This window comes from Balaenoptera musculus, chromosome 3 (genome assembly GCF_009873245.2).
Source record: "Balaenoptera musculus isolate JJ_BM4_2016_0621 chromosome 3, mBalMus1.pri.v3, whole genome shotgun sequence".
Taxonomy (NCBI): domain Eukaryota; kingdom Metazoa; phylum Chordata; class Mammalia; order Artiodactyla; family Balaenopteridae; genus Balaenoptera; species Balaenoptera musculus.
The window spans coordinates 152496076-152629091 of NC_045787.1; the positions used below are offsets into that span (position 1 = coordinate 152496076).

The 133016-nt window shown below is 42.9% G+C and overlaps 3 protein-coding genes, 1 non-coding gene and 1 pseudogene across 4 annotated transcripts; 1 reads left to right on the forward strand and 4 right to left on the reverse strand.

Moving 5' to 3' along the window:
- Window positions 1-12360: 12360 nt before the first annotated feature.
- Window positions 12361-60326, reverse strand: MAML1 (mastermind like transcriptional coactivator 1). The gene is made up of 5 exons (XM_036847079.1): window positions 59726-60326; window positions 21908-23320; window positions 19415-19654; window positions 17820-17916; window positions 12361-15874 (listed from the first exon to the last, which is right to left on the reverse strand). Exons 1-5 carry the CDS (start codon window positions 60050-60052, stop codon window positions 14895-14897), a joined length of 3057 nt encoding a protein of 1018 aa, XP_036702974.1. The 5' UTR covers window positions 60053-60326; the 3' UTR covers window positions 12361-14894.
- On the reverse strand, window positions 20498-20570 carry TRNAW-CCA. The gene has a single exon. It is a non-coding gene; the product is annotated as a tRNA-Trp (tRNA).
- Window positions 60327-62030: 1704 nt separating the features above from the next.
- CANX (calnexin) lies at window positions 62031-94661 on the reverse strand. Its single transcript, XM_036845672.1, has 15 exons — window positions 94507-94661; window positions 77009-77185; window positions 76659-76732; window positions 76148-76206; window positions 75536-75677; window positions 75015-75096; window positions 74315-74507; window positions 72706-72895; window positions 70292-70405; window positions 69830-69986; window positions 68449-68664; window positions 67426-67545; window positions 66423-66549; window positions 66158-66237; window positions 62031-64370 (listed from the first exon to the last, which is right to left on the reverse strand). Exons 2-15 carry the CDS (start codon window positions 77180-77182, stop codon window positions 64317-64319), a joined length of 1782 nt encoding a protein of 593 aa, XP_036701567.1. The 5' UTR covers window positions 77183-77185; window positions 94507-94661; the 3' UTR covers window positions 62031-64316.
- A 2404-nt stretch (window positions 94662-97065) lies between these two features.
- On the reverse strand, window positions 97066-97628 carry LOC118892564 (annotated as a pseudogene).
- Window positions 97629-108716: 11088 nt separating this feature from the next.
- CBY3 (chibby family member 3) lies at window positions 108717-110721 on the forward strand. Its single transcript, XM_036847315.1, has 2 exons — window positions 108717-108766; window positions 109971-110721. Exons 1-2 carry the CDS (start codon window positions 108717-108719, stop codon window positions 110719-110721), a joined length of 801 nt encoding a protein of 266 aa, XP_036703210.1.
- Window positions 110722-133016: the final 22295 nt, after the last annotated feature.

Consider the following 133016-nt stretch of genomic DNA (forward strand, 5'->3'; position numbering starts at 1 on the left):
GCAACTAAGCCCTTGCGCCACAACTGCTGAGCCTGCACTCTAGAGCCCGCGAGCCACAACTACTGAAGCCCACGTGCCTAGAGCCCGTGCTCCACAACAAGAGAAGCCACTGCAATGAGAAGCCTGCACGCCGCAACGAAGAGTAGCCCCCGCTCTCCGCAACTAAAGCCTGCGTGCAGCAACGAAGACAACACAGCCAAAAATAATAAATAAAACAAATAAATTTAAGAAAAAAAAAAGTGGGCAGTGGCCCAGTTCCTGGAAATCCCCACCCATTCCCCAAAATAGCTGGAATACTCCTCCCAGTAATTAGCCTGTGAAATTACCCAGCGCATAAAAACTGACAAACCCATACCCTGGTGCCTCTCTCACCTTCTGAGACAGCCCACACTCTGTCTGTGGAGTGTGTTTCTCTCTAAATAAATCCACTTCTTACCCATCACCTTGTCTCTAACTGAGCTCTTTCTGTGACGAGACATCAAGAACCTGAGCTTCATTAAGTCTTGAGACCAGGTGTGATCTCAGTTAAAAGACTGTGGGTTCAAGTCCCAGTATGGGCTTTGGCTGGGTTTGAGTCCGAATCTCGAATGGTTACATGGTTTCACTGGGACACAGGGACATACAAACGTGCAAAAATGAAATTGCATCCATACCTCACACATATCCAAAAATTACCTCAAAATGGATCATAGACTTAAATGTAAAACCTAAAACTATAAAAGCTTCTGGAAGAAAACACGGGAGAAAGTCTTTGTGACCTTGGCTCCAGTGATCCATAAAAGAAAAAATAAATTGGACTTCATCAAAATTTAAAACTTTTGCTCATCCAAACATACTACTAGTGCTGACTTAAAAAAAAATGCACAGGGACTTCCCTGGTGGCGCGGTGGATAATATTCCACGCTCCCAATGCAGGGAGCCTGGGTTCGGTCCCTGGTCAGGGAACTAGATCCCACACACATGCTGCAACTAAGAGTTTGCACGCCACAACTAAGGAGCCCACGAGCCACAACTAAGGAGCCTACCTGCTGCAACTGAGGAGCTACGTACTGCAACTAAGGAGCCAGCCTGCCGCAACTAAGACCTGGCACAACCAAATAAATAAATAGTTTTTAAAAATGCACAACGTGAGAGTTGCAAATTAAGTTTTATTTGGGGCAAAATGAGGACTATAGCCCTGGAGACAGCATTTCGGATAGCTCTGAGAAACTGCTCCAGAGAGGTAGGGGAGGGGGCTTCCCTGGTGGCACAGTGGTTAAGAATCCACCTGCCAATGCAGGGGACACGGGTTCAAGCCCTGGTCCGGGAAGATCCCACATGCCACGGAGCCTGGGCTCTAGAGCCCGTGTGCCACAACTACTGAGCCCGCGCGCCTAGAGCCTGTGCTCCACAACAAGAGAAGCCACAGCAATGAGAAGCCCGCACACCACAACGAAAAGTAGCCTCCACTCACCGCAACTAGGGAAAGCCCACGCGCAGCAACAGACAAAACAGAGCCAAAAATAAATAAAATAAAATAAATTAATTTTAAAAATAATATATTTAAAAAAAAAGTAGGTAGGGGAGGAAGCTCAATATATATGTGATTTTGGTGAAGGAGGAGTACATGCAATCAAGCACATATTTTTTGCAGAAGGTCTTGTGAGGGTTACTGCTAGTCATGAGGAGCAGATGTCACCATGAAGGAATTTAGTGCTTTTCTAGATATGAGGAGATGCAAGAATTGGGCTCATAAAATCAGCTCCTGAAACTATCCAACTATATCTGAAGACCTGATCTGCCAGTTTTTCCAGAGCAGAGTGCCTCATTCCTGATCTCCACCCTGAATTGTTTTATTTATTTATTTTTGGCTGCGTTGGGTCTTCGTTGCTGAGCGCAGGCTTTCTCTAGTTGTGGCGAGAGGGGGCTACTCTTCGTTGCGGCACATGGGCTTCTCACTGCGGTGGCTTCTCTTGTTGTGGAGCATGGGCTCTAGGCACGCAGGCTTCAGTAGTTGTGGCTCGCGGGCTCTAGAGCACAGGCTCAGTAGTTGTGGCACATGGGCTTAGTTGCTTCATGGCATGTGGGATCTTCCCGGACCAGGGCTCGAATCCCTGTCCCCAGCATTGGCAGGCGGATTCTTAACCACTGCGCCACCAGGGACGTCCCTCCACCCTGAATTCTTTCAGGGGGTGTTGAAGGTCAGTAGCTGCAGTGGCAACTGATTTAACTGATTTGTAGAACTAGATGGCAAGTGCCCATGGCAAGTGCCAATTTGTAGTTGACACTAGAATAAAAAGATAAACCATAGACTTAGAGAAAATATTTGCAACCATATGTTGATAAAGCACCTGTATCCAGAATATATAAAGAACTCTCACGTGGTGATCATTTGTAATGTTTAAAGATATTGAATCACTATGTTGGACACCTGAAACTAATATAATATAAGTCATTTATACCTCCAAAAAAAAACAAAAACTAAAAAAACAAAAACTCTCCTACCTTGGTAGCAAGAACACTGACCTGGGTAAATTAGGCAGATCCCTTTAGGGGCGGATGCAGGGAACACTGGCCATGCATTGCAAAGTTTTTTTTTTTTTTTTTTTTTTTTTATAAAGCTGTTTTTGTTTTTGTTTTTGTTTTTGTTTTTTAAAGTATTTGTTTATTTATTTATTTATGGCTGTGTTGGGTTTTCGTTTCTGTGCGAGGGCTTTCTCTAGTTGTGGCAAGCGGGGGCCACTCTTCATCGCGGTGCGTGGGCCTCTCACCGTCGCGGCCTCTCCCGTTGCGGAGCACAGGCTCCAGACGCGCAGGCTCAGCAATTGTGGCTCACGGGCTTAGTCGCTCCGCGGCATGTGGGATCTTCCCAGACCAGGGCTCGAACCCGTGTCCCCTGCATTGGCAGGCAGATTCTCAACCACTGCGCCACCAGGGAAGCCCAATTGCAAAGTTTTTACGAGGGACCGGACCTTGACTTCAGTCAGTAGGTTCTGGGTCTGAGAAGTGATTCAGGCCTGGAAGTGGGACAAGGGATCGTGAATTTTCCTGGGGCGGCTATCTTGGCTTTCTGCTTATCCATCTCTCTTGACTGCAGCTGTTTAACAGTCCACCTGTCGACTGCCCATCTCTCCCATCCCTAGGAACATCGTTCTGTGAGCCGTCCCTCCATATCCCAGCAAGCTGGCCCTTGGCTGGTGTCTGGGAACTTCGATTTTGGGAGTGTTCCCACCACTAACTGATAAAAATGGCTCACTGTGCCAAACCTGTTTGGGTTTATTCTGAACACCTGCTTTCCTTTTGGGAGTCTGGAATTTTAGTTCATGCCAGCAGAGGGTACTTAGGTGACCAGCTGCCAGTAAGAACCCTGGGTGCTGAGTCTCTTATGAGCTTCCCCAGATGGCAACATTTCACACGTATTGTCACAACTCATTGCTGGGGGAATTAAGCGAATCCTGTGTGACTCCACTGACAAGGGGCTCTTGGAAGCTTGAGTCTTGAGTCATCATATTGATGACGTGGTGTGAATTGGCCTGATGAGCAGGAAGTGTTGAGCACATCGAGGCTTTGTTAAGACACAGGCCCTCTGGAGCGTCAGGGGCTTGTCCCCTCGGTGAGGTCACTAGGCAGCGGCATGTCAGACATCCCTCGGAATTTAATACAGGCTATTGCACTTTGCGCCTCCTACCACGATAAAAGGAAGACAAGACTTGGGTTTTGGATGCAGCATATTCCGCACTTGGGAACTCTGCCAAGACACATTTATCAGGTGACACAGAAGGCTGTCAGCTGTGAATAGGACCCAGAGGAAGTAAAGGGCTTTGCAGCAGGGCCAGGCTGCAGGGCAAGCAAACTCCTGCTCAGTCCACAAGGTCCAGCAGGTCCCCTGGTACTAGAAGTAGACAGAGATGTGAGGTGTTTCTGGCAAGGCCCAGTAGGAGTCCTAGTGCACACCCTCAGGGCCCTGGAGCAAAGCTGTGCCTTCCCCAGTGACTGAACACCGTTCCAAAAATGAAGCTAAACTTGACCATAGGACCTTGGGACATTGGGGCGCCAAGTGACTATGTGGCCAGAGCAGCCTGTCACATGAGCTGGTTCTGTGGGACCAAACATTCACAGCAGCGGCCCATCACACCATGGAACGGCTGGGTTTGTGGCACAAGTAAGAGTCGCCCACCACTGTGGCCGCAGCACTTCTCCCTTGGCCACTGGCCAAAGCCAGCTTGGGGAGGGGCTCCCTCTGACCGGAGGCTAGTGTCCGCAGGGTCCACATGGTGGCTTTTGGTACGGGAGCTCTTAATTTTACTATAAGACATTAATCCATGTTTTACGTTATGGTTAACTCTTTTCCCGTCTTGTTTAAGAAATTCTTTCCTACCCTCAGGTCATCAAGATATTCTTCTACATTACCTTATTGTAAAAGCTTGATAACTTTCACACTGATGTCTTTAATACACTTGGAATTAATTTGCTTATGATGTCAGATTGGTCTTGCATTTTTCCCCCCAAATTTTTTTAAAACATAATTTCATACTTAAAGAAAGTTTGCAAGAAGAATACAAAGGGGACTTCCCTGGTGGCGCAGTGGTTAAGAATCCACCTGCCAATGCAGGGGACACGGGTTTGAGTCCTGGTCTGGGAAGATCCCACATGCCACAGAGCAACTAAGCCCATGCACCACAACTACTGAGCCTGTGCTCTAGAGCCTGCGAGCCACAACTACTGAAGCCTGCGTGCCTAGAGCCCATGCTCCACAACAAGAGAAGCCACCGCAGTGAGAAGCCCGCACACCGCAACGAAGAGTAGCCCCCACTCACCACAACTAGAGAAAGCTGGCGTGCAGCAACGAATACCCAACACAGCCAAAAATAAATAAATAAATATATAAATACATAAAAAAGAAAAAAAAAGAATACAAAGAATTGCAATATAGCCTTAACCCAAGTTTCTATTGTTTTAATACTGTATTTGATTGATCTGTCTCGTCTCTCTCTTTTTCTCCATACACACAGACACACACACACACATTATCTTTCTGAGCCATTTGAGGGTAATTTGCAGAAAAAATAGATCTTTGTTCATCAATACTTCAGTGTGTGTGAACATTCTCTTATATAGCTACAGTACAATTAGCAAAATCAGGAAATTAACATTAAGACAATACTATTATCAATATACACAAATATTGAATCATTATGTTGTTACACCTGAAACTAATATAATGTTATATGTCAGTTATGTCTCAATTTTTAAAAGATAATACCATTATCTAATCCATAGACCTTAGCCAGATATTGCCAATTGTCCCAATACTGTTTGTTTTTAATTAATTTATTTATATTTCATTTTTTGGCTGCATTGGGTCTTTTTTGCTGCACACTGGCTTTCTCTAGTTGCGGCGAGCGGGGGCTACTCCTTGTTGCGGTGTGCAGGCTTCTCATTGTGGTGGCTTCTCTTGTTGCGGAGCACGGGCTCCAGGCATGCGGGCTTCAGTAGTTGCGGCACACGGGCTTAGTTGCTCCACAGCATGTGGGATCTTCCCGGACCAGGGCTCGAACCTGTGTCCCCTGCATTGGCAGGTGGATTCTTAACCACTGCGCCACCAGGGAAGCCCCCAGTACTGTTTTTATGGACTCCAGGATTACATGTTGTGTTCAGCTGTCAAGAGTCTTCAGTCTCCTTTAGTCTGGAAGAGTTCATGAGTTCGTGGATCTTTCTTGGTCTTTCATGATCATAGGTCAGTTATTTTGCAGAAATCTACCTATTTGGGTTTATCCAAAGTTTCCACAGATTATAATTGATGATGCTCTTTGGGCAGGAATGTCAGAGAAGTGGTGTCCTTAGAGCACCGTCCGTGATGTCAGTCTGTCCCATACCTGGTGATATACCTGTGCTGTTAACATGGTGTCTGCTGGTTTCTATACCGTAAAGTGAGAACTGCCAGAACTCTCAGGCCACCCTCCCTGGACAAACCCCTCACACTAAGAGGCTTTGCCCAAACTCAGCCTAAGGCTGCACACGTTCCTGGGATGACCCAGCCCCCTTGAGTGCCAGGAAAACTCAAGGCTGACACAAGAATTTACCATTTGTTCCAGCCAACACCTGAAGCTAGGCTCTTGACCTCCCTGTTCTTAGAGCGTTTATTTAAAAACCCTACAATTGTTAAGAACTTCTTCTTTCCTTTTAAGATGTATTTGTATCTCCTACAACCCAGGAGTGTCCTTCTCAAGGAGCTGAAAGTCATCCCCTTGAAAAGTCATCATGAGTTGGGCTGGGGCCTCTGTCTTCTGATCTCTGAGGGAGGAGAGAAATCTAACCTCAGTAGTGCCAGTTAGCAGACAAGGATGGCCTAATCATTTTGACACTGACCAACCCTCTTACCCACTTTTTGTAATCTTTCACTTCCTGGACTCTGCTGGAGTCCCCACTCTGTTACCTCCCTTACCTAATGTCTGACTTTGTTTATCTTTGACAAAAGTAACTTTTTCCCCACATTGAAATAAGTATCTTTGTAGGGCCACAATTTGAGATTGTGTAAAAAATTCTGTTTCTTCTCAAACTTTCACCCCCCAATTTTAACAAGTATTGGTGATTCTTGCCTGAATCACTTATTATTTATTATTAGATGATTGCCAAATGGTGATTTTGTAATTCCATCATTCTTTTTACCTTTATTACTAAGAAAGAGCTTTCCCTTCTTCTCCACTTAATTACTTATCTGAACCATTGTGGATTCATAAATTCTTTATAAATTTATTTATTTATTTATTTACTTTTGGGTGTGTTGGGTCTTCGTTTCTGTGTGAGGGCTTTCTCTAGTTGCAGCGAGTTGGGGCCACTCTTCATCGCGGTGCGTGGGCCTCTCACTGTCGCGGTCTCTCTTGTTGCGGAGCACAGGCTCCAGACGTGCAGGCTCAGTAGTTGTGGCTCACAGGCCTAGTTGCTCCGCGGCATGTGGAATCTTCCCAGACCAGGGCTCGAACCCGTGTCCCCTGCATTGGCAGGCAGATTCTCAACCACTGCGCCACCAGGGAAGCCCCATAAATTCTTAAATTAAAAATAAATTCTTATTTTACTTAATGGGTTACAATTCTTTATTGCCATTATTTATTTTGATGTACATATTGTCCCAGATTTGGCCAGTGGGTACACCTTTGAACTGGCTTCTGTATCCTTTTGACATGTCCCCATCTTCCTTTGAGCATTTCCTTATTTTCTATCACAACAAGATTCTCAGAGTGCATCTAAGTACTTTCCTTATTCCAGCTCTGGAATCAGTCATTCCTCCAAGGACAAGAAGACCTGTTCTTCTTAGTGGACAATGGTATTTAGAAACCAAGATCTGGGCCCAGGTGTGCTCACTGCTACTCTGGTCTCATTGCTTCTATGCCTTCTCAGGAGAAAAAACTGGGAAAGAGATGTATGTATACACATACACACATACATACAGGTTGTGTGTATGTATGTATATATATAAATATATATAGTGTGTATATGTATATACACACATATATATAGATACATATATTTACATATATCTCTATGTACATTAAAAACCATGAGTTTGCACTAAGTTTTAGTTTTAAATCTAAAACCACAGGGTTCATTCTATCCCTCCTCCTTTCCATATTTGTAACTCTATCTTTCTCTAACAGTGAAAAATCTGGCTCCCATTATCCACAATGTTATTTACTTACTTGCACAGGCAAGAGTTCCAGAATTGCTAACTTATGCTTCCAGAAACCTACAAGCTAGAGTTGAGTATTTGTTTAGCTTTTCCCTTTGTCTTTCCCCTTTGTTAAGACTTAACATGAGATCTGCCTTCTTAAATTTTTAAGTGTATAATACAGTGTTCTTGACTGTTGTTATAGAGCAGATCTCTAGAGCTTCTTCGTCTTGCTTCACTGAAACATTTCGCCCATTGATTAGCATCTCTCCATTTCCCTTCCCACAGCCCCTGGCAGCCAACATTCCACTGATTCTGTGAATTTGACTATTTTCAATACCTCATGTAAATGGAATCATACGGTATTTGCCTTTCCGTGGCTAGCTTATTTCACTTAGCAAAATGTCCTCAAAATTCATCCCTGTTGTTGCATATGGAGGAATTTTCTTTTGCTAAAGGCCGAGGATATTCCATTGTATGTATGTACTGCACTCTTCTTTATCCATTCATCTATGGGTGGACATTTAGATTGTTTCCACATCTTGGCTACTGTGAATAGTGCTGCAATGAACATGGTTGTGCTAGTATCTGCTGATTTCTGTACTTTTGGATAAATAAATGGCCAGAACTGGGATTGCCTCATCACGTGGTAGTTCTAATTTTTTGAGGAACACTCATACTGTTTTCCATAGCTGCTGCACTATTTTGCATTCCCACCTTCTCCACATCCTCACTAACAACTTTTTTTGGCTTTTGTTCCACAGTTCTTATAATTACTCCTTCCCTTAAACTTCTCAGAGGCGTAGGATATTGCATTCCCTTCCCCAGTATCCTATCCTAGTATCACCATGCTGAAAGCCTGTTAACTTCAGCATGCTAGTGGCTTTTCCTGCCCCATGGTCACCAGTGATGGGGCTCTCATGGCCGGGCAGCTCGCAGTAAGCCCGCTCCAGCCAGCTCTGAGAGCACTCCCCACTCCTACTGGCTCAGGTTGGCTTCCCCAGAAGCAGATTCTGGTGAGTAGGCAAGGGCAGCTGGACTGGGCAGAGGGGTGTTGAACCGAGATGCAGTCGCAACTGAGGCCTCAGATGGTCCCACTGGCACCGTGGATCTGGGCGGCCCTTTCATGTCCCAAATTGAGGAAAGGGGCTGGGCCTTTGTACCCCCATATTGGCCAGGCTCCAGATGTGGGCTGCCCCTGAGTAGGGGGCATAGCCACAGGCAAGGCAGCTCCTTTCCACTGAAGGCAATTCCCAGACTCAGCTGAGAGCTGGCAGCAGCCAACATTCCTGGCATTTGGTGGAAGGAGCCCCTCGGTCCTGAAGAGGCAGCTGGGCTCACACCTTGTCTGTAGTGGCAGGATTGGGCTCAGACAAGCCTGTTCTCTTGTTCTAGTCTTTCTATAACACTATGGCAGGGCTAAAAAGTTGGATGGATGGAGAGAGGAGCCAACAGAGGAGGTTGGATAGGTTCAACAGAAAGAATGAGAGGCAGCAGCAGAGTTTAAGCGTCTTTTACTGCACAAGCAAGTATCAAAAAGAAGAAATGGCATGGGGGGAGATATAACTAATAAAGCAGATTTGGATTTTTTTTTTACTACTTGGGTGCAAGGATTCTCTTGGGCCTCCAACTCCAAGGGTAACATGACATAGTAGGAAGGACGGCAACATTTGCAGCTCTGGACTTTGAAGATGACTGTATGTGGTTGGGCTTCGCCCTGCGTTAAAGAAGTGGGTACTTACAGTATACAACCTATCTAGAGCCTTAAAACTCAAGATGAGAGATGGTGGTGGTGTCAGTAGTGATAAATACAAAGGTAGGGCAGCAAGCACTCACCTCAGCTGCGTCAAGTGGAGCTAGATCCTTCACAACTTATTAAGAATATGTAACTCCAGCTTTTTTTTCCTGTAACCTTGGAAAATTCTGCTCTCCAGATACAAAGACAAATGGAGACTTCTGCTTGGACTCCTGGCACCGACCACCTAACAGCCCCGGAGTGCACGGTGTGCCTGTCCGGCCAGGACCCGCCGTGTCACTTGCAGCAGAGGACTCTTCCCACCCAGCCCCACTAGACAGGAGAGGGAATCTTGAACCCCCTCACCCCACCCTCGGGCAGCTGTTGTATTCGTTGCCGTATCTGTTTTTTGCAGCAGATATCTTTTTCTCAGATACCTTCCTTTTTCTTGCACAGGTTACCTTTCTCAAAGTTTGCATTCCAGGACATTGATATCGAGGTGGAGCCGTGTGTTCTGTCTTTGCCATGCTGGATTCCACTTTGAGTGAGGGTCTGAAGCTATTTTTTCCAACTTCCATGAAATGGTCTGCAGGTACTGACTAGGGTCTGCAGCCCAGCTTACTGCAACCATTCAGAAGGCAAATTATCTTTGACACATAAGCAAAGCCTATCTGAAAAGTGGCCAGTGCATCACCAGCTTGAAGAACAAGAAGGAAAGGTCCAGTAAGGCAAATTGATCCCATGTGCAGAAGAGCTGACCTGTTTCCAAGACATCACCTACCATTCTTTGTGCTGGTCCCGGAGTACCTGGAACTTTTAGTTGACTAGCCTTGGACCAAGTTCACAGGCGACCACCATTTTGCATCTTTCAACACCTTTACCACTTCCACGTTGCCACTTCCATGCCCTCATCAGCTGACTGGCCTTAAGGTTGACTAATTGATAAAGCTGCTAATGATGGCAGGAGCAGTCCAACCCCAGCGATGAACGTGGGACCCCATCTTACCTTCAGCATCTCCTTGGGCTGGGCTGGCAGAGGCCCCAGAGTAGCGCAGGCCTGCACTGCGGATGCTGCAGTGCTGGGGTCACCTGGCAGAGAGGCAAGAGCCCACTCTCCTACTATATGCAACATATGTCCTTTGTGCTTTTAATTGAACATGTGTTGGGCATCTGTTGATTTTACCTTCTCAGCGTTCCTCTCCTCCTGTTAACAGCACCCTCTTCCTCTGGGGAATTTCCTCTCCCGTTCCATGTGGCTGTGAACTGCTCTTCCCCAGAGCTCTGGCCGGCTCCCTTCCAGTACTCGGCTTCAGTTAGGTGTCTCCTTAGAGGGGCCTACTCTGCCCACCACATCTAAAGTCTCTCAGGCCTCCCCTCCCCCACGGCAGCCTCTACGTTATGCACTGCTTTAGTTTCTTCCTGACACCATTTTGAAATCATCTGTCACCTGTTTATGACAGCCCCTTCACATGAGACTGAAGGTCCACGGAGCAGGGCCCTGCTCTCCTATACTGCTGCTACTTTCCCTGCTCCTAATACAATGCCTGGACATAGTGGGTGCTCTATAAACATGAGCTGAGGGAGCTGTGCCTCAAGAAGCCTGCCTCCGTCACCACACAAGTCTGGCTTGTAACTCTCGACAGACTCGGGAAGATGGCCAGGCAGCAGAGACTGGAACTGCCTGACCCTTGGCGCTCCTGAGGCCTGGCTTGTTAAACACCTCCTCTGATTCTGGGAATTAGCTGGTAACCTAAAATACAGACTGGGGGCAGGGAACGTTCAGGGTTTTATTAGCCAGTTTTTCTGTTGGCTCCCAACAGAAGCCCAACAAAACCAGCATTCCAAGTTGCAATGTTCAAAACCTTCCTAAATATTTAAAGTAACTATATTGTATCTCATCAAGAGGAAGTACTGCAGTTTACCTAACCAATCCCCTCTGACAGCTCTTCAGATTCTCCTAGTTTTCTGCAGTTATAAATAGTGCTACTAGGAACACCACTGTGCTATATAACCTTTTTCTGCACTCAGAATTATTTTCAAGGATGGCTTCTCAGAGTTGGAATTTCTGGGGTGGACAGACGGCACGAATATTTAAGGCGCTTGCTGCCTTTTTCAAAATTTCTTCCCACAAACAAGTTGAACAGCAGCCTGCCTCATCACGCTGCAGTCAGCACTGAGGAGGACTGAGGTAATCTGACAAGCAGGATCCTCTCCCTTTGCTTCTGTTTTGGACTTCCTTCACCACTGATGAGAGCGAGCCCCCCACCCCACCCCAAACAACACACACATTCTGTGCATTCTCAGCCAAGACTTCATGAGTCTTGTGTTCTTCCTTTTACTGTGCCTTATATACATGGCTATGTTAGGCTTCGTTAGAGCAATTAAACCTTTTAATTCCATCACATGACAGGCTTCCTCCCTGAAGGCTGCTCTTTCCTGCCCTTCTAAGAGCTCCAGCTTCTCTAGGTCTGACCCGCTTCCAGCCTATGGCTGAGGTGAGAGGTCACTGAGAAGACTTGCCTTCCAGGCTCCCAGTGTGGCTTCTGTCATCATTTGATGCCCCTTCACAGTGTGACACTGACAGGAGTGGGTGGGTGAACGTGCCAGAGCACACACTTTCTTACAATAAAAAAAACTAAACAAGACCTAGAGAACTGCATTGATGGTAAACCTAAGGGTTTAAGTAAAACATCTGAACTGCTAAGGATCTAAAGTATCCCTGAAGTCCAACTTCCCTCACGTTAGACATAAGGGCATGGATGAGGTCTAGAGAGGGGAGACACCGGTGGCCCTGGGCTATGTCAGTGCTAATTTCCTATCTATCACCAGAAAACAAACCAATGACCCCCACCACCAATGTGCATTAAGAAAGCAGCTAAATCACAAAAGGAAATCAACTACCAAACAAAGCAGCTGTGTACTGGTCCACCTCCTACCTTGTGGCACAGCCATGTGAAGTGAAATACATGGGCAGTTTCCATACTAGCAAAATACTTTTATTATTTTATAATGATAAAACAGGAAAGTAAAGATTTCTTTTTGGTGTATACCAGAGTTAAGGGAAGTAGAAGAATAAGGGAATTAATAGGACTTTTATGTACTTTGATGACAGTAAAAAGTTAACAATACCAACTGTTTGACATAAAACTTATAGCCCCCAAAACACATATATAAAGGATCATAGTTTTAAAATCTATAAAAGTAAAAAATATACAGTCAGAAGCTCTAACGCTTATTCCATCTTTAATATAAAATTGTAAACATTTATTTACACAAAGCAAGTGTGTATAACAAAAGTCCAAGCACCCTTTTGAGTCATGGCTCCTGGAAGATGGGGATTTGCACTGAAGTGGAGTTGTCTCCTTCCCTGACTACCCAAAAACCAGATTCATAAATAAAGCCACAGGCAGCTCCCTGGGGGGACTCCAAGCATCACATTTTATTGCTCTGACACTGCAGCAAGTGAGAAGCCTGCTGTCCGTCTAGGTGGCCCCAGGACTAAGGCAGGGGCAGCCCTCCCCACAAGGGGGAGGCAGAGGCGCGAGCGCCCGGGGATAGAGGTGAGCAGCAGCCAGAGGGAGACCAGGAGAGGAATAAGGACCCACCACCAGCCTTCGGCCTGCTATTTTTGGTAGAAAACCCGCTGAAGTCACCCTCTTCCCCTTCAGATCGGGGAACTCACTCAGAGGGTGGAGTCTTCACTGGCTTTATGATTCATTCCCTTCTTTGAGAGTTATAGTCAGTAACTGGGGAAGGCAGGGAGGGTGTTTAAAGGGGAAATGGCCCAAACACCACCCGTGGTGGCAAATGGCTATTAGAGAAGAAGATCTGAGGGTCCAAGTACCCCCATGAAAGGCACTGCTGGTGCAAAATAATTACCAATGTGTGTACAACCCTTTGTCCCCTCAAAGCCACTCAAGCTGGTTGTGTGAATATTTTCCTTGGCTCAATTCTTTACATATGATACTCCTTGAATTACCCATTTTGAGGCTCCAGGGAAATAAAAATGGGGTTACGGTTTTGCCAGAGACCACTCTGCATATACGCCACTCTTTTCAGTGTACTATTTTCTCTCTGACACCCCATTTAAAAGGGTCTCACCTTGTGCTTACCATGTTGCTTTCGTTACATCGAAGTGCTGTCTTCATTTCCCACAAACAGCCCACAGGTTGTTGTGGACTCTTAGCTTAGTCAAGACCTAAAAAGTCATAGACCTTAAAAGAGAAATCCACTTGAATCGTTAGAAAGGATGTATTAGTGTTACAAAGCAATTCTCTTTAAAAAGTGCAAGTCATCTGACAAGGGAGTGGCAGAAGTAGTAAAACAAAGTGGAATTCCTTCCTCTGGCCCAGCCTGCGTCCTCCCTGCCAAACAGGGCACACCTATTTTTCTCCTTCCCACAAACCTTTGCTTTCTGGGGAAGGGATACCCAGCTCCTTACTATGCTAGGCTTCCCTAGGGAATTCTAATGACTCTTCCTTTTCCTCTCCAATCTAGTAAATCAGTGGCTTAAGGAGTTTTTCCATTTGGGCTGGAGAGAGAAAGAAGGGGAGGCAGAAAGAAAGGTTACGGGAAATGAAAACAGGGTGCAGGAAAGACATCTGTGCATTAACTCAACAATGATCACCTTCCTAACATATTAAATATGAGTTTTCGGAGAAACTGCAAAAGGAGAAACAAAAGAGGACACAGGAATCCCCATTATTTCATTTCGGCATTTGGCCTGGGGGCTGCCTGGGGTCTTGCTACCAACACATGGGAGGAAGGGATTCCTCAGCCCACGTCCAGCCTGGAAGACCAGCATTCTGGGAGAAGGAGGAGCTGCTGGAAAGACCAGATCTGTGTCACTAACTCTGCTGTCTCATGGCATCCTGTTCCTTTTTGGCACATGCAGTCACAGCCTGCACTTACGGAAATGATTTTCCAGTGAGCCTCCCTTTGCCCTGAAAGCTGACAAAGAGCAGGAATAAAAAAGGCTCTTAATCAAAAGGAAACCCTAAGTTCCCAATGCCACTTATCAATTTAAACCACCACCTACCCTAATCTGTTTTAAAACCTTAAAAAAAATTTAAAATCTTTTCTATGCTACAAATTGCAAATAGTTCTGCTATAAAGTTTCAACAAAAATTTGTCCCCAAACTGGGGCAAGTGGAGAAATCTTGGATTAAGTCAACATGATAGCACAGATTTTTATAAGCCTGACATCGTGGGGTTTCACTGTTGGTTTTTTGGTCATTTGGATAGAAAACCACCTGCAGAACCCTGTCCTGCTGTCCCAACACCAGATAACGATGCCAGCAGATGGGGTGGGGCCAGCCCAACATACCACAACTGCTGGCTGGGAGCCCTGGGTCCCAAAGAGCCTGGGAGGACCAGGCCTCAGCCCCATGGCTCTAGCTCTACCTGCCCAGCTCCCTGGGCTGTGGGCTTTTGGTCCAAAGTAGTTGCTCTTTCTTGAATTTGAGAACAAAAATATAGGCTGTATGAACACTGAAAACACCACAAATCCTCCTGTTACTGAGGTCCTAGAAGGTCGTCCAAATCATTCATCCACTCCTCCGAAGTCCTGTTCTTCAGCAGGGAGTCGATCAGGTCGGCATCTCCGGCCATACTGGCCAGCCCGCTGCTACCCGGCTGCCCACTGTAGGCAAAGGGCAGTTCTTGGCCTGCGGTCCGCACAGGGTAGGCTTGGGCACAGTGTAGCCCTGCCCGGCCACTCACTGTTGGGGCGGGGCTCTGGCTGAAGGCCCCCAGCTCAGGCCCAGCTGGGCTCAGGCCCGGCAAGGCCTGCTGTGGGGCTCCCTGGGGAGGTGCTGGGGCAGGGGCACTGGTCCTCTGTTGTGTGCTCACAGGGGGCAGCATGGACCCCGCTGCAGCTGCTGAGCTCATGGGGGCCATGGGCCTGCTGGGCATCGCCTGGGAGAACTGCGGGCTGGACATCTTCAGGTGGGCCTGCTGCATGTGGAAACTGGAAGCTGCAGTGAAGGGGCTTACGGAGTTGTTCCCTGGGGTTTGGCCACTCAGGTTCGGCATTCCCTGATGTTGCCATGTGGAATTCTGGCCTCCCATGGTTGCCGATACCCTTGGGACCTGTGGCTTAGTTAAACCAGAGTTCAGGGTCCCCTTATTGTGCTGTTGGGAGAGACCCGAGTTCCCCAGAGAGTTCTGCCCATAGGCAGCTGAAACCGAGGTGTTCGGGCCCACACCGGTCTGCCGTGGAATGTGGGCATGTCCATTGGTGGCCTGTGGCGGGGGCTGGGCAACTCTCTGGGTCATACCAGAAGCCATGCCATAGAGGCTGCCCTGTGGCATGCTTTGCGAGCCAGTGAACTGAGCCACACCCCGGTCCTGCTGGCCTGAGCTTGAAGGGAGAGAGGAAACCGAAGTGTGTCCAGGGCCCATTGGCATCAGATTCCCTGCCTGAGGGAACACTCGAGGACAGCTGGAGTTAGATGGACCCAAGTTGTTCATGCCAGGCATGGCAGAAGAGGACCCTAGAAGACAGAGAAAATTCTGTCAACTAAGCTAGCATTTCTTCACCACCACTATGGAGATACCTCCAAGACCCAAGCTGCAGCTGCTATCCCACAGGCCTGAAAGGCAAAATCAGAACACCAGATACCTCATGATCAGTGGAACCTCAAAGAGAGCCCTGGGGGCAAAGGTTTCCCACAGGGTGGAATGGAGGCCGGTCTGCAGCAAAAAGGAGATTAAGACAGGCACAGGGGCTTCCCTGGTGGTGCAGTGGTTGGGAGTCCGCCTGCCAATGCAGGGGACACGGGTTCGAGTCCTGGTCTGGGAGGATCCCACGTGCCGCGGAGCAGCTGGGTCCGTGAGCCACAATTGCTGAGCCTGCGCGTCTGGAGCCTGTGCTCCGCAACAAGAGAGGCCGCGGTGGTGGGAGGCCCGTGCACCGCAATGAGGAGTGGCCCCAGCTCGCCGCAGCTAGAGGAGGCCCTCGCACAGAGACGAAGACCCAACACAGCAAAAATAAATAAATAAATAATTTATAAGACAGGCACAGAGGAAGGGGCAAACTCTATGGCTAGAATGTGGGGAGAGTGTCTAGAGATAAAAGGAAGAGATGGTCCCGGCCAGATTCAGAAGAGCTGCAGCCATCACAGGAGGGGACAGGGTTGCAAAGCCAAAGGGGAGCTGGACTGTGACTCTGGTTTAGACCTAGCTCGGCAGGGACTGTCAGGATCACTTAGATGAGCCCACACAGTGTGGCACTGCAGGGTGGTGAAGGCGGGAAGGAGTCTGGACTGAGATCAGAAGATATTTACTGAGCACCTGCTCTGTGGTGGGTTCTGTGCTGGGGAGACAGCACGGAATGGGACAGAGGGGTCCTGTCCTCAGGGAACTTGCTATTTGGGACTCTGTCTTAAGCAGTGGATGCATGGTGACAGCCCTGACTGAGATGTTTTTTTGTGGGTAGGGGAGCGATTGTTCAGGGGTTGGCCATAACTGAGTACACTTTGTTTCTCCTCTTCCTCTCTCCACCAGCACCTAACTAAAAACTGAGCTGAAGACAAAAGGGAAATGCTGAAACAGTCCACTTCTCTCCCACTGATAGCCCACAACAATATCAGATGGGATGAAGGCAGGAAAGCTGGCCAAGACCCAGGCTTCTGAGATGCCCACAGACTTCAACCCCTGGTCCCTGTTAGCACAAGCATAAAACCCCACTTAAGTCTCCTCTGGAATGCACAGCTGTGGTCAACTTCTCTGGGACACTTTACAGCGAGAATCACTGACCAAGAGAAGCACAGGTTTCGAAGATATTCCAAGAGCTAGGAAGGCAGGTATGGCCTAGATTTTACTGCATCTGTCAACTGAAATCTCTCTATATTTCTGGAGCAACAGCCTGAGCAATGGCGGTCAGGTTCCCTCACATATCTGAGACATGACAGCTGAGACCTCAGAATGCTTCCTGCCCCTTTCTCGTCAACTGTCTGCTGCTGATACTGCCATCCGTGACACCAATATGAGCAGACAGGAAGAAAGAAAAGAAGCAAAAGGCCATACAAGTGCATTAAGTCTCTCCTTATCTGGAAAATAGGAGAGGGTCATTTTTTGAACAGACACATAATGGTAGAAGCAAAGAACTTTCTTAAGAATTACAGAAGCCACTTCCTATTGATAAGATATCTTCCAACTACAGATGATTTTGCCTCAAAAGATTATACAGCCAGGGACCCAGCCAAAGCACTTAGCCAAAGTAGTCTGCCTCTATGACTTTCTTCTCCTGACCTGTAGGGTAACCAGAACGCTAGGCTCCTTATGCAGAATGGAGTTACAGGAGCATATACATCCATTTAGCATCTATAGCATAAAGCTGGGCAGACAGCAGGAACTCAGCATGAGTGGAACAGCCTACCTGCTCTGTCCAGTGCCTGCCTTCCCCTGCCCCACTCCACTGCCTCAGACACTCCTCACCTGTGAACTGTCCAACCTGTTGTGGGAAGGTGCTCTGTGTTGGGTCTTGGTACTGGGGTGGCGGGCGGGTCAGATGGCGCTGAAATTGTTGCTTCTCCTAGAAAATGCCAATAACAACAGAAAACAAGAAGACCCACATAAAACAAAAACAAAGCGATTAGAGAAAAGTAAACTGTCCAAATTTGTTACTCAGAGGGACTCCTATGGAGATAATGCTCGTAATCTCATTTGGGGAACTCTTAATAAATTGCAGTATGAGACAGAAGGATGGGGCAATGATTTAAAAAAAAAAAAAAAAAAGGTGATATATCAGTTAAAAGAAAAAAGAATGGCAGACCAGGGAAATGCAAATCAAAGCCACAATGAGACAGATACCGCTTCACACCTACTAGGATGGCTAGAATCAAAAAGACAGGTAAGCGTGTCAAGGATGTGGAGAAACTGGCCCCCTCACACACTGCTGTGGGAATGCAAAATGGTGCAGCTGCTTTGGAAAACAGTCTGGCAGTTTCTCAAAAGGTTAAACTAAAGAGTTACCATATGACCCAACAATTCCATCCCTGGGTGTATACTCAAGAGGACTGAAAACCTATGTCCACAAAAAGGGGAAATAACCCAAACGTCTATAAACTGATGAACAGATAAATAAAATGCAGCATATTTATATAATGGAATATTATTCAGCCACAGAAAGGAGTGAAGTACAGATACATGCTACAATATGGTTGAATCTTGAATGCATTTATATGAAATGTCCAGAATAGGTAAATCTACAGAGATAAAAAGTAGATTAGTGGTTCCCTAAGCTTGGGAAGATGGGGGAACAACTTTTAATGGGTACAAGGTTTCTTTTAGGTAATGTTCTAAAAGTGGCTGTGGTGATGGCTTGTATAACTCTGTGAATAAACTAAAAACTATTTGAATTATACACTTTAAATGGGTGGATTGTATGTCATGTGAATTACATCCCAATAAAGCTGTTATTTAAAAAATGGCAGAAATGAGGCAGTAATGTGGGTTTTAAAGTCATCCTCAATCAACTTTATCCTCTGGGTAGCTAGTTCTCTTATGTCTTAAGGATGTAATTTAAAATGCTGAGAACTCCTGTAACCTTGGTACCTGAACACTACATTTGGTGACCAAGTGGGTGAACTGCAGGACTGGGAGGGGGCTTGTCAGTCCTGATTCTTGAACCCCAGGACCTCAGGGATGTCTTCATTTCCCTGCTTTATGTTCTCCCTTATAGCAATCTCTACCTTTACAAAAAAGGTGGATCCCATAGCAAACTGGTGGACCAGTGAGCTCAGTGCTTTGGTAGCTGCTGACAAGGGACATGGAAAAATGTTCCTAACACATACAGTTTTAGCCACAGATTCGGCCTTCATTGATCCCCACTGAGTGACATAAAGCTGCTCTGACACAGGCTACCACTGTCTGAGAAACACCACACTCCTGTTTCCAGGAGTACTCTAATACCGGGCATACAATCACAAATCCACATACATACACACTGGAGCTTGTAGCCACTGCAGTGACTTGGGAGGCAGCCAAACATGGGAAGGGATGGTGGGGTTTTCTTCCACCTTTCTCTTTACCTGTTCTGCCAGAAGGTGCTGTTGCCTTTGCAAAAACTGCTGTTGTTGCAAATGCTTTTGTTGCTGCTCCCTCTGTTTCTGTTGGTCCAAAAGCAACTGATGCTGCTTCATTACAGCTGCCTGCTGCTGGTTACTGAGAAAGGAGGTGCTACTGTGAGTGCTGGCCACGGACACGGCGGGTGGCTGAGTCCCCACACTGGCAGCCTGGGTTGGTACAGGGACGCTGGGAGGGTTCTGGTCCTGTCAACACAGAAAGGGGGTCTTAAGTCAGGTGCGACACACTGAAGACTGTAAGCCCTGATCAGAGAAGATGAGCTGCATCCAGTGAAAGCCTGGCTCAAGGCTCTCTCTTGAAGCCTCTTCTTCCCTGCAGGTGACTCCAGTGAAACCACCCTCTAGGGTGGGGCTGCAGACCAATAGCACTAACACCTGAGTATCCAGGCATGGCAATGAACAGTCACTAACTGCATGTTAGGTTTGTTTCCTATGATTCACCAGTGGCAAAGGTGTGATTTTACATTTAAGCTCGTATATTTGTATACAGTTCCAGTGGCTACTGTAGCTTATAAATGCTCCCTTACTGGAATGCATGGGTGTGGACAGGTCCCCAGAGGAGGAACTTCTGAGGGGCTCTGGTCAATGGAGATGCTACATTCTGAGTGTGCAAACCTTGGGCCCCTGGTGGCAGGGCTGTCCCTGAACCTCCTGAAATTATATGGTTTGTCCACCTGTGTACAGCATTTTCCTGGGAAGAGACTGCTTGACTTTTGTCAGATACTCATGCTCAAAAAATACTGAGTACCAATGAGAACTTTAATGGATATTCTCTATTAATACCTGGACTTAAAGTGAGAGTCATGTCAAAGGTTACCACAATATTACCCCAACATCATTACTTACCTTTAAAAGAAAAGGAGAAATTTTAACTCATACAGGAAAAAGGCAAAAAGCAATTATCATTTAAACAAATTCAACTTTTTGAGCTTCTCCCCAGTCCTTATTTATTTGTATGTATGTATGTATGTATGTATCTATGTATATATTTGGCTGCACCGGGTCTTAGTTGCGGCATGTGGGATCTAGTTCCCTGACCAGGGATCGAACCTGGGCCCCCTGCATTGGGAGCGTGGAGTCTTAACCACTGGACTACCAGGGAAGTCCCTCATTTGTATATTTAATCTTTTTACAAGATTCTAATCTTTGAGCAGACAGATTCTGAAGTAATCTCCTCACCCCAATCACCAGAAGCTTATGGACTACAAGAGTGTCTTGTGAGGTGCAAAGTACTACTGAAATGGCAGACATCACTGTGCAGCTCTTTCTTTAGGATGCTCTCAGTGGCTGTGTAGCAGTTTAATGGCCGAAATAATTAGAATTATAAACGTTTACACATGCATTCTTCTGCTGACAGATGCTTAGACTGCCTCCAGTTTTTGGCTATTAGAAATAATCATGCAATGAATATCTTGTATGTAACTTTCTTCTTTTTTTTGGATTATTTCTTGCAGGGGTATATAATGTGTCAATGCTTACGAACATTTTTATGGCTTATGAAAGATCCGAAATGTCAAATTACTTTCCAAAAGCATTGTGCCCATTTACACACCCTCACTACTATCTGAACATGTCAATTTCCTCATAGTATTACTAGCATTGAGTTTTTTAATTTTTAATTTTTAAAATTTTAGAGTGTGCTACAAATAGACTGCAGGCTTACAGCAGTGAAAGAAAGGAGGCAATGCAATACACCCAACTGCATGTGACACAACTATTGTCACACAAGTGTTAAAAAGTATCAATGGATCTATATATATATGTCTTCTATAGATATAGAAGACAATCCAGGACACACTGTGGAGTAAGAAAAGCAAGTGCTAACTTTGAGGAAGTCCGGGAACACTCTGTGTTTGTTTACTATACAAGCCCTAGCCATAAGAAGGCTTCCAGTGGGAAGACATTTTAGAACATATTCGAATGTGAGTAGAAGTGCAAATAATGATCATCATAGAATGGTACTTGACCATTCTCCACCCTACAAAGCCATGTGATTCTGCCAGGCTTGAATGTCTTGACTAAATAACCTGTTAGGAAGCAGCACTCACCTAAATGTTATAAGCTTACTAAAACTTATGGTATTTTGAACACACATGTCTGAAAAGTGGTATAAAAAAAAAAAGCAGAGCCTCTAAGGACATTAAATGTGATCTTGCCACAAATGACTTAAGTTGTATGGCATGAAAGAGACACCAGACCAAGTGCAGGGGATTCCTCAAACGGGTATACAGTTAAAACCAAGTTACACTAGGGAATTTTACCCTATTTTTGTTTATTAAGAATCAATCCTCATTTGCTTGGTCAATTTTCACTCCCAAGGGAGTCAAAGGACGAAAGTACCAGCTCCCTCCCTCCCTTTGTTCCGCAACTACCTGGGATCTGGTAACCACACTAGGATGGATGTGGATGCAGAGTAACAGAGTAAAGCCCTGCGCTCACCTGGCTAGGTGGGACCAGTGATCGGAAGGGCAAATTTCCTGGCTTTGGTTTCATTAGAAATAAGGAGTTCTGCTCGTTGTTCAGATGAGACAGCTGCTGGGGAAGATAAGCCATCAGGGTCGGCTTGCTCTGGCCAGCCCCAGGGCCGCCTTGCCCACAGTCTGCTTTGTAGTGAGAAAGGGGTTTGGTGTTGCCGTAGTCCAGCACTGATCCTTGGTTAGCCACGGGATTCTGATTCAAGTTACTTGGTGGCTGGTGACTCAGCAGGTTCACATGGCTGGGCTGGAGGTAGGGGCCTCCGGGCCGAGGGGAGCTCTTGTTCACACTGGGCATCATGAGCAGTTTGGAGCTAGTGAAGTCTTGCTTGTAACCGGGAGGGCTGGCAGCTTTTTCCATGGAATAAGGGACATTTAAGGGACTGTGGGAGGGGCCTGTCTGCTGCCACGTGGATATCTGGCCTGGAGCTGGTGCTGGGGCAGCCTGCTGTGGGTTCTGGAGCATCTGCTCACGCTTCTGCTTGGCAGCGATCTGCTGGAGTTGGTGGGCAGAGGACAGCTCTGAGCTCCCGCCTGGGCCCTGGCTAGGCAACACCACACTGGAGAGGGCTCTTTGTGCATTCTGGGCCTGGGCTGATGCCGACATCAGGTTGGGACTGGGATTGTCCACCCCAGGCTGACCAGAGGTGTGGAACAGGGGCTGAGAGCCCCCTAGGCTGGGTGAACCTGTGCTCACAGGGCCAGATGAAGGCCCCATAAAGGTCTGTCCTGCAGACCCAGCCCTCACTTGAGGAGAGCCTAACTGTTCTTGTTCAAAGGCTGCTGGAGAGAATTCTGTTTTAATGTTAATGTCCTGTGCCAAGGGCGTCTGTGTGGCAGAACCAGAAGACTCTGGATCCTTCTTCTCTTCAAAGTCCTCATTAAATAGATCCTTCATGTCTTCATCAGGCACTGACCTGTTCAGCTCCTCGATGAGCTCCTTCCACTCCTGCTCATTAAGGTTGAGGTCAGGCATGAGGTTGCTTTGAGATATGGAGCCTCCGGCCCCTGCGATCATGCAAGGCAGGTCATCCACGGGCTCCTGCTTCAGTTCTTTATTCAGGCTCAGGGGAAATGACTCACTGGGGTTGCTGCCTCCATTCAAGTGGAGGCTCGAGTCTGCCAGACACTTCTTGTTGATGGAGTCCAGCCCCAGTGAGTGCTTCCCGCTGGCCTGTAGGGCCTCTGTGCCAGGCTTGTCAGGCTGACCAAGGGGGGAGGCTGGAGGCAGGCCATTGGAAGAGACGGCAACTCCCAGAGGGGCCTCCCGGCGGGTCTTCTTATGCCCAGGAAAGAAGTCTCCATAGCCATTCTGTTGATCACCATTCTGAGGGGATGTGGCACTATCGAGATTCCTCTTCACTGTATCATGGAGATGCTGAAAAACAAGAAAAAGAGTGACTTATATATACACCACGTATGAGGCCCGTCTGCTTCTAATGGTGACTTCAACCAGGGGCCTGTATCCCTGCAGTGCTCTCCTGCCGATTTAGCTTGCCCAGTTTACAACCCTCACTTCTGGGAACACCCCCCCGTTCCCCCTCCAGGGTTCTCTCTGCCTCTTCCTCTCCTGTGGCCTTGCCTGAGTGAAGACTAGCTCAGCTGTGGGAAAGTAATCCGCCTGCAGTCAGTGCGTCAGTCCCTGGACTCTTGCAGCTCTTTTTGTAGGACACAAGCCTGATGCAGCCCCCAGTCATCTAATCTGAGGGTGTGACCGAGAATGGAGCTAATGAGAAAGAGCCAAAGGATACGTATATATTCTTGAGGACATCATCTGCATCCCGGATCTAGGTTACACACGAGACCAGCCATCCCCCTGGACTTTTCACTTATGGGAACCAATAAATTCCTCCTTGTGTTTAAGCTGGTTTAACCTGGATTTCTGTTGCTTTTAGCTAAAGGCGACTAGGCTAGTACAGGCTCTTTTTCAGGCCTTGTTGGGGGCTGATCACAAGCTCCAGGCCTCCATCTTGGGGCACAGGCATTTTCATGCCCTTCCTCATCTTTCTAGGTGCCCTTGCCCAGCTCCACCCCTTCTCTCCAGGCTAGGCTGCTTCCTCATATGCCTTACAGGCCTCTGCCTTTTGGCTTTTGCCCCACTCTGCTCCCCACCAACTGTGAGCATCTTCTAATCCCCTGCACCCAGTCACCAGCGCTCCCAAACCCTACCACTTCTTAACAAGACCATTAATTTGAACACAGTCAGGTCTGTCTGGCAGTTACTTACTTCCCCATGTTCTCCTCAATTGGATTTGTTCAACTAACCTTATTAAGAGTCTACCGTGTGTCAGGGACAAGTGCTGTGGGGATATCAAGACAAATGAGGTGGTCCCTGCTCTTCATGGGCTTCCAGTCTTCTAGGACATGGGACATACATGGACACGGCTACAGAATAAGACAAACACCATATGCAAGCCATAGAGCAATAAGCACCCTGAGAGTTCAAGGGCAGGAGTTTCATGGAGAGAATATGACAGGGAAGAGAAGAGGTGGTATCTTTCCATTATTTCCCAGCCTCGTTTTCAGCTACCAGGACACAACTCTTCCACTAAAGAGGCACCTGCACTCAGCCTCTATACATGTCTGCTCCTTTCCTATGTTTACTTCTGTTACATTTTTGTCCTTTATCCCCCACTCTCAATTCCAACCTCCTCCCCAACCACTGGCCCTAAGCATTTATACTGTGCTATTTACAACATTCCAATTAACAGCTTTCATTATTATCTTCAAGCAGATTTCAGAGGAGTCAGAGAGTAGCACAGGACACTGTGCTGCTTTCTTCTGCTGCAGAGAAGGGCCACAGTGACCCACCACATCCACCCCAGGAGGCTGAGCACAGAAGTACCTGACCCCCTGGGTGGGGGGTGGAGGGAAGGAGGGGGCCAAGGGCACCAGCTCTCAGCAGCAAACTACCTGTAGACACAAATGTGCAATGAGCAAGAAAACAAGGAGGGCAATTTATCAGTCTCTGAGTTCCAATTTTTTTTTTTAATTTTATTTATTTATTTATTTATTTATGGCTGTGTTGGGTCTTCGTTTCTGTGCGAGGGCTTTCTCTAGTTGCGGCAAGTGGGGGCCACTCTTCATCGCGGTGCGCGGGCCTATCACTATCATGGCCTCTCTTGTTGTGGAGCACAGGCTCCAGACGCACAGGCTCAGCAATTGTGGCTCACGGGCCTAGTCGCTGCGCGGCATGTGGGATCTTCCCAGACCAGGGCTCGAACCCGTGTCCCCTGCATTGGCAGGCAGATTCTCAACCACTGCGCCACCAGGGAAGCCCTGAGTTCCAATTTTAATGTTCCATTCCCTCTCCTTCAAGATTTTCTTATTTCTTTTTTTTTTAAATTTATATATATATTTTTTATTTTTGGCTGTGTTGGGTCTTCGTTTCTGTGCGAGGGCTTTCTCCAGTTGCAGCGAGCGGGGGCCACTCTTCATCGCGGTGCGTGGGCCTCTCACCGTCGCGGCCTCTCCCGTTGCGGAGCACAGGCTCCAGTAGTTGTGGCTCACGGGCTTAGTCGCTCCGCAGCATGTGGGATCTTCCCAGACCAGGGCTTGAACCCGTGTCCCCTGCATTGGCAGGCAGATTCTTAACCACTGCGCCACCAGGGAAGCCCCTATTTCTTAACTGTTAAAGCTGACTGCACAGTGTTCTATAAATCCTGGCTAAGTATTTCTTTAAATGCATATCTGGGTACTTAAGTTAGCTCAGAAAAGGTTAGGAATGCTCAATAAATGGAACTGTAGGGCAGAGGTATAAGCAAAACATGATCCTAGGACTCAAGAACACAGCCCCTACGTATAGAGGGAACATATCTCAAGATAATAAATTTATGACAAACCCACAGCCAATATAATATTCTGTGGTGAAAAGCTGAAAGCCTTCCTGCTAAATTCTGGAACAAGACAAGGATGCTCACTCTCACCTCTTCTATTCAACATAGTACTGGAAGTCCTAGCCACAGAAATCAGACAAGAAAAGAAATAAAAGTATTCAAATTGCAAGAGAAAAGGTAAAATTGTCATTATATGCAGATGATATGATACCATACACAGAAAACCCTAAATACTCCACACAAAAACTACTAGAACTGATAAACGAATTCAGCAAGGTAGCAGGATACAAGATTAACATACAGAAATCAGTTGCATTTCTATACACCAACAATGAAATATCAGAAAAGGAATGTAAAAAAAAAAAAAGAATACCTTTTAAAATCGCACCCCCCAAAATAAAATACTTAGGAATAAACCTGACCAAGGAGGTGAAAGACTTAGACACTGAGAACTATCAAACATTAATAAAGGAAACTGAAGATGATTCAAAGAAATGGAAAGATATCCCATGCTCTTGGATTGGAATACTTATTAATACGTTAAAATGGCCATACTACCCAAAGCAATCGACAGATTTAATGCAATCCCTATCAAATTACCCATGACATTTTCCACAGAACTAGAATAATCTTTTTTTAAAACACGTTTTAAAAGATTTATTTATTTATTTATTTATTTAATTTATTTTTGGCTTGTGTTGGGTCTTGGTTGCGGCACGTGGGATCTTCATGGCAGCACATGGACTCTTCATTGCAGCAAGTGAGCTTCTATCTAGTTGTGGCATGTGGGTTTTCTCTTCTCTAGCTGTGGCACGTGGGTTCCAGGGCGTGTGGGCTCTGTAGTTTGCAGCATGCAGGCTCTCTAGTTGAGGCGTGTGAGCTCAGTAGTTGTGGCACATGGGCTTAGTTGCCCCGCAGCATGTGGCATCTCAGTTCCCTGACCAGGGATCAAACCCGTGTCCCCTGCATTGTAAGGCAGATGCTTTACCACTGGACCACCAGCGAAGTGCCTAGAACAAATAATCTTAAAATTCATATGGAACCATAAAAGACCCAGAATTGTGAAAGCAACCCTGAGGAAAAAGAACAAAGCTGGAGGCATAACCCTTCCAGACTTCAGACAATACTACAAAGCTAGCTATAGTAATCAAAACAGTGTGGTATTGGCACAAAAACAGACATATGGATCAATGGAACAGAGGGTCCAGAAATAAACCTACACACCTACAATCAATTAATCTTCAACAAAGGAGGTAAGAATATACAATGGGAAAAAGACAGCCTCTTCAGCAACTGGTGTTGGGAAAGTTGGACAGCTGCATGTAAATCAATGAAGTTAGAACACACCTCTCACCATACACAAAAATAAACTCAAAATGGCTTAAAGACTTAAATGTAAGACATGACACCATAAAAATCCTAGAAGAGATCATAGGCAAAACATTCTCTGACATGAACTGTACCAATGTTTTCTTAGGTCAGTCTCCCAAGGTAATAGAAATATAAACCAAACCAAACAAAAAAACCAAATAGGACCTAATGAAACTTACAAGCTCTTGCACAGCAAAGGAAACCATCGACAAAATGAAAAGACAACCTATGGAATGCGAGAAAATATTTGCAAACGATGACACTGACAAGGGCTTAATTTCCAAAATATACAGACAGCTCATACAACTCGACAACAAAAAATCAAACAACCCAATGAAAAAATGGGCAGAAGACCTAAATAGACATTTCTCCAAAGAAGACATACAGATGGCCAATAGGCATATGAAAAGATGCTCAACATGGCTAATTATCAGACAAATGCAAATCAAAACTACAATGAGGTATCTATCACCTTACACCGGTCAGAATGGCCATCATCAAAAAATCTACAAACAATGAATGCTGGAGGGCTTCCCTGGTGGTGCAATGGCTGGGAATCCACCTGCCAATGCAGGGGACACGGGTTCGAGCTCTGGTCCGGGAAGATCCCACATGCTGTGGAGCAACTAAGCCTGTGCACAACTACTGAGCCTGCACTCCAGAGCCCGCGAGCCACAAGTACTGAGCCCACACGCCACAACTACTTAAGTCCCTGTGCCTAGAGCCCATGCTCCGAAACAAAGAGAGGCCACCGCAATGAACAGCAGCCCCCACTCGCTGCAACTAGAGAAAGCCCGTGTGCAGCAACTTAGACCCAACGCAGCCAAAAATAAAATAAATAAATTTATATTAAAAAAAACCCTTTAAAAAATAAAATAAAATAAATGTTGGAGAGGGTGTGGAGAAAAGGGAACCCTCCCATACCATTGGTGGGGATGTCAGTTAGTGCAGCCACTGTGGAAAACAGTATGGAGGTTCCTCAAGAAACTAAAAACAGAATTACCATATGATCCAGCAATCCCACTCCTGGGTATATATCCAGACAAAACTATAATTCAGAAAGATACATGCACTGCTATGTTCACAGCAGCACTATTCACAACAGCCAAGACCTGAAAACAACCTAAATGTCCATCGACAGATGAATGGATAAAGAAGATGTGGTACATATATACAATGGACTACTACTCAGCCACAGAAAAGAAGGAAATAATGCCATTAGCAGCAACATGGATGCAACTAGAGATTATCATACTAAGTGATGTAAGCCAGAAAGAGAAAGACAAATACCATGATATATCACTTATATGTGGACTCTAAAATACGACACAAATGAACTTATCTATGAAATAAATAGAATCACGGACATAGAGAACAGACTGGTGGTTGCCAGCGGGGAGGGGTTGGAGTGGGAGGTCGGGGTTAGCAGATGTAAGTTTTTATATACAGAACGGATAAGCAAGGTCCTACTGTATAGCGCAGAGAACTATATTTACTATCTTATGATAAACCATAATGGAAAAGAACATAAAAAAAAGAATGTATATATACATATGTATAACTGAATCACTTTGCTGTACAGCAGTAATTAACACAACATTGTAAATCAACTATACTTCAATTAAAAAAAAAAATACTGGGACTTCCCCGGTGGTCCAATGGCTAAGACACCATGCTCCCAATGCAGGGGGCCCAGGTTGGATCCCTGGTCAGGGAACTAGATCCCACATGCCACAACTAAGAGTTCACGTGTCACAACTAAAGATCCCGCTTGCCGCAACAAAGATCCTGTGTGCTGCAACTAAGACCTGGCACAGCCAAATAAATAAATAAATAAATATTAAAACAAAACAAAACTAAGAACACAGCCCCTACAACACAAGGACATGTGTGCTTTACTTTCATGTAGGTTTTTCTGCTTCCTGCTGCCACCTAGGGGTGAGAGGGGGAAAGGAACCATAATCCTAAAATGGACCCTTTATAAGATCCTTTGTTTTAAAAGTTTCCTTCTGGGAAGGTAAATTCATACCCATTTAATCGGTCAGAAGGAAATAAAAATGAGTTGCTAATTTTGGGGGGGGTTATTCTTTCTATTATTTCTTTTTTTGGGAAAATCATTTGTTCCTCAGTGTCAGGTTTGGGCTCTCTGTAAACCTGGGAGCTCAGTTTTCTATTTTCCTAAGGGGGAAGATGGACACCTAAGAGGTCAACGTACCTGATGAGTCAGCTGATTGTCCCAGATTAGAAACAGAATCCTTCTTTGCCATAACAGTTATAAAAGCTACCACGTCCTCTTTCAATATCCACATGTAAACAGCTACAGACAAGTTCCAAAGTAACAACTTAATTTTGCAATACCAACTGCTTTTAGCCAAAGGAAACGCCAGGTCATTTTCTCAACTGTGCACAAAATTTAACTGGAATGATGTAGGTGGGTTTGGAAAGTGTGGAATACGGTGGCTCTGGCAGATTTCTGAGTCTTGAGCATTTGCAGGAGTGCCTGATATGTGCAGGGCACTGTAGAGGAAGACAAAGATGAGTAAACCATGGAGGCTGATCTCTAGGAATTTAAAACAGAGATGGGAAAATGGTCTGAACTGATTATAAATTATTTAAGAACAAACACAGTAAGAGCTATAAAGCATACAAGACTGGCTGCCCTTGTGCTTGCCCTCAGTGTATCTGGTACTTCTGGGTACTCAGCTCAGAGGTTTCTGTTGTAACTACCTAATGGTCTCCCGATGCACAGGGTTTCAGGAGGATTCAGTTCTGGGATAATGTGATCTGGTGCTCATTTCCTCCACAAGGGGGTTTTGTTGAAGAATATTTCATGCTTGATGGTAAACTGGAGGCCTTGCATGCTCACCCAGTCAGTCCTGACTCCTACCCTAGCCTGTGCCACCCATCGTCTTCTACTCTGGGAGAGGGGCCCCAGGATATCAACGGTGAGTCAAGCTGGAGTTGCCACACCTTATGGACACCAAATCAGTATCCTGTCCCCACCCACCCACTAGTCCTCACTTAGTGAGGACAGTCCCTCACCTAGTCTCTACTTCCACCCTCTTCCACCACCCACCAATGAAATTCCAGTGTGCTTTGTGGTAAAACTCCCCCAAAATGAGAGTTCTCCCACTCTGAGTTAACAAACAGATGTGGCTGTTCAAGACAGGGGTGGCTCTCTCATCAATGTTCCTTATGCACTGACATGTAGATGAAAGTACAGGTTGACAGGGACTTCCCTGGCGGTCCAGTGGTTGGGACTCTGCACTTCCACTGCAGGGGTCACAGGTTCAATCCCTGGTCAGGGAACTAAGATCCGCATGCTGTGTGGCGCGGCCAAAAGAAGAAGGAAAAAAAAAAAAAGTATAGGTTGACAATATAGAGGTTCCTCAAAAAACTAAAAACAGAGTTGTCATATGTTCCAGCAATCCCACTCCTGGGCATATATCCAGACAATACTATAATTCAAAAAGACAGGGACTTCCCTGGTGGTGCAGTGGTTAAGAATCCACCTGCCAACGCAGGGGACATGGGTTCGAGCCCTGGTCCAGGAAGATGCCACATGCCGCAGAGCAACTAAGCCCGTGAGCCACAACTACTGAGCCGGCGCTCTAGAGCCCACAAGCCACAACTACTGAAGCCCATGTGCCCTAGAGCCCATGCTCTGCAACAAGAGAGGCCACCGCAATGAGAAGCCCACGTACCGCAACAAACAGTAGCCCCCACTTGCTGCAACTAAAGAAAGCCTGCGCACAGCAACGAAGACCCAACGCAGCCAAAAATAAATAAAAAATAAATTTCTAAAAAATAAAACAAAATAAAATAAAAAAAGATACATGCACCCCTATGTTCACAGCAGCACTATTCACAATCTAAATGTCCATCAACAGATGAATGGATAATGAAGATGTGGTACGTTTATACAATGGAATACTACTCAGCCGTAAAAAAGAAGGAAATAATGCCATTTGCAGCAACATGGATGCAACTAGAGATTATCATACTAAGTAAAGTAATTCAGAAAGAGAAAGACAAATACCATATGATATCACTTATATGTGGAATCTAAAATATGACACAAATGAACCTATCTACAAAACAGAAACAGATTCACAGACACAGAGAACAGACTCGTGGTTGCCAAGGTGGGTGGGGGGTCGGGGAGGGATGGATTGGAAGTTTGGGGTTAGCAGATGCAAACTATTATATAGAGAATGGATAAACAACAAGGCCCTACTGTATAGCACAGGGAACTACATTCAATATCCTATGATAAACAATAATGGAAAAGAATTTTTTTTTTTTTTTTTGCCACAGAGCACAGCATGCAGAACTTCTCCGACCAGGGATCGAACCTGTGCCCCCTGCATTGGAAGTGTGGAGTCTTAACCACTGGACCACCAGGGAAGTCCAAAAAGGATTTTATAAAAAAACGTAATATATATGTATAACTGAATCACTGCTGTACAGCAGAAATTAACACAACATTGTAAATCAACTATACTTCAAAAAAAAAGAGTATAGGTTGAAACATATAAAATCATTTAACTCTTTAAGGTAATAGTAGTTAAATATTGGTAATTTCAACCTAATACCATGCTCACCTTTCTTTTCCCCATGAGCTCTTCTAGTACCCTGTATATACAGTGAGGACCCTCAGGAACCCCGACTGTTGTTGGAAAAGATCCTCTAAAGGTAAAGTGGATCTATTTTCATGCAACATTAAAGGTTTCAATGATTTGAGGAAAAATCAGTGAGGTCCAAAGTAGCAACTTTGATAAGGCACTAATTTGAGCCAAATGCTGCAAGGACAAGTCATTACTTCCTTAGTGTGCCTCGAAGACCACTCAGCACCTGCACTTACTATTCCCCACTGATTCAGAATCTCACTCAATCTTCAAAGGTACCCTGAAGATGAGTATCACTGTTTCTGTTTTATAGCAGATGAAAGTCAGATTACATGAGGTTTCCTAAAGTTTGAGCATTCAGAGGTCTTGGGAAGGATCTGCAGCAGATCCCCACAGCCCTGCCCCTTCCCTGATCAATCTGAGATCGGTCCCAAATTAATCCCACCTCTGCCTGTGAAGCTAAAAGAGTTTGGTAAAAAACAAGCAGCAGGGAGCGAGTCAGAGTTTCAAACTGTAAGGAGAACCTCCCTGAGACCAAGCACAAAGAGCCCTGTTAAGACCTTACCAGAAAAATGGGCTGTGCTGAAAAAAATCTCACACACCAAGGCTACAAAAGATTCTTTGTAAAATATTTAAAGAAAAAAATGTTACAGAACCTTCTATAATTTGCTACTAAAGATTCCCACTCTTAAGACATTATGTCTTAATAGTTTGGTATCATCACTGATTAGAAGCACACTGAGTACTAAGGAGATCTGTAAGCACCACTCCTTGCCACTAAATCTGCCTACAAGGATATACTGAAAATGGCAAGTTCTGAGAAATGTATTTTCCAGAAAACTTTATAGTTTCGTGCCTAGACATTTTTATCATCACCTTAAAAAAAATTTTTTTTTAAATTTTGAAACAATTACAGATTCATAGGAAGTTGCAAAGAGTACAGAGGGTCCTGTGTACCCTTCACCCAGTTTCCCTCAACAGTTGTATTTTACATAATTATAGCAAAATATCAACGAGGAAGAAGATATGGGTAGAATGTGGGTATACAGTTCTATGTCATTTTAGCAAATGACTATCACCTTTTAAAAAAATTTTTATTTTACATTGGAGCATAGTTGATTAACAACGTTGTGTTAGTTTCAGGTGTACAGCAAAGTGATTCCGTTATACATATACATGTATCTATTCTTTTTAAAATTCTTTTCCCGTTTAGACTATCACCTTTTTTGATAAGAAAACTTTTAAAAAGCTTTTTTATAAAAAGCTATTTAAGAAAGCAAGACTATGTATTTAACACAATGTAATCTCTTCCTGCAATGGTTATAAAGCAGAAAGTTAAAATTCACACTGTATACTGAGAATCAAAATTGATAAACAGATTGGTTCTCATGCTTGGCAAGCAGTCCGCACATTCTCTTTGCTATAGAAAAACCTATTTGGGAAGCCACGTGAGGCTCAGAAGGTTGCATGGTGTACATGAAAACAAAGCAGGCTACTGCTAACTGGCTGTGTGATCTTAGTTAAGATGCAATTCTTCTAGGATCTGCTTTCATGCCCTATAAAATTAAGGTCCTGGGTAAAATGACCTAAAGTTCCACTCAGCTTTAAAGGTCCACACTGCTGTCCTGTTAATATCGAGCAATGCCCTGTAGAGGGAGATGCCCTCACGGGTTCATGCAGTGCTCGATCACCGAGATCCTACTATGTGACAGATAATGCCCTATACAGGCTGTGCAGAAAGTAACGGTGAATTCAGATATTCACTAGGTTTTCACTATATGCTAGGCAGAGCACTAGGCACTGGGGATAAAAAGATAAACAAGACATGGGACTTCCCTGGCTGTCCAGTGGTTAAGACTCCGTGCTTCCACTGCAGGGGGCACAGGTTCCACCCCTGATTGGGGAACTAAGATTCCACATGCAGCAAGGTGCAGCCAAAAAATTAAAAAATAAAAATATTTTCACTTAAAAAAAAAAAGGACAAGACATAGTTCTGGCTCCACCCCCAGAATCTGATGGAGAATCAATGAAGGCAAGCCCGAGTGTTATGGGAGGAAAGAGAACAGCACAGTGTGGGGATGGCATGCTAGACTTTCTGGAGAAGGGGATGCAGAGAAGTCATCCAGAAGAGGGGGAAGGCACTTCGGCTGAGAGGCAAAGGCAAGGATATACAAATGAGCACTGAATGGCAGTAGATGGAGGGAGGCAAGCAGAAAAAAATGAGTTGTTTAATGTTGATGAAGCGTAAAGGGCACAACAGGGAGTGCTGAAAGGGAAAGGCTGGAATGGACTATGACTGTCCCAAATGTGATTTAATGGAAAATGTTAAAAAATACGCAAAACTAGAGAGAACAGGGCTTCCCTGGTGGCGCAGTGGTTGAGAATCTGCCTGCTAATGCAGGGGACATGGGTTCGAGCCCTGGTCTGGGAGGATCCCACATGCCGCGGAGCAACTGGGCCCGTAAGCCACAACTACTGAGCCTGCGCGTCTGGAGCCTGTGCTCCACAACAGGAGAGGCCGCAATAGTGAGAGGCCCACGCACCGCGATGAAGAGTGGCCCCCGCTTGCCACAACTAGAGAAAGCCCTCGCACAGAAACGAAGACCCAACACAGTCAAAATTAAATAATTAAAAAAAACCCAAAAAACTAGAGAGAACAGTATAATGAATCCCAAAATGCCCATCACTCAACTTAAACAACCATTAGTATTTGGGCATTTTGTTTCATTTCTATCTCCTTATCTTCCCCACCCACCCCCCCAAAAACTGGATAATTTAAAAAACAAATCCTAGGCATAACATCATTTAATCCACAAATACTTCACTATATATCTCTAAAAAGTAAGAACTCTTAAACATATATGCATGTGTATAACAACACGATGTCATTATCACACCTACAACATTAATAATTCTTTATCATCACCACCTCAAACCCATTAGGATGGCTACCATCAAAAAGCCAGAAAGTAACAAGTGTTGGCAAGGATACAGAGAAACTGGAACCCTTGTGCACTACTGGTGGGAATGTAAAATGGTGCAGCCACTATGAAAACAGTATGGTGGTTCCTCAAAAAAAAAAAAAAAAGACTTACTGTATTAGCCAGCAATTTAATTTCTAAAAGAATTCCATTTCCAAAAGAACTGAAACCAAGGATTTGTACATCCATGTTCATAGTAGCGTTATCCACAATAGCCAAAAGGTAGAAGCAGCCCAAGGGTCCATCAATGGATGAACGGATAAACAAAATGTGGTATACTCACAGAAGCCTTAAAAAGGAAGGAAACTTGGATACATGCTATAACATGGATGAAACCTGAGGACACTGTTAAGTGAAATAAGCCAGCCACAAAAGGACAAATACTATATGATTCTACTCATATGAGATATCTGAAGCAAATTCATTAAAGACAGAAAGTAGAATGGTGGTTACCAGAGGTTGGAGAGAGGAGAAAACGGGGACTTATTGTTTAATGGGTATAGTGTTTTCAGTTTTGCAAGATAAAAGAGTTCTGAAGAGGATGGATGGCGGTGTGGTTGTAGACAATGTGAACATACCTCATGCCACTGAATTGTACACTTAAAAATGGTTAAGATGGTAAATTTTTATGTTATATGTATTTTACCACAATTTAAAAATTTTAATTCTTTATTATTATCCTATATCCCATCAGTGCTCACATTTCCCTGTCTCATCAATATCTTTTGCAAACAAAACAAATAAAACAAAATTAAGCATAATAAATTATGGAAAATTTCAAACATACACTACAGTAGAAAGAAAGTACAATGACCCCCATGTATCCATTGTCCAGCTGAAACAACACATAGCCCATCTTGTCTTATTCACACCCTACCCATGCTCCCTGGGCTAACCTAGGAATCACACCATTTCTCCTTAAATACTTCAGCATGTATTGCTAAAATATAAAAGCTTTTTAAAAGACAATCACCAAAGAACTCTCCAAGCACTTTAAAAATATGATCTAAAAAATGTTGGGACTTCCCTGGTGGTGCAGTGGTAAAGAATCCGCCTTCCAATGCAGGGGACGTGGGTTTGATCCCTGGTCAGAGAACTAAGATCCCACATGTCTTGGGGAAACTAAGCCCACACGCCGCAACTACTGAGCTCCCACACCTCAACTAGAGCCCCCGTGCTGCCAACTACAGAGCCCACACACTCTGGAACCCGCGTGCCACAACTACAGAGCCCACGCACCCTGGAGCCTGTGCGTCACAACTAGAGAAGAGGAAAAAAAACCCACACACCACAACTAGAGAGAGGCCCACACACCACAACGAAAGATCCCGTGTGCCACAACTAAGACGCAACACAGCCAAAAGTAAGTAAGTAAAATAAATAAATAATAAAAATCTTAAAAAATTAATAAAAATAAAAACGTTATTAGGGATAATCAAGCCACTTTACAGCTAGGGATATTAAGACTTGGAGAGAGAATGTATGTTGCTGAAGGTTGCACAGCAAAATTAATGGAAGATCTGGACTGCCTGATGTTTCAAAAAAATATGGTCCACACAAGGATGATTCTAGTTAACTGAACCTTAATCACTTGTAAGCAGCATGGTGTTAGATTTTTTAAAAATACAGGCTTTCAAATAATATAGACCTCATTTAAAATCCACCTCGGTCACTAACAAGCTATACGATCTTGGGCAATATGCTTTACCTTTTGAAACTCACTTCTTTCATTTATATGCAGGGACTAATAATACCCATTCCACAGACTTGTGAAAAATAAAGTATGTTAGAAAAAAATTATGGTTAAGTACTTACCTTAAAATTTATGGTTAACTACCAAAAAAATAGAAATATGGTTTTTAGCTTTAGAACCAGCAATAGAACAAAAGGGATCACAGAAAACACTATCAATCTATCCAAAAGTAGGAAAGAAAAAAAGGAAGAATCAAAGAAAGGAGACAATAAACCAACAAGTACTGAAAGAACAGAAATAATTTTAAATGTCAGTGATTATATAAATGTAAATGAATTAAATTCTCCAATGAAAAGTTAGAGACAAAAAAAAAGATAACCATAACACCATTACTGAATGTTAAAAAAAAAAAAATTGTTGCTACAGTTGGTTTATTCAAATCAGTATCCAACACGTTGCACTTGGTTGACATGCTCTTAAGACTTTCAAAATGTAACAGTTCTCTCTCCCTTTCTTCCCTTTGTCATTTATTTGTCCAAGATGCTTAGTCACTTGTCCTGTAAAATTTTCCACTTCCATAGTTGGCTGACTGTGGCCCCACGGTGCCCTTTACAAGTTCTATCCTCTGTATTTTCTATAAACTGGCAGTTAGAAGCTTGATCAGATTCAGATTGGGGGGTGGGTGGGGCATAAATACTTATAGGTGATGTGTTGCATGTCATTTTAATAGGACCTTAGCAGATGAGGTCAGATTTGTCTTTTTATAAGCTCTCTATAATGACTGTGTGGTGAACGGATTTCAGGGAGGGAGGCTACAAGCCAGAGTAAACAAGTAGGTTATTGCAGAAATAGTTCATGAAAGAGATGAGGATCTGACCATGGGTATGGGAAAAAAGAAATGATTTCAAATTTAGGATGGAAGAAAAGTCAGCAGATACTAGAAACCTATTTCATATTGAGGGTGAGGGAGAAAGGAGTTTCTATCTAGTCTGCATACATGGGCAAGATAGAGAACAAAGGAAAAGCAGGGTTTTTGGGGGGAGGGGGGGTTTGTTCAGTTTCAGCCACGAAGAAATGACTGGACCATCCAGGTAATGTCCATGAGGCAGTGAATAATATTGACTATGAGTTCCATTGAAAGACGGTCATCAGCAACACATGAAGCTAAAACCAAGAGCAGATCCATTCACTCAGAAAGAGTGAGAAGCCAGCCAAGGGGCAGATGAAGAGCCCATACTGAAGACAAGGGAGAGTGATGGGTTAAATGTATCCGAAAAGTTCACCGATTTTGTTGCCCAGAACAGTTCCAGAAGAATGACTGGAGTAAAAATCCTCGACTTGAGACGTGAGTAAGTAGAGAGAATACGGATTGTTCTCTTCCAAGTTTAGTTTAAAAAGGGAGATATAGAGGACTTCCCTGGTGGCGCAGTGGTTGAGAATCCGCCTGCCAATGCACGGTACACGGGTCCGAGCCCTGGTCCGGGAAGATCCCATATGCCGTGTAGCAACTAAGCCCGCGAGCCACAACTACTGAGCCCGCGTGCTGCAACTACTGAAGCCAGCGCGCCTACAGCCTGTGCTCCGCAACAAGAGAAGCCACCACAGTGAGAAGCCTGCGCACCACAACAAAGAGTAGCCCCCAATTGCCGCAATTAGACAAAGCCCGTGGGCAGCAACAAAGACCCAACACAGACAAAAATAAATAAATAAAACAAATACATTTATTTTAAAAAAAGGGAGATATAGAGACAAAGTAGACTAGTGGCTGCCTAGGGCTGGAAAGGAAGGGAGTGGGGGGATTGATAGGATAAGGGATGTACAGGTTTCTTTCTGGGGTGATAAAATGTTCTAAAATTAATTGTGCTGATGGTCACACAACTCTGAATATACTAAAAATGATTGAATTGTACACTTTAAATGGGTGAAATTTATGGTATGTAAATTGTATCTCATAAATTTGTTTTTAAAAAGTGGAGGGGACCAGTTGGTAGCCAGAGAGGGTTAAAGGAGGGTTATTTTGGAATGATACATGAGCTCACTTAAAGAACAGCAGATAATTACTTATTGATTAGATTAGATCTCTCTGAAATCCTCTGGAATTCTGTTACTCTATGAATGCAATCAGGCATAGGAATATGAATATGAAAAATGTATCATAACAACTACCTAAAGCATAAACACCATGATCTTCCTGTTTATGGGGAAATTCTGACTTAATTAGGGACTGTGTATATAAAAGCAATGCTATGCCCTTCCGAAGCCAAGCCCTCCTCCACTTGGGTTCTCTACCCCATTTGGCCTCCTCAAGGTTCTTGCTCATTCAATTACCACCTTTTTCTCTATTTCCCATTCATCTCCCTCTTTACCAGTTCCTTCCTCCCCTGAGCACTGACACATGCTCAGTACCTCCCATCTTTTAACCTCCATCCTACTCTCCATACCATTTAGCACAGTGTTAAGAGCACAGCTAGGCTGGGTTTGAATCCTGGTTCAGTTGCTTAACTGCTGTGTGCTCACAGAGAAATTGCTAAACATCTACAGAAGCTCTGGCTCCTCATCTAAAAAATAAGGGGTGGCGGTGGTAAGAAGAACCACTTCCAGGGGGTGGGGAGGAGGGGCTGTGAGGCGCATCACTACCACTTATTGAGCAGCTAACGTTCTTACCGTTCAGCTAATCCTCTTCCTTCGCTTCAGAGCTTCTTCAAAGAGCAGTCTCTACTTTGTCATACTCACCAAGGTGATCTCCTGGTTCTTAAATCCAAGGAACTCGTTTCAAACTGTATCTACTTGACCTTTTTCAGGCACTGAGCTCTGACCGTCTCCAAACGTCTTCCTCCCTTAAGGCCCATGCAACCACACTGGACCTGCTCCTGCTTCCAAGGCCACTCTTTGCAGGCTGCTCCTTCTCATGCCTGCTCCTTCAGTGATGACACCTGCAGGGCATTCGTCCCTCTTCACTGCTGCCACCTCACCAGGCAACCCCATCCACGGCCTGACAACCTGGCACAGGCACGCACTCAAATATTTACTAAGTGAACGTTTCCCAAATCATCACCATTGGGCCCAGTCCTCTGTCCTGTGCTCTAGACAACTGTAAACTGGTAATCTCTAAGTGGATATCAGACAGGATATCCTCCAAACTCAGCTCTTTTCCTTCCTCCCCAAATCCGTTCCTTCCCCTTTCTCCCTGACTCGGTGCATGGCTCAATCCTTGACCTCTTGGATGATCAGGCATTGATTTCTGCTGATTCTACCTTTTTAATCGCTCTCCATTAAGATCCCTCCACACCACCTCCATCTTAGTTCAACTCTTCATTATTATTATTTTTTTAACCTAGATTACTGAAGTAACTTCATGCTGATCTATTCTCACTCTGTTCTAACCCACTCTTTATAATGCTTTCAACATGATCTCTAAAAATCACACATATTTGAACCATTTAAAATTACTTACTTCCCCATCACTTACACATGAAGTTCCAATTCCTTAACCTGGCATGTACAGGCCTGTTTGATCTGACCTCAATAAACTCTGCTCAATCCTCTGCTGTTCCCTTGAAGCCTAGACTTAAATGAACTCCTTTCAGGACTGAGACTATATCTCTGGCCTGGCGACCTCCTACTAATCTTTTAAGATTTAGCTCAAACATCAACTCCTCTATAGCATTTTTTCCCTGGCCACTTACCCCAAACCTGGTCAAGTTCCTTATTCCATCCCTTAGTGCTCTAACAAACCTTTGTACTTGTATTCCATGACCAGAGTCATACTGTAAATACTCACTGATCTATTTCTCTGCATCTCCCTCCATCCGTGGAGGGCAAGAGCCCTGCCCTTTTCACCCCCAGTACCAAGTCCAATGCTCAGCAAGTTACAAGCACCCAATGAACATTTCTAGAATTAACCCTCCCACCTTTCCCATCACTCCCTTTCACAGTCACTCTACTGTTCTTTAGCCCCGTGGGTATTTGTCCTTCAGTTTTGTGGGATCTCTGCCCAATAATGGAGGCAGTACTGGTTCACCTAATCTCCACAACTACCTATGGGGTGGGCTTACAGTGAATGGAAAGTAAGTGCTGAACCAGGATTTGAACACAGATATATTTGATTCAGAGTCAATTCCCAAAGTTCAACTTCTGTGATTCCTTCAAATGTACCTCTTTTTCACCTCAAAACTTAATGTCTTTACTTATCAACTCTCTTCTTTCCCTCTTCTCTGAGAGGGAAACATCTCTCCTTGCAAAGATTAACTCCCTTCAGCTGCACCTTCTTATTCCCTCCGGACCTGCCTCATCTGAGACTTTTCCCCTTCAAATTCCTCCCCTCCCCACCTCAAAAAATAACTTCAACCTGTTTGGTTCTAGCACAGTGGTTCTCAAAGTGTAGTCCCAGACCAGTGGCATCAGCATCACCTGAGAACCTATTAGAAATGCAAATTCTCAGGCATCAACTTGGGTTAATGAGACCCACTGAGTGAGAAACTTGGGGTTCGGCCAAGGAAACAGTTTTAACAAGCCCTCCAGGCGTAGTCACATCAAAAATAAACAGGTGAAGCTAATTTTAATAATTTATTTAACCCAATATATTCCATTTCAAATGTAATATTAAAAAAAGATTTTGCATTCTTTTTTGGTACTCAGTTTCAAAATCCAGTACCTATTTTACACTTTTGGCACAATTCAATTTGGACTAGACACACTTCAAGCACTTAACAGCCCTCCGTGGCTGGTGACTACAGTACTGGACAACGCAGCTCTAGAAATTAGCTGTGAACCTAAGTTTTCAGGACAGCACTAAGACAAAAGGGAGCGCCCCTAAACCTGCTGCCTGCTTCTGGCAGCAGGCTCCTTACTGCACACCAGGCTGCTCGTCACAGCCTGCCCTCCTGTGTCAGGAAAGCTGAACTTCAACATACCAGGACCCTTTGTGCCTCTGCATGGGTGACTTCCTGGCTGGGAAGCCTCAACCTTGCCCCCTCTCACTTTCTCCCAAACTGCTTCTCATTATCTCATTCAGGGTATTCAACCAAAATCTACTTAGAGCTCATCAAGCCAGCAACTGTCTGGGCCTTGGGGATATAGTAGGGAAGGAAACAGACAAATCCCTTGCTCTCCTGGAGCCTACATTCCTACCAACTTGCGCTCCCAAGGAAATAAAGCACAGAAAGGGAGTTTGTCGGGGCTTATGATTTTTAAAATGTGCTCAGTAAAGGCCTCACTGAGTGTGAGAAGTCTGAGCCAAAATCTGTGAGAGATGAGTGAGAAGTGCCATCTCTGCAAGAGGGTCCAGGCCTAGGGAACAGTGATGCAGGGGCCGAGTTGGGAGCGTGCCTAGTGGTGGTGGTGATGGGGAGCCTGAAGTGATTGTGCCAGAGGGGATACAGGGGGAGGATAGTGAGCAAGAGAAGGCAGGAAGGACAGGAGTACCAGACTGCACAGGGTCTGTGGGCCCTGGTTAAGGGTTGGTTTTATCCTCAGGTGAGATGGAAAACCTGTGGCAGGGTCCAGCAGGGGAACAAGATCATTCTGGCTGCTGGGCAGAGACCAGATCATAGGAAGATTAGGGCAAACAGGAAGACTGATTAGGAGGCAATAATCCAGGTAAAAGAAACAATGGCTTAGACTGGGGTGGTAGTAGCAGAGGTGGTGAGATGTGGCCAATTCTGAATGTATGCTGAAGGCGGAGCTGTTGAGGTTTGCTGATAGGGTTTTGCCCAAGGGTCTCTGGGAAAAGAGTGTCCCTGGCAGGCTCGTGTGTGGCTAGAGCACAGTGAGTGATGACAGGTGGCAGCAGAGAGGTCAGGTTCACTGGTGCTATTCTGATGGACTCTCAGGCTGGCAGTGGGGAGAGGTCATGGGTGTGTGGCGATAAGGATGGAGGTGAGCAGGCAGAAAAGTGGATGTGCCAGGAGCACAGGGAGCTGTGTGGGCATCCCCCTGCACTCAACAGTAAAGGGCACCTAGTGCCCACCTTAAAGTCTTCCTCAATTCCCAGAGGCGACTGCAGAGTTTGCCACTGGCTTTTCGTGCTACCCTCTAATGTGGCACACGTAACACAGCACAGTGATGTCCAGTCCAATCCCGCATCTGTCTCTGTCAGCTCCAAAGGCAGGGTCACTCCCTCATCCACCTCTGTCTTTTCAGCACCAGAACGGGACCTGACTCATTAACACCGCTCAGTAAACAGACCCCTAAATTCTGTCTGTTAGTTGGGATTGGCTAGTTTGCCAAACCAGCTCATACCTGATTTGATGAAAAGAGGTAGGCAGGACATCAAAAACAACAAAATAAAAACAAACATTTAGGGCTTCCCTGGTGGCGCTGTGGTTGAGAATCTGCCTGACAATGCAGGGGACACGGGTTCGAGCCCTGGTCTGGGAAGATCCCACATGCTGCGGAGCAACTAAGCCCGTGTGCCACAACTACTGAGCCTGCGCTCCGCAACAAGAGAGGCCGCGATAGTGAGAGGCCCGCGCACCGCCATGAAGAGTGGCCCCCGCTTGCCGCCAACTAGAGAAAGCCCTCGCACAGAAACGAAGACCCAACACAGCCATAAATAAATAAATAAATAAGTTTATTTAAAAAAAAACAGTTAAAAAAAAACATTTAAAAAGGAATCTCCTAAACCAGTAAGAGCTACCATTTATTAAGCATCTATTCTGTGCTAGGCAGAGCAACTCTGCAAAGCAGGTGTTACCACCATTTCACAGGGAAGGGAACTAAGGTTTGGAGAGGGTAAAGAGAGCAAAGAGGAAGAAGATCAGCAGTAATTGTAGCTCAGAAGCAGTATCAGAGTGTGTGTGGAGTGAACATGGGAGTGACAGCTGCTCACATCTTTTTTTAAAAATTAATTAATTAGTTTGTTTTTGGCTGCGTTGGGTCTTCGTTGCTGTGCGCGGGCTTTCTCTAGTTGCGGCAAGCGGGGGCTACTTACTCTTCGTTGTGGAGCGCAGGCTTCTCCTTGTGGTGGCTTCTCTTGTTGCAGAGCATGGGCTCTATGTGCGTGATCTTCAGTAGTTGTGGCAGGCGGGCTCAGTAGTTGTGGCTCGCTGGCTGTAGAGCGCAGGCTCAGTAGCTGTAGCGCACGGGCTTAGTTGCTCCACGGCATGTGGGATCTTCCCGGACCAGGGCTCAAACCCGTGTCCCCTGCATTGGCAGGCGGATTCTTAACCACTGCACCACCAGGGAAGTCCCCTGCTCACATCTTAATAATCCTTGAAGGCACAATAGAGAACACTGGGGAACATGAGCTGCAAACATCCACCTGCAGCTTCATAACTCCCAGACATGGCTCACTGACTGCCATACTAGAGGCTGGTACCATACAGTACACAGAACACACACATTCTTAACTCTCCACACAACAACTTATACAGACGGCACACGTGTGCTCAAGCTGTACAACAGAATCCAATTAATGACACAGATTGTAGACTTTCTAATAAAAATGTTTAGGACAAAAGTGTAAAAAGGTTATATTCTTTTTGCTTATATCTTTGGTTTTCCATACATTTGTCAACCCCTGATTCTATGCCAGTGTTCTAGATGTCTCTCGAGATGTGCATTCACATAAGACATTGTCTCTTCATCTTCTGGCGGAGTCTGTCCAGGAGTCCTCTGACAAGCTCTTGTGTGGACTGGCTACTGTCATCCTATGGTCCCTCTTATCTCATATCTTCTTCCTTCTTGGTTCATTCCTTTGTTTTATGAAACACACTCTCCCATAGTTTCCTAAGAAAAAGCATGTAGATTAATTTTTCATACGTCTGAAGATGTCTTCCTTCTACACATGCCCTTGACTTGTATTTTGTCTGGATAGATAAGTCCAGTATGGAGATCATTCTTCAGAATTTGGAAGGAACTGCACCATTGTCTTTTAGCTCCCTGTGTTGCTGTTGAGAAATTCTAAGTCATTCAATTTCTTAACATTTGTTCATCAACCTGACTGGGCCATGGGGTGCCCAGATATTTGGTCAAACATTATTGTGGGTGTGGCTATGAAGGTGCTTCTGGATGAAATTAATACTTGCATCAGTAGACCGAATAAAGCAGGTTGCCCTCCTGATTTGGATGGATCCAATCAAGTGGGATCCTGAACAGAATAAAAAGGCTAAGCAAGAAGGAACTCCTCCTGCCTGATTGCCTTGAGCTGAGACATCATTTTTTTTTTTTTCCTGCCTGTGAACTCAAACTGGAACACTGGCTCTTCATGGGGTGTGGAGCATGCCAACATTCTGACTATGGAACTATAGCATTGGTTCTCCTGGGTCTCCAGCTTGCCGACTGCAGATCTTGGGACTTGTCAGCCTCTGTCACTGTGTGAGCCAATTCATTACAATAAAACCAATCAATACTCCCCTCCCCTCCATATGTATATGTCTCCTAATGGTTCTGTTTCTCTGGAGAACACTGACTAATATAATAAAGCATGCAAGGCTTTTATGATTTGACATATTTACATCTCCAAGATTTTTGCTCAATACATCCTTCTCATATTTTTCCTTTGTAATTAAAACCTTTTTGTTGTGAAAGGTATCACACATACATGCATACATCAAGAGTAACAATAAAATGAACACTGTGCATCAACTGCTCAAATTAAGAAACAACAGTACCAGCACTTTAGAACGTTGGCACTCAAAGTATGGTCCCAGGACAGAACTAGCATCACCTGGAAGGTTTAAAAAATGCTGAATCTCAGCCTCCCCCTGCTCTGGCTTTGAATCTGCATTTTAACAGGGTCTCCAAGTGATTCACATGCACATTAAGTCTGAGAAGCTCTCCTTAGAAGCCCCTGTATCCCTTCTCTTCAACCCCTGACACAGATATCTAATATCTTGATTTTGTGTTAATTGCGTTTAATAATAGTTCTACCACCCTCATTTAATCTATCCCCAAACAACATACCACCTAGTCTTGAAAAGGGAGGGCAAGCAAACACCAGCCATGCAAGGAGCAGGCAGCACTGATCTCACTGGACAGAGGTTCTAGAATGAGGTGAGCAGAGCAGTCTTGGGTCATGGTCTGACTTCCACTTCTATGGAAGCTGACAAGGTCCTCTCTGAGGAAGTTGCAAGCGAGGTCATGAGTGAGTCTTGGGAAACACAGGTTTCTCCGTAGTTGGGCGCATGGCAAGACATGCAGCATGTAGACCAGGCACTGGACATGCAGCAGAAGTCTGGTCAGTGAGAGTGGGCTGCTCTGTACTTCCGCTTCTGAGCCCAACATGGCCTACCTCCCACTCTCGGAAAAGCTGAAAACTTGCATGAGTGTCCTTGGCAAAGCATGAAAGGAGAGACATGATCAAGACAAGCCATCCTGGTATCACTTATCATCCTCCTCCAAGTGAACCCTTGTCATTTTTTTTTTTTGTTGGGTCTCCTGTTTTCTGTATCTAATGTCTTACTCTTTCTTGATTTATTCTTTCAATATTGATGGAGTATTTCTTGCAGTAGCTTCTTAAAAAGGGTGACAGTTAAAATTTTTTAAATCCTTAATTTCTGAAAATGACTTTATTCTATACTCATTCTTGTTGTATACTTTGCCTAGGTATAGAATTCTAGGTTGGTAATCATTTTACTTCAGAATTTCAGCATTGTACTGTTGTCTTCTTGATTCCTATGGTGCCGCCAAGAAGTCCAAAGATACTCTGATTCTTGATATATGACCTAGTACCCTACTCTCCCCATGCTGGAAGTTTGTATCTCTTCTTTAAACTGAATGTTCAGAATTTATAACTGGCGTGCGCCTATTTTCTTCCCCAGTGCTGGGCACAGTGTGCCCTTTTAATCTGGCAACTCATGCCCTTAAATTCTCAAATTATTACTATTTTTAAAATATTTATTTAATTTATTTATTTTCCTTATTTTTTTGGCTGCGTCAGGTCTTAGTTGCGGCACACGAGATCTTCGTTGAAGCATGTGGGATCTTTTGTTACGGTGCGCAGGCTCTTCATTGCAGGGCTCGGGCTTCTCTCTAGTTGTGGCGCTCAGGTTACTTTCTAGCTGTGGTGTGCAGGTTTTCTCTCTCTAGTTGTGATGTGCAGGCTCCTGGGCACATGGACTCTGTAGTTGTGGTACACGGGCTCCAGAGCACGTGGGCTCTGTAGTTTGCAGCATTCAGGCTCTCTCGTTGAGGCACGCGAGCTCAATATTGTGGTGTGCAGGCTTAGTTGCCCCACAGAATGTGGGACCTTAGTTCCCCGACCAGGGATGGAATCCACGTCCCCTGCATTGGAAGGTGGATTCTTTACCACTGGACAACCAGGGAAGTCCCTCAAATTATTTTTTAAATCATTTCTTTCTGCTAGTAACTTCTATTTTTCAGATGTTCAACCTCCTACACTGGTCCTCTAATTTTCTTCTCTATTTTCGGTTTTGTCTTCTTTTTCTTTACTTTTTGGGAAAATTACTCATATTTCATATGTATAGTTCACACATATATTTCGTATTTTTATAATATTTCCAAGATTTTGTTTTCTGAATTAAAAAATTATTGTTTCATAAATACAGTATATCCTCTTATCCCTCTCATTAACATCTCATTGGCCAAAGCAAGTCATATGTCCAAGCTCCAAAGCAAGGAATGGGGACGTATACTCTGACTGCTCTGAAACTATGGCAAGGGTGTAGGTGTATATATAATATAACCCAAAGAGTGAAGAATTGAGACCAAACATTTAACCTACCTCCACACAACTAAGGGATATGACATATTCCCATGAATAACAGTGACTCATTTTAGCAGTGATAGGGATGAAAGTCAGGGGAGAGGTGGAAAAGGGAGGGCATCAGTAGGCAAGAAGATATACAGTTAAAAAGTGCCCCAAGGGGCTTCCCTGGTGGCGCAGTTGTTGAGAGTCTGCCTGCCAATGCAGGGGACACGGGTTCGAGCCCTGGTCTGGGAAGATCCCACATGCCACGGAGCGACTGGGCCCGTGAGCCACAACTACTGAGCCTGCGCGTCTGGAGCCTGTTCTCCGCAACAACAGAGGCCGCGATAGTGAGAGGCCCGCGCACCGCGAAGAAGAGTGGCCCCCGCTCGCTGCAACTAGAGAAAGCCCTTGCACAGAAACGAAGACCCAACACAGCAAAAATAAATAAATAAATTAAAAAAAAAAAAAAGTGCCCCAAGTACAGTAGTTCCCCCTTATCCATGGGGTTGCACCCCCAGTGGACGCCTGAAACCGGGGATAGTACTGAAATCTATACATTTCACTTAAAGGAAGCACTTTACACTTTCTCTTTGGCATCTCTGAATTTCTGGCATCACCACTCCTGTGTTTTGGGGCCATTATTAAGTAAAATGAGAATTAGATGCACTTAAATACCGTGACTATCAATCTGATAACCCAGATGGCTACTAAGTGACTAAAGGGTGTGTAGGGTATACAGCGTAGATGTGCTAGACAAAGGGATGATTCATGTCCCCAGGGGGACAGAGCACAAGATTTCATCACACTACTCAGAATGGCACCTAATTTAAAACTTACGAATTATTTCTAAAATTTTCCACTTAATATTTTCGGACAATGGTTGACCTCAGGTAACTGGAACAGTGGAAAGCAAAACTGCAGATAAGTGGGGACTGCTCTAATTCTGATATACATGACACTCTGCCACAGAGTATCTTTTTTTAAATAAATTTATTTATTTATTTGTTTGTTTATTTATTTTTGGCTGTGTTGGGTCTTCATGGCTGCGCACGGGCTTTCTCTAGTTGTGGCGAGTGGGGGCTACTCTTCGTTGTGGTGCGTAGGCTTCTCATTGTGGTGGCTTCTCTTGTTGTGGAGCACGGGCTCCAGGCGCGCAGGCTTCAGTAGTTGTGGCACACGTGCTCAGTAGTTGTGGCTCACGGGCTCTTGAGCTCAGGCTCAGTAGTTGTGGCACATGGGCTTAGTTGCTCCACAGCATGTGGGATCTTCCTGGACCAGGGCTCAAACCCGTGTCCCCTGCACTGGCAGGCGGATTCTTAACCACTGAGCCTCCAGGGATGTCCCGATATGCCTTTATTAAGAAGCCCTTATTAGGGACTTCCCTGGTGATCGAGTGGTTAAGACTCTGTGCTTCCAATGCAGGGGGCACTGGTTCGATCCCTGGTCATGGAACTAAGATCCCGCATGCCAGCAAGGTGTGGCCAATAAATAAATAACTCAAGCCCTTATAATTGCTAAAAATTTTCCAGGCATATGGTTTGGAAAATCATAGTTTTTGTCTTGTAATTAATTTTTAAAAAATTGTGGTCACAAATGAACCTATCTATGAAACAGAAGTAGAATCAGAAACATAGGGAATAGATTGGTGGTTGCCAAGGGGTTGGGGGGAGAGAGTTAGATGGGGAGTTTGGGATTAGCAGATGCAAACTGATATATATAGAATGGATAAACAACAAGGTCCTACTGTACAGCACTGGGAACTATATTCAGTATCCTGTGATAAACCATAATGGAAAAGAATATGAAAAAGAATGTATATATTTATGTACAACTGAGTCACTGTGCAGTACAGCAATAAGTAACACACTAATTCAACTACACTTCAGAAATAATTTGTGGTCAAAAACCATATCATAAAAGTTACCATCTTTTTTATGTGTACAGTACAGTAGTGTTAAGTATATGCACACTGTTGTGCAACAAATCTCTAGAACTTTTCATCTGGCAAAACTGAAACTCTACGTCCACTGAACAACTCCCACTCTCCCCTTCCCTCCAGCCCCTGGCAATTACCATTCTACTTTGTGTTTCTAAGAGTTTCACTATTTTAGATATCTCAGATAAGTGGAATCATGCAGTATTTCTCTTTCTTCAATTGACTTATTTCATTTAGCATAATGTCCACAAGGTTCATCCATGTTTCAACATATGACAAGATTTCCTTCCTTTTTAAGGCTTAATGATAGTCCACTGTATGTATACACCACATTTTCTTCATCCATTCATATCTGTTGATGGAAACTCAGATTGCTTCCACCTCTTGGCTATTATGAACAAGGCTGCAATGAACATGGCAGTACAAATCAGGGCCTACTGTCTTACCTCCGTCAACTCCACCTCTGAAATGATCCCAGCCTAAAAACATACAGCTTCTGACTCCCAATTCAGAGCTCCTTCCACAATATCATTAACATTAATATCATTAACAGATGCTTGCTGACTGCCAAATATGTGGGAGGTATGGTGCTAAACTACTGGTCTTGCTCTCAGATTGCTCACAGTCTAATGGAGAGCGGCAAACATGCTAATTAAAGCTCACTGTGGTTGTTCTGGCAGAGGTTTAAGTACCTAGCCTGGCTAGAGGAGGGACTTAGGAAAGAGGTCCTAGAGGAGACGGCACATGAGCAGAGTTCTGAATGGTGAGCAGGTGTCAGGCATTATGACACTAGGGAAGGGCATACGTGTAAAGACACCTAGAGAAATAAGGCCATTTTCAAAGAACTGCATTCAAAGTATTTTAGGGACCTTGGAGTGCTGCACATGGGTTTCATTCCCATGGTGCCAGATGCCACCCCAATGACATGCTGCTCCAAATGTTCACCGTATACCACAGTCTCTTCTGTTGCTCTGCTAGGCACAATAGTTCTTCACTGACTTAAGGGCCTTGAGCACTTAAATTGCCAAAGTTTGGTCTGCGAGTTGGGATGCTGTGAATTAAGACTACCATAGAGTGGGCAGCAGGAGTGGTGATATTTTTCATTTAAAGACATCATTCTTCCATCCTCAACTAACCAAATAACGTATAGCTCTTCAAAAGAATGCTTAATATGAACAAAATACATGCAGGCAATGCACAGTATTTGATGCAGGCAACAAAACTCATGACAAGGCTCCATGCTCTTGAACTCTCCCTTAGAATTCAGAAGTGAGATGGTACTCACGGGGTTGTACAGTATTATTTGTATTTGAAAAATGAAGTCAAACTTTTTCTGACAGAAAGCTGATTAACTTGAAAATGAAGACTGATTTTGCCAATTAGGTAGACATTTTTCATACATTAAACAAGCTACAGTCACAGCTCTAAGGTTTCGATGAAAATATATCTAAAGCAGATAAAAATATTTTATCAAAAAATACTGTATTGGCAAAGGTGTATTGAAATGAACAGTATTTTGATTTTCCCAACCAATTTTGAGTATATTCAGTTAAACAAGGCCCTTCTAAGTGAAAGAATAACAGGTATAATCAACAATCAATTGATAAAGATTTGGTAAAGCCTTTGTGTTTCATTTCTCTGTAACTGAGAAAGTGAATGACTGATGACTAGATTATCCTTTTATAAGTCAAATGGTTTCTAATTCTCTGCTTTCATTAAAGTTGAAACTGTACCTAACCAAGCTGTCATCTAATTGGTAAATGAATTTTGATGATACATATCACTGTGTGATTTTTGGCATACCAACTCAAATTTCAAAAACTTGATTAACATTGTATAATTAAATTTCTTCCTTTCTTTTATACTTATGTGAACAAGGATTACTGGAACTTAAATGTATAAAAACAAACAAAAAATAGGAAAAGAATTAAGAACTGTCATTTTGTCAACAAGTAATATTCATCCACAGTTATGTGAACAAATTGAGGTGGGAAAAGCCTCATCCATCTCATTAAGGGAGGCATGTATAATAAACCTGTACTTTTTTTGCTTAATTATTTATAAAAATTTATAATGTGTTTGTTATTTGTTGTATACTAATTTACTGTAATTCCACTTACTGAAATAAGAAATATATATAACACACAGAACCCTATAAATGCTACATACATTCTTTTGTATAAATCGACTTTTTTTTTGGCCATGCTATGTGGCTTGTGGGATCCTAGTTCCATGACCAGGGATCAAACCCGGGCCCTCAGCAGTGAAAGCGTGGAGTCCCAACCACTGGACTGCCAGGGAATTCCCCATAAATCAACTTTAAAAAGAGCAAAAAGGGAATTTACTGTATAGTAATAACCTATAAGAGAAAAGAATCTGAAAAAGGATATATATGTGTGTATGGCTGAATCACTTTGCTGTGTGCCTGAAACTAGCATAGCATTGTAAATCAACTATACTCCAATTAAAAAAAAAAAAAGAAAAGGAAAAAGAAATGCAAGTTCCGGGACTTCCCTGGTGGCAGAGTGGTTAAGGATCCGCCTGCCAATGCAGGGGACACGGGTTCAAGCCCTGCTCCGGGAAGATCCCACATGCCGCGGAGCAACTAAGCCCATGTGCCACAACTACTGAGCCTGCGATCTAGAGCCTGCAAGCCACAACTACTGAGCCCGTGTGCCACAACTACTGAAGCCCACGTGCCTAGACCCCGCGCTCTGCAACAAGAGAAGCCACTGCAACGAGAAGCCCGCGCACCGCAATGAAGAGTAGCCCCCGCTCACTGCAACTAGAGAAAGCCCGCGCGTAGCAACGAAGACCCAACACAGCCAAAAATAAATAAATAATTAAAAAAAAAAAAAAAGAAATGCAAATTCCAAGAAAAAGGAATGATTTAACATTTCTGTTAGGACTTCCCTGGCGGCACAATGGTTAAGAATCTGCTTGCCAATGCAGGGGACATGAGTTCGAGCCCTGGTCCGGGAAGATCCCACATGCCACGGAGCAACTAAGCCTGTGTGCCACAACTACTGAGCCCGCGTGCCACAACTAGTGAAGCCTGCAAGCCTAGAGCCCATGCTCCGCAACAAGAGAAGCCACTGCAATGAGAAGCCTGCGCACCACAACGAAGAGTAGCCCCCGCTCGCTGCAACTAGAGAAAGCCCTCACGCGCAGCAACGAAGACCCAACGCAGCCAAAAATAATAAATTTTAAAAATAGGGACTTCCCTGGTGGCGCAGTGGTTAAGAAACCGCCTGCCAATGCAGGGGACACGGGTTCGAGCCCTGGTCTGGGAAGATCCCACATGCCATGGAGCAACTAAGCCCGTGTGCCACAACTACTGAGCCTGCACTCTAGAGCCCGCGAGCCACAACTACTGAGCCCACGCGCCACAACTACTGAGCCCACGCGCCTACAGCCAGTGCTCTGCAACAAGAGAAGCCACCGCAATGAGAAGCCCACGCACCGCAACAAAGAGTAGTCCCCGCTTGCCACAACTAGAGAAAAGCCCATGAGCAGTACAATAAATTAATTAATTAAAAAATAAATAAATAAACCTTCTTAAAATAAATAAATAAAATTTCTGTTAAAGAAAAGCATTCTTTAAATGGTTGACGAAAGCATATCACTAAGGTATTCAGATTCCACTGGCAACATTTTAAAAAATGATAACCATTTTATTTTTAAATGTTAATATTTATAATTCTCTGGAAGTTATATCCTCTGCAACTATAAAGAGCATTTTGCCCTTTTTCTTTTCTCTTTTTAAAATAGTTGATTCACATTAAACATATGTAGCACTTATGTGTTACATAAGTTTCTTATTTCATATATTTCACTTAATAAACTGAGTTACAGTAATTTAATATACAATTGATTAACAACAAATGCATTATAATTTTTCATAAGCTTAAAAACTTAGAATGAAAAGTTCAAAATGTCAACATAAAAATATGTGAGGCAGGGTTCACAATGTTTCAAAATTATTTAGTCCAAACACCCAGTATCAAACACAAAGCTTTTCGTGATATGACGCCTACCTTTCCAGTTTTATCTTCCAGCCTCTTTGGCACTTTAAGCCTTAAATTCAAAGATTTACTCACTGTCATAATTTTGTGCTTTTGCTTAGTTTTCCAAAGGAATCAAAATCCTATTAGATGCCCCCTGATAAGAGCTCAAGTCCACATGCATATTAGCCTATTAAATGTTTGGAAATGTCCTAAATAAAGGAAACTTTAAATCTGTTTATCCCAGTGTCACCCAAATTTGCTCAACTCTAGAACTCTTATAACAGCCCATGAAATTAGCGTTTCATGTAACACCCTTTGGGAAAACATCTGGCAAAATATTAAGACCCATTTTAAAAGTCAAGTCTTTAAAGCTTTCCAAACTTCACCCAAGGGGCATCCCTTTCCTAGTATTCCCACAGGCTTTTCAGCCCTCGACAGGGCTTTGCAATGAACTGTTTACCATCTACTCCCCAACAGACTGCATGACACACAGGTCTGGCACCACCACAATTTCTGGCTCCCAGCAGGAGCTCAATGTTGGTTGAACAAATAACCAACTTAAAGACAGAAATAGAGACTTCCCTGGCAGTCCAAGTGTTTAAGACTCTGCTCTCCCAATGCAGAGGGCACTGGTTCAATCCCTGGTCGGGGAACTAAGATTCCGTTGCAGAGCGTGGCCAAAAAAAAAAAAAAAAAAAAAAACCCACAAAAACCAAAAAAACAGGAAATGAAGAAAAGGAGTGGATAATTCCCAAGTTTCTACTTTGAATGACTGGACTAGGGAAAATACTCTGAACAAACAAGACTGGCAAGAAAAAGGGAGAGTCCCTTTTGGACATGTGGGAAATCAAAGTGGAAATGTCCGGTAGACAGCTGGATCTGAACCTTGGTAGAGATATCTGGAGAATCTCATTATTATAGATGATAGACGAAGCCATGAAAGAATCAATGACAGGGACTTCCCTGGTGGTCCAGCGGTTAAGAATCCACCTTCCAATGCAGGGGATGCGGGTTCGATCACTGATCGGGGAACTAAGATCCCATATGCTGCGGGGCAACTAAGCCCGCAAGCCACAGCTAGAGAGCCCACGTGCCACAACTACTGAGCTTGGGCGCCCTGGAGTCCGCACACCACAACTAGAGAGAAGCCTGCGCACTGCAACGAAGAACCCAAGCACCACAATGAAAGATCCCGCATGCCGCAACGAATATCCCACGTGCCACAACTAAGACCCGACGCAGCCAAATAAATAAATATTAAAAAAAAAAAATCAATGACATTAACCCAGGAAAAGAAAACTGAGTGAAAAAAGTAGAGAATATAGTTGGTTGGGGACCATGAATGTTTAAAAAGTGTGCAAAGAAAGTTTCTCAAGCCAAAAAAACTGGAATTCCCTTCAACTCCTCCCGTTTGCCCCCATCCAATCCATTTAGTCCATCAGCAACCTCTGTCACCTCTGCCTTCAGAAGCTGTCCAGAATCCATCTCCTCCTGTCCATCTGCACTACTACCACTAGCCCCAGCTTAGACATTGCAAAAGCTTTAACTGCATCCACTCTTGCCCAGACCAATCCCAGACATCCTCCATCTAGCACCAGAATGGCCTTTAAAAAATGTTAGATCATGTAATGTTTTTGCTTAAAATTCTGCTATTGCTTCTCACTGCACCTGATCTGATCCTTGCTTACTCATAGCAGCTGCATACCTGCTGCTCTGGCCACACTGACCTCCTTTCTGTTCTTCATACAAGCTCAGAAGGTTCCTGCCTCAGAGACTTTGTGCTGGTGGTTCTCTCTAACTGGAATGTTCTTTTCTGAAACTTTCAGCTGATTCATAACCTCCTGTCATTCAGGCCAAATTAAGACAGAGCTGCTACTACCATATCTAAAGCTGCTGCTACAAATCACTCAGTATCACATAACTCTAAATTTTTTCTTAGCATTTATTATAACTTAAAATTAATTTAAAAAATTATTGATCTCTCTCCATGAGAGCAGAGTTTCAATCTGTCTTGTTCACTGCTGTATCCCTAGCAACTAAAATGTGCTCTGGCCCATAGTAGGCACTCAAATATTTGTTGCATGAATTAATAAGGGAAAGCAGGAAGGAGACAGAAAAAAAGTCAGAAAGCTGGAAAGAAAATCAGAAGAGAGTAGAAGCTAAGAGAAGAGTTTTAGGAAGGAGGAAGTCAAAAAGAATGATGACTAAGAAGCCACTGAATTTGGTAATTCCATCTTTGGTGTCCTTTAAGGGGGCAGCTTCGGAAAAGTAGAAGAGGTAGAAGGCAGATTACAATGGGGCAATGAGTAAATGGGAAGTGCAGTGGAAAGCGCAAAGGGAAGGAAGGAGATAGAATACTATTTTGAGGGTGAGAAAAGACAAAAGAAAGGAGAATATGTGCTCCTGTTTCAAGCTACAGGGAAGGACCCAGTGGGAAAGGGGATACTGAAGATAAAAAAGGAAAGATGGTACTATGACAAGGTCGCAAATGTTACAGGAAGAAATGGGATCCTAAAGCCACATTAGTCATCTTTTCTCTAAAATTATCCCACATGATTATAGAACAATGTCTGTTTTATGTTCAGAATATCTACTCCCTGAAAATAATTTGTTATTTACATAATTCCTACACAAGTTCGGTCTACAAAATCATTAAAATTTCGCACATCTTTCTTAACTCTTAGAAGGTACACACTGGGGTGTCTGGAGTAGAGAGCCATGTGTGCAGTGCTCTCACAGGCGGTTCAGAGAACCAAAGTTTTAGGGAGAAAGAGAGGACAGAAAGAGGTATGTATGCAAATGATAAAGCAAATGGGGCATGATGATGACAATGGGTAGAATCTAAGAGGAGGGTATGCAGATGTTCTTTGTACTATTTGTGTAGTTATGTACAGATAAAAGTTAAAAAGAGAGAGAAGAAAGAAAAAGAGGAAAGAAGAGAGAAAGGAAGGAAATTACAGATTAACATTTTTCATTAACTTAAATGCAAAAAATTCTCGATAAAATATGAACATTTTGAATCTACAAATGTATAAAAAGAGTTCTTAAACATAACACCAAAACACAATTCATAAAATAAATGATTATAAACTGGATTTTATCAAAATTAAATTTTTCTGTCCTGTGAAAGATTTATTAAAAGGATAAAAAGAAAAAGAAAAAAAAAAAAGAGAGAGAGAGAAATACTGCATGCCTAAACTAAGCAGGAAAGGCAACTTCCATGAATGGTTGGCATGCAACCGTCAAATTTCTTGGTAGACTATCGCAATGACATAAGGAGTAAGCAGCAAAAGTGTGACAATGGTGGATAAGGGGATGTGGCATAAACCTTTACAACATTTTACTAAAAGAGGGATTTCCCTGGTGGTCCAGTGGCTGAGGCTCTGCACTCCCAATTCAGGGGGGCCCGGGTTCGAGCCCTGGTCAGGGAACTAGACCCCACATGCATGCTGCAACTAAGAAGTCCACGTGTCATGGCGAGGATCCCGTGTGCTGCAACTAAGACCCGGCGCAGCCAAAATAAATAAATATTAAAAAAAAAAATTTTACTAAAAGAAAATGTTCAAGCTATTATAGAAGACTATTTTCATGACAGAATGAATGTATAAAGTGAGTGGATAATTCTCTATTATCTGGCATCCTTAATACAAAGAAGCCAATCTGGACTTCCCTGGTGGCACAGTGGTTAAGAATCCGCCTGCCAATGCAGGGGACATGGGTTCGATCCCTGGTCCAGGAAGATCCCACATGCCGCGGAGCAACTAAGCCTGTGTGCCACAACTACTGAGCCCACGTGTCACAACTACTGAAGCCCGCATGCCTAGACCCCGTGCTCCGCAACAAGAGAAGCCACCGCAACGAGAAGCCCGCGCACCACAATGAAGAGTAGCTCCCACTCGCCGCAACTAGAGAAAGCCCCCATGCAGCAATGAAGACCCAACGCAGCCAAAAATAAATAAATTAAATAAATAAATTTTTAAAAAAGTCAATCCTGTCATTAGAAAACTACTATTTGGTTTTTAATGAGCACACACAGTATGAAGAAAACCTAATGAGGTAATTCCTTGACAATTAGAGTAGGAAAAAGTCTGAAGCACTGTTTCTGATCCATCTCTCACAGTATCTACAGTAGGAAGATAGTGGTCAAGGTTTTGTTGTGGTGGAATATCCTAAGAAGGGGAAAAACATAAGCAGAAGGTGTACTCTACTATAATTTGACTTGATTCCTTTTCACTTGTACAAATGGTTTACCGATGGTAACTTTGCTATGAAATGACTGCCTAAGAGTACTACAGGACATTTGGAAAAAAATAGGAATAATATTCCTTATGTAAGGAATATTAATTAGATCATATACATACACAGAATTGTCAAAAATAACAATGACTAAGAGGCACGTTCTCCCCTCCATTTCTCTGGCAAAGCTGTGCTCTCTCTCCAAGCCAAAATCCTACCAAGGCAAGGACTCTCCCCCTCTCTGAACTGAAGGAGCCACTAAAACTGAACAAGCCACTGTGTTCTTAGTGACACTGATCTTCCATTCCTAAAACCCCACTCCAAGGCCAAAGAGCTCACCTAGAGTCACTTGGAGACTGAAGTGAAAAGGGTCCCTCTTCCTAGTAAGGAGGCTGAAGAGCAATTCCATTCTAAAGTTTAACTCATGAAATCCATGGGTCAAGGTTTAATGTGATAAGACATCAACATAACATGGCACACCTAATCACCCAAAAGAATGACTGACAGGCCAGACTCAAGTTCTAACACACTCAGAATTAATTTCTCTTCAAACAGCACGTCCAATTTCTCTCTAGTAGTTTAGGACTAAAAATATCATAGGGGATCTAAATTCTTAGTCTCTTTAAACAAATTGAATCACTACTAATATACATTCTAGGGGGTGTTCAAGGTAACTATGTGTGTGTAAAATTGAGATTTTTATGAGCTTTCACTATTTACTTACACGGAATTACCACCGACAACTCTTTTTTAAAAATAATTAATTAATTAATTAATTTCTGGCTGTGTTGGGTCTTGTTGCTGCGCGTGGGCTTTCTCTAGTTGCAGTGTGCGGGCTTCTCATTGTGGTGGCTTCTCTTGTTGCGGAGCACGGGCTCTAGGTGCACAGGCTTCAGTAGTTGTGGCACGTGGGCTCAGTAGTTGTGGCTCGCAGGCTCTAGAGCTCAGGCTCAGTAGTTGTGGCACACGGGCTTAGCTGCTCCGCGGCATGTGGGATCTTCCCGGACCAGTGCTCCAACCCGTGTCCCCTGCATTGGCAGGCGGATTCTTAACCACTGCGCCACCAGGGAAGCCCACCCCCATAACTCTTAAAAGTCTTTCCTTTGACTGTGAGCTGCACTCCTCCCTGTCTCCCAGGGCTTACAGTCTGTTTGCAAGACATGTCCTAAACTAGTATGTGACAACGTGCTTAAAATAAGTAGCATAGACAATACATTTCCTAAACGTTTTGACAAAGGAGATTCTAACTGCTGTGGGGTAGGGTGGAAACTGGTTTTAAAGTGGAAGATGAGATAGACCTGAAGGATGTCAGGATTCTGAAAGGTGATGGGGGAGGGTCCTGCAGGCAGCCTTTCCATTTATGAAATATTTTTCACATCGACACTCATTTCTTTTGAGTCTTATAAAAATCCTAGAGGAAACCAAACACATCCTCGGTTTACAGACAAGAAAAGTGAGGATGAGAAGACTTGACTATATAAGACTTGATAACAGTAAGCAATGACAGGTCCAGCAGCCCAAGCTAGTGTGGGAGAGAATAAGGAAAATAATTCAACCAGAGCATAGGGGCTGTGACAGACCTAGCACTTCAAGGGTGAAAGAGACTGAACACCTGGAGACTAATTAGGGAAGAGTACTGCAACAGCCCAGGTGAGACCTTAACAAAGGCATGAATTTAAAAACACACAGAAATTAAATTGGTAACATTTGTTCTAAACTTTAAATTACCAAGAAAACAACAGCAAGGAACCTTATAATCAGTCTCAGGACGGAAAACCTCTAACCAACAAATTTCCCGAATATCTACTGAGAACCCAAAGGGCATAATAATTTACCAACAAACTCTAATATCATCAGAGGTTTTAAACAGGCTTATAATGAAAACTGGCTTTGTCAACAGTATTGCTGGAATCACAAATTCACAAATTTCAGGGTTGCCTAAATAAAGAATACCTTTGTACACCTCAATGAGCAGTACTATGTCTTTACTAAGATTTCCAAAGATTCTTGATTTTCCATGAAGAACAGTTTGGTCAACTAAAGGCCGTTTTATTTCCATATTTAAGCCCTGACCCTGCAAAGAGCAAGGACCCAATGAACATTTGCAGAATAAATGAAGCCACTATCACAGGCGACTTTAATGCCAGTCTGTTCCAAAATAAAGACCTCAAAATTTCGGAATGCAGTCTGGAAGAAAAACCTTTCACCGACAGTTCGCCAGCCTTCCCACCCGGGACCTTAATGTAAGGTCCTTAGGGTCATGTTTTCCCAAAGTAACGCCACAGTGCCATTTCCCGCAGATGACAACCGCTCAGTCCCTGCCATGTTAGCCTCCCCCAAGCCAGACCAGAGAAGTTGCGGGCACTGGGGAAGTCTCAAAGGGCCCTGGGCGGCGTCAGGGGCAGCATCTCCCGGGAAGAGGCTGCTCCCCGAGCCCTACTCACCGCGACCGGGAGGCCGTGCTCTGGGCCATCGGCGGCGTCGAGGCGGGGGGCCGGGGCGGGCGCCGGGGCCGGGGCCTGAGCTGGGGCCGGGGCGGGCGGCTGCCGGTGCTTGCCGGCGCGCTTGGCCTTGGCCTGGATGCAGCGCTGGTGGAGGGCGAAGGTGTGCTGGCGCTCGAGCTCCAGGCGCTCGGGCGATACGGCCTCATAGCGGGCCTCGCAGGTGCTGTGGTGGCGCCGGCACAGCTCGATGCGCCGGCGGAGGCGCTCCATGACCGCGCTGTGTCGCGGCAGCGCGAACTCCGCCATGGGGCAGGTGGGCAGCACCATGGGCCGCGGGCTGCACGGGTCGGGCCCGAGGCGGGCCTCTCGGGGTCGGCTGGCACGGCAGGCTCCGCTCCCCGCCGGCTGCCCGGCTGCCTCACGGCCACGCCATGGCCCCGCGAGCTGCGGAGCGGGCTCGCGCGCGGCGGGGGTCTTCCTCTGGCCCCGCTCGGCCCAACCCAGGCAGTCGCTCGCTGCCCACCTCAGGCCTCGGCCTGTCCCCGCCGCCCCGGCCCCATTGTTTTCCGCGCCGCCGCCGCCGCCGCCATCTTAAAATTGTTTTCAGGGCTCTCGGAAAAGGGCGGGGCTCCGGCAGGCGAAAGCGGCGTCACAGCTGATGAACAGGGACTGCGGCCAATCAGAGAAGGAAGAGCGGGCCGCCCGAGGGGCGGGGCCTAGCACGCAAGAGGCGCGCTGGGGCTGCTCCCGTGCGCAGTTTAAAAGGAATTCTCAAGTGAGGCGGAGGGAAGCAGGTGGGCGGGCTTCAATCTTCCTCACCCATGTTAAGTGACCGACAAGAGCCGGCTCTAAACGCCGCCTCACGCGGACAGGCCCTTCCGGGTCCGCCGCGGAAAGACGGGCAGTCGGCGCGGCGTAACCCGCCAGATCCAGACGCTCGCCTGGCACCATCGCGCTTCATCATTTGATTCCTCCTGTAGCCTCTTAAATGTGGCTTTGATAAGCTAAAAAGTATCCACGGGTTTTCAGTGTCAGCTGTTTTCATTCGACCTCACGGCTCACATTCAGCCTCACAATTGGTAAGAATTGTACACGGGTGAGGTGAAGGAAGGTTTCCTCTTGCGCTGTTCTGAATCATCGAGACTATATAATCTTCCCTTATATAAAAGTTTGAACAAATTTCAGAAGTTCAATTACTACAACAACAAAAGCCCTAGCAGACATGAAGAAGAGGATGGGAAGGAGCCTAGCTCCTTTTCGGGCGGGGGGTGGGGTAGAACTGCAAAGGATGATGCCTCAGTAAAAAAACAGGGAGCCTGGCCTGCAAGCTTTACATTTAAAAGATGGTCTGTTAGGTAAAACTGAGTCTCAACAAAATACAACTAAAGACAATTACACTCTAGTATTATACCTAGTACGCAAAGGGAGTGGGAGACTGTAGGGGAAAAAAACAGGAGCAATGAAACTACAGACCGTCTCTGTTGGGCCAAGAGAAACTAGAGACAGGTATTGGCACCCTAACTGCTAGAAAGTTAAACAGGAGGTGCCAAAAGGCTGCACAATGAGACACCATGAACAGCTCAAACTTTGGTACAGTAACTTATTACTAGGCCAATGAAAATGTTTTATCTTAAAATCAGAAGAAAAAATTGAGTCCTTATTCAAATAGTACTTTTTATACAAATGCAGTAAAAAATACAAGTGGCCCACCAAGGCAAAAGTGCTTAGGGCTCATGAACGCCATAACATAGTCTTGCTTTTACCATTCTTCAAACATAAATTTTACACCAGAATTAAATACATTTCTTTTCTAATGGGAAATAATCGTAACTAGGAGCAGTACATTTTGTGTACTCTTCAGTAAGCAATTCAAAAGCCTAATAATACTGCATAAAAAATAGTTATGGCCTAATGTTCAAAAATATCCCTGAAATATGTAGGAATATATAAAAGATGGAGTCTGATTCTGAACAAAGATTTATTTTCTAATAAATGTTTAAAAGTCGAATGGTTCCCATAAATCTCAAAGAATAATCTACAAATTACCCTTCCCTTTCTGAGCTGCTATACCTATTATAGAACTGAAACATACTGAACCCCAATCCAGAAGGAAAAGGATGCAAAGCCTACTTTGAATTATATTCAAATCCACGTGGTGAGACGTAGTAATTATTTCACCGTCCATAATAGTTTCTGCATATTAGCAAATTTCATGTAGTAGTCAATTAAAGGAAGATCAACCCACTATTGAACCAGTAAAACACAAATTGAAGGTTATTATGAAAGAAGGTCAGTCAAAAGCAGATGCTTCACACAGGGCTTTAATGTAATACCATTTAGTAACGCAACAATTTGAGAAAAGTGAAGAGTATTTTATGGATGAGAGAAACTGAAGAACACATCTGATGTAGTGGGCATTTTACAACAATGGGACAAATAACCAGCATGTAAAATCATAATGTAAGTGCCTTTTAAAGAGCTGAATACTGCTGCTGGTCATTCATTAATGTGTCAGACTTCTAATCAGAAGGCTGCACCTTCAACAAAGAGTGAAAAGAAAACCAAGAAATGACTTTTTGTTTTGTCTGTCTTTTTTTGGACAAACGTTGCTAAATTACCCTTGGAAAGGCAAATGAACAGTCTACTGATTTATACTTGTTATTCCACAGCTCAGCTGGAAGAAACCGTAATGTCAATGGAGGGTGAAGAAGGCAGATTTCTGGAAATGCAATGATCCCACACACTTGCTTCAAGGAGAAACCTGCAGACATATTTTCAGGTCTTGCTAAGTAACTGTTTATTTGCACTCAATACATTTGGGAAAGTCTGCTACATAGCTAAGGTCACTGTGACCACAGAACAACAGATGAAAAGGATAAAGCACTGAACAGTAAGAAAAATGCATCCCACCCTCATAAGAATTTAAGTGAACCAGTAAAAAACTGAAGATAAACAAAATAAACAGATACAGCCTTCATCTTTTATGAATATACTTCCTCCCCAATATCTCCCCAATATAAACACTCTGGAGTGTTTATATATTCAGTGCAAGGAACAGTATCATCGGTACATTTGAAACACCTCTGAAGAAACAATAAAGCTAAAAAAAGAAATCTAATTCTGAATACATTTCAGTGTGGTGTAATAATGATGTTATTACACTATAGTGATGGGGGAGAGGCTCTGATAGCACCCATCTGCATTCCACATGAAAAAACAAACCTAATATCATTTCTTAAAAATTCTACAAGCCACATACTTAAAAAAAAAATGTGAACAGGACTGCTTTATCATGTAATCTAAGACAGAACTGTTACATGAACTGCAAATAAAGACTTAAAAGATTTAGCAGCTACAAAAATCAGAAAACTCATGCTAAAAGTCACTCCTCCATAAATACTTTTAGCCTGTGTTCAATTACAGTCAATTCTGAATTGGCTCGCCTCTGGATTAGACTTCTAAAGTCTTTACACGGAGTAAAAGAAATGGTAAAGATGAAGGACACTATTCTATCGTGTACTTTGACCCTGGAAAGGTGTGGGTCTGCTTAATAAAGGAAAAAGAAACATACACATAATCACAGTAAAGCTTAACACTATGCAGAGCTCATAAGCATTTTCAGCAACGGACTGCAAGCTGCGCTGTGAAGACAATGCATAGCAGAGGAGAAAGCTGGGAATTTGGGGAAATTGAGAAGGTAAAAACAGTGTCAACACAGTGGAAGATGTGATGAAAACATCTGCATCTACTCTGGTAGCGTTCCTTAAGAAGCCACCTGCTTGAGAAGGCTGGAGCCCAGACACTCCCAGGGTGTGACGAATGAATGCCCGAGCGCCACGTTATGCCACCTCCTCCACTAACTGCAAAGCTGTCTGGGAACTGAACTGTTCCAAAGGCTAAAGAACACACATACTTCATGGCCTAACAAACATCAAGTGAAAAATTTTTTTCTTTTTGTATGTCTATTTTTAATACAATTTTAACAGAACCTTTATATAAATTTGGGCTTCCATCCAATCACTCTCCTCAATTTCCTTAGGAGGAATTGAATAATGGAAGCAAGCAAAACAAGATTATAACCACAAATGACTGCACTTTAAACATGATTATCAATTTTAAGGGACAAAGACACGTGAATGTTTTGTAATACCAAACTTAAGAAACAAAATCAGTTACTTCAAATTCAGCCCCCTAGCATTTTTAAAGGTTGGTGTTATTTCTGCATGGACAGATTAATATATTAAATTAAGCCAAGATTTTTAAAGACTGACAAAGTTCTACCACTCTATTTTAAAAAACAAAGATGTTTAAAAACAAAAAAATACAAGTTAGTTGCTTCATGTTACATTTCACAACCATTATGTTAAATGCTTTCTTTCTACAGAAACAGGGTCCTTTATGTCACAACTGCAATTATTTACTGCTAGATGTTTAAAATTACACGGGCTAGTGTTCAACTGGAACCTGTTGATGGTGACTCTGAAGGTTTTCTGAGTTTCAACCTAAGATGTGCCAGGTCCTCTCCTAGGACCCACACTCTGCAGGGGAAGGGTAGGGAGAGGAAATCACAGATCAAGTTCTTAAGATTGTTTCACTCTCTTCGTGGCTTTCTGTTTCTTGGTGATCTGTTCAAAATTTCATCCTCCTGTTGGTTGAAAAAACAAGAAATTCACTATAATTAGCATATTTTTTAAAAAAGTAAAAGTTCACCAAGTTTTCAAATGAGCCAGGCTGAGTATAACCCATCTGAGGAAAAACAGAAAAAGAAAAATGATTAGAAGGAAATGCATCAAAAACAATGTTGGCTCAAAGGTGGTGGGATTGTATATGCTCTAATTCAGTCTTTGTTTTCTAAATCTAACCTATAAGCATTTTCTTTAAAAAGGATCAGACACCAGGCTTTCACATGTTATCCTGCTTAATCCTGAATAATCTACTGGCCTGTGGACACATTAGTCCCACTTTGAGGCTGAGAAAGCAAAGATTCATGAGGACTAAAGGCTATCAAAGCTAAGTCCCATATAAAACTCAAGACTACAAGCCCAGTGCTCTTTCTACTCTACACACACTTATTGTGTGAGGAAGTTTGGGGAATATAAAAATAGACTGGTCCCTACCTGAAAGAACTCTGCATTCTAGTTGAGACAGAATACATCCACTGAAAATATAAACAGCATTGACCTTTATCAATAGAAGGGCAGAGTTGTGGTAGCTGTAAATGGAAACTGGGTAGTTTCCAGAAAGGATCAGAATGAAACAGCAGTGCTTAGAAAAGGGACCTTGGTAAGAAAAGTGTGAACTATTCTCTTTCCCTCATACCTCATATCCAATCCACCAGAAAATCCAGATCAGAAGCTCACATCCTTCTCTCCTATCACCCTGCTCTGAGCCACCATATCTTGCCTGGATTATTACAGTAATCTCCTAACTAGGCTCCTTGATTCTCCCTGGTCTGTGAAAAACATAGCAGCCAGAGTAATCAGATCTGAGCACTCCTTTGCCCCAAAGCCTGCAATGGCCGCCCATTTCACTAGGAGGAAAAGCCAAGCCCCTACAACAGCCTAGGAGGCCTCACCTAATCTGGAGCCTCCCCATGTTCCTTTTCTCCGCCCTCTTAATCTACTGACCGTACTGGCCATCTAGACTACCACTTCAGGCCCCTGTACCTGCTGTTCTCTCTGCCAGGAATGCTCTTCCCATGGACATCTCCATGGCAAAGTCCTTCATCTCTTTCAAGTCTTTGCTCAAATGTCACCTCTCCACTGAGGCCTACCTACCATCTTTAACATTACATACAACCCACCAGGCCTCCAGCATTTCCAATACCTTTTCCTGTACAACTTTTATTTTTCATAGCCCATTGCTTTTTAACATACTGTTCATTTACTTCGTTGTAACGTCTACTGCTTACTGTCTGTTTCCTTCCACTAGAATTTAAGTTCCCCAGAGGTAGCGTATCTTTGTCTGTCTTGTTCATTAACAATGCCTGGCACACAATGGGTACTCCACAAATGTTTATTGAATGAACGAAAGAATGACTCCATCAGCAAGAGGGACAAAAATTTTAGAATGCAGTGATTTGTCCAATAAATATTTTTAAGGGCACAGTGAGGAGAGGTAGATGATGAGACAGAACTGTAAAATAATAACCTGAAGTTGCCATCTTAGAAAGCATTTTGTTAGTCTTTCCTTATCTTCTGTTTATTACAGAAAACCATTTTCAGCACAGAAAATACTTTTGAGATTCAGATGTAATTTGAAATTTAAAAATTTAATTTTCTAGTGCTAAGAATTCCACTTTTACAAAATTGGCTGTAATGGAATTTTTACTGCCACAGCCACTGAAAATTCCCTATGAAAATACTCTCTACTTAAATGTACCTTCACTGAGTTGCTTGAAACATTAAGATATACTCTCCCCCTTTCTATTACCTCTGCTTTAGGTTTCCTATCTTCCTCTTCTTGACTGACAGTGCCACCATCTTCTTCAACATCACTTTTTTGCTTCTCTTCTAAGACAGAAGACAAAGTAAAACAACTGAGCAAAATCTTATACTTGTTTTTGGTAACTAGAAAATCAGCATTAGAACACACCTCTAGAGTCTGAAACAATCTTGACAGTAACTTGCTTATAAGGGTTTGAAACGTCGTCTTAGGATGTTGGTTTAAAGCAGATATTTTGGGGTCTACTTCTTACCAAGTTTCTCTTCACCTTCCTCCTCCTCATCTCCCTTTTCCTTTTCCTCTTCCTTTTCTTCTTCATCCTCCTTCATATCTGGTTGAGGAGCATCAGTCTTCTTGTACTCCACAGGACTGGCCTGTTTCTGAAATATTCCCCCAAAGCATGACAGTTTTGTTCACATTTTATGTATTACGTTACCATATAATTACCGAAGGCCCATGAGCAAAGTTCTGTACAAAGGCTATATGCTGGGGTAGATACAAAGAAATGAGTAAGGTGGAATTCCTGCTTGAGAGCTTCCTCTTCAGTGTATGGTTCAAGGTAGAAGGAACAGTAGAAGCAAAGGGGTCAGGCAGGAATGTGCAAGTCTAACTAGTCAAAGGTGACTGAGGTACAGATATGCAGAATAGTGGTGGGGGATAAGGCTGGAAAGGAAGATTGGGGATCAGGTTACAAAACATCTTGAATGCAAGGTGAAGCATAATCCTCATTTAGTAGCAGTAGAGGGCCTAAACAAAATGATCTTTCTTTTGATTGCATCAAAGGCTAAAGAATAAGGCTGTATCAGCCCTACATGTGTTTTGCGGGGGAAGGGAGGGTAGGGATGCTGAGGGAGAAATGGATAATGAGATATCAAAGACTGAATTATAAAGTATATGAATAGAAACAGCTATGCCAGAAGGAAAAGCTAGTTCGTGCCCAGATGGCTCGGTTTTATATCTCTAAGTTGTTTTTTTCTTTTCTTTCAGAAAGCTTCTGCCAAATGTGAAGGAGAGTAATACAGTAGGCTAATACTATTAGAAACCGAGAGGCTAACAATCCTACTTCCATCTGGGCACAATAAATGGCCACTGAAAGTAGTGAACAGGGTTTCAGAAGTCAACACCAAATGTGGCCCAGTCACTACTGAGCTGCTACAAAGAAGAACCTCAGGCAACGTATCTTAGATATTTTTAACAATATAAGAGTGAATCAAAATAAAAAAACAAAACAAAAACAAACCAACAACAACTCATACCTTTCCAGAACAGCAGAAGAGAATGACAAGAAATACGGGCAGAGCTACAGTCAAAACGTAGACCACCCAGAGCCATGGGCGCTCCTCGGCTGCCTCAATCATCTGCCCCACTACACCTGGCTGAAAAACAAGACAGGACTCATTTCAAGTTTTGGCTTTTGACACTAAATATAGGCTGTACTGTCCCACTGTTCAATTACCGCATGGCACTACTCAGGCACCTTTTTCAGAGGATTCAAGCCTAGATGTTCACACAATGTAAAAAGGAAGTAAGAGAAAAACTTCAATTTTCCTGCTCTCTTTATCATCAAGGGGATTTCCCCTTCCTAGGTGTGAAAGCTGGCTTCTTAATCACCTACAAAGGTTTCCTTAACCTCAGGGACCAGTGAATGGAGAATTTCTTGATCTCAATGTCTCTCCAATTCCCATCTTGGCCTTACGACCAATTATTTGAAAATTCCATTTATTGGGTAAACCAAGATTCAGTATTTAAGAGTGCATTAACATATATCCTAAATGGCAAATTTTGTTAAATATCTTTAAAAAAATTTTTTTTAAATTGGAGTATAGTTGATTTACAATGTTGTGTTAGTTTCTGCTGTACAACAAAGTGAGTTAATTATACATATATCCACTCTTTTTAGAGTCTATTCCCATATAGGTCATTACAGAATAGAATTGAATAGAGTTCCCTGTGCAATACAGTAGGTTCTTATTAGATATCTATTTTATACATAGTAGTGTGTATATGTCAATCCCTGTTAAATGTATCTTAACACAGTTTAAAAAAGAAAAAAACCCTACACGTACCACAAATACAGACTCTAAAGCCATTATATTAGCCTAATGAAATCATGTCCAAAGCCCCAGTATTTTGTCTTTAGCAGACAAAGGTCACACTTTCTATCCCAACATCCCCAAATAAGGGAAAAGACAAATCTTGGAAGACAGCTTTTCACAACAGAAGCAATTAGTTACCTGTAATAAAAGACATAAATGCACAAGAAACAAGCAAGCACAAACCTCAGCAGCCCCGTCCGCAGCTTTCTTCAGACCCCATCCATCACTGGCCCAATCGTCAACTACTCTTCGATCACCAGAAATAATAAAGTTGTCAAAAAAAATGTCTGAGGTCATAGACCACAGTTCTAAACCAACAGCACTAAAAGGAGTCATCTTGAAAGGCTCCAGATCTTCAAAGAAATCTGGATTTGGTATTTTCCGGGGTTTCCAGATTCCCTAGAGAAAAATATTTTAAAAAATCATTTCAGATAATGATCACCACAAATTTATGGTGAACCTAAATAAGAATTAAGATGAATTCTGCATTACCTGCGAGTTAAGTGCTGACTTTGTAAAACTTAAGTAACAGGAAGAAAACAATAAATGTTACTGATGCCTCTAAGACATCTGGACTCCAACTACTTTCAATTTCATCCATGACCTTGATCCAAACACCTTGCTCTACCTGGCACATTCCAACAGCCTCCACTCTTATCAACGAACAGCCTCCACTCTTATCAACTAACTGAGTGGGAGCATAAATCAGTACAGACTCCTTCAGTGGTGATTTAAAATGTACACAATCTTCAAACAGATATTTCACCTCAGATAACTACCTAGAGAAACAGTTAACACATATACTCAGACACTTACAAGGAAAATTACTGCAGCAAGGACTCTAAAAGCAAAAATGGCAATTCACCTAAATGGCCATCAACAAAACAGCTAAAGGGCAATTTTTAACTTACCTTATTGACTGCACAAGTACATTTAAAAACAGAAAAGTATATACATAGTGGATACATAGAGATACAGACCTACACCTTACATTTTGAAGTGTGACAAAGTAGAAATTGATGATTTTAAATAATTTGACTAGAACAGAAACAGAAGTGAGACCAGGGTCTGAATTGTTACATGTCCATAGTAAACTTGAAGCTTTAAAATATCACCACCTGTATTACCATCTCATTTGAGCCTCACAGTCTTTTTTTTTTTTTTTTTTCACAGTCTTTTTATAGTTGAAGATACTGAGGTCAAGCAATGAGCTGACTTGTGTTCCCTTACTTGTGGTCAGGGAACCAACGCCCATCATAATCCTCTATCCACCCTACCACAGAGATTGCCAAGTTGGATCCACATGGCAGCAGGGTGCCCAAACCACAAGTTTTCCATTTTTTGTTTGCTTTTAAACACAAGTTACAAAGCAATTATGAAAGTTCTTTCTAGTTTCTAGGTTTACCTTTTCAACACTTAACATATAAGTTCTCTCTCAATTTTGAAGTTTATTTTGTTTTCAATTCAATAGGTTGAATACAGGGGATCAACCTGGCAGCCTCACTACAGACAAAACTTCTATCTGAACACAAAGAGATCTATGAAACCACAGAGAGGTACAAACCTGGTAGTTAGGATTGTCAATCATGGGCGGCTTCCATTTGCCCTTATAATTAGGGTTGTCAATCATAGGTCGCTGCCAGACACCACACCCAGGAGCCGACTCACACTTAGGGTTGGCAATCTGAGGAGCCTCCCATTCTCCATCCATATCTTCATCCCTGTGGAGATACAAACAAACTACAAATGGGTTCTGTGATGCAGGACTGTGAAAAGCTGCCCCAGGGCTTCCCTGAAATCCTGCAGAAATACTTTCACAATGTCGTACTACGGAGCATCATCTTATTTCCACATTTCCAATAGTAAGGGTTTTTCATGACAGATGCGTTTAAAAAAAGAGATGAAAATGTAATCAATTTAGTTTGTTGAGCTCTACACTTAAGTTTGAGCAGTTAGCTGTATTTAAGTATTAACTTTTACTTCAATAAAAAAGCAGGCAATTTCAAAAGTTAACTAAAGTTCATACCAATCCTCTGGCTTCTCTGCATCTGGATCAGGTACATATTCAGGCTCATCATCTAACCAGCCTTCAGGCTTTGTGGCTTCTTCATCTGGAATCTTAGCAGGGGCATCTTCATCCCTTAAACACAAAAGAAAAAGCCAATTACTGACAACATTGGCCAGAGAATCACAATGTGGTCCCACTTTGTGAATCTTAAACAGGGCAATCTAAAAATATGTAGGCCTTACTTAATCAAAATACTTAAAATAGTTCCTCCTAGAAATATCTAAAATCATATACAAGGGCCTAGTATGCAGAATATATAAAGAACTCTTACAACCTAATAATAAAAAGACAACTCAATTTAAAAACCAGCAAAGGATTTGAATAGACATTTCTTCAGACACAGAAATGCCCAATAAGCACATGAAAATATGTTCAACATCATTAGCCATCAGGGAAATGCAAATCAAAACCACAATAAGATACCACTTCATACCCAGTAGGATGGCTATAATAAAAAAACTAACTAAGTATTGGCAAGGATGTGGAGAAAATGAAACCCTCGTACACTGATTGTGAGAAAGCAAAATGGTACAGCCACTTTGGAAAACAGTTTGGCAGTCCCTCAAAAAGTTAAACATCATTACCATATGACCCAGCAATTCCACTCCTAGGAATATACCCAAGAGAAATGAAAATGTATATTCACCCAAAAACCTATACATGAATGTTCATAGCAGCATTATTCATAACCATAGCCAAAAAAGGGAAACACCCTAAATATCAATCAAATAAGGAATGGATAAATAAAATGTGGTATTATCCACAAAATGGAACAGTCTTCAGTCATAAAAAGGAATGAAGTACTGATCCATGCTTCAACATGGATGAGTCTTAAAAACATTATGCTGAGCAAAAGAAGCTAGACACAAAAGACCACATATTATATTATTCTATATCCAGAATGGGCAAATCCAGAGACAGAAGGCAGATTAGTGGTTGCCAGGGGCTGGTGGAAGGGAGAAATAGGGAGTAACTGCTTCATGGGTATGGGCTTCTTTTTGGGTGATAAAAATGTTCTGGAATTAGACAGTGGTGATGGTTGCAGAACACTGCGAACATACTGTAAAACCACTTAACTGTACACTTTAAAGGGTGGATTTTAGCATGTGAATTATGACTCAAACAGTTACTCTTAAAAGTTCATCAAGAAGTACCTAATTTCAAAGCTTTATGCAGTTACTGTTAGAGCCACTTTAGCTGGTAAGCAGAGACATCTTCTATTCCTGGTCAGGATTATGCTTGTTTTTGAACTTTGCTAGTTTAAAATTGTGTGAGAACTTAAACTTGTGTATCATTCAGCTGATCTTTCAAGCTGAACATTCACTTCTCCACCCCCAAAATAAAACAGCTAGTTAAGGAATACAATACTGAACAAGGCTGAGTCCAAATCTAATGTTTACCAAATATACAAATAAACTCACCCATTACACCAGTGCAGCATAAAAGTATCAACTAGAATTTAACTGTGAAACCTAAGAGGATACTTACAAGTGGAAGATCAGTTTTATCACTTCTCTTTGTTCACTTCCTGACATTTCCAAAAGTCACCATACCAGAGTTCAAAGATGGTCACATACAAGAGTACAACCCACCTGTTTTCTTTTCTTACCACTCTCCAATTTGCACCCTATGTAAAAGGCTACTCAATTTCCCTCACACGTGTTAAGCTCACTCCTATTCCTCTACTTTTGCACATGATATTCTCCTTCAACCAGGGAATACCATTTCCCATCTTCACCAGTTAGTTAACTCTTGCCCACTTTCAGTTCTCAATTTGATTTGCCCAACTCCAAGAAACTACTGAAGTTAGGTATACCTGGTGCTCTGGTCACAAGTAACACATATTAGACCATTCACCCCATGCATGCCAACTTCAAGTGCCTGTCTCACAACTAGACTGGGAGTTGTGTAGGCAGCTGGTGTGCTTGTGGTTTTGTATTCCAGTGCCCAACACAGAGCAGAGATCTCATAAGTATTGTTTAAATAGGAAAAAGGTTATTTTTCAAATTAAAATTTAAAATTTTAGGACTCCAGCTTTAAATGTGAATTCACAGAAGCATTGGAAAGGCCAGGCCAAAAGACCCGAGGTTCTGCCACAAACCAACCGTGTCACCACAGGCAAACTCTATCATCAGTTTCAGCATTTGGTGGCTTGTAAAATGGTATGAGGCAGCCCAGATGATCACGATGGCCCTGGTGATCACTAGGTGGTCACTACTATTTTCAGCTATAGTAGTCTACATTTTTCCTAACATTTAGACTGCATCACAGATTATCCAAATTATCAGATTTCAACCACCATTCAATTGTTCAAGCCAAATGGAATGTATGAAATGCTCCACTGCATTCAAAGACAGGTCCCAAAGACTCACCAGTCATCTGGTTTGACAGCATCAGGATCTGGTATTTTTGGTCTTTCATCCCAATCTTCAGGCTTCTGGTCTTCTGGGTCCTCAATTTCACGTGAAGGATTTACAGGAGGAGTCATGTCATTTAACAGATTCCCACTGTTTACAACAGACTGGTCCACTAATATTTCAAAACTATTATCTGGATTCAAGACTGAAAAAATTAAATGCAATTTAAAAAAGTTAATTAGCCACTCATTCCCAAGCTCTCTTTACCACAACACAAACAATCATATTTCTAACAGATAGCAGAGCATGGAGTAAAGACCTTGGGCGTTAGAACATGGTCATAGAGCCTTACGCAAGTTAGCAAGCTTTTTCCTTATCTGTAAGTCGTAAATGTTAGTTCTTCAGGTTTTTAGGAATTAAAACAAATGACAGGTAAAATTTTTACACACCAAAAGATTCCATGTATGAACATGAAAAACATCAAAAAAACCCAAAGGTACATAAACTAATGCAATATTGGTTTGACACAAATGGTTACACACCAGTCAACAGGCAAATAAGTTTATTTATTATAACTGTCCCCCAACAGAAAAGGCCCATTTCCTCATTTTTTGAGTTGGTATTACCACTATGTTGCCAAAATTTCAAATTACACAAAATTTCAATTACATGTGGTTTATTAAACCACGTGTCTACTCAGGTTGTACTTCTGGAATCCAGTGAAGAATGCAAACATAATTTTAAATCCATAAAGGTATCTTAAGTGTGAATTATGCTAAAGCCTGGATCCTACATCTAAATGCCTAATAGGCAACTGACTAGGTCACAGCACATCCAGAATACTATGGAAAATGACAGAGTACTATGCTGCTATCCTCAATGACAATGAAGGTTATCAATGGTATGTACTCTCACAGAAAGATTCTCATGCTTTTGTGAAGAGAAAAAGTGAAATATAGCACACTTAACTTTTAATAAAAATTACATGTGTGTCTATACATATATACATGTTTATTCACATATAGTCAAATACATATCACAGTGTTGATATTTCAGATAATTTTAAATGTCTTCTTTTTGCTTATTTTTTCCTTTTAAATTCCTATGCTGAATATATATTACTTTTGTTATAAAGAAGAAAGGTTATTGCATTCTTTAGGAACAGAGGCATGTCTATATGTGATCTCAAAGCAGCAGGAAAAACTTCATTAAATAAAAAGACCCATTCCAATGTCCAAATGATGAAACTCAACTGTCTAGGTGTTGGAGCATCCAAACAAGTTCAACTAGAAGATACTTTGAAAAAAACTGTACACATATTTCTACTGTATGTCCTATAACTTAACATCCCATCAACAATAAACAAAGGGAGGAAATGAAGGGTGAGGATCAAGCAAAGAAGCTCTTTATGGGACATACAAGCTTATTCTTAAAATTGTTTCAAACCCTAGCTCTCAATTCAACCTAAGGAAGAGATGTTTTAGTGCTGAGAAATTAAGTTCTTCTCACTACTAAGATACTAAGTCAACAGAGATTCTTACTTGCAGCCTTACAATCTTTAAATTAAATGGATGATAAATGTGTAGTGCCATAAAACCCAAAATTTATTAGTAGTTTTTCTTACTTAATGTATAAAGATGTGTTTTCTTATCAGTAAAATAGGTCTTCAGATCTGCATCTGGCCTCTTAGCATGCTTTTCTTCATATACACCCGTTTTGGGGTTTTTGTGGCGAAAGATGAAGTGCAATTTATAGTCCTCTCCACATTTATCTGGACCAAACATAATCGTGTAAGGGGTCTTGTCGTGGAACTGATCCTTCAGAAACAAAAAGGGATTAAGTAACTCAAAAGTGTTGAAAAGCAACCTTTCAAAAGTGTGATATGTCCTCTTATAAAATCCCAAATAGTGTCCTATTAAAGGAAAAGTTTATTCATTTATGAGGTTTGTATAGATACCAGTGAAAAGGAATAACCAGAAATTACTGGAAAATTTTACATGAGAATGTATGAAAGTGCTTAAAAACACAAAATATTGCATATACCTAGATAGTTACTGCTTCTTTCATAAAACAAAGAAATAAGTTTGCTAAAACTAAAAATTACACAGGACAGAAACCAAGGATAAAACAAAACAGCTTTGAAATTTACATTTCAAATAAAAAGCACAGAAATGTCAAAGTCAGTATTTCCAACCTCCAAAATATTTCAACAGCAGGAGAAACGGCCTTATTTTCACAGGTCTTAGAAAATTTTCTTTCCTTTTCTCTTGAGATTCTTAAAAGGTAGCTGTGGGTGGCCACATAAAGAAATAGGAAGTACCTACCAGGTTGAGCTCTGGGGTTTTGGAAAGTAGTTTCACATAGGCACCACCACATTCTATTCCATTTTGGAAATTAACCTCATACCTAATTTCAGAGAGAAAGGCAGAGACCATATGGCATTTGAAAGATCAAATTTCTTAATTTATTTCCCTTTCCCCCACTTTGGTCACATGTTTTATCACAGGTCATATGTGAAGATTCCATTTTCTACTGTTATACTTAACCAATGCCCCAAAATTAAATAAGTAAAAGAAAATTAAATCTTAATGCAGATTCCCAGTAAATACTGTTTGCAAAATCCAGAAGTTCATTTGCTATCAGTAGGAAAAATAGCTGATTTATTTCAAAATAATTTACTGGGCATGAAAAAAATGTTACATTACAGGATGCTTAAATACATCCTAAAATTCCTACTGTAGCATGTAATTATTCTCATAATTTTTTTTTACATAGAGTAATAGTTTTATAATATAATGTCTTCACTCTTCCTAGAAAGGGTCTATCAAGCAAGTGTTTCACTCACTGAACAATGAGAGGCTTGGTATCAAAGATGAAGGGCTTGTTCAGTTTAGCAGAGATAGCATGATGCTTGGCTCGAGACATCAATACAAGTCCTTTATCGCCTGGAAGTTTTGTTTCCTTCATTTCATCTACCTCCCATTTTCCTGCAAGACAACAAAAAAGGTCCCACTCCCTAATTACACCTCTGAAGATCCTGAAATCGTAACAAACAAAACTCCAAGTTGTGCAAATCCATCATACTGATAAATGTTTAACATGTTCCATTTACCTCTGAGAGCTGGTCTATTAATATTAAACACACATAATTGACAAATATTAGGATATGGTTTTTAAAAACCTATAGCACATTCATTCTACCAATGCCTAGAAAAGACCTTCCATTTCCAAAATACAGCACCATGGGTAATAAATTTTCTTTCCATTTTATGGTGTAAAAATAAACATTAAACAGGTCTAACCCTATAAAATATAATGGGACACACAAAGAAAGCAAACTTCCAATGAAAAAATCTTAAAATGTATACATACTCCTTTTAAACTAGTCTTGGGAGATACTATGGAAATACATCAAACCTCAATCTGCTATTATATCTAAATCAAATGCAACTCTCACCATCATATTTGGCAATTTCGTCATCAGTGTCATCTTTCTTGGCTTTGGATAAAATCCACCTGTAATTAAGACATACCCCTAAATTAAGATTCAAATTATAGTTGGCCTGTAAAAAGAAACAATGTAAACAATAATAAAAACAGGAACTATCCAGCTCTTCTTAGCCTACCTAACCACTCTACTTTCAACTTTTAAATGTGTCATTCAAGTAGTGATAATATATTGTACTCAACTCAAAAACCTGTAAGAAAAAGTACCAAACCCATGAAATAATTTCACCTTTTAAGACTCAAGAGAAAACAATTTTCTCAAAGAACAAAACACAGGGTGAAGGGAAAAGAAATGGAAGCAAGAACCACATGTTCTAAAACACTATTTTCCTAAATGGGACAAACATATAAAATAGTTAGACATTTCACTATATAAAATAATATCCAAAAAGGAATACACTATTCCATCATATTTATATGATGTCTGCCTCTAAGATTTTTTTCCCCTAAGAAACACTTACCCTGACAGAGTTCCTCTGTCAAAGCAATCAGCAAAATACACTTCCCCTGTTGGAACTGGAGCTTTGTAGGTGACCTGTGTTAAATATAAAAATGAATTAAGAATTGAAATATTCAGCAACACTCCTTTCTCAGTAGGATCTATTCTCTTGGTTTGCTTTCAAACTTTCATAGCTGGCCCTTGAATTCAATCCATATAACTTATCTTTGGGACAATATAACAAAGGCTGACAGAGAGATCAATAAAAATTTTAGCAAATTTTGCTTTCCCTGTGATAAGGATCCAAAATTTACCTTCATTCTCTGATAATCTCAAGAGGCAAAACGAATAGATTCAAAGACCACTTCAAACCTTTGGAGATGGAGGAGTGCTGGTATCTGCTTTCGGTTTTGAGTCTTCTACCTCTTCAATGACATCATCAAGGTCATCCTCAATGTCAATCACATCATCGTCATGTCCATCATGAGCCTGAACAAGAGCAGTTCCAAGGACCAGTAACACACACAGCAACCACTTCCCTTCCATGATCTAAATATAAAAAAGGGTACAGTTAAATGTATCACCTCCTTTTAAAAATTTTGTAAGACCACTAACCCCTCTCTTATTTAAAATTAAGGCTTTCAAATCAGAACTTTATTGTATTTCATTTTACAGATAAAGAAAGTGAACCCAGAATGATAAAGCAGTTTTCCTAAAATCAGTTAGTTAAAAGATTCAACTTCAATAAAAATTTCAAAATAAAACTCAAACATAAACAGGTGTCCCCATACAGAATATCATGTTGGCTACACAAATTCAGGGTGTTCAGATACAATTTCAAACTAACTTCCTACATTTGTAAAGAGCTCTATAATGGACAAAGCCCCTTTTACAGGTTAGTTCAAATGAGTTAAAACATTACAATGAAGTAACAGAGGAGCTAACTAGCCTCATATTAAACACTTAATTTAGATGCTGCTGCTCTTGTCCAAAGACCATCAAGTGTAGATATGGTTTTAAATTAGTGTTTTAAGGCTCAACAAAAAAATATATTAAACCACGGACCAGCTATCTTTACCTCTTATTTTCTAAGCCTGTAAGTGCCTTATGTATTGTATTAGACTGTCATGAATGGTAGTTGGTCCTTTTCCCAAAACCGCAGATCTAAAGATATAAAAACTGAGCCACATGGATGCACAAAAATATTTGGTAGTAGGTAGTATAGTTTCAATTCTCCAAGACGAAAAGAGTTCTCTCTGGAGATGGATGGAGGTGAAAGCTGCACAACAATGAGAATGTACTTAATGCCACTGAACTTAATAATGGTTAAGATGGTAAGTCTTCTTTTTTATATTTTATTTATTTATTTATTTATTTTTGGCTGTGTTGGGTCTTCGTTTCTGTGCGAGGGCTTTCTCCAGTTGCAGCGAGCGGGGGCCACTCTTCATCGCAGTGCGCGGGCCTCTCACTGTCGTGGCCTCTCCCGTTGCGGAGCACAGGCTCCAGACGCGCAGGCTCAGTAGTTGTGGCTCACGGGCTTAGTTGCTCCGCGGCATGTGGGATCTTCCCAGATCAGGGCTCGAACCCGTGTACCCGTGTCCCCTGCATTGGCAGGTGGATTCTTAACCACTGCAGCACCAGGGAAGCCCCGATGGTAAGTCTTATGATAAGCATTTTTACTACAATAAAAAAGATTTTAGGGGCTTCCCTGGTGGCGCAGTGGTTAAGAATCTGCCTGCCAATGCAGGGGACATGGGTTTGAGCCCTGGTCTAGGAAGATCCCACATGCCGCGGAGCAACTAAGCCTGTGCGCCACAACTACTGAGCCTGCACTCTAGAGCCCATGAGCCACAACTACTGAGCCTGTGTGCCACAACTACTGAAGCCCACGCGCCTAGAGCCCGTGTTCTGCAACAAGAGAAGCCACTGCAATGAGAAGCCCATGCACCACAACGAAGAGTAGCCCCTGCTTGCCGCAACTAGAGAAAGCCCGCGCGCAGCAACGAAGACCCAACACAGCCAAAAATAAATAAATAAAATAAATAAATTTTTAAAAAAATTTTAAAAAGAAAATAGCTTAATTTTTTTTTTTTGGTGTCTTGTAAATCAACTTATTCCAATGCTGAATTTGATGCCTAATTCCTTATAAACTCTATAATCCTTTAAAGTGAGTAACAATATGTAGAACTAGATTTTCACATATCATTTGGTGGTATTTCTTTTATTTACATATCTTGGGTACTGTTTTCACAAAATGAAAGAAGGTAAAGTTCACTGGATTCCTAAATGCTTAGCATTTAGGCAGTGCAGAAAGTAAAAGTGCTAAAAAAAAAAGTGCTAAATAAAATCACTGATAACATTTCCTAGGACTGGTATTAGTTTTTAGGAGAAACTCTCAATGTCAACATTCTGCTCTAGTTTCTAATATATTAGGAATATCAGTAATTTCATTTATTCACTGGAAAGGCCTCTATTCTCTACTATCAAAATAATATACAATGGCACAGCAACATTGCTTTGATTTACAACTACAAGGGATTCTCTAAAACTAAACAGGTTGATTCAACACTTTCATCTAAATCAACTCTATACAACTCCCAAGTCCTCACAGAAACAATGCTATAAATGGTAGCTGGGTTCCCAGGGATAAGCTACAAAACCAAATTAGCCCAAAACATAGCTAAAACAATATAATGCATACAATTGTTAAAACTTTTTAAAAGACAAAATGTGGTAAGCCTAGTAGTAATTAAATGAAGCACAAAACCAGTGGATTAATCCAGACTAAGTACTGATGCTGGAACACCGCTGCTCAAGGAAAAGCTAATCAGGGAGATGAGCTAACTACTTACCTTTTAAAAAGGTAAGACTGATTTTTTTTTCTCAATAATTTTTAATTTGTTGATATATTGCTGTTGTGGGCTTAACTGTGCCCCCCTCCCCCAATTCACATGTTGAAGCCCTAACTCCCAATGTAATATTTGGAGATAGGACCTTTAGGGAAGTAATAAAGGTTAAAAGAGGTCATAAGGCTGGGGCCCTAATCTGATAGGCCTGGAATCTATATAAGATGAAGACAACCAGGAGTCCGTGTGCACAGAGGTAATAAGTCCATGTGAGAGGACACAACAAGATGGTGGCCCTCTGTAAGCCGAGGAGAAAGTCCACACCAGAAACCAACTCTGCCAATGCCCTGATCATGGACTTCCAGACTCCAGACTCTGAGAAAATAAATTTCTGTTGTTTAAGCTACCCAGCCTGTGGTACTGTTACGGCAGTCCAAGCAGACTAATACAACTGTCCTTAGGTTAAGCATAATTTTATATAAGGCAGTGCTTCTCAAACTTGAGCATGCATCAGGGGGCTTTTTAAAACAAATCACGGGCTTCCCTGGTGGCGCAGTGGTTAAGAATCTGCCTGCTGGGGGTGGGGTAGTGGGGGTGGTGGTGGTGGGATGAATTGGGAGATTGGGATTGACATATATACACTAATATGTATAAAATGGATAACTAATAAGAACCTGCTGTATAAAAAAATAAATAAAATTCAAAAAAAAAAATCCGCCTGCCAATGCAGGGGACACGGGTTTGAGCCTTGGTCCAGGAAGATCCCACGTGCCGTGGAGCAACTAAGCCTGTGCGCCACAACTACTGAGCCTGTGCCCTAGAGCCCGCGAGTCACAACTACTGAGCCAGCATACCACAACTACTGAAGCTTGTGCGCCTAGAGCCCTTGCTCCGCAACAAGAGAAGCCACCGCAATGAGAAGCCTGTGCACTGCAACGAAGAGTAGCCCCCGCTCGCTACAACTAGAGAAAGCCTGCACGCAGCGACAAAGACCCAACACCACCAAAAATAAATACAATAAATAAATTTATTTTAAAAATTAAAAATAAATTTAAAAAATTGCTGATTCAGTAGATGTGGGCTGGGACTTCACATTTCTAACAAGTTCCAGGGGATGCAAAGGCTGCTAGCTCAGGAATCACACTTTGAGAACCAATGATTAGGGTTTATGAATAATCAATTTGTGCTTTGTTTTCCAGTTAATAAAAGCACTTTCACATAGGCACACTGTTTCGCATAAACCTCCCTTGAGGTATTACTCTCATTTTACTTTACATATTAATAACTAAGACTTAGTAAAATGAAAATAACCCAATCATTTACTCATTATCACAACCAAAAAGAGTCAAAGAATTCATATCCCATATTTCTATTACGCTAGACAAAATGTAGTTGAATACTGAAGAGGTGTGACAGAGACAGGACAGGAAGACTAGTCAGTAAGGGTACTAAAGGGAGTGGTCTGGAATAGGGGATTCAGGTAGGGTTTAGTGAGGGAAAGTGCAACTGCAGAACAGCTAGCCCTGGTTGGTGGACCAAAGATCCTGGGAAAGGAGGCATCTGTGTGGGGGAGGCAGAATGACCCAATGAAAGGAAAACAGTTTTCAGGTAGCAGAAGGCTACCATCCCTGTCAGGAACAACAAAGGGATAGGGAGTCTCCAGCAAACTTCAGGAAATGCACTTCTCTCCACCACCATTTCCCCTACACCCTGAGTTGCAGGACCCAGTTTTTCAGAAGTCTAAGGCACATATCTGTTAACTTTCGCATTATCCAGAGGGTTGTTAAAGCTGTGGAGGAACCATTACTGCCAAACCATGGTAAACCGATTCTCATAGCTGTGCACTGATGATCCTAAGCCACTGCTAGTTTTACATATGCTATTTCAACATTTGTAATTTGCCAATACTCCCGAGAAACCGCTACAGCAAACAGGTCTAGTTCCAAGAGCCACTATGAAGCCAGCCCAAACATTTCAAGTTTTGTTGAAGACCTGGTCATACTTAAAATAATTCAAGACAATATATTTTAAGGTGATCTTAATTCTCTGCTTCATTAATGAAAATCCAATATTACCAAGAAACAAAATCCGCCCTCATTTCAATCCTCTTACCCACACTCCTTATATCAAATGGAGTCCAAAAAGAATGTTGCGCTATTACACTTTCTAGATGAAAACATAGGAGAAATTTTAAGTGATCTTGGGCTTGACGATGAGTTTTCAATACAACATCAAAAGCAAGGTACATTATTTGCACAGTATATCTTTTCCAACTCTTTTACTTTCAACCTTTTTGTACCATTGTTTTTTTTAATAAATTTTTAAAAATTAAAAAAAAGCAAGATACGTGAAAGAAAAAATTAGTTAAATTGAACTTTATTAAAATTTAAAACTTCAACTCTATGAAAGAAACGTAAGAGAATTAAAAAACAAAACAAGGTAGGAAAAAATATTTGCAAAATACATATCTAATAATGAACTGGTTTCCAAAATGTACAAAGAACACAACTCAACAATAAGAAAACAGGGACTTCCCTGGTGGTCCAGCGGTTAAGACTCCGCGCTCCCGGACTTCCCTGGTGGCGCAGTGGTTAAGGATCCGCCTGCCAATGCAGGGGACACAGGTTTGAGCCCTGGTCCGGGAAGATCCCACATGCCGCAGAGCAACTAAGCCAGTGCGCCACAACTACTGAGCCTGCACTCTAGAGCCCGCAAGCCACAAATACTGAAGCCCACACACTTAGAGCCCGTGCTCCTCAACAAGAGAAGCTACCGCAAAGAGAAGGCCGTGCGCCACAACAAAGAGTAGCCCCCCACTCACTGCAACTAGAGAAAGCCCACGTGCAGTAACAAAGATCCAACCCAGCCAAAAAAAAAAAAAAAAAAAAGACCCCGTGCTCCCAACGCAGGGGGCCCGGGTTTGATCCCTGGTCAGGGGACTAGATCCCACACACCACAACTAGGAGTCCGCATGCCGCAACTAAAGATCCCACATGCCGCAACTAAAGATCCCGCATGTCACAACTAAGACCCAGCACAGCCAAATAAATTAAAAAATAAATATTTTTTAAACATCAGAAAACCCAATTATAAAATGGGCAAAAGATCTGAACAGACACCTCACCAAAGAAGATATTCAGATGGCATATGAAAAGATCAAACATCATTTGCCATTAAGTAACTGCAAATTAAAACAACGAGGGCCTTCCCTGGTGGTGCAGCGGTTAAGAGTTTGCCTGCCCATGCAGGGGACAGGGGTTCAATCCCTGGTCCAGGAAGATCCCACATCCTGCAGAGCAACTAAGCCCATGCACCACAACTACTGAGCCTGTGCTCTAGAGCCCTTGAGCCACAGCTACTGAGCCCGCGAGCCTAGAGCCCGTGCTCTGCAACAAGAGAAGCCACCGCAATGAGAAGCCCGCACACCGCAACGAAGAATAACCCCCACTCGCAACGAAGACCCAACACAGCCAAAGATAAATAAATTTAAAAAAATAAATAAAATAAAACAAAACAATGAGATACTAATATACACCTATTAGCATGGCTAAGATTAAAAAAACTGGCAAGGATGTGAAGTAACGGCAACTCTCATTTCACTGCTGGTGAAAATCCAAAATAGTACAGCCACTCTGGAACATAGTTTGGCAATTTCTTACAAAGCTAACTATAGACTTACCACAGGATTCAGCAATCATGCTCACAGGTACTCGCCCAACTGATCTGAAAGCTTACGAATGCACAAAAACTCGCACTCGCAATTAGCAGCTTTATCCATAAGCACCCAAAACTTGAAGAAACCAAAATGTTCTTCAGTAGGGGAATGAATAAACAAACTGTAGTACACCCATACGATGGAACATTGTTCAGAAATTAAAAGATGAGCTATCTAAAATGAATCACTTTGCCATACAGCAGAAATTAACACAACATTGTAAATAAACTATAAACTATACTTCAATTAAAAAAAAAAAGAGCTATCAAGCCAAAAAAAGACTTGGATGAATCTTTAATGCCTACTGCTAACTGAAAGAAGTCAGTCTGAAAAGGCGACATGCTATAGAATTCCAATTAGATCACATTCTGAAAAAGGCAAAACTCTAGATACCAAAAACAAAAAAAAAAAGTCAGTGGTTGTCAGAGGTTCAGGGGAGGGGGTCAGGTTGAATAGATAAGCACAGGGGACTTTCTTAGGCAGTGAAACCATTCTATATGATGCTATAATTATGGATACATGACACTATCCATCTTTCAAATCCCATAAAAAACTTTATAGCACAAAGAATGAATCTTCATGTATGAAAAAAAATTTTTTTAAATATGTTTTTTTAAACTTATTTTATTTATTTATTTATTTATTTTTGGCTACATTGGGTCTTCGTTGCTGCGTGCAGGCTTTCTCTAGTTGCAGCGAGGGAGGTTACTCTTTGTTGCAGTGCGCAGGCTTCTCACTGTGGTGGCTTCTCTTGTGTGGAGCGTGGGCCCTAGGTGTGCGGGCTTCAGTAGTTGTGGCTTGCGGGCTCTAGAGCACAGGCTCAGCAGTTGTGGCACACGGGCTTAGTTGCTCCGTGGCATGTGGGATTTTCCCAGACCAGGGCTCGAACCTGTGTCCCCTGCATTGGCAGGTGGATCCTTAACCACTGCGCCACCAGGGAAGCCCCATGTATGAAAATTTTAAAAAATCATTGAAGAGGTTGAGTGATCCAAGGATAGCACACAGGATGTGACAAAACAATCTAACTGTATTACAAATATACAAAACAACCTCACTGAACGGGGTGGAGGGAAAAGATGTTAACCTAAGTAACGCAGGAAAGTGAGTGGAGTCTGTAAAACCAGACTGTACAAAAGCACTGTTCAAGTTGAGTAAGTTGTTTCACATGAATACACAGGTTAACAATTCGGATACTGCTATATATGTATATCAGAATTGAACAACTAAATAAATGGATTGTGGGAGCGACTTTCAGTGTTGGGTGTGTGAATTTTACAGATAAGCAAGGGAAAGAGACTAAAATAATCCTCATTGTAATGGGCGAGAGAGACTATAGTATGAATTCATGTTTATCTTAATATACAGAGGGTTACACAGAGAAGTATTTATAGATATGTGCATATATACCAGTTAGTATACACATATATATTTCCTTGCTCTGTCAGCTAAGAGGGCATACAAGAAACTGCTACACCCCAGTAGCAATAAATACACCTAGTAGCAAGGATCTTGGTTTCCAATATCATCTCCAATACAAGGAAACAGTGTTCCTTGGCTGATTCTAGGATTAGGCAGGAAATATACAAGACGAGCCTGGAGCATCTTGTAGTGCCAGAAAGGGAAGTGTTCAAAACAAAAACAAAACACCCACAGTGATGGGGGCTATGTCAAAGGAACACAAGACAAAGCAATGGCCAAAGCTGGAACAATACAAGCAACAAAGTAAGTGGTACTGGATTATACCTCAAAGTATAAAATAAATGCCCATGAATCTATACAATACAAATATATTACTGAGTAAATAAATAAATGAGGAAGAGACAAATTTCCCATGAAGAAATATTCCAAGTAACGGATGTAGATACTCCACTGTCAAGGAGGTGGAACATAACCCCCCCACTCCTTACGTGTGAGCTACACATAGTGATATTGATATCCTTCCAAAGAGCACAGTATGGAAAGGGGGAAAAACAAGAACTTTACAGTGGAGAAACCTAGCAAACACTACCTCAGCCAGGTGATCAAGGTCAACATCCAAAGTAATAGGTCATGTTGATAGTATGTACCCTTGATACAATGTGATGAAAACAGTACTTTAACCTCTGTGGTCTTCTTCCCAAAAATCCATATTCCCTCTCATCATGAGAAAAATATCAAAGAAATCCCAATAGAGGGACATACTACAAAATAATCTGACCAGTAGTCCTCAAAATATGTCAAGGTCATCAAAAAACAAAGAAAATCTAAAAAACTGTCACAGCCAAGAGGAGCTTAAGGAGACATGATGACTAAATGTAATGTGGTATCATGGAACAGAAAAAGGGCAGCAAGTAAAAACAAAGGAAATCTGAATTAAATATGGGCTTTAGTTGGTAATTATCAATATTGGTTCATTAATTATAATAAATGTACTATACTAATGTTAAGTTGTTAATAATGGCAGAAACTGGGTATGGGTTATATGGGAATACTCTGTACTATCTTTATAATCTTCTTGTAGATCCAAAACTATTCTGTAAAAATTAGTTTATTTTTTTTTTAAAAGATGTTCCATTATTATGCACCAAATGTGATTGATTTGCCAAAAACCAGTTACTGGCATAATCAGGATCAGAGGCCAAGTTTCCTGTCTCCCAATACCTTACTTGGTAATTCTATACTGCTTTTGTCTTAGAAACACAAAATGATTTTTCACATTTTAGTGTCTAAAAAGATTTCAGAAGCTTTTTTCTCCCTTTAAAACCCTTCATTTGAGGACTTCCTTGGTGGCACATTGGTTAAGACTCCATGCTCCCAATGCAGGGGGCCCAGGTTCGATCCCTGGTCAGGGAACTAGATCCCACATGCATGCCACAACTAAGAGTTCGCATGCCACAACTAAGGAGCCCACCTGCTGCACATAAGACCCGGCACAACCAAATAAAAATAAATTAATATTAAAAAACAAACAAACAAACCTCTTCATTTGTCTTAACATTTACAGACTCCTAAGCAGGGAGCGTATTTCTCTGTTGTCACCCACTATTTCTAAGATTATCAATAGGAAATACGTAACAAGTAGCTCAACAACAAACCAATAATGCTTTTAAAAAACAAAGAGCACATCTCCCCCACCCCCAACTTGCCCAAGGCCACAGAGCAAGTGATTCCTAGATCCAGAGTGCTCAGGAATAAAAGTGAATAAAGAAATTAGGTACCTTTAAACCGAGTAACTTTCCAGCAGTAAATAAACATTTACCACATTTTCTAAGTCCCTTCTACTTCACAGTTCATGCTCACTAAGCTACATTAGCTCTTCTAGTACAAGATTTCTCATATTCCTGAATGCCATTATAGCAGTTTCTCCCATACTTTTACTTTCTACTTGAAAGCCATCATTTTCTTGGTGCACTTCATTTCCTGGTTTTCTTCCAAGAGCCATTTTCTCGCTCTAATTTTTTTATCACTGCAAGACTGTTACTCTACAGCAGTGCCCCTTTGAGCTAAGGTGCAAATGCTGGGTGGATGTCTAACTCATGACTAAGCTACTTAGTGCCACAAACTGTCTCACAGTAGGCCCATTTAAATTCCTGTCTTGGCCAAATTACAAATTACTTACAGGCATAGACCTCCAGGAGAGCCAGCAATTAAAAATCAAAACCACGAACAAGAAAATCTTTTAATATTTATGAGTCTACTGAAGTGAACTTTCCTTAAAAATACCCTTAAGTTATATGTAAATGTGAGTTTTGTGTGGCTTTATCTTACAATATCCCTTAACTAGAGCAAAGGCTAAGTCAATAAAACCAATACTATGAGGGCCAACACTATACAGTCCAAGTTCTGATTTCTGTTGATCCACAACTTGATCTACAAATACAACTTACAATTTCTAGGTTCTAGAGAAGTGAACAGACTGCACTTCCTTCAAATACTCATCAATAAATCTCTCAACTGGATTTATTTTTTTTGGCCCCACTGCACAGCTTGCAGGACCTCTGTTCCCCCACCAGGGATCGAACCCAGGCCCCAGCAGTGAAAGCGGCGAGTCCTAACCACTGGACCACCAGTGAATTCTCGCAACTGGACTTTTAATAAATGCTGGGTGGCAGAGTTCAAGACTGTTTTCTGGAAGTCACGACTAAACTGTCGGAATTCTGCGATACAAAGGGTTAAAGCAGAATATATCTGATGCCCATCTGAAAACCCAGCACATGTCAGAAACTAAATGAATGTTTGCTGATAGTGGTCAATTCCATGAGTGTCAACTAGTTACCAAGGATTTAAAAAAAAAAAAGTCTCTAACCTTAAGGATCGATCTATATAGGGTGTCCTTAAAGTCTGGAAACATTGGGCTTCCCTGGTGGTGCAGTGGTTGAGAATCTGCCTGCCAATGCAGGGGACACGGGTTGGAGCCCTGGTCTGGGAAGATCCCACGTGCCGCGGAGCAGCTGGGCCCGTGAGCCACAATTACTGAGCCTGCGTGTCTGGAGCCTGTGCTCCGCAACAAGAGAGGCCACGATAGTGAGAAGCCCGCGCACCGTGATGAAGAGTGGCCTCCGCTTGCCACAACTACAGAAAGCCCTCGCACAGAAACGAAGACCCAACATAGACATAAATAAATACTTAAAAAAAAAATCTATTAAAAAAAAGTCTGGAGGGCTTCCCTGGTGGCGCAGTGGTTGGGAATCTGCCTGCCAATGCAGGGGACACGGGTTCGGGCCCTGGTCTGGGAAGATCCCACATGCCGCAGAGCAACTAGGCCCGTGAGCCACAATTGCTGAGCCTGCGCGTCTAGAGCCTGTGCTCCGCAACGGGAGAGGCCACGATGGTGAGAGGCCCGCGCACCGCGATGAAGAGTGGCCCCGACTTGCCACAACTAGAGAAAAGCCCTCGCACAGAAACGAAGACCCAACACACCCAAAAAATAAATAAATAAGTAAATTCATTAAAAAAAAAAAAAAAAGTCTGGAAACATAAAAAGTATTTGCCCATGTTTTCAGAGTTTATGAATATTCTGTAGTATTAGTTCTATTAATCAAATGTTGGGGGTTTTGGGAGGATAATATCAAAATAAACTCATAACCTTTTATCTAACTAAGAAAAAAATGCACATAGGTATATTAGTACCACTTAACGCTCTAGCTTGAGTATTTTCCTTCTATTAAAAAAGTGTCAAAAAAGTAAAAATTTCAAAAATGAATTAGTGTCATGATAAAATTGCACATAACTATGTACACACAAGGGCATATAAAACCTGGAGAAATCTGAATAAGGTCTGTAGACTGTACCAGTGCAATTTTTTCCTAGTTTTGATATTTTACAATAGTTACCTATCTATACTACTATTGGGGGAAGCTAGGTGATGGGCACAAGAGACCTCTCTGTACTATTTTGCAACTTTCTGCAGGCCTATAATTATTTCAAAATTAAAAGCTTCTTTTAAAAAATGTATTACTGGATCAGTATAGATGGTTCTTTAGACTTGATCAAAGTTGTCTAGAAACCAGCTTTAAATTCTAAAGCATAGAAGTACAAAGGAAGACTCAGAAATGAGTTGGATTAGAAATGTGAACCTCTTACTCCCTTCCTTCCAGTTAATAAGTGTTTTGTTTTTAATAATAAAATATAATTATCAACCTATATCCAAGTCAGAGAAGCTCTACCCCCTGGGATCACATAGACAAATGTACACAAAGCCAAGAAAACAGGAACTAAACATATGCACATTTGTAATATACATTTATAAATAATATAAATGACTTCTGACTTGCTTCTCAGTTTGCCAAGGACAGAGCAAAAAGCCCAGTTCTCAAAATCTGAGTCAGGATTCTTCAAGAGAAACTAATCTACTCACCTTTAATGTTTCAGTTCACTCTTTCAACTTTTCAAAGAGTGAATTTGTCTTGAATTCTAGAGATGGAAGTTTTCTATTTTAAAAACTGATGATTCAGAAAATGAACTCCTTATACAAAAGGCAGTATGGTGTATGTGATGGTGTGAACTGTCAAGTCAGAGAAAGCTGGGTTCTAGACTTTCCTGATCCTCTTTGTGGCCTTGGTCAGCTTATTGAATTTCCACGAGTCTTTTTTCCCTATTTTATAATGTAGCTAGTAGTATTAGTGGCTCAAAGGCTTGCTGTGAAAATATAAAAAGATAATACAAAGTCTATCAGAGTCCAGTACCTCATAGGAGTTCCCAAATGGTTTGTTCTTTGACACAAAATTAGTACAACCACAGTGAATATACATTTTCAATTCCCAGAATGGGCCAAAAGGTGTAACTGTGCCTGTACACCTCCTGTATTTCAACAAAGCTGAATGATTTTATGTAACAAGAAAAACTAGCTTTCCTCTGATTATATTCTATGATTTCGTCTTTAACTCTTCCTTGCAACGGGTGTATATACAATTATAGCATTTGGACAGGGAAGTATCCCTGTTTATCTGTGATTTTCTTTTTTCCTGCTCTGCCACCAATTTTCTTTATGAATTCTCCCAAATTTAACTTATTTTTGGTTAATAATTCTGTTCTCAGCACACATTCTAAAAACACTCCATATTATTTTACTATACACATTCAATAATGTACAAGACTTCAACTGAACACAAAATATTCTCTTTAACGGAAACAGACACATTCTGCATTGAATTTTAACAAATCCAAAATTGATCAACTTTAGGAATGGGCAAATACTAAAGAAATATTACATTTGTCACCTCTCATTGGCAGAATCTTTATGCTCAGTAAGGGTCCATTCAGAAAGAAAAATCTTTAAAACAAAGGGAGGCTCAAATTATTTTTAAATTAAATTTAAACTTTAATATTTTCAAGTTAGTCTAGTTTTGCATCTATTTTCTTAAAAGATACCGGTCTACGGTTTTATGAAGTCTTTGTCTGGTTTTGGTATCAGGGTAATATTGGCCTCATAGAATGAGTTGGAAAGTGTTCTCTCTTGTATTTTTGGAAGAGTTTGTGAAGGACTAGTGTTAATTCTTCCCTAAGTATTTGGTAGAATTCACCAGTGAAGCCATTTGGTTCTGGGCTTTTCTTTGTGAGACTTTGTTCCTTAAAAGTAGTTAGGAAATTTCACCTCTAATTCCTTTAATCCATGAGAAATTAGAAAGAGGAACAGAAGGAATCCCACAGAAGGGATTATTTGTCTCTTAAGAGGGCTGAAGAAGTTCCTTTCTATTCCTAGTTTATTGAGTGCTTCTATCATGAAAGGGTGTTGCACTTTATCAACTGCAATGATCATGCGGTTTTTGTCCTTTATTAATGCAGTATATTACATTCTTTATTATAGTTTGGTGAACCAACCTTACATTTCTGGGATAAATCCCACTTGGTGGTGGTGTATAATTTTTTTTTTTTAATTTTTAAATTTTATTTATTTACTTTTGGCTGCATTGGGTCTTCGTTGCTGCACGCGGGCTTTCTCTAGTTGCAGCAAGTGGAGGCTACTCTTGGTTGCAGTGCGCAGGCTTCTCATTGCAGTGGCTTCTCGTTGCAGAGCACAGGCTCTAGGTGCTCGGGCTTCAGCAGTTGTGGCGCACGGGCTTAGTTGCTCCGCGGCATGTGGGATCCTCCCAGACCAGGGCTCAAACCCGTGTCCCCTGCATTGGCAGGCAGATTCTTAACCACTGCGCCACCAGGGAAGCCCTATAATTCTATGTGTTGCTGGATCCCATTTGCTAGCATTTTGAGGATTTTTGCATCTATTTTCTTAAGGGATACTGTTCTATGTTTTTCTTTTCCTGTGAAGTCTGTCTGGTTTTGGTATCATGGTAAGATTGGCTTCATAGAATGAGTTGGGAAGTGTTCCCTCTTCTATTTTTTAGAAGAGTTTGTGAAGGATTGGTGTTAAAACCATTTGGTTCGGGGCTTTCCTTTGTGGAATTTTACCTCTTAAAAGTAGTTAGGAAATTTCACCTCTAATTCCTTTAATCCATGAGAAATTAGAAAGAAGAACAGGAGAAGTGACCTAGCTGGTGTTCTAGGTTTCCGGGGGGGAATTTTTTTTTTTTTTTGGCCACGCCGCACAGCTTGTGGGATCTTAGTTCCCCAACCAGGGATCGAACCCCGGCCTCCTGCAGTGGAAGCGCTGAGTCCTAACCACTGGACTGCCAGGGAATTCCCAAAAGTGATTTTTTTAAAAAGGCAGTGTGTAATAAAAAATTAGGCAGTCTTTCTTTCATGTAGGCTATCCATTCATCTGTTAATATACCCTTTTATTTTTTAATATTTATTTATTTATTTATTTATTTTGGCTGCGCCAGGTCTTAGTTGCAGCACGCAGAATCTTCACTGCGGCATGCGGGATCTTTTAGTTGCGGCATGCATGTGGGATCTAGTTCCCTGACCAGGGATCAAACCCAGGCTCCCTGCATCGGGAGCACAGAGTCTTAACCACTGGACCACCACGGAAGTCCCAATATACCCTTTAAAAAATGTTAAGTCTTACCTTAGATTGTCTAATTTAACCCTCAGAAGAACCCCGGGAAGTTCTATCATCCCCATGTGACACATGACAAAACTAAGGCTAAGAGAAGTTACATAAGCTGTCCAAGGTCACAGTTAGACATAGAATAGTGTTATGAGCAGGAACTCAGAAGTCACAATCCCTAATCGGCTACTTAATAACTTCAGGGTCTCAGTTTCTTCATCTCTAAAATGAGAATAACAACACTATGTACTTCTTAGGATTGCTATATAAACAAAATGCATGTTAAGTGTTTATGTCAGTACTTGGCTTACAGTAAATGCAACATTAGCAGTGATATCTACTATTACTAGGTATTGCCCAGTGACACCATTTAAGTTTTGATGGTTCTAAAACCCTGAGTTTTAAGGCAATAAGAAATTTGAAGTCTTACATTGAAAAGGAACCACTTAAAAGGAATTTGATTCCAGTCACAGATAACCATTTTAATACTACTACTTTCTGTCCCTCTGATATTACTACATGTGCATCTAGTCAAAATATAGAAGCACTTAAAGGGGGAAAAAAAGTACATAAAATTCAAAGTGGTCTTTATTGTAAATGATCATCCACTTAAAAACAGATATGTACTACTGCCTAGTTTACAGTTCTGAAGTTTGCTTTTCACTGACAGGAACATTAAAATCTATTTTTCCATAGCACTTTCTTTTCTCCTATAAACTAAGTAGGTTTAAGATGTGGATACACAAAACATTGCTGAAGATTCTAAATTATTTAAAAAACAAAATTCTCCAAATAATTTTCACAGCTCACAGTTAAGCTTAATTTAAAGGCACATCTGTTTTAGTTAACAAAGCATTCAACCTACACTTTACTGACAAAGTTCTACGGTAAGCTATATAGGTTATAACTATGTTCACGCACTTTTATTATTTCCTAGGAGTTGTTATGAGCTGCCAATTCTATTTGCACAGTTCATTATGCCATTCAAAGTAATTTCATGTTCACCATCTTATTTGTCCCTCCTGGTAAGGTATCCAGGGCTCTCTTCATTCCCATTTTAAAGAGGTGAAAACCAACGTAGTTCATTAAGCTAGTTACCATGCTGGGCCTGGAATTCAAGTCTCTTGAGCCTGCATTTATGCTTACCAACTGTCACTTCATCCCCTTAAGCTATCTCTCAGGGCAAAGTGAACTCTGTAACTGAAAGGATGCAAGAGCATGATTGCCAAAACTGCAGCAACAACTTCCGTCAAAACGTTTACCCCTCGAGGTCCTTGAAAGATAATGTGCTAGTTGAAACTGCTGAGTTAAGATAGTAAGGTAGGAAGGGATGCTAACACCCATTATCAGATAGGTCAGAAAATTTGTTTGTTGTGCGACACATTTACTCCAATACAAAGTTCATTCTGGCCATCTCACAATCAGTTCCCCCGCTTATTTGCTTGTGTACCCTGGGTGGTGCACAGAACTCCCCACACCATCTTTTACCTCTGCTCTAACTATAGCAAATGTACAATTCAGCAGTGATTTTATTCATGGCCCTTGAACAGCACTGTCAAAAGACTGAGATACAGAATGATTTTAAGATCAATACAGTTCCTCCCTTAAAAAAAACTAAACCAAAAAAAATAAAATCCTCCCCCCAACCCACCAACTCTACTTATTAATAAATTAAGCAAAATGTTCCATTTCCTAAATTAGACGTAAAGAGCCTAACTGTGGCTCACCTTTGTCCTCCCAACCTTTTAATATTCAGCTCAGTTTAACTTCCTTCAGCCAGCATTCACTTGTGTCATGCCCAGCAGTTAATCCACTAAATCAGTTTCTTCCTCCTATCTCCATAAATGTGACTTTAGGTCCCAGGACTTAACCAACTCAAAAAGTAGGATGCTGGTGTAGTGGACCAACATCATTCAGACGATAACAATTTATTTCAATCGTTTATCAAGCAGTTAAAGTCCTTTTTTATACACAATTTAATTCTAACAACTCCACCAGGTATTATATCCATTATTTGGAGAGAACTGGGGCACAAAGGGGAAGTAAATTGTCCAAGTTCACATAGCAACAAATGGCTGATGAAGGACTTGAATCAGGGCTTAGCCTTAACAACTACACCAAATCTGCCTCAACAGTAATTCCAACGTGATCATAAAATTAATCGCATGACCTTGAGCCAATCATTCAGAGCTCTGGGCCTCAGTTTCCTCCACTGTAAAACAACCTGCCCACAGAGAGCTTTTGGGAGCTTTCCTACTTTAAAAATCCTGTGAATTTACTAGCTTACTTACACCCCATCCCCGAATAGATGTAAATGTTAGGACTGAAATTTTTCAACCACTGCGTGTTCTAGCACATTCTCCATACTCGTCAGGCTACCAGAGTCCAGTCTTCACTTTGTGGTTTTAATTTTCAAATACTGAAGCTGTAATGCTAATCCTAAACATTCTCTCTCGGCCCACTATCACCCTTCCCCACTACTAGGGATACCGACTAGGCCCGGTCCTATTCCAGACCTTTACCCGGTTACACCAGAACACCTCGCAGCTTCACAAGCAGCCAACAACAGGTTTAAGAAAGCCCTAGAAGCAAAGCCAGAAGGAGCAGTTAGCTTTCCCAGAGGTCAAGAGAGGCTCTAGGGCACCTGCCACGCCTCCCGACCCCGCCGGCGCGGCTTGGGCCTGGCTCCCCAACTCAGGCGGCCCAGGTTCGAGCCTCGCCCCTCACGGCCCGAGCGTCCGCCTGGGCCTGAGCTCTCGAAACCCAGCCGGACCCCTCGGCCCCGGCCACGCCCGGCTCCTCGGGCCCTCGGCCGCGGCGCCGTGTACCCAGGCCCCCAGGGGTCCTCACAGGCCCGAGAACATGAGCAGGCCTCCCGTCTCACCTCGAGCCTCAGGGGGACCGCCGGCGGCACCCGCGCCTCCTCCCGCCCGCACACCTGGCCCCGCGCTGCAGTAAAGACAGCGGCTGAGACAGCACAACCGTCACGTGCTGCAAAACCAAGAGGCCTTGACTGCCGCGAGCGCCGCGCGAGCGAGCCTCACTGCACGAAGCCCGGCCCTGCGTCCGCCCCTCGCTCCTGAGTAGCTGCGGCCAGCGCTAAATCCCGCCCCCCCGCGCAAGCTCCGGGATTCGGTTGGTCGATGAGACCATCGCTCTCTGCACTTTCCCATACGCCCCCTAGGGCTATTCTTCGTGGAGTGTGGGGATTGGCTGGGAGTGAGGCAGGAAGTGGCCGTTGGTTGGGCGGGAGGGAAGGGGTCGGGCTGCGGCAGAATGGAGTACCGCCCGGGGCGCGCGCCCTGAGGCGGGGCCGGCTGGGCCGGCGTTCCCGCGCCCTGTTGCCCTCGTTCCTTACTGGGCCGGCTGCCCTGCGTTGCATCCTGGTCGCTGTGGTTCCGACCCCTCCTGGGCCTGGACCCGGGTCTCGGGGTCTGGTATCCCGTTTCCTTCTCTGGAGGGGCAAATGATAGCTGGCAAGAAGGGGTGGGAAGTCCGGTGAGATATCGGGAAGGGCCTGGTCCCCAATGCAGCGAGTGCGCGGCGCTGACGGAACCCGTCACGGCTCCGTAAGTCTGGCCTGAGGTCGACTGCACCATGCTGTGTAACCAGGCGCCACCGTTCCTGCAGAGTCACTGCTCTGGGCCCAGCAGCCTGAGGCCACCCTGTTACCCAACATCAAATACAGTCCAGAACACTACCCTCCAAGGTTATTTCAACTTTCAATTTGTCATGTTTCCTTAAGTAACATTAGACATAGAGGGCACAAAAATACACTGACAACAGGATTGAAAGAAAAGGATGGTGCAATGGAAAAATTTCAAACACACCACAATTTTTGTAACTCACTTTTAGCACATCTTCAGTTTTCAGTATACTGAGAACCTCAGAAAATGGAAGTGGTTTATGGTTTTTCTAGACCTTTATAGGTCCTGGTCTCTGTCTTCCATTTGTTTGGATACCCAAAGGCTGAATGCTAGGCTGGGAAAAACTAGAATCAGTAGGTGTATCAACTACCCCAGGAGCCAGCTTTATTCCCTCCTGCCATCTGGAAGGGAAAATGAAAAGTCAAGAGTTTGGTGTTTGCATGAGTTTCGTATTCTCCAACTCTCATCCCCCAAATTTGTGTTAAGAGCATTTGCTTCCTTTTTACGTGGGGAAGTGGATATTCGAGGCAAAATGATGTTCTGATGTCACAGGTTCCAAACAATGAGCTTAAAATGTAGTTACAGGAACTGTACGTGAGCAAAAGAGCTACTGCAGCAAAGGTAACTGCTAAAAGATGGTGGTACTAAAGAGAATTTAATGGGATTTTGAGTTGGGAAGAACTGCTTTCATCTAGAATGGACAAGGAAATAAGTAAGACTTGAGCTGGGCCTGGTAGGATATGCAGGATTTCTATAGGTGGAGACTTGGAGAAAGGTTTCTTTGGATGAGGGAATGGCATATGCAAAGGCAGGAAAATGGGTATTGTGTTTGGGGACACCATGTACGAGAGTATTTTGGCTGGAGAAAGGTGTTCAAGAAAGTAACAGGAGATCGGTCAGCTCCAGAGTTGGGTTAGGACCTAGCCAAGGAGTCTGTAGGGAGATAGTTTAAATTCTAGGTTTGGGTTATGATTTAGATATTTAGAGAAGCTTTTTTTTTTTTTTTTGGCCGCACCACGTGGTATGCAGGATTCTAGTTCCCCAATCAGGGATCAAACCCTGCCTGGCAGTGAAAAAGCCGAGTCCTAACCACTGGACCACCAGGGAATTCCCTAGGGAAGCATTATTTTAATATTATTCTAGGGTGCAGTGGATAAGAATCCGCCTGCCAATGCAGGGGACACAGGTTTGATCCCTGGTCCGGGAAGATCCCACATGCCATGGAGCAACTAGGCCCGTGCACCACAACTACTGAGCCTGCACGCCACAACTACTGAAGCCCACGTGCCTACAGCCCGTGCTCTGCAACAAGAGAAGCCACCGCGTGGAGAAGCCTGCACGCCGCCACTATGAGGCTGGTTAGGAAGCCACTTCTTGAAGTTGATTAAAGGGCAGAATTAGGGAATGACAGGGTGTATAGAAACAAAAGCATTAAATGTTGATGCTGAAGAATGCTTCACTGGATTCAGGAGGCTAGGGAAAGAGAAGAACCAAAGGCAACGATGAGAGTATGAGCCTGAGTGACTGGTGGTAAAGTATAGAGCCCCTAAAAAAAAGGGAATTCAGGTTTAGCTGATCCTGGGAATCCTGGGTCTGGGCCCAAGACAGAGCAGGACTGTAGGACTTGTCCTGCCAAGAATCTTGCTAGGGGTTTTTCTGCTAAAGCATAATGTTCTTAAGAAGAAGTTGAGGACAAATCCCTGCAGAATGAGTTTTTGTTTTTTTATAGTCTGAAATCAGTCACTGTTTATTAACTGACCAGATTACAAAAATAATCACGGTAGACACACCTCAGTTCATCCATCTAATAAGCCTGTTAGATCTGCTGATCTGGGCCCTCCTGGAGAAGATAATTTGAAGGGCCACAGGAAGCTGTATTTTCCAACAGTATGGATCTCATGAATAAGATCCTCCATGTAGATGATGCCATATTTACCAAGGGATGGAGCAAAGTATTATCTGTCAGGGCAATTCTCTTCTTGTTGATTTTGCCATAACAATAATTGTAGATGCATTCATTTTCTGACTTCAGGTTCAGGTACTCCCATGAAATATGTGGTTCCACAATCCTCAAGTGTTAACTGAAGCCTTGCTGAGCTTAACAAAGGTGCCATTGATAATCCAGCGAAAACGAAGAAGCTGTAACACCTTTCAGATCTCTGGGCTCACACCATTGATACCTGTGATCCTGATGAGGAATGCCCATTTGGGTCCAGCAGGTACACCAAACTTGCCGCTTTTCTTGTCAGCCTTGCCATCTGAATCTCAGTTCTATCTGCCTATATTCCTTGTGACAGTGATTAGCTTTTTCATAGATAAGCTTCTTCCTTGCCTTTTGAAGCATCTTTTGGGCAAACTTCTTTCTCAGGTACTCGATCTCAGGCTCTGTAAAATCCCTCCACTTGTTTCTTAAGGCTTTTCCTTCTCGTCTACACCCACCATGGTTCCAGCTGGAAAAAGGCATAAGATCTTTTCTTGATAATGCAAAAGGTACTTTGAGGTATTGGAGTATTTCTTTAAAAGAAATAATCATTTTATAATTCTTAGATGTCGAATGTGTGGGAGATTGGGTTGAATGTATTTTGACCTTATAATCTGCAAGATGATTTTCAAAATAAATTATTTATATTCATTTAAAAATGCACGTATGGGGGCTTCCCTGGTGGCACAGTAGTTGAGAGTCTGCCTGCCAATGCAGGGGACACGGGTTCGAGCCCTGGTCTGGGAAGATCCCACATGCCGCGGAGCAAATGGGCCCGTGAGCCACAACTACTGAGCCTGCGCGTCTGGAGCCTGTGCTCCGTAACAAGAGAGGCCGCGACAGTGAGAGGCCCGCACACCGCGATGAAGAGTGGCCCCCGCTTGCTGCAACTAGAGAAAGCCCTCGCACAGAAACGAAGACCCAACACACCGCAAAATTAAATAAATAAATAAATTTATTTTTTTAAAAAATGCACATATGGGGACTTCCCTGGTGGTCCAGTGAGTAAGACTCTGCGCTCCCAATGCAGGGGGCCTGGGTTCGATCCCTGGCCAGGGAACTAGATCCCGCATGCATGCATGCCACAACTAAGAGTTTGTGTGCTGCAACTAAGAGTTCAAATGCTGCAACTAAGAAGCCCGCATGCCACAACTAAAGATCCTGCATGCTGCAACTAAGACCCAGAGCAACCAAAATGAATAAATTTTTTAAAAAACTTAAAAAAAAATAAAAATAAAATAAAAATGCACATATGCTTTGGCCCAGCAATTCTACTCCTGGGAATATATCTGTATCTATATCTAGGTTTGATAGAATATTCACATGATGTAGTTGTGTTTAAAAATATACACAATGATGTGCATTGCAGCATTGTTTGTAGTATCCAAATCCTAGAAACAACCTAACCACCATCATAGAGAACTGGTTAAATAAAATATAGCTCATCCATATAATGGTTCTGCATTGGAAAGCATTCAGTGAACACCTATGTGTATAGATATGATTGCCAAGATTTAGTGTTATGTGAAAAAGCACTGAGAAAAGTATGTTTCCTTTCATGTTGCAAAGGGAGCTATATTCTCATGGATATAAGCTTGGACAAACAAGCTTTCTGGAAAGATGCATGAGCAACTGCTAAGAGTGGTTGATGCCCAAGAGGTGGCTAAGACTTTGGAAATGGAAAGGAGATATTTTTATAATGTGTATGTTATTTTTTCAATAAGTAATCAAATTTCTGCTTTTGTGCTTAGATTTTCAAAAAAGATAGAATATATATTAAAAACCCACCATAGGGCTTCCCTGGTGGCGCAGTGGTTAGGAATCCGCCTGCCAATGCAGGGGACACGGGTTCGAGCCCTGGTCTAGGAAGATCCCACATGCCACAGAGCAACTAAGCCCATGCACCACAACTACTGAGCCTGTGCTCTAGAGCCTGCGAGCCACAACTACTGAGCCCGTGAGCCTAGAACCCATTCTCCGCAACAAGAGAGGCCACCGCAGTGAGAAGCCTGAGCACCGCAACGAAGAGTAGCCCCCACTCACTACGACTAGAGAAAGCCCGTGCGCAGCAATGAAGACCCGACACAGCCAAAAATAAATAAATAAAATAAATTAAAAAAAAATAGTAATCTTTTGATGTTCCGACTACCTGGTTTTTGTTGCAAAACCCCCTGTATATCTTGACTCCTACCTTACCTCTTTGGAGCAGTCCCTCCGAGCTATCTGAGAGGCTATCCCCTGGGCTTAAGTCCTCAGCAAGTCCACCAAATAAAACATAATTCTCAACTTTTAGGTTGTGCAATTTTTATTTTTCAGTCAACAGACTGCTCTTCAGCCACTGTCGCTGGACCTCCTTGTACCTCCTCCTGGGTTCAGATCTCCTGTTTCCTCAACTCCTAGACCCCACATTCTAAAAATTCAACTTTATTGTACAGTTCACTGATTTTGGTAATGTACAGCACATACCATGTAACCACTACATAATGAAGATATAGAACATTTCCATTACCCCATAAGTTTCCTCTGAAGTTCTTTCTTTTCCCCCTACACCAAATATGTGTTCTCTTCTGACACCACTTCTGTCAGTTAAATTCAATTTTGACACTAACTACCCGGTTAGTCTCAGACACCACAGGTTTAGAGGCTAAGACTGCCCCCACATCAGATGCCCAGCTGCAAATGACGTGCACAGGTTACCCACATGTCTGCTTGACCAGCTACAAATTTGGGGGTTCCCAAGACCCCCCGCTTCAGGTTCAGTAATTCAAGAGAATAACTCACAGAACTCAGGAAAGTGCTTTACTTGCTATCACAGGTTTACTAAAAAAGCTACAACTCAGGAACAAATGGAAAAATGCATAGGGCAAGGTATGGGTGTGTATGTGTGTGAATGTGCAGAGCTTCTATACCCTCTCTGGGCATGCAACCTCCCAGCACCTGCATGTGTTGACCAAGCTGCAAGCTCTCTGAACACCATTATTTAGGGGGTTTTATGGAGGTTCCATTAGTAGGCATGATTGATAAATCGTTGACCATTGGTGATTGTACTCAATCTCCAGTCCCTCTTCCCTTCCTAAAGGTCAGAAGTGGAGCTGAAAATCCTACTCCTCTAAATCACTTGGTTTGGTTTCTCTAGCACCCTTATCCTGAATTGATCAAGGGGCCCAGCAATAATCACCTGATTAGCATAAACTCAGGTGTTGTTGGAAGGGGACATCATCATAATGATATGAATGATGATAGGATATTCATAATGATATGAATAACAAAAGGCACTCATCACTCAGGAAATGCCAAGGGTTTTAGAAGCTCTGTGCCAGGAACCCAGAATAAAGACCAAATGTATTTTTTATTATACTACAGTTTCCTCATATCCATTCCCATTCCGTCCCCACCACCAGCAACACGCAAAAAATTGATCTGCTTTCTGTTACTATAGAAAAGACTGGTCATTTCTAGAGCTTAATATAAATGTAATTATATAGTATATAGTGTTTTGTATCTGGCTTATTTAACTCATATTGTTTTGAGATCCTCATCTGTGTTGTAAAATGTATCAGTAATTTGTTGCTTTTAATTGCTGAGTAGTAGTCTATTGTACAAGTATGCCACAGTTTGTTTATCCATTAACCAGGTAATAAGACAACTGGGCTGTTCCCAATTTTTGGCTATATGATATAAAACTGCTATGGACATGGTATACCACTCTTTGTATAGACACATATTTTATTTTTCCCTTAAAACCCAACATTTTCACTTTTTCTTGGTTTACTACCTCAATTAATAGTTACATCTATCCCAAGAAAGACTGTGTAGTAATTTTTTTTGAAATCTTGCACATCTAAAAGTGTCTTTATTCTACCCTCACATAGTTTTTTTAACTTTATTGAAATATAATTTACATACTATAAAGTTTTCCCACTGTAAGTGAATGATTCGTTGATTTTTAGTAAATTTATAGAATTGTGCAACCATTACCACAATCCAGTTTTAGAATAACTCCACCACCGGACTTCCCTGGTGGCGCAGTGGTTAAGAATCCGCCTGCCAATGCAGGGGACATGGGTTGGAGCCCTGGTCCGGGAAGATCCCACATGCCGCGGAGCAACTAAGCCCATGGGCCACAACTACTGAGCCTGTGCTCTAAAGCCCGTGAGCCACAACTACTGAGCCCGTGTGCCACAACTACTGAAGCCCACGCGCCTAGAGCCTGTGCTCCGCAACAAGAGAAGCCACTACAATGAGAAGCCCGTGCACGGCAACGAAAAGTAGCCCCTGCTTGCCGTAACTAGAGAAAGCCTGCGCGCAGCAATGAATACCCTATGCAGCCAAATTAATTAATTAATTTTTTTTTTTTTAAAAAAGAATAACTCCACCACCAAAAAGTTCCTTTGTGCCTATTTGTAGTCAACTCCCAACCAACCCAAGGCAACCATAGAACTGCTTTCTCCCGCTATTGATCTCCCTTTTCTAGCTATTTCACATAAATGGAATCATTATCTGACTTCTTTCACTTAGCGTAATGTTTTTGCATTTCATTCATGTTGTAGCATGTATCAAGAATTGATTCTTTTTCCATTATTGAATAATATTACATTGCATAGATATACATTTTGTTTATCCATGGCCACGCCGTGCAGCTTCCAGGGACTGAACCCAGGCCAGGGCAGTGAAAGAGCCGAATCCTAACTACTGGACCATCAGGGAACTCCCTGTATACAAGTCTTCATATGGACATGTTTCCATTTGAGTAGTACATAGGAATAGAATTGCTGACTTGTATGCTAAGTATATGTTTAACTGTTTGACACTACTAAATTGTTTTACAAATTGGCTGCTGATTTTACATTTCCCATGTAGGAGGATTTCAGTTTCTCCACATCATTGCCAATAGCCATTTTAGTAGATATAGAGTAGTATCTCACTGTGGTTTGCTTCAGATTCAGTGAGCCCCCTCTGGCAGTGAAGCTGTTGGTTTGTGCAGCCTCCCCATTTCTGGGACAGCTAGCTTGCTGACCAAGCTGGGGGAATGTTAGCAGCCTCAGAAGAGAATGCCACAGACTCTCACTGTTCTAACCAGAGTTCAGAAGTTTTTCATGGATAAATGCTTCTCAATTTTTCATTTACTTTTGGTCAATTTCCAGAGCCCTAAATCTTTAAAAAAATCTTTTTTTCCAATTTCATAATTGTTTTCTGGGGAGAAAATTTGCTGACTACTTTTGGTTGAAGATTTTTTTCTCTGTATGTTTTCTCTATTTCCCGTCCGCTGTTTTCTGTTTGCTTGCCTTGGTCTCTATGTTTTACATTGCAAGGGTTTTTTTGTTTTGTTTTGTTTTTGTTGTTTTTGTTTTTTGCCTTGTCTGTACATTGGAATTACCTGGAAAGCTTTTAAAATCCTAGTGCCCAAGCTGTACCCCCAGAACATTACATCAGAATCTCTGGGGGAGGGCCCAGCCATCTGAGAATCAAAATAATTAAATGAACTATAAACCACTGAAAAAGAGAACTGTAAACAAATTTAAAAAAGGAAAAGAAAAATAGAATTAATAAGTCTATACCTGTAAAGAAAAAACTTACACTCCTCCTGTGTTTCTTTTTTTTAATAAATTTATTTATTTTTTATTTATTTATTTTTGGCTGCATTGGGTCTTTGTTGCTGCGCGTGGGCTTTTCTTTAGTTGCAGCGAGTGGGGGCTACTCTTGGTTGCGGTGCGCAGGCTTCTCATTGCGGTGGCTTCTCTTGTTGCAGAGCACGGGCTCTAGGCACGTGGGCTTCAGTAGTTGTGGCTCGCAGGCTCTAGAGCACAGGCTCAGTAGTTGTGGTGCACGGGCTTAGTTGCTCTGTGGCATGTGGGCTCTTCCCGGACCAGGGCTCGAACCTGTGTGCCTTGTATTGACAGGCGGATTCTTAACCACTGCACCACCAGGGAAGTCCCCCCCTCCTGTGTTTCTTCTTTACTGTCACACTACTACCACATTCACATCACTTCCTACACCAGATGTGTGCGAGTTTTCCCCATGCCAAGCAATTCTGTGACACCAGCTGGGTGTCCTACAACTTGATTCTGACACTAGCTACCTGGAGATAGCTAGTGTCAGATCCCACAGGTTAAGGGCTTAGTTCTGTAAGACTGACCCCACTTCAGATGCTAATCGCAAGAATTGGATCCTCAGCTTACCCGCAATTTCTGTCCGACTTGGCTATAAATCAGAGGTTTCCATGACTTCCTCCCCCTTGGCTTCGATTATTTGCTAGAACAGCTCACAGAATTCAGAGAAACACTTACATGTATCAGTTTACTAAAGGATATGATAAAGGATACTGATGAGCAGCGAGATGAAGAGATACACAAGGCGAGGTCCGGGAGGGTCCCAAGCACAAACTTCTGTCCCCGTGGAGCTGGATGTGTCACTCTCCCAGTACATGGCTGTGTTCACCGATCTGGAAACTTTCTGAACCCAGTACTTAGGGGATTTTTATGGAAGCAGGATCAATCATTAAGTCCATTTCCAACCCCTCTCGCCTTTGGAGAATGGGGGAGGGGAGGAGGGGCTGAAAGTCCCAAGTGTCCAATCATGGCTCTGTCTTTCTGGTGAACAGCTCCTATCCAGGAGCCCACCATGAGTCACTTCATTAGACCAAAAGACACTGCTATAACTCAGGAAATTCTGAGGGATTTAGAAACTGTCAGGAACAGGGGTCAAAGACCAAATATTAGAACAAAAGATGTGCCTAGTGCTCTTAACACCTAGGAAATTACAAGGGTTTTAGGAACTCTGTGCCAGGAACTGGGGCGGAGATATATATATATATATATATATATATATATACATATATATATATGTGTATATATATATATATATACACACACACACACATACATACATATATACATATATATATATATATATATATAATTTTTTTTTCTCTATTATCTCACCATACCAGCAGAGGAGAGAGAAGATCTCTTGCTTAGAGTAGAATGCTGAGGGCCAACTGATAAGTATAAAGTGAGTGCTAGTGTTGGAAAAGCATAATTTGGCAATCATAAAGATTGGATCAGGCAAGAGTCACCAGTGGATGCTAACTTTAGGGGGAATTTTGAGGAACAGGACATTTAAATGGTCTTTAAAGTGTCTGCCCACAGTAGGGAAGGTTCCTTTGCAACACTTAAATGCAATACCTATCCCTAGATGGGATCCTGTACTAGAGGGAAAAAATGCTATAAAGGACATTCTTAGTAAACTGACAAAACTGAAATATGGATGGTTGTATTATATCAACATAAATTCATAAGGTTGATAACTGTACTGTGGTTACGTAAGAGAATACACATTGAAGTATTTAGGGCAAAGGACTATGATGTATGTAAAAGGTTCAGAAATGATCAAGGAAATAGGGTAAAATGTTGAGTGTAGGGGAATCTAGATAAAGGGTTTACTGGTGTTCCTTGAACAATTTTTATTTAAAAAAAATATTTTTCCTTGCACAATTTTTAAATTTACAACTTAAAAAAAAAAAAAAAGCCAGGGGAGTTCCCTGGTGGTCTAGTAGTTAGGATTCGGTGCTTTCACTGCTGTGGCCAGGGTTCAATCCCTGGTCGGGGAACTGAACTGAGATCCTGCAAGCCACGCAGCGAGCGTGGCAAAAAAAAAAAAAAAAGGTCAGGCTCTCACAATTCAAGACAATTGTTCAGAGTTGTTCAGATACTATAGAGCCTATTTTGGAAGTTAGAAGCCCCCAAATAATTCTGTTTTCTGCAGAAAGCCTCAGATTTTCATTTAAATGATAAAAGGTACCTGTATAAAAAGGAATATTCAGGACAACTATATATGGGCTAATCAAAATATTAACCCACCACACATTCTTGTTTAAATGTCTATAAACATAAGCCTACCATACATTCATTTATTTACAGCTGTTATACAAATATAAAACCACAATAAATTTATAAATTACCTATACAGCATTTAAATTAACATTTCAATAGGACAACAAAAAATGTTTTTCTGCTGAAAATAAGTGCTATTTGACCTGTAATCTGCTCCAAGTGCCCTGAGGCAGATGTTTCCAAATTCAGCTGGCACACACTCTGTACTGTGCCATGATGCACATTCTAAGTCCACTTTTCACTCTTCAGAAGACTTTGAAATCTTCCATTCTCAGGGGAACTCAGTGCTCTCATGCCTGTCTGCTTACCTTCCCCTCTGGTTAGCCACCACCACTCAAACCCAGGTGCAGACTCTTAGGTTCCAGGGCGCTTCCTGGTGGTTATCTAGAGCAGATAGAACATCATCAACACTTTTTTTCAGTTATTTTTTAAAACAAAACTTAAACATTTTCTATAGAGTATTGCAGATTCCAAAGAACATGCATATAACTAACTTTAAGGCAAAATGGCTTGGGAGCAGCATGGGTATGAGAGGAAGCAACAGCAACCCTTAGACCACCACTGTGGTCACCCCTCATGCTGCATCCCACCCCTGCTGAAACCACCAAGCCCAAGAGGAAGGCTGAAGGAGAAGCTAAAGAAGAAAAAGCCCAAGGGAAGGATGAACCACACAGGGGATGGGCATCCTTTCATGCATCCTAAAAAGGCACCGTGCAGAAAATGGAAGTACCGGGTGAAGCGTGTGCATTTTGTATAACTATGTTCTTCTTGTGTTCCGTACTACTTGAATTACTGTTTTTATCAGGTCGTATACAAATGCAAATATTTGGCTTTTTTAAAAAACTATATTAGCACAGAGAACCCCTCACTGTTTCAGGGAAGGGTAAATATCACTAACAGATTATCTTAGAAGCGGGATTGAAATGGTCATGAGGGTGAACAAGATTTTGCTTCCTTGGTTTTGGAACTATTCCTCTTGGTTGCCAAGAGAAGAGATCCACTGACATTTACAGCCACTATGGCTGTGAAGAAATGAAAATTCTTTTTTAAGTCCTCTCTCCTTTCCTCTGTGCCATCAGAATGAGCTTTATGTCCTTAAACTCAGACCTGTTGGGACCGGGCACTCCTTTCCTCACAGGCTCCAAATCTGGTCTTTTCAGTGACATTTAAACGGAGTCCCTCAAAGGAGCCAGGAACCATTGTTATTGACTGTGCATTTTTAAATTCTACAGTTTTCGGGACTTCCCTGGCAGTCCAGTGGTTGGGACTCCGCGCTTCCACTTCAGGGGTCGTGGGTTTGATCACTGTTAGGGGAACTGGGATCCCGCATGCTACATCGTGCAGCAAAAAAAAAAAAACAAACTACAGTTTTCATTAAATTTCCTCAAAATCAAGGTCTGTTTGTGAAAGGAGTTAACATGTTAAGTGGGAATTATTCCTCCTCTAAACTTTTCCTTTTCAAATCATCAAAAAAGACTTCCTTGGTTTTTGTAGTTTTTCCTCTTTTGTAGACCATGGAAATAGGGAAATTGAAAGTTGCTGAATACCATTCCTGATGATCACTCAGGACCTTCCTGAAATGTCATGAGTGTTAATGAAAAGTAGCTTTAATAACACAGACACAATTGGGGGGGGTGGTGGTGGAAGAGGGAGTGAGGGAGAGAAGGCGAATGTGTGATTGGCTGGGTTAAAATATTCCTGGGCTCTGATTCCATGTCCATTAGACAACCTTCTGAGGGCTGATTCAAGCTTATCCTGATGATAAGAGAGAGCTTTGAACAGTGAGCATAAAGGTTTATTTGCGGAAACTGACATTCTAATTCTAAAATTAGGATATAAATTCAATTACATGGAATTGAAATTATATGAAAATTCCAAGGACCTAGAAAACCAAAGCACTCTTAAAAAAAATTGTTTGAAGATTTACATTACCAGATAAAGACTTACTGTAAGCTACAATAATTAAGAAAATATGGTATTGGTACAAGAATAAAAAGAACAATAAAGAGAATAGAGAGCCCAGAAACAGTCATACGTACACAGTCACATGATGAACAATAAAGACACAACCGCAAATAGTGAGGAAAGGCTAGTCTTTATAAATGGTGCTGGGTCAACTTGACATCCATATGAAAAGAACACTATCAACAAAATTTGACTCAAAATAGAACACAAAATGTAAAGCTAAAATGGTGAAACTTTTAGTTTGGCAAAGCGTTCTTTAATATGGCATGAAAAGCATGACCTTTTGAGGGTCAAAGTAAAAATTGATAAATTGGACTTTATTAAAAACTTCTGCTTTAATAGGCAAGCCATAGACTGGGAAAAAAATATTTGCAAAACATATCTGACAAAGGACTTTTATCTAGCATTAAAGAACTTACACTCAACAAGACAAACAATCCAGTTTTTAAAAAAAAGGTCAAAAGACAAGAACAACTTCAGCAACAAGGGTAACAAATAAGCACATGAAAAGACACTCAACATTATTAGCCAACAGAGAAATGAAATCAAAATCACAATTTAGACACACCCACTAGAATAACTAAAATTTTTTTTAATAAACTTATTTTTTTATTGGCTGCATTGGGTCTTCGTTGCTGTGCGCGGGCTTTCTCTAATTGCAGGAAGTGGGGGCTACTCTTCGTTGCGGTGTGCGCAGTCTTCTCGTTGCGGTGGCTTCGTTTGTTGCAGAGCATGGGCTCTAGGCGCGCGGGCTCAGCAGTTGTGGCTCGCAGGCTCAGGAGCACAGGCTCAGTAGTTGTGGCGCACGGGCTTAGTTGCTCTGCAGGATGTGGGATGTTCCTGGACCAGGGATTGAACCCGTGCCCCCTGCATTGGCAGGTGGAGTCTCAACCACTGTGCCACCAGGGAAGCCCCATTTCCTTTCATTTTTATGATCTATTCTCTTCCTCCCTCTTTTATGCTGTTGACATCCTACAAATCCCTTTACTGGGGGTGCACCCACCCCATAGGTGCCTTAAGTGTTGGCTGACAACTCACAGTTGCCCCTGACAATGACTGACTGAAATGAAGGCTGGGTGGGGGAGAAGAAGGGCACAAAAGATTGGCTCCCTTGCAGTAAGGAGACCTAACTCTGTGGCACAATTTCTACAGTTCCCCATGGGATCTGGCTAGAGCTAGTCTCCACTTGAGGCCACATTCCTGCTTAGCTTTAGCTCTTTTCCCTGCCCTGTCCTGCTTCCCTTACTCCCTTCTCCCGAGAACACTTCCCCAGTAAATCCCTCAAAAATTCTCATCTGAGGCTCTGCTTCTAGGAAACCTGACCCATGACACCCTTGGTAAGCTTCATGAGGGACTATTTTGTTCAATCCCCTAGAACAAATTCCTATCTTAGGCTCTGCTTACGACCTTCTCCCCCCCTAAGAATGATAGCTTGATGACGGAAGATCTTCGTCATGTTGGAAGAACAGTGTCTGGAACACAGAAGGCACTCAATAAGTGTGCTGAATGAATACAGGGGAGAGCCCAAGGGTCTGTTTTATAGCTTAGCTGATCTGGCCTAGAGGCATTGTGAGTCATAGCCAGTAGACAGCAACTGAGTGGTTCAAAGATGGGGCCAGGCCTGGGACAGCAGCTTGGCACCTCCAACACATCCTCCAGGTGAGGTACAACATGTGAGGATTATCGGGGAAGGATCCTCTGGAAAGACGCAACCTCAAGGGTGGGCGGGGTTCTAGCCTTGGGCTTCCAAGAGACATGTCCCTGAGCCAGATCTAGGGGACAGTACTGCCCAGCTATGTGTGAGGAGTATGTGTGTGTTGAATTAATGAAGGCATGACAGAGGGAACCCTGCCCCAGGGTTCCTTCTCTTTTCACTCCCCATAGGGAGAAGAGGAATTCAAAAGAAAGCATACAGTCTTCTTTCTCACACAACAGAATCAGCACGTACAGGAATGGGGGGAGAGGGAGTACGAGACATGTCTGTTATCTGGACTTTAGCTTCCTTGAGCATGTAGTCTGCTTGGGATAAAAGTCATGTCCAGTCTGCGCAACCCCTGTTGGCTCAAGCCCTAAGCATAGGTCCTAGCCCATGGCACATGCCCCTACGGGACTGACCACACCAGACTGTGATCTACACGCACACAACTGGTTCCCAGCTGGACCAGGAGCATCTTGAGGGCAGGCATAGGCTGTGCTGGGACCCTCCACCCAGACCAGGGCCTGGCACAAAGCAGGTGCCAGTCAGTTCAAGGTTGTAAAATAACTGAATGACGAGGGCAGTAATGCTGTTGGGTATGCTAGACATCCACCAGATACTTTTCAGAATGTAGATCCAGCCCTGGCTTTGCAATGCTTCAGTAGCGCCCTCTAACCCACAGAAGGAAGTCTAAACTTTTAAGCCTGCCTGTACAACACCCTCATATAGTGCCCTGGTCCCCCTTTCCAGCTTCCTCTTCTGCTATTTCCAGCTCAATACCCTACACCAATCCTACCCCAAGCTCCTCCTCACATGTGCAACATTCGAGCCTTGCCTAGCTCTTCACTCTGCCTAGAGGCTCTCCCTTATCCACCCCCAATCTACCTGTCAAATTCCTGTGCATCTTTTAAGTACCTACTTGTCTCTGCTATCATTCCTTCCTCCCTTAAGGGCCTATTAACCCCTTCCAGCAGCCACCCAGCACTCAGAGAGCAAGGTTCTGGTCCTTCACCTGCCTATCTATCCCCAAAGCCTGACAGAGTAGTCTTTGGGGAAGGGGGTTTCAGGGAGACTGCTGCTAGTGCGAGTGTGCAGGGATGGACTCCCCAGTGGCCAGCAGCTGGTTAACCCTGAGCGCCAGCTGCGGGCCTGAGCCCTGCCCACCAGGCCTCGCGGTTTGAGGAGGCAGCTCGTCCAAGCAGGTTGCTCACCCAGATTCTTGCTCCCCAGCAGTGCCCCTGGCTCGCCTTTATCATTCTGGACATCGAGGCTTGCGAGGCAAGGGAGCAGCCTGGGTCGCCCGCGTCCTCGAGGCTCTGCTCCGGGTATCCGTGCGCCCGACGAGGCCCGCCCGGCCCTTGCCCTGGAGGCCTTCGGGTGCCCGGCCTCGGGCCACGCGAGCCGCCTGTGGGAGCAGCTGCGGCAGTTCTGGGCCCACCATTTCTCGCGGCGCTTCTCGCCGCGGCGCCCTCCGCTGCGCCGCATCTCCTCCATGTCCACCTTCTACCTGCTGGACCACCAGACGCGCCAGGCAGAGCTAGGCCTCAGCTACGGCACGCCGCGCACGCGCCTCAGCGATGAGGCCTTCGTGTTCCGCGGCGGCCGGTGGACAGCGGAGGGCCAGCCGGTGCGGTCGCGGCCGCAGCTGCCCTCGCCGACCACCTCGGGCTGGAAGGCGCAGGTGCAGCGGATCAAGAGCCAGGTACTGCTGGAGGAGAACAACTACCTGAAGCTGCAGCAGGAACTGCTCATGGACATGCTTACGGAGACCACAGCGCGCATGCACCTGTTGGAAAAGAAGATAGACCACGAGGCAAGCACTGCCGCTGCGGCGCGCGCCTGGCAGAGGAAGATGCGCAAGCGCGAAGGCGCGGGCGGCTTGCTCCTGATCGAGCCGCGGGCTCCAGAGTCGCGGTGACGCAATAAAACCCGTGCGGCGCATGCGCACCTCGCTCCTCACGTTAGGCTCGGGCGCGTTCCTGTGGCCTCTCGAGGGCCCGGCCAGGACTGGGCTCCGGGTGCGCAGCGGCTCGCTGCGCGCCTTCAGGGACCATCACTCCGGGCCTGGTGTGGAGGGGAGACTCAGCCAGCAGCCCGTCTCGGGAGGGTGCGATAGGGCGGTGGAGGAAGATGTTTGCAGCCCGTTGGGAACGCGGAGTAGGAGCCAGGCTTGCAACAGTGCAGCAGGGGGCGGGGATGGCAGGCGATGAGAGGTAGTGGCAGCAATGGCTTTCTTGGCCCAAGGGACGGAGGGCAAAGTCCGGGACACAGGGAAACCTGGGCCCAGGGATGGAGGGTGCGGTTGGGCGGGCGGGGTCGGTGACCTTACAGTTGGCCTTTCCCTCCCTGAGGCGCTCCCGGGACGGGTTTCAGCCTGAGTCCAGGATAAAAGTGTATTTTACGACCTGGAAACTGTTTCCCGAAAGAATCTCTCGAAACTTTGAGCTCTGCCTCCCCCTCCTGGCTGTGTGGCTTTTGGCGAGTCGCTTCTTCGTTACGGGTTTCCTTTTCCTCTCTCTAGAATTATGGGTCGGGGATACAAACAAGCACTGTCCAGAGCTAATCCAGCGCACAGATAGGATTTGCTCGACCCACTTTATTTTACAGTTTTGCATGAGTTGCCAACATTTAAGAATTTGGAGATTTCACATTAAAAATCCAGATTTCCCGTCTTCTCCTGAAAACCCGGAAGACTCAGCCATGCTGGACCTTGGTTTTACCCAGCAGCAGTTGCCTGAATTGTGGCTGTCAGCTCCTGCTCAGCTTCACTCCTTTCCTCCTATAGGTGTCTGATTTTGGATCTCCTTCTATATCCGTTCTAGATCGATGTTCTCTCCTAGGGCATGGGGAGCCCTGTGCCCAAGGTATCATATAAAGTGCTTTTGGTGAGGGTGTTGTGAGTGATGTGGCTGCATAACAAAGGTGATGACACTGGTCCTTGCAACCTGCAACCTTTCCTTGGAATGTAGACAGGCCCTTTCAGCACCCAGTGAAACTTAAGTCCGGTAGGATTCCAATACATTTTCCTAGAGCCATGTGAAAACTTTGAGAGAACTGGGTGTCCTTCTTCAGCCTAACTTGCTTTCAGGAGAAAGACTAGGGATTACTAAACCACTACTTTGTATAAAAATGTGGCCTAATTAAATCAGCAAAAACAACACAAAACATGTCATTAGACACTATGCTTAAAAACATTTCTTTTGAGCAGTGCTCTTTTGTGTTTTAATAATTCTATATTTATATTAACATGGATTAAAATATTTTTAAATAGTTGTAAAATATAATTTCCTTTTAGAATAACTTAGAAAATAAAAAATATACAGAAAAGGAAATGAGAAGGGAATCAAAACAATACCTAGAAAAAAACACAAAATAAGGCACTGATGGAGAAATTATACTAAGTGAAAGAAGCCAGATGCAAAGGACCACATATTGTATGATTTTGTTTATATAAAATATCCAGAATAGACAAATCCACAGCTGGGGGATGTGGGGAGGAAGGAGTGACTACTTAACAGGAGCAGGGTTTCCTTTTGGTTTGATGAAAAATGTTTTGGAGCTGTAGTGGTAATGGTTGTACAACAGTGTGAATGTTCTAAAAGCCACTGAATTGTACACTTTAAAATAGTGAGTTTTATGTGAATTTTACCACAATAAAAAAAGATTTTTTTTTAAGGAGGAAAGTGCTTTACATTAAAACATGAGATAAAAACTATGTGGTATGGGGAAATAGCAAAAATTGTAAAGGTGATCCAAGAGTGCCTAAAGTTCAGGGAATATTGCTTTGGCCAGAGTACTTGCAAACAAATAGTTTATTTTCTAGAACAGAGAAAAGTATCTGCCCAGCCAGATCAGCAGCAGATGGGGAGCCCCATGTTTAGGGACGGGTATCCAAATGGATAAAGGACCCAGATCAAATGGGGCAGAATGATATTTTAAGATATCTGACTTTGTTCTTTCTGCTCTGGAATTTCACCCCCTGACTGAGGCAGCAAGCTCATTGCTCCTGGGGTGGGGGTGGGGCTGTGGCTGTGTGTGTGTGACAGAGCAGAAAGTAGGAACAAAGAACTCTTTGTGGCTTTCATCTTCTACAGCTCAGAACCCTCTGGGGAACAGAGCTTTGAAAAAATATTTTTTGGGCTTGAGGAGGGAGGTCAAAAAGGCTGTAGATTTGTCTACAGCAAGAGGAAAGATGAAGAGAAATGGAAGTAGAGATCCTGGTAGGTCTTCCATCTTGGAAAAAAGTCCTTTCTTGACCCTACATTACTTTCCAGCTACTGCCCCATTTCTATGCTTCCTTGTATAACTAAGCTCCAAAAAAGTTGCTTATATTCACTGTCTTCAATTCCTCCCCTCCCTCTTTGCTCTTAGTTCCCCTCAGCTTTGGATTTCTCACCTCCGAGTCTCCCCAGCCTGCTCTTGTCAAGGATGAAATTGACTCCAGTGTTAAGTCCTTTGGCTAATTCTCCATCCTCATCTTGGCCCATCAGCAGCATTTCATGCAGTTGACGCCTCCTCATCTTCACTTGTCTTCTAGGACACTACACTCTTCTGATTTCTCTCCTACCTCACAGTTGCTCCTTCTCAGTGTCTTGCTGATTTTACTTCCTTCAGGTGTCTACTTAAATGTCACCTTTTCAGTGAAGTTTTCCCTAATGACTTTATTTAAAAGAGCATGCATTCTCTCCACACCCAACCAAACCAGCACAACTTATCCTCCTTTCCTGCTTTGTTTTCTAGCATCTGTCACCATTTGACATGCTATGTATTTTGTCAGTCTCCCTCCACCCCCTCCGCCCCAACTAGAGTGTAAGTTCCATAGGGTTTTTTTTTTTTTTTTTTCTGTATCTTAGTTAGAAAAGTGCTTAACACTTACTAGGCTCTCTCCAGATATTTCTAGAATGAACAAAGGTCTATAAGAGACAGGCACCTGAGTCCCAGGAGCAGATGGTGTTTGGCCTTTGGTATTGTCATAGGTATCTAATCCTCTAGGAAGCAGGGAAGGTGTACCAGATGCTTTTGGAACTTCTGGTTGCATCTGATAAGTCCACCTCTGATTTTCGCCGCAACTATGGTGGATGGCTCTGCGTATACTGTCAGTGCCTCATTTCAAGTGTCTACTGTGGGTTTCTCTGCCTTTCTGCTTCAGGGCTTTCTCCTAAGCCTCAGGAGCTCTCTCAACCCACAGACATAGCCTGGGAGTGCAGGAGAGTTAATGCCTTCTGGGGCAACCTCCAGTAGAGGACAGAAACCAAAACACACTTTGTTGAATTTTCCTTCTACCATTTTCCTCACTCCCCCTCTCTCAGTTCGTGGAATCATCTACCAGATAAACTGCACCCAAGTTCTAAGCTCAGGCTCTGCTTTTATGGGGATTCAAGCTAAGGCAGTTAGTAGGAAGTAGCACTAGAAGGCAGGCCATAGGGAAAGGAATCTAGAACTAGATCACCCCTCATTCAGAAGGCAACAAAGACCTCTCACCACTGTTGGTGAGAAGGATGGTAGTAACCCCTAGTGTCCTGAAGCATAAGACTCTTACCTTTGGTGGATTGGAATGAGATAGAAATTGAAGGGAAAGTTTGGCTTATGTAGTAGCTTTGGCACTTGAAAGATATGGAGGCAGCTGTAATTACAAGGATTATGGAGGTGGTTAACTTTTCTAAACTGTCTTAGAAGCTTTGAAGAAAGAATGAAAGGCTCTTCTTAGCCCACTCAACTCAGGGCATGATGTGAAAGCTGGAAAGTCTCCCAAGGCAACATGTAAAGAACTGCTCACTTCTGTGGCCAGGAAGCAGAGTGTGCTGAAAATAAGGCTCAACATTTAATCAAGGGCAGTAGAGCTGCAGAGAAGACCTGTGCATCCTTAACAATTTTCCTGTACTAAAGTCAAGCGTTTTAAGGGGAAGGAACGGGACCTCAAGGCCTGGCATGGGGATGTTTGGGTGGATATACCTAAGAACCTTGAGCCCCCAGAGCCCCTGAACCCTTCTGGCCAGCAGCAGCTGCTCCTTCCCTTGATAGAGAAGAACAGCTTTATTTTTCCTGGAGACAATGCAACGATCTCACCTGAGGTAGATGTCATAAAATGATGCTAATCCTTCTGAAGCTCCACCTCTCATTGCCTCTAGACCAATAACTAGGATCGAGTCTCAGCATAGCCCAAGCAGTGAAGCACAGTCCCTACTCCAGAAGGAAATAGCTTGATCGTCCAAAAGGCTGCAGGACATGTCTAACCGCAGGACCTCTGGGGGAACAGATGTGGGGGTGGATCTAGAGGGTGGGGGGGGGGGTATATAAGACTGGGTAGGAAGTTGATTGCAATGGAACATTTCCCATGACTCAAGACTAGAGTTCTGCCAAGAACACCCGGAGCTTCTCCTAATGTGCTACCAGATGACTCTGGAAAATTGGACACGATGGTGGCCTGAGGTCAATGAGGTGGAGACACCAGAATTGCCTTGGCTGAGTTTAAAGAAGGGTCTGAAGGCTACAGGGAAGTGGGAATATTAGAATGGGTTTATTACATGAGACCAGAAGATTCGCCATTTGACTCTGTTCTCTGGGAGCTGCCCAGAGGACGCTCCTTTGGCTAAAGCAGTAGGGAATATGACAGTGAGGGGGGGCATTGCATCATGGAGAAGGTGCTGATGGCTGTCCCCGGTAGGCCAGGGTTGACAGCAGGAGATGCTGCCATGGAACTGGGCTCCCTAGTGTCTTCGGGGATGATGGGATTCGGGAATGGCACTTAACCATTCTGGATGGTGACATTTACAGATCAGAAGCCAGGAGGGCATTCTTATCGTTACTTTGCAGCAAGAGTGGAATGGCAACTTGGGGGGCCTCGCTTCTCAGAGACCTGTGGTAATGATGGTAATAGGCCACAGTGTTTTTAGGGGCAAAATAAATGGGCAGCCAATGGAGGCAGAGAATAAGTGATAGAAAGTGTTGGGGAACAAGGATGAGAGACATGCCAGCAAAGACAGTCTTGCTATTAAAATGCCTTACTTAGTATTAGGTCAGTATTTAGATACATCCTAGGAAAGGTAGGTGAGGAATGCTCCAAATAGACTGAAGTTAAGTTTCCACCACTGCAGCAGAGTGGCAGGTTTGACATACAAATTGAGTTATTGAAAAGCAGTTAAAAACCATGTTTCTTGAACACCCAAGAACGTGGAGCAACATCTGTACCAGCCACAAATACCAACAAGGAGACAAGGCAGTGTGAGCTGCTGATGTATGGCATGCAGAGAAATGAATGTGACAGTGACTAACCAAATTCAGACCTTTTGTGGATGTCTTAGTTCAGGCTGCTGTAACAAAACATCATAGACTGGAGGACTTATAAACAACCGGAATTAGTTCCTCACAGTTTCAGAGGGTGGAAATCTTAGGTCAGGGTGCCAGCATGGTCAAGTCAGGGCCCTCCTGCCGATGGCTAACTTCTTGTGTCCTCACATGGCAGAGAGCAGAGGTGGGAAGCCAGCTCTCTTGTGACTCTTATAAAGGCACTAATCCCATCGTGAGGGCTCCACGTCATGATCTCATCTAATCCTAATCATCTCCCAAGGCCCCACCTTCTAATACCATCACATTGCAGGGTAGGGTTTTTTTTTTTTTTTTTTTTTTTTTTGCAGGGTAGGGTTTTGACATATGTTATGGACACATTCAGTCCATAACAGGAGGCAAATCCCAGAACTGGAATCAGGCTCAGCAGGCAGCAGGGATGAGACCAGGACCTCTACCTGCAGCCACAGTGCTCTGCACTTAACTCACCCCACCAGTCCAGGTGATAAATGGCAGCTGGGACAGTAACCTGGGCCAGTAAAAATGGTCAGTGGTTTCGCTTTTGCAAGATGAAGAGAGTTATGGGGATGGATGGTGGTGATGATTGTACAACAATGTGAATGTGTTTAATACCACTAAACAGTACACTGAAAAATGATTAAGATAGTAAATTTTATGTCATGTGTATTTTACCATAATAAAAAAAAAAAAAGAAAAAAATGGTTAGTGGTGACTGTGTAGAGATTGGGGTCTAGAATAGAATATTAGCCAGAGGAGCATAAGAAGCAGCACAGCTCTTAAGAGGAAAAGCAGACTGTATCTGAAAAACAATATGTGTCCACAAAACAACCTGCAAATCCCAGGACAGAAGTGCTTTCGAAAATACATGTAGGATAAAAGGGGAGAGGAACAGGATGTGACTGCCAAGCGGGTGTAGACAATGGTCATGTGTCCAGGAGAGCCAATGCATTGGCCTTGCATTGGTTAGGTTGGGGCTGTGCCCTCCTGCCTTTTGTAGGGGACCCAGCTGTCTGGTGGTAGCTGATGTGGGGTGTCTCCCAGAAAATCACCTGCTTCCCCTGTGCCTGGCCAGGAGGAAAGTGTTCACAGCCTCGCCCCATTTCTCTACTTTTCCCGTCCCCATCTAGCTTAGCTCTGAACAGCTTCCTCTTGTCACTTACCATTGCTCCTGCCTCACCCGCCAGTTCCAACACATGTGTGTCTCCTCCCTCGTACTCCTGGGGCCACTCCTACCAGGACCGACCTCCTCACCTGGTCAGTCTGGGAGGCTGTCTGTGCATGGCCTTGCCCGCCTTCGATTCTCAGACGTGTCTAGCACAGGGGCCAGATCACTCAGAAGCCTGTGCCCATGGTGTTCCATGTGCATCTGCACACGTGTGGGATGGGATTACCACAGAAGTCCGTGGCGACCAGAGAGGATGGGCAAGGACCAAAGGTCCACAGAGCCTGCTTGGTCACCAGGAACAGTGCTGACAGGGAGGAAGGGGGCCTTGCCTGGGATCCTGGGAGCAGGAGTGGCCTAGGGCTGGGACCAGCACCAGCTGCCTCTGGAGCACAGTTCAGGAGCTTTGGCTCCTGCCCCCTTGGGAGCCAACGCCAGTGGTGTGTCTGCTGCTTTCTGTCCTCTCCTAATATATTGCACCTACAAAAGTTTAATAAAACTGTAGTATCAATATCTTCAAATACTCAGTCTGTTTTAACTGGTCTATGTCCAACCTAGCTCTAATCAGCCAGAGCTGACATGAAGTAAGGGAAGCAGGGTCATGGGACCTCTGTGCATTCAACAGGGGCTGGGGATGGGTTTGGACTCTTGAGATCCATGTCCTGGGGTCATACCAGCGGTCCCACAGCTCTCCAGAGAGAAAGCACAAGGCCAGTCAGTGGCTTGGGGTGCGGCCTGTGTGTAGCCTAAGAAGTGAAAGGCAGGTGGGAGAGTGGAGCCTAACCCTCGAGCCGTGAGCAGACCTATAAAGAGACTTAAGAGATATATCAGCTAGTTACAATGCATGGACATTATTTGGCTCCTGATTTTCAAGCAAACAAACTACAGACAAAACAACAACAGGACTTTCCTGGTGGTGTAGTGGTTAAGAATCCGCCTGCCAATGCAGGGGACACGGGTTCGAGCCCTGGTCCAGGAAGATCCCACATGCCGCGGGACAACTAAGCCCGTGTGCCACAACTACTGAAGCCCGCGCGCCTAAGAGCCTGTGCTCCGAGACAAGAGAAACCACTGCAATGAGAAGCCCGCACACCACAACGAAGAGTAGCCCCCGCTCTCCGCAACTTAGAGAAAGCCCGTGCGCAGCAACGAAGGCCCAACGCAGCCAAAAATAAATAAAATAAATAAATAAATTTTAAAAAAAGAAAGAAATTTCTAATTAGATAGATGTCCTCCCAAAACTTACAACATCCATTGTTTTTAAATTTTTAAGTACTGTTTATTATCTCATCCATTTTTTGTAAACAATTAATTGCACATATTTAAAGTGTATAATTGGATGAGTTTTGACTTACGTATATACCCATGAAACCAACAACACAATCAAGTAATGAACATATTCATCACCCCCAAAAGTTCCTTGTGTTCCTTAGTAATTCTTCCCTCCTACCCCTGCCCCAGGACAACACTGATCTACTTTTTGTCATTATAGATTAGTTTTCATTTTTTTAGAAATTTCTGCAAATGGAATTATTCAGTATGTACTAAAAAACAAAAACAAAAACAAAACCCTAGTTTCTTTTGCTCTGCATTATTATTTTGAGATTCATCTATGTTGTTGTATACATCATTTCCATTGTATGGAAACACCACAATTTGTTTATCTACTCACCTTTTGGTAGAAATTTGGGTTGTTCCTAGTTTTTGGCTATTATAAATAAAGCTGCTATGAACATTTGTGTACAAGCCTTTGTGTGGACGTGTGTTTTCATTTCTCTTGGATATGCTAATTCTGTGTTTACATTTTTGAGGAAGTCAGGCTATTTTCCAAAGCAGTCATTTTACATTCCCACCAGTAGTGTATGAGCTCCAATTTCTCCACATTCTCATCAATACTTGTTATTTTCTGTGTTTTTTTTTATATCCACCCTAGTGGAAGAAATCTCAAAAATTACCATCCATACCCCTCTCATGCTATGCTTACTAAGACTGCAGAGAAATCAATTCAACTAACTCTATATTGATTAAATTTAAAAAAAAAATTGTGGGGGCTTCCCTGGTGGTGCAGTGGTTGAGAATCTGCCTGCCAATGCAGGGGACACGGGTTCGAGCCCTGGTCTGGGAAGATCCCACATGCCGCGGAGCAACTAAGCCTGTGAGCCACAGCTACTGAGCCTGCCTGTCTGGAGCCTGTGCTCCACAACGAGAGAGGCCGCGATAGTGAGAGGCCCGCGCACTGCGATGAAGAGTGGCCCCCGCTTGCCGCAACTGGAGAAAGCCCTCGCACAGAAACGAAGACCCAACACAGCCAAATATATAAATAAATAAATAAATAAATAAACTTCTAAAAAAAAAAATTGTGCACACATTTACGTGCTTCCAGAGAAAAAACCATGAAGCAAGGTGTGTACAGATGTGTCTAGCTTCACCCCTGTGCCTTCTACCCTGATCATTCCTCCCCACCTAGGTAAATGTTTATATTAAATTTTTAAATTTAAATTGTTTCCATTGAAAAATATAAAGCACATATATTTGCATTTCCTCCCTTTCTTGGTTACTGCAGCATACAGTAAAACCTGTAAACCCTTTTGCATGGTCAGGCCACTCAAGATGGCTGTTCTCTTGCTCTCTGTACATTCCCTCCTCGACCAGTCCCTGCTTTGCATGCATCCTACTCACATGACTATCCAAACCGCTTAATCATAGGGCTTCATTAGTAACTGCCTAGTGCTTGCCCCTTGCCCCATCCACTGGTTTCCCTGGTAACTGATGAGCCAACCTAACGTCAACTCCCCCTTATAAATGGTATCCTCCTTCCCCCGGCCAGGAGTGAAGATTGCTGCCCTGTCTTGCCTGCCATCTGCCACCCACAGTGGGGTGCCACTCCAGGACTCTGCTTCAGACTTGTAAGATTCCCTATCCAATAAATTGTTGATGTCTCTGGGCTCTTTCTTTAGTCTCACAGCTGGGCAATTACAAGGCTTGCAGTCCTGTGGGTTACAGTCCAACACCCTTACTTCCTTCACTGAATGACAGACATATCCTGCAGGTCGCACCTCAGCAGGACATAGAGATACTCCTTATTCCTTTTTATAGCTGCAATGTATCCCACTGGGTGAGTGTAGCACAATCTATTTCACTATGTATTCAATGTTTGGATTGTTTCTTGTCCCTTTTAAAATTGTGATGGAATACATGTAAAATTTATCATCTTAACCAATTTTAAGTGTACAATTCAGTGGCATGAAGGACATTCACCTTCTTGTGCAACCGTAACCACCATCCATTTCCAGAACTCTTTTCATCTTGCAAAACTGAAATTCTGTACCCATTAGACGACTTTCCATTTCTCCCTCCCACCGATCCCCAGCCCTTGGTAATTCTACTTTCTGTTTCTATGAATTTGACTAAGTACCTCATATATAGTATTTGTCCTTTCGTGACTGGCTGATTTCACGCAGCACAATATCCTCAAGATTTGTCTATGTTGTAGCATGTGTAAGAATTTCCTTGCTTTTTAAGGTTGAATAATATTCCATTGTATGGCTGCACCACATTTTGTTTATCCATTCATCTGTCAATGGATATGTGGGTTGCTTCCACCTTTCGGCTATTGTGAATAATGCTGCTGTGAACATGGGTGTGCAAATATCTCTTTGAAACTCTGCTTCTAATTCTTTAGGGTGCACACCCAGTGGAATTGCTGGATCATATGGTAATCCCATGCTAAATTTTTTTTTTTTTAATGCTTTCCTTTTTTTTTTTTAATATTTATTTATTTATTTATTTATTTATTTTTAATTTATGGCTGTGTTGGGTCTTCGTTTCTGTGCGAGGGCTTTCTCTAGTTGTGGCAAGTGGGGGCCACTCTTCATCACTGTGCGCGGGCCTCTCACTATCGCGGCCTCTCTTGTTGCGGAGCACAGGCTCCAGACACGCAGGCTCAGTAATTGTGGCTCACGGGCCCAGCTGCTTCGTGGCATGTGGGATCTTCCCAGACCAGGGCTCGAACCCATGTCCCCTGCATTAGCAGGCAGATTCTCAACCACTGCGCCACCAGGGAAGCCCCGATGCTAAATTTTTAAAGGAACCACCATACTGTTTTTCACAGTGGTTGTATGATTTTACATTCCCACCAACACTGTACAAGGGCTCCAATTTCTCCACATCCTCACCAATACTTGCTATTTTCTGTTTTTGCTTTGTTTAATAGTCATTATCCTAATGGGTGTGAGGTGATCTCTCATTGTGGTTTTGTATTTCCTGTAATTAGCTAATATAATTAATATTGCAATGAAGAGCCTAGTGCCATGAAAATCCTTGTGCATAAGCTGGGTGCTCAATCTTGCTCATAATAACAGAAATACAAAATGAAAGTGTACTAAGATGTCATTTCTCACCTGTCAGATCAGCAAAAACCCAAGTTTTTCCAACATATTTCGTTGGCAAGGCTGTGGGGAAGCTGGCACTCACATGAATTGTTGGGGAAAATGCAAAAATGGTACAACCTGCTGGGTATGAAGATTTGACATGTAGTAAGATTGCATGTGCCTTTACCCTTTAGCCAGGCAATCCCACTTCCCGAAATCTATTCCAAACTCACACCAACTTCCCCCTAGTATAAAGGGCCCTGAGATGAAGAGCTTGGTAGTTATTGTGAGTGGTTCCCTTAGGGTCTTCTTGCTTCCTTTAGGTCCCTTTCTCAGGTGGGGTTCTGAGCGCATGTGCATCTCTTCAGACTCTCTTACCCTCGCTCACCTTTATTCCAGCCCCCACTGGGAGAACTTCCTGGGCAGGCTTTACACAGGTACAACTGGACAGAAGCTCCCTTTAGACCTGTGCTGGAAGAGGGGGTCAGGAGCCAATGGATAAATTCCTTTTCTCCTTCCCAGCAGGATGGTATGGAGACATTTCATGATGTGCCCCAGAATGTCCTGGGGGACTGAGTGCAGAGACCAGCTTGGTAATGAGGGGTTATTTTGGTGCTTTCTCCTCTACTGCTCACATTCCTTATGGTCACCTGCTAAATCAATACCCCATAGGCTCTGCTTTCAGGGGCACCCAGGCCAAGTCAGATATAGAACATACACTCTATCAAAATGATACAAGCTTATAAATGTGTCAAACAGTATGTTTAGTATTTAAGGATCAGGGGTCCTTATCCTAACCCAGTGCAATTCCACAATGGTAACCAGGGATAATAGTTTCCAACCATTTTCAATGCACTAACAGGGAAAGGACTTCCCTGGGCTGAATCAAGTCCCCAGGCCCAGCCTAGCTTCAGGCTTTGGGTGGGAGCGTGGGGATGGGGCACCCCCTGCTGGTTACATGGAGTCTGGAGTGGCTTCGGCCTCCTAGAGGGGCGGCACCTTTCCGGCTCTGGGTAGGGCTCTGGATTGGTTTGCATGTTGCTGCTCCTGAAACTTCTTTGAGATTCTGGGCGACTCCTCTTCCTGGGGTCCACCAGAGGTCCGAGACTTCTCCCTCACAGCAGTCCTGGAGTGTAGTCGCACCTTCTTCACAGGAGCTCACAACTCCTCAAGTGTTCCTTTTGGCCAGGTGCCCTTGGCTCTCCCACTGCTTGGAGTGGAGGAAGGGGCACAGGCTTTGGACGTGTCCTGGAGTCTAGGACTTGGGATTGTTGAGAGGCCCCAATGAGACAGAGATGGTGAAGTACCCAGCAATGAGGTCTGGCCCTGAGATAGTCATTGAACCCAACTGCCTGAACTTTCATAACCTCCCTCTAGTCTTTCCCAACCGTGGCCCCCCAGCTTGTGACTAACCCTCAAACATTGGTTCCTCTGCTCAACTGGAAACGCCCGACCCACTCCCTGTCATACCACTCCAAGTGACTTTGCGTAGCGCTTGGGCCTGACCATGGGCTTCGCTTTTCTTTTATAGTAGCCCAGGGTCATAGGGAAGTCTTACATTTCTCAGACTCATGTGACTCAGAAGTAACTCAACACTAAAATAATTATTTATCAAATTCTAGGCCAAAATACTAGAGTCTTATCAGTTGGGAGACTTAGCCCTGAATGGGGAAAACCCAGCGGGGAGGGTATGGAAAGTGAGAAATACAAGGGCTTTAGTGTAATGTGGCTGTTATTGACAAGGCCATGCTCTCTGGGGATGCTGCCTTGTCTCCTGACTGATTGATTGATTGGGACAGGGTATTGACTGAGGTGAATGGTTCAAAGGCTAAATGAAACTTAGCAATGCCACCAAGCACATGCTCTGTTTTTACTGCAAGAGGCATTTCCTCTTCCATGCGTGTTTATAAACACAGACATCCCACCTAGGGTGGTCATACTAATTGTTCACTGATACTTCTGGTTCTTCTCTTTCCAGGCTCATAAGATTTCATTCCTGGTGTCAACTGGGAAAAAAAAAAACCCCCACCATACAAAAACAGTGAGTTTCAGTTTTATTTAGGGACCCTTACTGAGGACTATAGCCTGGGAGATAGCCTCTCAGACAGCTCTGAGGAACTTCTCAGACGAGGTAGGGGAGGAACTAGTATATATATGAGATTTTTGACTGGGAAATATAGTCATGCATACATCTTTTTTAAAAAAACTTATTTATTTATTTATTTGGCTGCACCAGGTCTTAGTTGTGGCACATGGGATATTTAGTTGCATCATGCGGGCTCTTAGTTGTGGCATTTGAACTCTTAGTTGTGGCATGCATGTGGGATCTAGTTCCTTGACCAGGGATTGAACCCGGGCCCCCTGCATTGGGAGTGGGGGAGTCTTAACCACTGGACAACCAGGGAAGTTCTCAAGTTAAGAATTTTAGTGCTTTTCTATGTATGGGAAGATGCAAGAATCCGGGGTCATTGAAATTCCTCCTTAGATATGCATCTTAACTGTCTAGGAGCCATATATCCAAGACACAGAATTCTTCACCCTATTTTTCTCCATCCTGAATTCTCCTCAGTGCACACTGTTGGTGGGCGACTGCAGTGGGTTGTGACTTAACCCTTTTTATAACTGGATGTTGGGCAAGACTCTTTGTTCTTTTATGTTTACATTGGCCTCCTGAGGAAAGGTTTGTCCATGTGACTTATTTGGTTAATGAACTGTTGGTAGAAGTGTACGTGTCATTTCTGGGCAGAAGCCTCTAAGGGCCAGAGTGGTGGTTCTGGAGGGTGGAGGCTCCCTCAGCCTAAGTCCTTGAAAGAGGCAAAATGGAGCAGAACCCCCGATCTAAGATGGACATGTAGTATGAGCAATGAGAAATCAACTTTTCTGTGTTGAGCCACTGATATTTTGGGTTGTTATTGCAGGATAACCTAGCACATCTCGACTAATGCATTCTAAATCCTTTCTGAAACAAAACAGTACAAACTAGAAAGCCAGCAGATTATTTCCCTTGAGATTGTGAGTCCTGAGAATACAGAATTCATTCTTGAACAATGGATGGCAGGTCAAAGTATTCTCAAATCCAAGCACATCTTTTTCTGAGCCCCATTCCTACTAGAGGGAAACCAAGCAAACTTGCTCTTTAATGGTGACAGTCTCTCTGGATTTAATTTAGTCTTTGGGGTAATTCCTCAGTCGTTCAATTTTTCTTCCTTTCCCCCTTCTCATTCTGTAGCAGACACTGGGTTGCCTGCATTATCTCTATTCCCTGCTTCTTTGCCTACAGAATTGTGACGGTTTGGGTTCCACCCTTGGAGAAGGTGCCCCTTATCCTGGTTCAGGGATAAATCCTGACTTGTCTAAGCCAATTATGGCAGAGCCATTTTCCCGCCCTTGGTTGGTTGGGGCTGAGAATGTGACCAAGTTGTGACTATGGAGAGAGACAGGGGAGGTATTTGCCTTGGGGCTTGTTTTTAAAAAGAGACACAGGTTAAGAAACTGATTTTGTTATCCAAACATTCTCCCAAAGAAAAATCCAGGCTCAGATGATTTCACTGGTCAATTTTATTAAAGTAGAAATAAACACCAATCTCATACAAACACTTGCAGAAAATAGAGTGGTGAGGAACACTGAAGAAACTCTTTTTCTGAGGCCAGCATTACCTAGGACAGAAACCTATGAAGTCATTACAAAGAGAAAATTGCAGACCAATAGCCCTCATGAATACAGCCTTAAATATCCTTATAAAATATTAGCAAATCAAATCCAACATTATATAAAAATATAACACATTATGACCAAGTAGGATTTATCCCAGGGATGCAAGGTTGTTTTAATATTTGAAAATCAGTCAGTGCATGCTTCTCTTACTCTGCATCCTTGCCAGCCCTGGAGATTACAGATCTATAAGCTCTTATTCAAAATCCTCACATATGTTTCAGAATGCAGAATTTTTTGGATTTTAGGAAATTCTATGACACTCCCAGCAGGCTCTGAATCAGTATCTCCTAATCAAACTCATTAATTAATGGTTTTGTAGCAGAATATAAGAAATATTCTCACCAAGCAAGACGAGTCAATGCTGCAAAGAGCCTCATATTAGCTCAGGTTAAATCTTGCTGCTAAATGAACTGGCCTCAAATTTACCATCTTTCTGGTTTCCAGGACTTTATGAATTTTGGATTGGGGATAAGGGATTGTGGACACAAATCGCTCTTTAATTTTAGCCAATCCTGCTGCTGCTTTACTTTGCATTTCTCTGACCACTTGTTAGGTTGAACCCCTATTCGTAAGCTTTAGACCATTTACATATCCTGTTTTCTTATTGGTCTGTTAGAAATTGTAGGTACTTTTGACTTAGGGCTTTTGAATTTTTGTCTTTCACATATTTTAGAAATATTTTCTCAGCCTATCATTTGTTTATATATTTTATCTTCTACTAGGAAAACTAAAAATTTGCATGCAGTCAAATGTATCTTTTTTTTTTGGCTTTTTGGTTTCCAGACTTAGGGAGGATTTTCCACCCCAAAATTTTATAAATATGCTTGTTGTTTTCTTCTGCTATCTGGTTTTATATTTAAATATTTAGTATGAAATCTTTAACACGTTAGAAAAGTATTTTGTTGGTGTTTTGTGTTATTTCAGAGCAAGGTTTCTAAACCACGGCACTACTGACATTTGGAGTCAGATAATTCTTTGGTGTGGGGGACTATCCTGTGCATTGTAGGATGTTTAACAGCATCCCTGGCCTCTACTCACTACATGCAATAGCACCCTCCAGTTGTGACAACCAAAATGTCACCAGACATTGCCAAATGTCTGTTGGGGGTAAAGTCCCCCCTAGTTGAGAAAGACTGGGTTGGAGCCCAGCTTTTGTTTCTTTTGCCCATAATCATGGCCAATGATGTCAGCACCAGTCATCAAATTAATCACCTCTTTTTCCATTCAACAGTAATGCCGTCTTAGCCATATGTTAATTTCCAATGTATATCTGCAGCTATTTCTGAATTCTTCTTGTCCGTTTCTTGGCCAGTTCCACTCCACTACCATTCTTCTATTCACGGTATTCTGGGATCTACTCAGGCATTTGTTCTTCCAATTGAACTTTAAAATCATTTAAACCAGCTCTAATTGCACAGTATAGCTAGACTCTCCAACACAGTCTTAAGAAGTAGTGGGCATCCTTGTCTTGATCTGGATTTTAGTGGAAACGACTTTGATATTTCCATTTAGTTTGCTTTATACTTTTGGGTTTTGATAAATAGTATTTTCATATTTAAGTATTTTACTTCTATTCCTATTTAACTTATGATTTTATTAGGGATAGAGATCTATCCATCAATTCTATCTAGTGAGTGTTTATGGATATTGGTAATCATATGATTTTTCTTCTTAATTTGCAAGAAAATGAACGATCCTTTTTATTTCCTGGACTAAACCCTGTATTAGTTTCCTGATACTGCTATAAAAAATTACCACAAATTTACTGGCTTAAATCAACACACGTTTATTATATTAGGTTCTAAGAAGTGTAGGCTGGTATTGCATTTGCCCTCAATCTTCTCTGCATTTCTAGTCTTGCTTCCACCCTTTCTGCTCAACCTAAACTGCTCTTGCTAAAGGCACCAGAGACCTAAATTCTGGGGCCTCAGTTCCTCTATCTTCTGAGTCCTCTCACCATAATTTGATGCTGTTGACCACACTGTTTCACCTGAAACCCTGTCCTTTTTTTCCTTTGTTACCCTAATGATTCCCAGGTTTGCCCATCTTTCTGGCCACTCCCTTTCAGCCTCCTTTGCTGTTTTCTCCCATTCATTCACTCATTCTTTCATTGTCACAAACTTCCAATCTGTAATGTGTGTGATACCTTGTGTTGGAATCTCTAAGAGCCTCTTCTCAAAGGTCAGCCCCTTTATTCATTCCTAAGGTTTTAAATATCATCTGTATCCTGTGACATCCAGATTTTATATCCAGCTTAGAGTACTCTTTTTAGCTTTAAACTCAAAAAACGCCAGCTGCTTATATGACATCTCCACTTGGATATCTTGGAGGCATTTCAAATTTAACATGTTTAAAATGGATCTACTGACATGCCCCTTCCTTTCTGCCTGCCTGCAGCTCTCCCCATCTTCATCTGCTCCAGTGCACTGACCTTCACATGTCCTTCTGCCTCCTCTCCCTAATCCACCTCTCATCCAACACTTACTTGTTCATGCCTACTACACGCCAGGCACTCCATCCAGTGTTAGCAATATAACCAACATTCTAGTGTGGGGAACAGGCAATAAAAAGTAATTACATAAATAAATAAGATAATCACAGAGTGCAGAAACACTGTGAAGGAAATGAATAGAGGAATTTGATAGAGAAAGACCTGAAGAAGAAGCTAGTGAGGATGAGCATTTGGGGAGAGAGCTCCAGGCAGAGGAGACACCATCTGCAAAGGCCTACAGGTGGAAAAGAGCAGAAAGGAGGTCAGTGTGGCTGGGGAGTAAAAAAGGGGGTGGAAAAGTAATGAGGTGCTGGAGAGGTACACAGCATCACATCATGCAGGACCCTGAAGACCACAGCAAAGAAAGGACTTAACTTGAAGTGCAGTGAGAGCCACTGAGGATTTAAAGCAGGGGAGTTACATGATATGATTTGCAGTTTTGAAAGATGACTCTGGATAATGGTTATGGGGTTTCTTTATGGGGTGATGAAAATGTTCTAAACTTAGAATGTGATGGTTGGACAACTCTGTGACTATACTAAAAAAAAATTGTATGGTATGTGAATTATATCTCAGAAAAGCTGTTGGCAGGAAAAAAAATCATTCTGACTGTGGTGAGGGTGACCAGACAAATGCCAAGAGTATAGCCAGGGAGATCAACTGCATTCATCAGATGACAGGGGGATGATGGAACCTGGGCCAGAGTGGTGCCCATGGGTACAAGGCAGGGCATGGTGAATGTCATACGGGGTGGGGGGAGGAAGGAGGATTCCTTATGAAACTATTCCCAGCACAGAAGCAAGAATAATCTTTGAAGGATATAAATTGGGTCGTGCCACCGTGCACCTTGACCCTTCAGTGGTTTCCTTCTGCAGGTAGAAGCAACCCCTCCCTGCCCATCTGGCCTTGGGGCTGCCACTCCTGCCTTGGAGTCTCCCAGCCTCAAAGCCTCCCCTCTGCCAAATCACTCTCTTCTAACCAGGCCCTGTCACCTGTCAAATCCCAGTTTAAGTGCCACTTTCCAGAAACTTTCTCATCCCCCAAATTACATTAGGGGCTCCTGCACAGCACTTGCCAAAATCTGTAGTCATGGACTGAACTGCATATTTCTTAATTTTTTGTTCATTTCCCCCTCTAGATTGGAAGTTCCTAGGGCAGGGATATTTTCTCCTGTGATCATGCCTCTAGGGCTCATCCCAGAGCATGGCGTAGGAATTGTACTGGAACATTTGTTGGGTGAGTGAATTTATGAATAGAATGCATATGTGAAAGCTAGTAAGCAGTGGGTAAAGGAAGCTTCCAAAAGGAGAATGAAATTACAAAGACTCAAAAATGTAAGGGGCAACCCACAGAGTGAGAGAAAATATTTGCAAATCATATATCTGATAGGGGATTAATATCCAGAGTATATAAAGAACCCCTAAAACTCAACAACAAAAAAACAAACAACCCAATTCAAATATAGACAAAGGATATGAATAGACATTCTCCAAATGAGATATACAAATGGCCAATAAGCACATGAAAAAAAATGCTCAATGTCTCTAATCATTAGGGAAATGCAAATCAAAACCACAGTGAGATACTGCTTCACACTTTTTAGGACAGCTACTGTCAAAAAACAAAAACAAAGCCAGAAAATAGCAAGTGTTGGTGATGATGAGGAAAGACTTGGAAGCCGTGTGAATTGCTGGGAGGAATGTAAAATAGTTAAGGTACATATCTAGGAATGGAATTGCTAAATCATATGGTAATTCTATCTTTAACTTTTTGAAGAACTGCCAAAATGTTTTCCATACAGGCTGAAAGAATGGAAAGCAGGAAATCAAACAGATAGTTGCACACCAAAGTTCAAAGCAGCACTATTTACAATAGCTAAAAGGTGGAACCAACCCATTAATGAATTAATGGGTAAGCAAAATGTATTATATACATACAACAGAATGTTATTCAGCTTTAAAAGGAAGGAAACTGAGGACATGGATAGACCTTGAAAACATTATGTTAAATAAACCATACACAAAAGGACAATTATTGTATGAGGCCACTTATATCAGGTACTAGAATAGGCAAATTCCTAGAGACAGATAGTAGAATAGAGGTTACCAGGGTCTGGGGGAGCAGGACTGGGGAGTTAAGTGTTTAAATGGTACAGAGTTTCAGTTGGGGAAGATGAAAAAGTTCTAGAGATGGAGAGTGGAAATATTTGCACAACGTTGTAAATGTACTTAATACCACTGAACTGTACGCTTAAAAATGGTCAAAATGGGGCTTCCCTGGTGGCGCAGTGGTTAAGAATCTGCCTGCCAATGCCGGGGACACGGGTTTGATCCCTCCTCCAGAAAGATCCCACATGCCGCGGAGCAACTAAGCCCGCGTGCCACAACTACTGAACCCACATGTCACAACTACTGAAGCCCGCGCGCCTAGAGCCCATGCTCCTCAACAAGAAAAGCCACTGCAATGAGAAGCCCGCGCACCTCAACAAAGAGTAGCCCCCGCTCGACGCAACTAGAGAAAGCCCACGCGCAGCAACGAAGACCCAACAGATCCAAAAATAAATAAAACATTTTATAAGGTAAGTAATGACATTAGTCATCAGTACATTTTGAACACATGGCCGAAGGATTCAACCACAGTGAGTGTCCCAGCTGAAGCTTTGGGAAATCAGGGCCAGTACCTTGAAGGTTCAAAACCAATGGTTCTCACATTCTGCCTAAAGGAGATGCGCTGAGAGAACAGAAGAGGGCGTGTTAGGATCCCCTTTCCAGGCCACCCCAGCAGCTGACCTCACTCCATCAGGAGCGCCAGCTCCTCCCCTCAGCTGCGACGCTGGGCTGGCTGTGGGGACGCCTTTGTTTTTCTATCGCACTTAGGAAAAGTACATATCAGAATTCACACTGAGCGGTTTAAATGGTTTCGGAGCCCTCACCAGGCGTCGGAGGAGCTCTTATTTAAGACAACCATGATTATGTAGCTGAAAGGGCCGAGCCATGCTGCACCGGGTTGGGATGGCTTTGGGACTCTGTACCCAGGTTCTAACCACTGAGCCACCGTCGCTATGCTTCCAGTCTCCAGCTTCAAAGTGGGGTTCCCCGGTCCTCAGCACGATCCGGAGGCAGCTGATGCAGCGGTGCTAGGATGATGGGAGGAAACTCACATTCAAACGTTCTCAATCCTTACTACTCAGAAAATTTTAAAGTTTTATAGCTACAAGTAATGTGTTCAGCATTAAAACAATTTAAAATACAGAGAAGAGTGAGTTCCCTGGCAGTCCAGGGCTTAAGAACCCGCGCTTCCACTGCAGGGCACAGGGGCCCAATCCCTGGCTGGGGAACTAAGATCCCGCGAGGGGTGTATGGCCAAAAAAAAAAAAAAAAAATAGAAGAAGAAAGTAAAAGAAGAAAGTGAAAATACAGAGAAGAAAAAAATTTTTTTTAATATATTTATAAGATTATACATATATCTTTTCCATATATGTATTTTTCTTTATGCATGTGTGTAATTATATTTCCAGGAAGTTGAGCCATACTGTATTATTGCTTCATAATAATGCATAATAATTATTGTTTCATTGTTTTTTTTTTACTCAGCAAATATTGTAAACATCTTTCCAAAAATATAATTCTAGTCACCATTTTTAAAAACTGCAAAGTATTGCATTATATAGATCAGTTTTTCTCAACTTTTTTTTCCTATGATTGTCACCCAAAGGAACCTGTTCAGACAATTTTTTTCCTAATTCTCCCCCATGTGAAATGTTAATAGCATAGATATACTGTATATCTTTTTAGGGACTGTGGCTAAAAACCATTGTAATAGCCTAGATGTATTCACTCTTCTCCCCACAATCAAGAACCAATTTTGCCCCTTTGGGAGGCTATATTGACCCCGGTGACAATGCATGATAAAGTTGTACTATAATTTATTCAATACACCATTAGACATTTAAGTTGCTTTTAAAATTTACCTATTTCACGCTGTGATGAACATTCTTACAAATTTAAATCTGTGCAAAAGTAGATGTGGAATGTATGGGTCCAAGGTAATGCATATTTTTAAGACCTTGAATATACATTGCCAGTAGCCCTCTAGTGTACCGATTTACAGTCCAATGGGCATGGCACTTCCCTGCATTCTTTCCAGCTCTATTATGACTCTTTTTAGTGGTCATTACTTTTTTTGTGGCAGAGCCACGTGGCTTGTTGGATCTTTGTTCCCTAGTTGTGGTGTGCAGGCTTAGCTGCCCCGTGGCATGTGGGACCTTAGTTCCCTGACCAGGGATCAAACCCGCGTCCCCTGCATTGGAAGGCGGATTCTTTACCACTGGACCACCAGGGATGTCCCGAGGTCATCAATTTTAAGACACACCATGTTTTATGTACCACTTATAAAAAAATTCCGCCAATTAAACTAGGACGCGCCACTGGTTCTTAAGGCACATCCCTATTTTGAGAGGTTAAACTGAAAAAAATGTGCTTTATAATTGGTGAAAAAGATAATGAATAAATGTGCTTCATCTCTGTATAGGAAAGGGCTTGCTAAGCTTAAAGACAAACTCAAAGTATCCATGGCTTTGACTTCACCAAAATGAAAAACCTCTGTATGTCTAAACATTAAAAACAACAACAATTAAAAGGTAATCAAACAGAAAAATGTTTGGGGCAATTATGGCCAAGGTAATAGTCTTAATAAAGACCAAAAGAGCACTGGAGAAAGAAGCTGAACTGACAATTTATATGAGGGAATCAGCATTAATTGTATGTAATTTATTCTATTTTACTAATAATCAAACATGCAAATTAGAGATATGGTTTTTCTCAGTATTAAATTAGCAAAGATTAGAGGAAAGGAAAATTTCAATGCCAGCAAAACAAAGGGATCCGGAGCCCTCACCTGCTGCTGAGAGTGTTGTCAAGTGCGATAACCTTTTACTATAAGTAGCCCTAAAAATATTCAGATTCTTTCATTTAGTAATTTTACTCCTAGAAATCTATCCTGAGGAAATGATCTAATATTTCTATGATGATTATACATTACATCTACTTATTATGGAAGAAAATCCTAGAAAACTTTAGGAAAAATAAACATCTTAGGTACTTCCCTGGCGGTCCAGTGGTTAGGACTCTGCGCTTTCACTGCTGAGGGCACGGGTTCGACCCCTGGTCAG

What these genes read in the sequence shown, in the direction of transcription:
- MAML1 (XM_036847079.1), bottom strand. Translation starts at nt 60,052, where the DNA reads ATGGTGCTGCCCACCTGCCCCATGGCGGAGTTCGCGCTGCCGCGACAC. An exon ending in AGCACGGCCTCCCGGTCGCG is followed by an intron (nt 23,321 to 59,725) that starts GTGAGTAGGGCT and finishes CTTGTTTTTCAG; the next exon opens with CATCTCCATGATACAGTGAA. An exon ending in AGCACCTTCTGGCAGAACAG is followed by an intron (nt 17,917 to 19,414) that starts GTAAAGAGAAAG and finishes GGCATTTTCTAG; the next exon opens with GAGAAGCAACAATTTCAGCG.
- CANX (XM_036845672.1), bottom strand. Translation starts at nt 77,182, where the DNA reads ATGGAAGGGAAGTGGTTGCTGTGTGTGTTACTGGTCCTTGGAACTGCT. An exon ending in TCTTCTGCTGTTCTGGAAAG is followed by an intron (nt 66,550 to 67,425) that starts GTATGAGTTGTT and finishes GGAATATTTCAG; the next exon opens with AAACAGGCCAGTCCTGTGGA. An exon ending in GGAAGGTGAAGAGAAACTTG is followed by an intron (nt 66,238 to 66,422) that starts GTAAGAAGTAGA and finishes CTTCTGTCTTAG; the next exon opens with AAGAGAAGCAAAAAAGTGAT.
- CBY3 (XM_036847315.1), top strand. Translation starts at nt 108,717, where the DNA reads ATGGGGCCAGGCCTGGGACAGCAGCTTGGCACCTCCAACACATCCTCC. An exon ending in ACCTCCAACACATCCTCCAG is followed by an intron (nt 108,767 to 109,970) that starts GTGAGGTACAAC and finishes CCTGCCCACCAG; the next exon opens with GCCTCGCGGTTTGAGGAGGC.